Source organism: Genypterus blacodes, unplaced genomic scaffold, assembly GCF_046128005.1.
Source record: "Genypterus blacodes isolate CSIRO-AG114 ecotype Tasmania unplaced genomic scaffold, CSIRO-AGI_Gbla_v1 ptg000052l_1, whole genome shotgun sequence".
Taxonomy (NCBI): domain Eukaryota; kingdom Metazoa; phylum Chordata; class Actinopteri; order Ophidiiformes; family Ophidiidae; genus Genypterus; species Genypterus blacodes.
In genome coordinates, this window is record NW_027466864.1 from 1,452,967 (window position 1) to 1,588,147 (window position 135,181).

At 42.5% G+C, this 135,181-nt stretch overlaps 3 protein-coding genes and 1 long non-coding RNA gene across 5 annotated transcripts; 2 read left to right on the forward strand and 2 right to left on the reverse strand.

The window, feature by feature from the left end:
* Positions 1-8,654: 8,654 nt before the first annotated feature.
* On the reverse strand, positions 8,655-29,992 carry emc2 (ER membrane protein complex subunit 2). Its single transcript, XM_076150393.1, has 11 exons — positions 29,924-29,992; positions 29,105-29,218; positions 27,217-27,281; positions 26,202-26,287; positions 24,417-24,474; positions 20,632-20,717; positions 20,263-20,322; positions 17,258-17,339; positions 16,891-17,001; positions 15,006-15,110; positions 8,655-9,335 (listed from the first exon to the last, which is right to left on the reverse strand). Exons 1-11 carry the CDS (start codon positions 29,961-29,963, stop codon positions 9,249-9,251), a joined length of 894 nt encoding a protein of 297 aa, XP_076006508.1. The 5' UTR covers positions 29,964-29,992; the 3' UTR covers positions 8,655-9,248.
* A 6,743-nt stretch (positions 29,993-36,735) lies between these two features.
* eif3ea (eukaryotic translation initiation factor 3, subunit E, a) lies at positions 36,736-62,555 on the forward strand. Its single transcript, XM_076150400.1, has 13 exons — positions 36,736-36,883; positions 37,989-38,106; positions 38,351-38,468; positions 40,349-40,391; positions 41,417-41,521; positions 47,603-47,728; positions 48,000-48,124; positions 50,335-50,461; positions 51,866-51,967; positions 55,409-55,518; positions 60,514-60,616; positions 61,067-61,201; positions 62,367-62,555. The coding sequence occupies exons 1-13, from the start codon at positions 36,794-36,796 to the stop codon at positions 62,400-62,402; spliced, it is 1,338 nt and encodes a 445-aa protein (XP_076006515.1). The 5' UTR covers positions 36,736-36,793; the 3' UTR covers positions 62,403-62,555.
* A 1,448-nt stretch (positions 62,556-64,003) lies between these two features.
* On the reverse strand, positions 64,004-66,337 carry LOC143000800 (uncharacterized). Its single transcript, XR_012963659.1, has 3 exons — positions 66,266-66,337; positions 64,205-64,303; positions 64,004-64,092 (listed from the first exon to the last, which is right to left on the reverse strand). It is a non-coding gene; the product is annotated as an uncharacterized LOC143000800 (long non-coding RNA).
* Positions 65,965-121,491, forward strand: rspo2 (R-spondin 2). Of its 2 annotated transcripts, none has more exons than XM_076150225.1 (6): positions 65,965-66,431; positions 66,698-67,028; positions 88,860-89,048; positions 97,885-98,028; positions 98,277-98,465; positions 119,895-121,491. In XM_076150225.1, the coding sequence occupies exons 2-6, from the start codon at positions 66,929-66,931 to the stop codon at positions 120,011-120,013; spliced, it is 741 nt and encodes a 246-aa protein (XP_076006340.1). In that variant the 5' UTR covers positions 65,965-66,431; positions 66,698-66,928; the 3' UTR covers positions 120,014-121,491. The 2 variants fall into 2 exon arrangements, with proteins under 2 accessions (XP_076006340.1, XP_076006339.1); XM_076150224.1 differs by having other exon boundaries at positions 65,969-66,431; positions 119,892-121,491.
* Positions 121,492-135,181: the final 13,690 nt, after the last annotated feature.

Consider the following 135,181-nt stretch of genomic DNA (forward strand, 5'->3'; position numbering starts at 1 on the left):
AGGGAAAGGCATTTTCTCTCTCAAACATGTCCACATTCAGGTAGACTTGTAGACTCTACTTTAAGGGCTTGATAGCACTCCAACAATGTATCAAAAGAAAATAAGAACCATAAGAGTGTTGACGCACGAGGGCAAAACAGTAATGATCCCGGTGAAGGAACTTAATAGTTTTGGTTTTTTAATCCCCCCTCTCGAAAGGAAAAATAGCTCAATTTGGGCTGTAAGGAAACCGGACCGGTCCTGATCTTGGATGGAATCAGCGTCTAACAACAAAACAAATTTGCATCAATTCTGCTTTTTTTTTCTGGGAGAAAAATCTTGCAGAAGCTTTCCAGAGGTATAAACAGCGCAATTATTGGCAAAGAGACACCATGAAGGTAACTTTAGCCTTCTGACGACTAAGCATCATTCGGCATGTGATATGTATTATTTACCAAGATCGTCCAAGTGTTACATTGCTGTATGATACATCTGGCCTAATGTGAGCAGGCAGTGGCAATTGAGATTATTGAACTGGACTTAAGTGTCTCAGTGGCCATAGGGAAAGTAAACTTTATTGGACATTGCAGAATTTGATAGCTTAAAGAAGAACATTTCTCCTCTTTCTGTTGGCTGTTGTGGATTTGATGATGTACAGCTCCTGTTTTCAAAGTGTTGCCACTCCAGTAATTCTAGCTAAGGACTGTGTTACATAATACAGTGCAATTGGAAGACACTTCATTCCCTCCGTCAAGAAGGTTATGTTGTCACTTTTGTCATTGTTTGTTAGATTTTTAGCAGGGGGGTATTACAAAGGTTGTTCTGACAAAACTTTGTGGAAAGATGTGACATGGCCATTTCTTGACATTGTCACATAACAACATTTTGACAAGTAACACGCATATTGAGTATAATTATACCCGGAGATGCTATCAATAGGTGCAGTTTCTTGTGCTCACGAAAACTAAAATACTGTGTATGCTTGGGCAGGAGGTACAAATATGGCAACAAACACAAATATTTAGCTGAAATGATGCAGATTCAATGTCATGCAGAGGGATTTGATATATCAGAGTTACACAGATAGATAAAGACAATAGTAAAATCAGTTTATTATTACAACAAGGCAAATTTAGCGTAGTTTAAAATATGGATGCCTTTTAACATTTGTATGTATTAACTTAGTACATTGATATAACTGTAAAAACATCATATGTTCTTATTTTCTTAAACTACTATAATCGAAGAAGCGTCTGTTTCTGTTTGTGTGCTTGCTGTTTGTGTTGAATTCCATTCCTACAATCCCCATCAAACTTGCCAACAACATTAGTTCAGGGGTTTGGTATTTGCATCGTATGCTTTTCATTTCATTCACATAAAATTACCAGTTTTGTTTTTTATTTTTCGAAATGATAGTAGTGAGAGACATGAATGGAACCACCCTAGCATCCCCCCTATAATGACATGACGAATGATGTCACAGTTCACATATTTGGGGGAAGATGAAATTAAACACGGTGGGAGTGAAGTTCAAGTCCAGATTTCTCCAAAATACATGGCGAAGGATGTGGGGACAATGGTTGCTTGAACTTTCACTGACCTCCAGAGTGGATGTGGTGACAAAGAGAACTTTCACAAACACTGCATACACTCCTCTGAACAAGGATCGAAGAGACATCAACAACACATGCTTGGTGTTATGGAATACCTGACCATAACAATGAAATGCTTAGGAACCAATTGAATTCTCAAGAATGGCACCAGGATGGTGGTGATGCAGAAGATGGACAGGGTGATTGAGTGTGTGATTGCTGTTGGGACAAACAGGTCAAATGATCTTCCTGCGAAGGATTCCTCAACCATGACAGAAAGGATGAGCTTCTCTTCAACTTTTTCAGCTGCAGTTCCCTGTCAGACTGGCTTTCAGTAACCATTAACAAAGGTCAGGGGTGAGATTGAGAGTTTGGCATCCAAATCCCTTGGCCTGTTTGCTCACATCCAGCTCTACCCAGCCGTCTCCAGGGGAAAGAGAGCCAGCAGTGTGAAAGTTTTCATTGAAGGTGGTGAGGAAAGCACCCGATGGGCTAGTTTGTATAATAGTATAATTTTCAATTTTTGTTTTGGGAAGGTATTAAGTCTTTCCAAGTCAAAAGTCTAAGTGAAGCCACAAATCAGTGGTGTCAAAGTCAACGCGGAAGTCAAGTCGAGTCTGAAGTCTGCAAACTCCTCAATGTCATTATCCATTTATGGTGAAGAACCATATGAAATGTCAGATGTGTTTATTTCATATCCCATATTCGTCTTCTTCTTTGTCAAACAAATGAGTCTTCTCTCAGTTCCATTTGATGCATAAGTGATTAATAATTAAGAATGGACAAAGTGGATCACTGCCAATATTGATTGTTATTCACACAGCTCTCTAATGTGTTACAGACTGATGGTGGAAATCCTGCATGCGGCACCTACATATGCAGCCGATGTATTTTTCATATTTTTCCACTTTGACTGAAGAGGAATATGTGGTGAAATTGGACTCCATGGTTTGGCTCTCAAGCAAGTGAAGACAATTCTGCACAATTTAGCCAAGACTAATAGAAAGAGAAGGTCACAGGGGCAACCATCATTTCATTTATTAACAGTGTTATTCATTATAGGAAAATCTAATGATTTATATCTTAGAATTTATACATACGCTATATTGGATTAGAGAATCTTGATGTTGGATGCATATAGCTTATGAATTCAATTTCCTTAGTGGCACTATAAATATCTGGATGTTCTTAAAATAGGGAAATACATGATTACGATTTGCTATATTCACAGCCCAGATGTACAAAGTGTCTAATAAAGTATTTATAGGTATTGGATTTGAAGTCTTCTTATACTGGCAGCGATTCAAACAATTCATTTTGTCCAGGACACTAAACATGCTGTATTTGCTGATCCTTTAACTTCCCTACCTGGAAGTCCTGGCAGAAACTGGCTCCAAGACCTAAAACGGGTAAAAACTGCATGAATAGAAGATTCTGTTTTTTGGTTTTACAAAACTACGTACATGTCTGAGTAATGCTACAGTCGCTGCCAACAAACTGGAGAAGCAGTTTGTCGTTGTGCCGTGGCTCGTGTTGTACAAAGGCCAACGCTGTGGAATGAGGACTCTGCTGCTGTCTGGGAGATAGAGACTGAGTGGAACCCATCACTATTACCTTGGCTGTTTGTGGTCGTCCACCCGCCATATCCCTCTCGCCACAAGCAGATGGTAGCGTCACAAGCCTGCCAAGTTTAGACTGACAGAATGTGTGTCTGATGCAACTATTCATTTGTGCGTATGTGTGAGTGTGACCACACATAAAATTGTATGTGGCAATAACACGGTAACGCCGATTTCCTTCCATCACGAAAGGCTGGAAGAAGATTTCTCTGCAACACAGGATGGATACTTATATGGCACTTTATAGATCATGTCAGAGAAAAAGAATGATGGTCACTGACTGGCTATATGCGAGAAAGGATGTAATATGGTAACCTTACTGTAATGCAAAATGAGACGCAGTCAAAGCAGGTCAGGAGACCACATTGCATGTCAGTATGTGCTGCAGATGGAAGTCTGAATCGCTGATGCTGTGATTTACACATATCAAACAACAGCAGACTGAGGACAGCTATGCTTTCATTGGAGATCTTTGTGTTTTTAAGAATGACCAACTGTATGGGAGACAGTTTGGAGACGTATGGCTACCATGAGGAGGGAAGAACCAGCCAGATGATAAATTAAAACCATGCATGGGCCACGGCTCTTTTGAACACATATGGATGCGATTAATATTGAAATTACTAAAAAAATGAAAATGTCACGGTTTCAAACAAGATGATGAATTAAGTCGAGTGGATTATATTGTCACAGGTAGAGGGATTTGTCCAGACTGAATTACATGATAATCAAGATTCAGTGACAGAAGTGTTCATACATCAAAGCAGTAATGTGGAGGAATATGTGTCATGTGTCCCATTATTCCCAGTTAGAATGAGGTTTGGCACAACACCATGGAACTCCTTTGATTCCAGTACAGAATAATAGTGTTTACCATGCGCGGATGATGTCATGTCAGTTTAGACAAGGATGAGACATTTCTGAGGACTTCTGGATTACAAGAACATGTTATATCCTGCACTGAAACAAAACTGCAGTACGGGAATGTGTTTTATTTTCATTTAAAATACGTAATAATAATATTTTATTTACATTTTATCAAGCACATTCTGCACAAGGTCTTGATTTAATTTAATATTCTAATGCAATAATATGTGAAAACAAGAATGCTTTGCTAAATTCCCAAAATAAGAACAATTTTAAGTAAATTTAATAAGTCTGTTATCAAGATCCAGAGGTCTAATTTTCTTTACAAAAAAAGAAAAGAAAAGAGAGAAGAAATCTACCAGTACAGTGAGAATATCTCCAAAACAAATCATATGTTCTTAAACAGACAGCATGAGGCAAATTCACAAACATTTTTCTGCACTTTTTTCATTAACTGACTGTATCTTTCACAGCTTTAACCTGAACCCTCAACTCTGACAGTATTTTATAATGGATCACCTTTTATGCCTGTTTTTTTTTTTTAAATGGAATGACATGATTTCTTTACATAATGCTTGGACATTTAGATAGATAGTTGTCACTAGCTTGCAACATATTGTGCTTGTTTACAACAGCCATTCCTTTACATTGTGTTTGTGTTCATTAAACAATGTAAAACTGTGTCTTTACTCCACATCAACCCTCCCCTACATCTGCATCCACCCAGCGTGTGTTGCATCTCTTTCAGGGAATAATCTCTGTGGTTGCCATTAACATTCACCCAGGAAGCTCAATCAGAAGCCAATTTCATTTCTCCCTCCTTTTGTAATTAGGCCCCAGGCCCTGTGTGGGGTAAACCCAGGCATTCTGGCTGAGAAGATACTCTGAAAAGGGGATTTGTGGTCTGGGAAGCCTGGACTGGAAAAAACAACAGTCTATTGAAGCTGGCATCGTGGCCCTCTGTGATTTGACACATGCCCTGTGCTGTGACAGTTTGCAGTCAGTATGCAGCCTCAACATGTGCAGGGCCCGGGTCTGCTAGAGAGCCTGGAGCTGAGAGGCAGACCAGAGAATCTACTCTGGAGGAGGGTCGCAGCCGTGGAGCATCCTGGTTAAGAGAGTGGGGAGCACAAGCACTCCCTGAACGCAGCATTTTAATGCCATAGTTTTTTTGCTGGAATTACCACATACACACACACACACGCGTGCACAAAGACATGCATGCACATTGTCTGTGCATTCAGAATGAGTTTCATAACCACACGTTCCCTCTCTCACACACAGACACACTTTACTCTGAGATGTTCTCTTGCGTTGAGAGGAAATGATTTCCCAGTATTGTAAGTCCTTGGAGAAAAAGTGAAGTTTGCATTGTGTAGAGAAACTTAAGGCTGAATCAACCAGGAGACATGCAATGACCAGAAAACATGAGACTTCGCCAAATGACCTTACTGCTTCCAATGCTGCATGTTATTATGCAAATCAAATCTTCTGTTTTTGAGGACTATTCATAAGTACAATACTGTAGAGTAAATTCAATTTTCAGAGACTTTGTTCTTGTATCTTTTTTTTTTATCTCAGAGGAACATGTTGTTCTTGTTATTCCAGTACATTTATCTGATGGCTGTGGAACCAAAAAACGTAATTCAACATGACTTAGGCGCATACGACTAAATATAAACGAGACCACTCTTTACAATGTTTACTTTTAAGACTTGAGTTAATGTTACTGATAAAACATATTAACTTCTACTTTGAATGCAAACCTTTACTCAAGTATGTCGCAGTTGTGCTTCTATTTGTTTTTATTTAATAAAGGGACTTGAGTATGACTTCCACTCCGATTTGCCTTAATGTCAGTATGGAGGAATGAATGAGACATGGATGCACTACTTTCCAAATGATGCTGATGAATGCACGCTTGTCAAACACAACCTTACATAGAATTGATTTTATCATAAAGTGAATGTGAACGGCACAAGCCAGTAATGCAATGCAAAAGCTGTACGCTTGCATTAGTGTGGTGTGTCTTAATATTCCAAACTAAACGAGAGTGATCAGAAGTGTGGAAGTGCTTTAGGTTGTCGATTATTGTGAATGCTTTGGTTTAGAGGCTCATTGAGTCCTGAGAATGCAGAAGCAGTTATTTGACGGCCCTCTCCTTTACACGTCAGGTGTTGTTTGAGCGATCCATCCTCACTCGTCCATTTCTGTGCTCCTCATCACGATTCCCAGAAATAAAGGGAGTGGGTCAGCTTGTAGCCAAAACACTATCACCAGACCGGGTTGTGCGGCTGGACAGGGCAGGATTTAGCACTGCATGCCTCATCCATCTTTAGAACTCCCAGCCTCTCCCCCAAAACAGACAGAGATGGATGAGCTAGCTGGAGCTCCACTCTCTCTTTTCCACTCACTCCCTCACCTTGGGAAACTTCCCTGCCCTAGTCCTGAGCATCACAGAGGGCTTTGCTCCTCCCTCTATCTTGCAGCTTTCCATTTTATTGTTCCTCTCACTGAGTTCTTTGCTTCTACCTACCACCTCTTCATCCAGTTCTTTCAATAAAAACAGATGTGCGGAACAGCAGCAACTCACAAGCATCGACTCATCACTGTGTTCTGACAATCATGTGGTTTAGAGCCATGACAGGCAGTTGGGTAGTCCTGACGTTCATGCCTCTTGCCCTGGCAGTTTGAAATATCGGTCTACAAAGTAATAACAGCAGCGGCAAAATGTTGTTCCCCTTCGAAATGGAGACATCTGTTGTATCAGGAAATCGAAATAATCTAATTAAATTGCACAAACTGGACAACAGTGCAGTGCTTGATTGTTATGAACAATTTTAAATATTTAAGGGGCAGACCTCAGTAAGAATGCATATATTACCAAAGAAATATTGTCATGTCGTACTCAGTGTGGACCGGTCAGGCCGGTTTTAATGAATTGGCTGATAAGGGGATGTTTAATTCTCTGTGTAATCTTATCATCACAGAGCTCATCCGGTTCAGATGACCTGGCTAAAGCAGAGCAGCCAAAGTCAAGCAAACCTTTTCCTGGGGCTAATCTCACAGGGAATCCAGGATTACGTGGAACCATAACAAACACACGCACATCCTAATATGAGCCTATGTCGTAGTAGTGTTTGAGGAGTCTCTTCTCTTTCCAGTGTCCCATAGAATCTGAAAAGGAGGTAACACAGCAGCTGGTGGGGTTGTAAAGATTGAGGTGGGAAGCAATGCAAAGTCTTATTCTAATTTAACATCAATGTGGACCATCTGAGCCATCACACTTGTTGTCTCTACATGCATATGTTTAGACAGCTCAGCTGAACGGAGGGAGATATTTATCATGACTAATAAATGATGCATAGCCACATTGTTTTCCCTGTTACATCCAGAACATGAGAGCTAGAAGCAGGTTAGAAATATCTTTACGTTCAGGTTGTGTTAACAGCATGATAGGACCGTCTCTGCCTGCTCCAGGTGCAGACTGTCTACTCCAGTCATAAGTTCTTCTCCCAGACTACAGATGGCACTATTGCCTCAGTGTGGTGGGCACTGTATACCTATACTATACAGCCAACACTCATCAGACTGATTGACATTTATTCCTATTTTATAAATCCATCAATGACCTTTGCAAGTTCAGACACGTTTACACAGGAGCCACATCTGAAAGGTCTAAAATCATGTTCAAATCAAATGGTGTTCAGTCTGGGACTCGTCACCAGCTTCATTTAGCCTCAGACCTTTCCTATAAAAAATAAGTCTGGTTTATGCTCATATGTCCCCTGACTTCCATCGGGTCCACCAGATTGGTTGAGGCAAATCAAATGCAGACAAATTCATCCACTGACCAAGGCCAGAAAACATTAAAAACATGAGAAAATGGCTTTCCACACTCCCAGCTTTGAGCTTGTGACCTCTCAATTTAAAAGCTATCCAAAAAAAGACCATAAACTCAACGCTCAAGTTTTCCATCAGTCTAAGTGAAATTATGAGACAATTGCAGCGACTTAATAAACAAAGAAATGGAAGTAACAGCTGAGCCTGTACGGGTGAGCGACAATTAAGATGTTCATTTGGATGAAAAGCAATTCAACAATTACAGAACCAAGTCGAAGGCTCTAACAGTAGAGGAAACCGGCGGCTGCACTAAGATGTCTTTCCTCCCCACCATCATAAACGTTCCCAGATTCACGAATAGGATTTTTTTTTTCGACACTTGTGGCGTGTTAATTACTGGCAGCCATTTCTGAGGTTCGCTAAACTAAAATGACAGAGGTGTGTTCAGTGTGCTGAAGTTGGTTCAGCTGCTGTCCAGGATAATTGAAAGGTGGGATTTCCCAGCTGGAATCACTGGGAAAGAAGAGGCTGTTTTTTTATGTCCTTGTTTCTGCTGACTTCAAAATGACAAATGTCTCTCGTCCTTTCCCCCGGGACAGTTGGAACAGGTTCCATTAGGATCGGTGGGACAAGAGTTGAGTTCGGTGTCACAGCTTGACAATGTGACACGTGGAATAAATGCACTCACACGATGAAGAGCCCGCTGAGGGTGATGTCATCGCTACAAAGAACAAAACACACTTTCAACTCTGTAAATAGTTCAACTTTATATTAAGATGTTTCAACAGAACTGATCAAAAAAATTAAGTTTTATTAAGATAAAGGTGTTTCATTTACAGGTAAGGAGAGAACATAGTCAGTGCAGACAGGTGGGATCGCCACAGTGTCTTTATAAATAGCATTTACAGCCCGCGTCCTCTGTCCTTGCCGTGTGCTTACAGCCTTGATGTGATTGTGGTTAATTGTGACATACGCTCGAGTTAGACCTAAAAGTTAGTAAGGGTTGAGTAGAAAAGCTGTTTCTCCATTTTGAGGGAAAATAACAGCTGGTTTAATATGATAATAATGAGAATTATCTAAATAACTTGGTCGTACTTTCAAATTTTGCTGGACCTGTGTGATGTTCCGAGATCCCAGATGAGAGGGGAAAACTTTACGCCTCAGCAAAACAAATGCCTGTAATTGTCCATGTCAAGTTCAATCAATTACAGAACCGAACTTGAACGCATTTTTAAAAAAAACATGTGATTAAGATCCAGCTCTGGTCACAATGCAAGGCTATTTCAGCTGCCATGAGGCATCGAGTGTGTGTTTGTGTGAACAGGAGGGGGAGCGTAAACGGGGGCATCTAGGACATGGTGATCTGCATGGACTCCAACATCTCCTCCACAGTCTTCACGGAGCATTTGTTCTCCTTGGTCCCACGGCCGGCCAGCTGCGTGTCAAGAGAGGGAAGGTGAAAGGCAGAGAGTCGACGGAGAGCGGGACAGAGAAAGAGACAGAGCAGAAGGGGGGAAGGGGGGTGGGGAGGGAAAGGGAAAAGAGAACATCAGCTCATTAGGTCTCTGCCAACTTCAGTAATGGAGAGCCAAACGCACTTGAACGCAGCCTCTCAGAGGCCATGATAACGTCATCTACCCATACCACGCTTCACCTAACTGGGCACAAATATCTCCCAATTTGAAAAGCTAGAAGCAAAAATAATCAGACAGCAGCAATCATTAGGTGGAATTAGCCAACAGGTCATGCAAAGTAGAAAATGGTCCCTCTGATCAGGCGGACTTTCCCTGATTGTTGCACTTGTGCCATTTTAGCCCCGTGTGGTTTTGTGCTCCAAGACACGATGCCTATATGATAAGTCTACTTCCACAGAGTGTCCAGTGCATGAGTGATCACTACTCAGCTCATTTCTTCTCTGCATTGTCAGGTTTTTATAACGCATTATAAAACATGATTCACAGATACATATAGGACTATAGCACATACATGCACACACACACACTTCTTCTTGCCAATTCATCTTTGAAAATGACAGGGGCGTCCCCTTAAAGCAAAGAGCCGAGGATATAAGGGAAGGTGGTGCAGGTTTACCTGTCGACCCACCTGCTGAGGCTGACAGAAATCTTAGCGAAAGCCTCTATTATACAGCATGCAAAGTGTGATCAAACATTTTCAATCTCTGTCTTGTCTGATGTAGTAGAAGTTTTTCTGTTTATGACTCAAAATATATTTTTTGGCCAATCTCTTGAGGATCATCAGGATCAGTGCCACTTGATTCAGAATAACAATGAAAAACAACAAGCCAAAAACTTCCAGGAAGGAATTAAGCGCTTGCAGTGACCGTAAGGAGCCGCCTCCTGCCACGGAGGGTTTGCAAAACAAGAAAGGAATTAAAGATAGAAAAATCCTGACCTCCTTTTTAGCTCGAAGGTTGTGTATTATTTAGACAATATATAGATTGTCTAAATAGCACTGGAGGATTGTCTACACAGTGATGTAATACGAGCAAATTATCAAACAAAAACATTCCTACATTATTGGAAGGGGGGTTTTAAAATAAATGCAGATAAAGTCTTAACTGAATTGATGTGATTTGGCAGTTTTCTTATAGCAAGTCAAAGTTGACCAAACTCTAGGGAGGCCTGTGTGTGTGTGTGTGTGTGTGTGTGTGTGTGTGTGTGTGTGTGTGTGTGTGACACATGTGAACTGCTGATGTTTTGCCTTCTATGATGTCAAACTTAATGTTCACCATCTCTGAAATGCACTCCATAGATAGAAATCCAATTAAACCAAAACTGTCAGCATTCACATGCCAATATGAAAGTAGTAAAATAACTGAGATTCATGCTTTTTAAAGACATGATTCCCAAAACGGGGCTTCTATATCACAACCCTGTTTATGAATAGTTCATTTCCCAATAAACAGCAGCACCTGCGGTCGAGGCAGCTGATTACTTTCCAAAGGCTCAACATAAGAAGACATATCCAAAGGAGCATTTGCCATTAAATCTGACAGATGGAAGGAGCATATCAAGACGAGCATCATAGTCTGGAGAGGATATTCCCAAAAAAAACATCTGCTGCTGTGCAGAAGTGCCACAAATATATCTGAAACAACTGGAACATGACTGAACACCAAAGGAGAAGCAGGAGGCGACGGCACTGGAGGCCACTTTCAATTAAATCATTATGAAAACAGCATTAAGCGCACTCAAACAGGCTGGGGATACGGTTTCATGCCCATGCTGCGGCTGGGCCAGACAGCACATTCTGCATGTCCTCTGAGGTGAGAGATGAGCCCCCAGAGAGAATGTGCACACATGCACCGACACGAGAGGACACACAAACACAAGATTGCGTGTTTGTGAGTGTATATAATATATACGTATACATACACACCCTTCACTTCTCAAGACACAAATTCAACTCTGGTGCCCGCAACAAGACCGTCTTCCATTTCTTCCAAAACCACGCATCTACATTCTGCACAATTGCAGAATAACAAAACAAATCAGACAACACTTGATACTATGCAATGCAATATAAACCACTGATTCAACGCTTGGAGGCATTTATTCAGTGCGAAGCTTTGCTGCTGCTGCTCAGGCTTCTACATGCAGAGACAACTTACTGCCTAAATGTTGCCTATACGGTATTTCCATGGCAAAACTTTCTTTCCTTCCCCTTTTGCCAAACACTCCAAATTGAGAGGGCAGTTGGCTAAGGTGTACAATCGGCTGTGTAATTTCCAAGTGTGACTCATTCCTCTAGATTTAGGGTGTGTATGTGGAGGGGGTAGTTATAATGATCAGTCCGATTCATTGCAATGCTGCCTAATGTGCCATTACCCCGGGTCTGGTAGTCAATTATCTCCTCAGCCTGGGGTGAGACCTCCACATTAGTTCCTGCACTGTTCTACAACAGCAGGATCAGAACAGACAGCTCCACATCTATTTAGAGCATCTGATAATAGAGCTGTGACGCAGTGGGAGCCTATGGTCCGTGACAGAGAAGCTAATCAGGGAATCTGGTCAGAGAGTTAAGGGCAGGAGGGCAGGCCATGTAGGGCCGCTCTCTACCCACATATCTCCCGGTCTTTTACGTGTCAAATGACCCCGCCAAGATAATTACTTTTTTTCTTTAACGTGCCCCCAGTCAGTCATGACCTCTTACCGATGTCTGCCCCCACTTGCACTCACCTGCCCACCTTTTTCTCACACTGAGGTATGACAATCACCAGGTACTGGAGCCTAATAAAAGCGGACGACTGACACGAGCAACGCTTTTAAGGGGCCATCAATCAGCCAGCACAAGCCCACAGCAGCCTGCAGCTGTCCGACCGAAGCCCTAACGGCCGCTAACTTCTAAAGAACTCAGAAGCCATTTAGCTGGAGGTGAAAAGGAGAAGAAGAAAAAAACCCAAGGAACAGAGCTTACAACTTGTCATTTACCTCATCTCATGTGCATGCCCACACATAGCTGCGTAGAGAACACAGTGCGTGCCCTGCTATTACCAGGCAACTTAAACAAATACAAGAGGTAACAGACGGGCCAAAAGCAGGGAGGCGGGACACAACTCACATCATTTCCCTGAATAACAAATGTGCGACTGACTGAGGTGTCTCATTATCACCAGGTGGTAAAAACCTTAAACAGTCAAAATGTTCTTAACGCTTAAGCTTTGTCCATTGCCCTCCGACAATACCCGAATTATTATTAGTATTATTACTATATATCATCATACTGACAGATAACAATATCACACATATTTGCTTCCCTGATGCTGATTTCAGAGTGAATCCAGTCTTGACTTATATTAAGATGTGGACAATAGGTGCTAAAAAAAAAAAAAGGTGACAATTCTATTCAGAAAATCATCTCAAAACGTGAACAAAAAAACGACAGCTGCCATGTACGACCAAAAAGGAATTGGTCAAGACATGGTCTAAGACTTACATAAGGTAATAGCTGTGTGAGTGCCAGACAATAATATCTATTTGGAGCATCACAGCCAACATCACCAAACACAGATGTGTATCCCCTGTCTGTGCGTAAAACCTCTCTCACACGTCCTCAGCCACAAAGAAAATATTTAATCAAGGGAAAACACATGTGCTATGCTACTGGTCACTCGCTCTCTTCTGCGGATTGCAGCTCTAGCTGAGGTCCCCGGGTGATGTCATAACAAGTCTGTTGCCAAGGATGTATACATAATGTACACACAGCCTATCAATTGGTATATGGTGAATTGATAGCGTTTTTTAAATCAAAATATAGAAACAACCGGTCACAACTTTAACCATTTAGTGTAATATTTTCAACATAAACAAACACTCTAGCTGGCTGGCTGGCTGACATATCATCTTACTATTTGACTAAACTTCAGCTGCCCTGCCCTGCCCCCAGATGTCACTGACCCTTCGAGAAAATTGTGAACACTGTCAAAATGATTTTCAGTTTGATGTTTTCTCCCCATTCTCTTTTGGGCTTCTGATTTATGATTAAACAGCCGGCACATTTACACATACAGTACATCTTGTCTCTTGTCAGCATCAAAGACTTACTGACAGCATGGTGCAGTCAGCAATCATTTTGATCAAAGTGACAAAAAGTGATGCTTGACATCCATGGACACTTCTTTGACTGGTTTTGTTGACAAAATTGTTACAGAACAAAGTCGAAGACACTGAGACAATAAGTGCCACATGCAGTGAGAGCGTATTCAGAAAAAACATTGATCTGAATAAATGCTCTGAATAAGAGCGGCTGCAACTAGGAGCTTGAAGAATTAGCCTACACAAAAAAAAGCAGCACAACTTCAGTTACCACGGTCCACTCTGCTTTAATCCACAAACTTAATAGAACAAACAGAAGCTAAGCACTCTTCCATGATTCTTCTATAAAAGTTGTAAAGGGGAATTGCCATTCAGCATGAAGTTATTCCCATCGACACTTTTCCAGCACAGCCCTCATACTTGTCTGGGAGCGCAACATGTGAAATGTGTCCATAAGGCAATGAGAGCCGAGTGTGGTGAGACGAAGTCTTTAGAGGCTCAGCGGGAAGCCCCTCTCTCAACAGGACCCACAGCAAGGAACTGCTTATTACACGTTTAACTGTCAAAGCTTAAATAAGCAACACATATGGCCCATGTGGCAAATTTCTTTTAAATATGCTCTTATACTTGCGTTGCCATAGCGACAGCATAAACCATATTTGTGATCATACAGTATCTGTACACTCTCTCACTTTTTCCCCTCTTTGTGTTGCATGCATTTGTGGATACACATATAATGTGTGCGCGCACACAAACTCTTCTTCTACCTTTAGTCTCTCCTTTTGGGGTCTTCAAAATGATTCTCAAACACACATTTGCTCACAGACCCTATGGGTCAGACAGATTTGCGATTGTTGATTTAATAACAAATTTAGAACATATCAGAAAACTGCAACTGAAGAGATAATCCTAAAATATATAATTAGATAAAAATGTATGCTTTGGAACACCCATTTTGTGCTAATGAGTTCCTGAGGCCCACGTGGAGAACACTAAACTGGACTATTGATCTCTGCTGTGGACGAGCATGATTGTTGTGCCGGGAGGATCGGCATGTTCACCAGCAAGAAGCTCATCTGTGAAGCAGGGGTGCAGGATAATGCCGGAGCAGACATTGTGGCCTTAAGTCAACACATTAACAGTAAATGTACCTAGACACACTGGTGGTTTTCAAGTTGACAGTCTCAGACAGTGGGTTTGTTATTACAACTCTGCTAGTCAGATGCGTCCCTAAGCACTGCTGTGCATTCAGGGGGCAGTGTGTGATGAATGGTATTCACGTCATATGCAAATGAGCGGGATTTCTGGACAATCAGTGCAAGTAGAAAGACAGTTTAACAACAAAAATGTCATAACAAAACCTGATTGGTGGTTTTTAGCCTGATGCCTCCACATTACTAATGTGGTAAAGGGGAAGTTATGGGAAAAATGCAAACACATTTTTTTAAGACAGAAACAAGACTAGGCTGACGAGGACAGTAACATTGATGACATATTCAGTAAATTAAACTTCAACTTCAAAATCAAGCCTCCACCTATGCATGACTCACCTTATAGGCTCTGTTTATTTGATTGGCAGCCCAGGCAGCATACTTCATGTTGTCCTTCTTCACCTTGGCACTAACCTTTGGGCTGGCAGCAATGTGGCTTGCAGACTAAAAAAAAAGTGAAAACAGGAGGATGAGGCAACAAAAAAAAAGAAAAAGAGAACAGGGACAGGGGTGTTCTTATATCAGAACTTGGTGAAACAGCAATAAAGGCGTAATGGAGATGAATGTGCAACCACTCTTACCATCTCCCACTCCACCAGTCATTGTGGCAGAATGAAGAGAAAAAACAGACCTTGGCCTGATGACACAGAAGAAATCGTTTATGGGGAGGAAAAAGTGAGTGTTTTAATGCTCCATACGTATGAAAGCCTTTCCTTTCCCGCTCCGATGTAAAGTGTCACTTAACAGTCCTAATTTCTCCAACACCAGTGACTCCCTCTGATGAAAGTGTGTCTTCAAAAGCCTCGGGTAGCAGCGAGAGGCGTGTCGTGTGAATCACACTCTCTGCTTGTCTCAACGACTCCCGTCCGAACCACAAATCCCATGTCTTTCCCATGTTCTTGCCATCATCTCCACGCAGCAAACCCCAGAGGGCTTACCCTGCCTGCGCTTCAAAGCCATCCCTACCAATGTGCTGAAACTTTAACTACACACCAATCAACCTGGCCCTGCTTTTTCTATAAAATGGTTTGGCGGCTGAATATTTCAGTAAGCACTTTCTTTCTTTCTTTTTCACTGAAGAAAAACCTCAATTTAGGTGATGTCTACCCAGACAGGCTACCCCTGAATAACAGTTTGCACCATTATGGAGGGGAATCCCCAACACAAGTGTTGTGAGTAACTAACCCACAACCCCACTGTGGTAAATGCTACCAACTCTTCTGTCAGGAATAAAAGAGATGCCGAGAACTTCCTGCCCCTTCATTGAACTTTTTGCACCTGTCAAGCTGTGGACCACCGAGACTAGCTGACAATCTGCAACACACACTCGGAGACACAGTGTGACTGATAAAGAAAAAACTCCCACCTGAGGTCTCCATTAAAGACCCGAGTGTTGGTGGACGCCTCGTCAGGAAATTGTTCAGGGTCTGCTCTGTCTCCAGATGACTTTGAGGGTTCACAGAAATGATTGTCTCAGTGTGACCATGCCCTGCTTCTCCCGTACTCCCCGCCTACACCTCCAAGCACTTCAAGTGGTTTCAGAGGTTACGGGCCCTGTGCTGGTATGAGGCGTTTGGACTACCTGAAGAATCCCAGTGCAGCATAGAGGAAAACAGTGGGGCTTTCTGTGTAAGATCTGCTTCCCCTTTACACCATTTATTCCCTGTTTCACTTCGTTTGTGTTCTTATGTCAGGTCTCACTTACATATGATGCATTGGCACTAGCAGACAACATCCTGTTTAAACAAATATGTAGATGAAAGGGCTGTTCGGCACAGACAAAAATCAAACTGGCACCTGGCTGGTTAATTTGCCACTGTCAGAATGCTAGCAGCAGTCGTACTGCTCTCCCTCTTGTGCTTTTCTCTCTTTCCCTCCAGGGCTACTTTATTTATTTAAGTCATAAACATAAAAAAGGTCCCACCAAAGGGGTATTATTACTAAAATAAAGAGCTCCAGAGGGACAGACTTTCCAATGCTGGAGTTCACCGTCTGAGTCAGCAGCGAGTTGACCTGTCTTAGAGCCCCTTCTTCACTCACCCCAAAGCACACACACACACACACAGACACACACACGCTACAGTCTCACTTGACACACTCAGTGGCAAGCCCAACCTTGACAAACCACAGGGTTGAAAAAAAGGAAAGAAAAATCTGTTTTTGTTTTTTCTTTCTTTCCCTCTCCCTTCTATCCCACTTTTTCTTTGTGCAAGGCAGTACTCACCATGTACAGACCAAACAGAGCCCTCATGTTTCTGTTGTTCAGCCTGAGCGCCTGGGCAAAATACTTTCTGGAGAGCTCCAGGTTTTCCAGTCCCCCCTGAGTGTACTTCACCTGTGTGAGGAGGCAATAAATACGGCCAATAAGTTGTGCTGAAGGGCAGCTCGAGCTATGACAGCATGACATCTGAATAAGCAATACATGACAATCCTGTGTAAACATTTCTCCTTTCATGAGCCTATATTCCCAATGACGTTAAGTGCGGGTCGGTGCCTCTCCGTGTCAGAGAGAGGCACCATTCACAGAGAGCTAACATTTATTCCACAGCTTTCCCCCATGCTTGATGACGGACATCCAGGCGTGTACCTACCTCAGCGTACTGCTCACAGTACAAGTGATTGTGAGGGTTGGTCATCATCAGCTCCTCCAGACAAAACGCAGCTTTTCCATAGCTGTGGAAATCACAAGCAAAACAGTGAGTCGATTGATATAGCTGTGGATGTGTCATCTTTTAGCTTGCTGAACTGTGAAGTACAGGTTCTATGTCCAATAAATTTACAGGTATAAAACTGGATATAAAACTTCAGTGGCCATGGTTCAGTTTATGTGCAATGGGCCTTTAGCCTATATTGTGGGTATCCATAAAGATCAACCACATGGCATTAAGTATATTCACAGGCTTACACTAGTTACAGTAGTTTCTCAGTACAGACAGTTGGCAAAGTTTAACGCCTTTATAGTACGATGATTCTCTTTCCTTTGGGGACACTGAGTAGGAACTAAAGGCGCGCAGTGAAGATCAATCTCATCTGTGTGTATTTTTTCTTTAGCCTTTAATGTGTAGTTAACTACCTTCCTGAGGTCAGCACTACAGTAAGAGCTGGCACACTGTGCCTATACTCAGATGAGATCACTTCTCAGCAGCAGACTGCTGAGCTGTTGACCTCACACTAATCTGCTGCCACTCCAGGTCTAATACACAGTTTCCCCTTCACTGGACCAAGCCAAGAGGAGCTCCGATATATCACTGCACACACAGTCATAAACGTCTCTCCACCTAACAAAAAGTAACTGATACACACACACACACACACAAATATAGAAACGAACCAAGAAATGGAACATGGGGCCACTTGCTATCCATCAACACATGCAAACACACAAAATAAAAGTTAAAAGGTAAATTTTTAAAGCCAAGCCTTTAGTTACATTTCATGAGCTACAACCTCTATTTTGCCACGTGTGCCATTTTACGTGTTTTTGCACCAAGCTTATCAGTTTGCAAAAAAAAAAAAAAAAAGACCCTTCTCGAGTCAACAAGCTTCTACACTGGAACAGATACGATGCCTGTTTTCAGAAATGTCTCCACGAGTGAGAAAGAGGAATGTACTGGCATGGTTTTTTTGCGGGAACCAAGCCGTCAAAATGTTGCCTGCCTGACATGAAGGCTCTATCAGTCTGTTTAAGTCCAACATGTTAACTAGCTGAAACATTAATGTGATAGGAGGAAAGGAGGGGACAGAAAAAGAAATAAATAAACAGGGGGATGGGGTCGAGTAGGCAGGGAGATCAGAGTACTCGAAAAGGTTGGGGGCTGCTTACAATTACCACTTCCTCTCTGTAAAGACTTTCAGATGTGCTTGTGCAGTGGCCATGGCCTGCAACACAGCCTGTTCCATCAGCCATCAACTAGAGTGTTGTACGAGAGCCAGACACTTACCTCTTCTTCTCTACTTTAAGCCATCTAACCCTGCCATCACCAAGCTCCTCTCCATATCCTTCCCTAAGCCTACTCAATACCACAGTGCTTGAGCGAGGTTGTATCCACCATTATGTGTGAGACTTCACGAATCGCATTTGTTTCTTTTGGAGTTCAATAAAATCCATCGAAGTGGCTTTCCCCTTCCTCTATACCACATTCTGACTGGATGCGAGACAAAAATGGATTCAGATTGTGCACAGTAGGTATGAAAAAGTTATTACTATTTATCCTGTAATCTTGGATGACCAGTCCAATTTTGTGCAAGTCTCATAAGCTGGGTCAGAATGCAAATTTAGACAGCGGCTCCACACAATGCTTGCAAAGAGAAGCAGGGAGAAAAGAAAAAAAACAATCTCGTCTAAACACCACTGGTATATGGATTGTTTTACCAGTGTCAACCTAAAGGCTATTAATTACATGTTTAATGTGTTAACACTGATGCCTGCTGCGACCCTAACAATGGTTGTGCAGAAACACAGTGTTTTGTTTATTTTTAGCTCCTGGGGTGCCGCACAGTGAACAAGGAAAGTTTATTTCTCTTCCTCACTTCTCCATCAACCTCTGTTTTCTCTGGCTGGGGGGAAGAAAAGTGCCACCACCTTCTCCTGGGAATTTCACAGCAATCGCTCTCTCTCTCTGACTCCTGCTCTATCCCTGCGGAAAAAAGTGGCGATAATGCCAAGCTATCCGGAAGAGGAGGAGGGGAAACAGGGAGTTTGTAACCAAAAATAAAGAAAACAAAGAAAAGAAATTGACACGCCTGTAGATAAGGGGCTGTGGGAGTGAATGGTGTGATATTAGAAGTGTTGGGATAAGCCGCAAGATAATCCGCTCACCCCTGGATTTCCTCAGGCTACTACAGCAATAAAGCCTCTCAGACAAAAGCAAGAAATATTCAATAAGTAGCCTTCTCACCGTGCTACACATTCCTGCTGCTGCGGCCCTCGTACCAGAGCAACCATAGAATCAGTGTGCCCACACACACACACACACAGACAAAACCACAGTTCAACTGCATACACTGCTTGACTGACTTCTGAGCCCCAGACAATTAAGGAAGGATAAAAAGTGACACAAACAAAATTATTTTTTCTTACAATGTTCTTGTCTGTCTGACAATTCTCCTTGGCAACTGAGATATCAGTGGGAGGCCAGGGAGTCTTTTCCCCCCCTTATATGTAGGAGAGGAGGCTTAAGGCTGCAATCCTATTAAACTACTCTTATGTGAAAAACATGGACAGGGCTCCATTCAGACCCCTGGCTGAGTTAGGAATCTTGCCGCCTTCCATTGTGGCCATTCAACAGCCCTGTGAAGATCAAGCCATCAGCGTGATCTGAAGCCCAGTTTAACTGACAGATACAAGATTGCCAATGTGTGAGGCACTTTCTAGATACAAAATGTGGCATTGAAGGAACAGTTAACCCAACACTAATATAAACCATGTCTGGTGAAAAGCTGGATATGTGAAGGGAGCATTTAATGTAAAAGTCCATCCGACTGAAGTTATTACTTATTTTCTTCATTAACTAAGTGCTCAGAATAGTTTTTTTTAATTCAAAGTTATCTTCTACTGTCTGTAAAAATCATGCTTCAAAACTTCAAATGTAATTACTCGTGTTCGTTGATGTAGAGCTCTGATAACTCGTGCCATGCTTCCTGGTCACCAACAAACCTGGAAAAACAAAATGGCATTTCAATATCTTGTTAATGCAAATACTGAAGTAATAAAATGTCTCAAAACAGGGAATAAATAGGATAACACTGTAAATAAAATGCCAGTTTCAGATATTTATACAACAGTTATTAGCTCTCTTAAGAACAAGGGCCATCAACCAAAATGTCAAGATCGAAAAAAGTGGTTGTTGAGGCGCATGTTCTGTCGCCTCAAAAGGATTCATATTCTGGGTAATTTTAAAAATACCAAGAGAAGTGAACAGGAGGAGGTTCCTGACCCTCTCTTTCATTCCCTAGTAATACGTACTGCTCCAGATACTCATTGAGCTCCCGGATGGCTTCAGCGCTCTTCCCCTGGGCCTTCAGTATGGAGATCTTGCGTTTCCTTGCTGCCTGTTGAGTGCAAACAGAGGATTAGGGACGGTTTGCCTTAAGGGGGCGAGTTTGTGTGCGTGTAACTGTGTGTGCATGTCTACAATGCACAGTCACTTCCAAAAGTAATGTTGACATCAGATTAATTCATATGCAAGTTGTATCAGCACACAATTAGCGATAGTTAATGGCCATAACCGGCAGGCATCACAGAAATGGAGCTATACAATACGAGGGAATGTTTCAGAGTTGAATGAGCTCAGTAGCTGCGATAAAGTGGTGAGTCATCGCGTAACCAAGTGGGGAAAATAGCACACTACCCCAAACCCCAACGCCTGCCTCTCTGCCTGCACGACATACATCTAGAGCTGCACCAGCCCAACTTACATCAACTGAAAATTGCCTTCTGCTTCTTTTTGATGTTGAAGTGACCTTAAGGTGGATTAGATTCTCATCAATCTGAATTAGAACACATTACTCCCGCTGCTATGACTTTTCCAAACGTTTCACTCCAGCCCCCACCTCCAGCACTCCTCTCTGCAGTAAATGAAAACCTAAAGAGGGGGCTGCCGCTCCATTAGAAGTGTACAACCCCGCCACAGCCCATTTTATTTATGGACTGGCACTTGATTGAGTGGGGCTTCCTCTCTCCTACACTCATAACCAAAGCCATTGAGGGCTGTGTGTGAGTTATATCAAGAGGGCTGTAAATTTGGGCCTTAACTGACACTGCCATCACAAGAAATGCACTTATCTATCACAGCAGGGATTGGGACCTGCAGAGGCACTGCACCCTCAACTGATCAGAGGAAATGCATTTTGTATTTTCAGGGGAAAATGCGACCCCCTGTGTTGTTTTTGCATTAAAAGATGTGGATCAGGGTTGTCTAAAGGTTACTTGAGAGAATTTATTCAAATTGTGTTTGGCATATTCAAATGTTCCAGCAACAAGAACCAGATATGTTTGCCCTCTGCCTATAAAACACAAATATAACACTCTAAATCTAGTGGATTTCACCAGGACTTAATGTTACAGTGTGTGAGAGTCTGGAAGTTATGCTCACTTCAGGCTAAATTGCAAGCAGGTGGGATACTCTCTTTTCATATTTAAAAAGAGAAGCAGAAAAAAATCTAACACTACAGTGATGTAGAATGTGGATTTTTACACTTGTGCACTCCTGCTATCACCCCACCCACCTCTTTTCTGTTTCTTCCCAAATAAAGAACCACTTGGGGCTCAGAGGAACATATGGAAGTTGGTAGTCTAGAAAGTCACACAACACTTTATTAAAACGAGGAGCAATTCCAAACCGCTCCTCTATCCTCCTTTCTCTAACTAATGATCCAGAAAAACTTGGCAGTGGATCTGATCCCTCCGTTGTTGTGATTCTTTTTTAATTAGCGCTCTGTGGAGACCTTAAGAGCAAAAAGTGGATTATTTACATCACCTCTGGCTCTATGTGACGACCTACCGCAAACTTTCTTTACAATAAGAACCGCCACAACAATGTTGGCACATCTAGAATGCAGTATTTATACTTTAAACTGGAAAGAAAAAAGGGAAGTGAAATAAACAAACAGTATGGGGGAGAAAACCAAATCACTTTGGTGCTTGGAACTCAGAACAACATTACAAAATATTTCTAGGACATACAGCAAAGCACATATATGCCCTGTAATGAATGAGTGATTGCATTTGACTGTGGGTCAACCTCAGTAAGAGTCTCTGTGATCCCAGTGGTTTATTAAGGAAATACAATATTTTAATATTAAACAATTAGGGTCAATATTCACAAAAAAAAAAATTTGGGGGGGGGGATACATGTATGCACGCAGACGAGAATTTTGCCAGATCATTGCTGTAGGTATTGGAACATAGAGAGCAATGTAAGGGCTAAGAGTTTGAAACATTTTTTGGACGCCGCCATGGCAAAAAAAAAAAAATCCTTGAGCAATTTTTGTTGATTCAACAATTTTGGTTAATGGGTACCACATCTATTCCACAGCCTGTAATTACAACAGCTCAGTTTCCAATCTCTGCTCCGCATGCTGGGATGCCTCGCAAGTCTTCCTTGTGGTCGCCAATTTTCCGCCATTTCTCAGGCCCATCCCCTACCCAATTCTTAAGAACACGTTGGGAGAACATGCAGGGAGAAGATAGCCCTCAGTCCAGACAGGTGACCTAAACAGTGTCAACATGCCACTGGTCCACCCTTCACCACTACACCCATGTCATCCAGGATTGTGGGAAAGAGGTTTAAGGTTAACATCCCAGGGATAGAGGACCTATTTGTCTATTTTGTTCCATTCCAGTTCCGAGGTTTGACTGACAGCTTCTGCTTGTAAGGGTGGCAGGAACCAGCATTCAGTGACCAGGAAACCGACCATTCCCTTTCCGAGGAGGTCTCTGTAAATCCCAGAATATCTGAGCCATTTTGGGGTGGTGCCCTGAGATTCTTTGAAATTGCAAATCCCATTGTTAAAATCTTGGGTCATTCACCTCCCTTAAAATGTAACAAACATAGGCTGATGGTATCAATCTCTTTCAGTGTGTAGATGACAAATGCTTTGAATATGTATGCATAATTTGATGGGATAAACACACATCAAACTTGTATAAATTGGAACGCAACTGTCCTTGAAATGAGTCCTTTCCCATTTTTGAGGCAGCACAGCCAATAATCAATGTTAACATCTAACAATAAACAGAGATGGTCTCGACAAGGTGGGAGTGAGGTGGAGCCTGGTGGGATGTTCCCGTCCACCGAGCGAGATAAAGACGATGACACTAATCCTTGAAACCGCAGCAAGAACAGGGGTGGATTATATCAGAGGAAGATATAATTTATTAGTTTTGTCATCAGGGCTTCTGCTTGTTTTAAACAGATAGTCGACAATGTGAGGAATCTTCGCATGGCATCCAAAACACAAATGTCTATTCTGTGTTTCTACCTCACTGCCAGCCAAGAGAAAACGTTTAATACATCTAAAGCAATCCATATGTCAGCACAGCAAAGGAAACTTGTTGAACATCTCTGGGGGAGGGGAGGGGATACAGCCAAAATAAATAAGGTCATGGTTTCTTTTGAAAACCCTTTAAAGATTTATTTTCTTGCATGGCCACATGTTCTTATGGAAACAATTAACAGCAGGTACATTATGTTTTGGGTTGGTGGTGGGGGATTGGCAGAACACTGGCTAGACATGCTTCTGCAAGTCATTTAACAGAGCCCGAAATGTAAATTGAGAAAACAAGATAGTAAATACGTGACGGGGAAACAGGAAAGTAAGAGCGTTTCAGAGGAGTCTATTTTTCCACCTTAAAACAAAGTCAACTCTGCACCTGAAGCCAGAAGACAACAGTGGAGAAGCTGTGACAGGAGCGCAGCCGTGTTCACTGAGGGTGGGGGTCTGAAATGTCACGTAAATCACAATCTTCAAAGGCCAGACCTTTATTTACGCTTTAGGTCCACCAAACATGTCTACCGCTGACTGCAACCATGAATCAACACCCACTCACCTGACCCCTACCCTTAAACACTTTGCTGTTGTGTGGGTGATAGTCTGATCAGCACTGCGGTTAAGGTCAGAGAGGCCAAGGGGAGTTACACTGGTAACACCAAAGTGCTTCAGCAGATTTAAAGCCTTGATTTAAAGACCGAGACCACAAAGTGAAGCAAAGTAGATTTTTCCCTTTTCTTCCCGGCTTCTCCTCCTTACCGTATTGGTGGGGTCATCCTGAAGAATGGCATCATAGTGCTTGTTGGCATCATCATACCTTCAGTGACAGGCAGAGAGAGAGAGACAGGGAAACAGACACAGTGAGAGAGAGAACAGATTTGTTTTTTCTAACCGATCCCAGTCACTCCCAGTCGTTTGAAATTAAGTGGTAGGGAAATCAAACAGAGTTCAAGGCAATCAAGTTTCTGTATATAGTGTTGCACGTTCCTATGATTGCATTGAGGCTGTACAGAAATCAGCAGTGATCTAAAGAAAGAAATAAACAGTCATTAAAGTTTAGGTTGCAGGTCTCACAGCCAACCTTGTGAGAGGCTTATATCACTTCACAGTGACTCATGAAATCAATACAAACAGAGCACTTATATAAAAGGCTGTATTTTCATTTGATTGTATCCAGTTTGATTCACCTTTAAACAAAATCAAGTCGCTGCTTTTACATTCGTCCAGATTTGCAGTGGTTCGAAGTTGTTGGTTAAGTTGTCTGTTTCTTGGCCTTTCCATAATACCACAACATGCACACATATGAACCTGATAAGCAACAATATCCAACACAGCATGCCTCAAACTCTGGGAGTGAGCCCACATGATTCTGTTTAAAGGAGAAATTTATGAGCTGTAAATATCAAATCATACGGTAAAGAAATCTGGGAAATAGAAGGCATGTGCACTTCACTTGTCATGTCAAATCAGGCACTGAAGAATGATTTTTAGACTTTTTTCTATTAGGGATATGAAATGCTGATCTTTTTAGTGGCCAAAGGCGGGGTTCAGTGATCAGAGACTGTCCCGCCCACACCCTAAAACAGACAGAAGCAACTCTGGTTCCAATTAGCACTGCGCAGCCCCACTTCCAGTGCTGCTGCTTCCCTCACATTCACTTTATTACTCAGCCACACTTTGGGAGATTTCAGATGGCACCAGGCAACCACTCACGAGCCTGCTTTGTTTATTTGGGGACCGAGCGTGTGTGCATGTCTGGAGCAATGGGACTTGGTGTTTGAAGCTGCGTCATTCTCAAGTGTAGCTCTGCCTGCTGCCAATTAGATCCCAGCGTGCTGTTTATTTAATCTGACAGTGCCGAAGCAATCACTCTCAATTATCACATAAACTGTAACATAACCGATAAACCAGCAATGGCCATCCAGAAGGGGGAATGTGAGCGAGGTAGCAAATAGATTGAATTCCCCTTACTTCAGCCTAAAAAAACAGCTGTTTATGTTTCTATTCTACTTACTTCTTTCATAAACCTTTCAGATTCAAAAATAAAACAGATGGGAGGGATGGAGATTGTGGCGACAAAATTTACAGGGCTGCGGGACGTACTTGCAATACAGAGACTAAAACCGAAAAGGAAAGACAGCATGAGAATAGAAAGGGAGAGCAAAGGAAAGGAAAGAACAGAGATAGAAACCAGAGAAGATTGAGGGACCCCCAGAATAACAGTGGGATCCAACCACTTCCTTCTCGGGAATCCCTCACTCAGGCTAAAGGGCCACAGGACTACCGAATGCTGTACCCTTCCTTTCCCCACCCACCCCCATCTCCAAAGGAATGCTGGGTGATCCAAGATAAACATCCAACAACCGTGCACACATAGACACACACGTAGACACACAGTCACACATACTAAGACCATCATACCACTTAGGATACGGTAACAGTTCTTTGCACCCAAGCCTCCCACAGCACCATACATAACAGTGAGGCCGTACTTCTTTTCCCCCCCCTCATCTCCCTCTCCAGCTTTTTGGTCCCGATGCTTACCTTTCCAAAGCTTCCAGCCGCATGCCCGATAATCGCTTCACTCTGTGGCTATCTGGAAACTGCTTCCTCAGTTCCTGTAGACAGGTCTGCAAGGATGTGGGTAGAGGATAGCGAGCAATTACAGCTGGCTGTGAGGGTAACGGTTTTGCTCATATGCATACTTCTAATAAAGATAGCAATTTCTGATTTTTGCCAAAGTTAAAACAGCACAAAATTATTACAGTGGGAATAAATAACAGAAAGACAAATGTTTAGCATCTATGAATCACGTTTCTATGTTTTCTCACTTAGGAAACCACCCTCTCCTCTATAAAAAGAAGAGGGAGGATGCTTTCTGTTGCAGATTACTCTGTCTTCTATAGAGAGCGGTGCTGAGAGATTTGAGGAATGGTTATCATCACATTCAGCGTTATCCTGTATGAGATGGAAAAATCTGCACTGCAACCTGAATCTTTTGCTCTATCCATCAACTGAAGTCTGGTGCTTCTGTTTTTTTCCCCTTCTGGCAGCAGTCGGGCTAAAACGATAGCCAACAGACAACTACGTCTAATGATTTGAGTTTGTCTTTTCTGTACTCAATGAGTCATTCTTTTAGCAAAGGAACCCATCACATCCATACAGATGAACCACTTCAGTCATCATTATCTCTTGTACTTTTTCATTCCATAAAGATGTAGCCGTAAAGTATGAATATTTTAAAATCTGAACTCAAATACCTCACATTCAACTTTAGAAAGCAGACAAACCCTGAGGGAAAAAGCCACATTGAACTCCTTAAATGATGGCCAAGCTCAGCTCACACTTCAAGCATGCTTCGCCACTCATTTGCTACACCATCTAATTCCAACTTTCAGCAAATTATTTTTTCCAAAGTACAGACAGGGTAATACCATTTGGCCACATACAAACCCGTTTTTTACATTTGGCAGAGGGTGGACAAGGGGATGCTGCAAAGTAGCAAAGACTGTGTGAGAGGGAACACTTGGGTGTGTGAGGGGGTTCAACGAAAACTTACCAGAGCCAAGTCATCCCGACTGCAGTCCAGCGCTGCGATCATCACTTGCTCATAAATAATCCATACTGGGCAGAGGAGAGAGACACACACACACACACACACACGGGAGACTGTGTTACCGCCCTTTCCAAGTGTCTTGTGTAACACAAAAATATTATATATTGGGCAACACACTTGATGTATTGTGCTAAACTCTGTCCCAAACAGCTGCACATCATGTTTTTTACTGCACAGCCAAACTTCTATGATGGAAAGAGTCCAATAGAGTGGTAGACACCGTTCAGAAAACTTTGCCATTTCATTTGAACATGTTTCATATTAATGTTATTTATTAAAAGCATCAATTACACGTTTAGACAGCTAAAATAATAATTCATAAATTCAAGAAGATTTCAGGCATCTGCCCTTGCATCAGTCTTCGGTGTCACATTATATATTGTCCTGAAGAGATTAATGTAGGAGATTACAATTGCACACCTGCCAGTTAAGCAAATAGTTGCAAAATGTTAATTCAAATAGAAGTTGCTATATCCTAGAGGTCTTTTTTTTTTTTACTTTGCATTGACAATTTGATACTGCTTTGTAGGACATGTAGTTAATTAAATAAAATATTGTACCAGTAGAATACTAAAGCACCACTCAACAAACACCATCTTTTCAGTATTGTTTTTCAAATACAAAGCTAATCATACTGCATGCCATCATAAACAAGCACCACAGTCCCTTGTTTCAGATGGTTGATGGCTGTAAGAAACCAAACAAATGTTTATTGAAATGTTTGTTTTTTTCTGACAAGCATAACATTATTACATTCTGACAAATAAGCAGAAGTCATATAATATGTGAGACAAGTATGCTTTGACCAGCAAACCAGTCAAATGGCTTTCCCCAACTTATACAAACAATAAAACAATCTGCCACATAAACCTTTGATTATGCCAAAACAAAGTGGAGTTGTTTTTGCCTTTTATGATTCCAAAACATGTTTTGATAGTTGCCATCTCATTTCACAGCAAATTTAAGAGCTGGTTTCAATAAAGCCATGATATGTTACGTGTTTATCCTTCTCTTTAAGAAGTGCATGAATCATTCAATGACTAGTGTGATGGAGCTTTAGAGCATAAGGTCATTCAGAAGAACAAAGCCGTCCTAAAGGAACCCTTCACATTTAACATGGTAGGTAAAACAGTTAGACATTGTCATTGCTCTTTCCAATCATTCTTTTCCCAGATAAAGCATCTAATAATTTACATTTCCCTTGAACTAAAGTAATTAAATGGCGATGTTTACAATTGTGTATGTCTGGATTTGGTGTCTTTGATGGTTTTCCCCATCACAGCAAACCTAAGGACTTTATGTCTTCAGTCAGTACAATCTCACCCGCTTAGATCAGTTATATCTCACAGGACTGCACGGATGAGTCCAAGGTCACCGGCTCTTTTTACTGGGGAATAATTTGTGGTCCGCAGCAGAAATATATATATATATTCACCTCTTATATCCATAATGTCATGTACTAGTTGCTACAAGACCATAGCGACGAGCCTGAATCATTCTTGGAGTTCGCACCAAACCAAAGAAGTGCGTGTGGGCTGCTAGTGTAGGTCTTACATTATGCTTGTCACAAAGAGCAGTATAAACACAGTTTTTCTGAAATGGTAGCAGAAACTGCATACTTACTGTAATCTGTTTTGACAGAGTGAAATGTAATAAAGTGTGATGTATAAACCACAATTCTGACACTTGATCTCATTATTTCTAATGGCACAGATGAAAATAACAGTGTGTGTCAATCTCAATTAGCCAACTTGATGGTTTGTATAATTGCTACATGTAGGCTACCTGTAATGGTGTCAAATTTGGTCTGGCGGGGGGGGGGCAAACTTACTGTCATCTCCCAGTTTAGATCCATGGTCACTGATGAGCTCTTCTCCAACATCTACAATTTGTTCGCTATTTCTGCAGTTGTCCTCTCTCCATTTACGCAGCTTGTCTCTCATCTCTGTGGACAAAGTTGTGTAACCATAAGCAAAACCTCAATCTAAGATAATTAGCAGCATTAGTCTGAGGAGCGAGTTAAATGATACCTTATGGTTCAGATAGTTTTCAACATACTGTATCTGGCCTAGATCTTTAACTGCTCTGTACAGTGTAAGAAACGAACTGGGTCGACGTGTGCAAACTATAAATATGAAGATAAGCTTAAATGCACAGAAAAGCGGCGGAATAAAGATAACGGCTTCTAGCCGCTGCGAATTCTACAAACATTACGTTGTCTTTTATTGTGCTAAAGGACGTTCACAGCACCAGACACCAGCAGCGAGGTTGTGCTACAGCTAACGTTAGCCGAAGCCTCAATCCATCGTCTATCTCTACAAAGCAACAATGGTTAGCTGCGTCCCATGCAACACGACTATGCTTTATGTTTAACCACCACAACTTTCACACAGTCAAGAAAAATTAAATACTGTTCAGACGTTTGTTGAAGAAAACCATATGTGGACATGGTACGTTAGTTTAGCATCGATAGCTTCTTCACGTTAGCTAACTGTAAGCTTGTATGTCAGTCATACCGGGACAGCGACTACCTCTCAACATTGCTAATACACAAAAACAAACACCTCAAGTGTTTAGACATATACGCACAAAACACTTCACAATAATATGCCATTTTGGCCCAGTCTTTGTCTGTTGTTCTCTGTCTTACCTTCCCAACCCACATCGTACATTTCTGATACCGACGCCATGTTTCCTCTTTTTGACAACAGACGCAGAGCGCAACGTCATTGATTTACCAACTGTAGGCGTTGCCAGAGTATATCATAATTATTATTATTACTATTATTGATATTAGTATTATTAGTATTCATATTATAAATATTATAAGTATTAGTATTATGTATAATAATGTTTATAATCTAATATAATGAAAATACAAATAGTATGAACTGAACCAAGCAGGATGTAAATACTATATATGCAAATGTGTTTCATGTATTATTATCATTTATTTGAATATTTTACATTTATTATTTTTATGACTATGTATCAAATTCTTATAATAGTTGTAGTAATATTACTCTGCTAGTCATAGTAATACGTCAATTCAAATGACAGATGCTCTAGTTGCATGGTCTATGTTGTATCCATTGCTCTGTGGAGTAGCCAATAAAATTTGCAACATGATTGGAAGTATTCTGCTCGGTATTTTAGGATCCAGGTGGTGTCGTTCTCATGCCCCATTTACGTTTTCAGAACATTCCTCTCAGAATGATGAGGTAGGACAGTGGAGTGAGCATAGAATCAGTTTCCTCTGAAAACATGAAATGTGCTTTCCAAGCATATCCCCCATTTTGTTCCCTGATTTCCCCCAGGAGCTTCTGTGGATCTCATCTTCCCTCTGTGGATGTCATGCATGTCTTTCTCACTTGTTGAGGTGGACTCAGAACAAACTTGCTTACTGAGACATTTTATAGATGTTATGTCATCTCCAATGTTATTCAGTGCACTATATCTTTCTGCTTCAATGTTTTATTATGACAGGACTTTTCTAATGGGCACCAATATTGTAAAACAGTCGGGTATCATCAGTACTGGACAAGTATAAATGCACAAGAGAACCATAAATCCCATCATCTCTTTTAGGAATCCAAATAACATTACTGTGTACAGCATAAGTTACACTCATCTTTGGCAATGTGTGGCCCGAACAATTTTCATGTCTGCACATGGCAGTCAGATGATATGTGGTTGGGATTTTGCTGGAACACCAAAACCAAAGCAACCACATTAAAACAATTACACACTGTCCTTTGCGCTAAGGGCTTCCCCCTCTCTGCCAAGGTGCCACTGAAGGCTAGGGCTCCTGAGAGTGACCTGCACTGAACACCACAGGGCAGGTTTACCTCTCAGGATTTCATGACATGATGGTAAAAGCTCCCTATGAACAACTTGTCCATAATTTTGAGATGCAGCTGGATGTGGTGGTGGTGAAAAAAGCCTCCTGACATAAGGCATCTGTTTAACTTGGAGCAGCTTTCTTGTACAGAAATGTCACAATACGGGAGATCAATTGCAGCCATCTGAAAACCCAAATTGTACTACTTGACTGGTGCTTACGTAGGTTTCCATGCCCTGGAAGCCCCACATATGGCACACAGGACAAGCATATATATATTTTCCTTCTCAGTCTCCATGTATGAAAAAAGAAATATTCCAGTAGAAACACTTCACAGGAATTATATTTTGATTTCTGACAGAAGCAATCAGAGTTGGCAATCTCTAAAATGAACAGTTATGGACTAAAAATTGAGGTAAGGTTGAGGTGCTCACTGTGGTTTTGAAATAGTCCCTGTTCCATCTAGGTTTCTTTCTCGTTGGTGTTGTACAGTGCGTTGCGGAAAATGAAGACAGATGCAATTAGCAACAATGTTTGGACTCAGCCTTCTGGAGCCGGCAGCGCTGTGTTTACTTTGAAATCTGATTAGGTCCCCTGTCTGACCAAGTTGCTTTCACCTCACCACGAATAACTCTGTACAGATGACTTCAGCACGCTTTGCCTCTGATGGACTCCCTCCATTGCACCTTTGACCTCACCCATATCCTGAGTGAGAGGCCCTGAGCGGGAAATTATGGCACATCAAAATTACGCTTCCTCACTCTCTTGCTCTTCTCTCTCCTGGCTTCGGTGCCAAGAACAATATTAAGCCCCATGTCAGAGCAGCACCACGCTGGTAATTGACGTTACTCACACAGTATGAAGCTTAGGATGTATAGCTCCCCAGACACCTTGCATAGTGGTGCGATTGCTCATTGTGGATTGGAGTATTACCACATGTAGTATATTATGTGTTGCTGGATTGGTTTTGATAGCCAATCGTCTTTTCTCATTTAAACAGTTCGGACTAGGATTTAACATTACCATGCACGAGATTACCTCCAAAAGATCTCAGCAAGGCTGTGGGTGTTCTGTCACATTTCAACATCTATAATAAATGCAATTAGATACATCTTTCACCATGAGATGTGATGGTCATTTAAATCAAAAAAACAAATTCTTACAAGCTTTTGACACTGTATTAAATTGATTTCCACATATACACAATGCCAAACTCTGCCGGGATTGAAAAAAACGCAAATTGCAGGACTATATTGGCGCCTGATCTTACATCATCTCTGAGCAGTCCTATTGCATAGGGAGTTTGATAACTTGGAGAGGATTTAGCAGTAGTGCAACTATTTTGAAACCTTCTAGTCAAATATTGAATTTTTTGTCTCATAGTATCCAAAGACTACATCCTCCTCCTCCTCCTTTGGCAGCAGGGGAAGTTCATTCATTCCCGAACATGTTTTGTATTTTTTTCCAAGTTGAGATATTTAACATTATTTACAACATTTATTTAACATTTCTGCATGGGTCTAAGTTGAGGTTGACATTCGTAGATGTCTTCTTTCTTTCCATTATTTAAACAGTGTTTTTTCTTTAGAGCATCTATTTAGCATAACTGCACACAATTATTACAGGAATTCAGAATCCAGGGGAAGAAGAATATTCAAATCCGATACCCGGTGCAATGGAACCCTGTAACTAAACAGCATAATCTGGAGTTATCAGATTTCATTCTTCTTCTACTGGATTAGCATGTTCATGACCACCAATCTGAAGATAGCCTAGACACCACATTTCCTGTAATGTCATGTTTTCAGAGAAAATTGCAGCGGAAAAGTCAGGGTATGCATATCAAGAAGAGCATGGGACAGTAGGATGAGACAGGTCGATAATCTTCATCCCTCTGCCACCGAGTGTGACAGTGCTGAAGTCAGCACTAGGCTCTAAATCAGGAGCGTGGGCCGCTGATTTATAACCTGACACACACCAGGAGCGAGGTGATGCATATCTAAAAAGTCTACAAAGGAATCATTGAAATTCATGTGAGATAATGAAATTCTGATTCAGCACAGGGATGCTTGGCTTTGCAACATCCAGTGCTGAGGCATCTGTCTTCAGATCTTAATGATTTAGATTTTGACAGATATTAGGTGGAGGCCAGTGGTGGGTGTCTTTTGGCAGTGTCATCTCCCTTCTCCCTTCTCCCTTCTCCCTTCTCTTTCTCTCTCTCTCTCTCTCTCTCTCTCTCTCTCTCTCTCTCTCTCCCTCTCTCTCTCTCCCTCTCTCTCTCCCTCTCTCTCTCTCTCTCTCTTGGATTCATTTGTTGACCGAGGAAGCTTTCATAGAACTGGAGGGCTGAGGTTTTTCATGGAATCTTTGGCCCATCAACTAGCCCCTTTTAAGTTTATCCCATTAAGTATTTTCTGCAAGATAAACACATTAAATGATGGATAACTGTTTTGCATACTCAAACATGTTCATGTCTCTGACAACATCTCTCTATTGAACTGGGATATACAGATACTTAAAGCATGTGTGGTCAAAGCCGTCACTGCCTGTAACAGCTTCATTCTAGAAAAACACACTAACACTTTGATTTAAAGAGACAGAAATGCTGGATGACTACTTATATTTACTCCACTTTGCTAGGCTTTGTTTAAAGTTTTGATAAGCCTTCTGCCCAAACCTCTTAATTTACTAATCTAATGGAATAATATGGGAATTTCTTGGAATAAATGATTAGTTCCTTTACTCTCTTGGATGGGTTGACCAAGAGGCACCTTGGCAGGAGAAGATTACAAGGTTGCAGAAACATTGCCAAGGCATAGCTATGTCAAAGACTAGACCACCATGAACTGTGTCTCCACAGAGGTTGAATCTGACAAACAACAATTGAACTGAAGTAAGATTAAGGCTTGCATTTGCAGTAACTATGCACGGTTGCAAAGGCCCCTGCATAGCTTCGGCTGTAAGTAGTTGGAAGGTTTCGTTTGGTTTGCCATAATCAGTGTGTAAATCTCTAGCATTGCATCTTAAATTCCCACGGGTTAATATGATGCCTGCCTGATGTCTTTTAATCACATGATTAATGGTCTTGAAACACAAGATATTATTACCATTTGTCCAGCAGGAAAATTCTAGGATCCACCCCCTGAAATTGCTGTACTGTTTGTCCTTATTCAAACCATTTCTCATAACTCTCTGCAATTCAGGCGTTGGGCTCCAGTTTACTCTAAGGGGATGGATGAGCAAGCTGACACTGGTCCTTCTATAAAGACAGTCGTGCATAGTTTACGCCCTTAAGTTGTTCGTAAGCTTTTTGTTCTGTTTTGTTTTAGTTAGATTCAGACATTGTAAATGTGAATTTAATCCACATTCTTTACTTAGATTCTGAGATAGAAGCCCACCCTCAAACTGATATATAGGGGTTGCCTTGAACTGAAAAGACACTCTAATCTGATTTGATAAATTTTCAAAAATGAATAAAATACTCCTTGTGTTCCATGTGAATTATTCTGAAATTTATATGTAAACTGATGTAGCATGTTTATATGAGCATTTCGTAGAGAACAATGAAAATAAAACAGACACACAGAGAATTCCATTGCATGAGATTTTCCTTTTTAAAGAGGTTTGGCTGGTCGAAACAAGAAATACCAAAGCAATATTAACACAATGTTTTCTGCACACAAAACATAGTCACACAAGTCACAAGTCTAGCACACTAGACAACATTTTGTTACGTGGAGTTACAACTATGTATTCATGATCAGTTTGCAGAAAAATAATGCTGAATGAATTCATAGAGGTGTTCCCTTATTGTAACTTGTTTCTGAAAGCACCACATGGAATATATCAAATAAAACCTTAATGGTTTCTGGGGAAAAGCAACAAATTAGAACACTAAATACCGCTATTACACAAAAACTGTACAATAAGAAATGTTTCATGTTAAAAACAACCCAACTGCTAAGCCAAATGTGTTTTGGATAATAGATCAGGAATATGTTTAAAATATAAAACTGTTCGCTGTAAATAAATGAAAAAAGTTAATCCTTATTTCAAGAGTTAAATGTCTTGAGCCAAATATAAATAAAGATGTTAATCAATAACTATATACACATAAAGCATCATAAGTATCTATAAATTAGAGGGTTTTTACTGAAAATGTTTCCTTGAAGCAAAAAGCAAAAGATGTAATGAAACCAGAAAATGTTCATGTTAACGCGAGCCAGAAGTGAATGTGTCAGGAGCACCCAGTAAAACAGCCACTGGCCATGGTGAGTCTGTTTATGACCCATTTCTACCTGCTGTCAGGCGGCAGGGAGAAGTGAGAGACGGAGAGAGAGAGAGAGAGAGAGGGAGAGAGAGAGAGAGAGTGAGAGAACTCTGCTAACAAGGGGAGAATTGTTTGAGGATATAAGACAGTGCTGTGTGGTTGTCAAGAAAACAAGGTACTAGTGAAGGCCATTAGAGATGGGCCATTTAGTAGCTGATATTGGCTGTTGTCAGCCAAGTATGGTCAACACATGGGCACCTTTATGAGGCAGCTGCTGAAAGGTCGAGAAAAAGAGGATGGTTCAGATGCACAGAGGACACATTCAAACGTTGTGGAAAAGTCAAAGGACTGGAAATTATTGAACTGTTTTCACAAAAATTTAGCAAGGTGGTGAGTAGGGGTTAATGATGTCTATATTTACCATAAATAAGTTTAAGTCTTGTAAAGGATTCATACAGAGTGGCAGGCTTTTAGGAGAAATGCTGGTGGTGCCTGGAGAAAAGCCGATGTTTTCAAATTCAACAGAAAGTTCACTTGGATCCCTCTTTATAAATAAACTGTTACATTGTATCAACACCACAAGGAAATTATTGGAATTTTGGAGGGTTTACAAGACACAGTCATGCATCCCTCTGAGAAACCAATTAAGGCAAACCATTCACACACATGAAAGTGTACATAAGTGTAAAAAAGACAAAACATTCATAAGAAAACTAATCTTTCTCCATAATAGAAAGATGGACATGAATTAGACTTGACACAGTCGCATTGTCATCCTGTAATATGCATTATATCAACATATTCCCTTCAATATTGTGTATTAGCTATACTGTATTGTAAAATAAAGAGAAATCATTCGTAATGGGGACAAGAGAAACAGATTGTAGAATCATACACGTAATTTCTTCCTGTTATATATAATACATTTCCCAACACCCTTATTCATAAAATCCAAGATGAGGATCAGAACCAAACTGTTGGAGGAACTAATATCTTGGTGATTACTTCTTCTTTTTTTAACATCTATGTTACGTATCTTATCTTAGTTTAATGTTTGCAATATCCACTGCTTTTGATGTTATGTTTACCTGTTTTCCCCTGTGGAACCCACTTTATACTTAAAGCTTGTCCATACATTCCCCGGTGTAGTACCTGAAAACAACAAATTGAAGCAGAGTTAAGCAATTTGAATAAGGTGTGGCTCACTCATTGTGTTCTACCTAGTGTGAATCGCTCTCTGCCTCTCTCGCTTTTGTTCTTCTTATTTTGTAATTCTTTCACATTATAATGAAGTGAAGCCAGCGTAGCGTTACGTGTACTCAGTGAGGATGCTGAGACTGTCTGTGATTGGTCAGTCCTTCCCTACGCACAGCTACTGCGAGTCACTTCCTCTCTCTCTCTCGGCAAACATGGCGGAGTACGACCTCACCACCAAAATTGCTCATTTTTTAGACCGGCATCTTGTTTTCCCTCTGCTGGAGTTTCTGTCCGTGAAAGAGGTAAGGAAATATCAACATATAACGCATTTGTTACGCTTTTTTGTTACTTTTGAGGAGTTTTACATGGCTTACGAAAGGGTTTTAACGCCATGTGCTCTGTTCACGTTTGCTACAGGCTAGTAAAGTTAGCCATCATTACCGGAAGTATAACTTTTAGGGTTAAAAATAAAATAAACGACTCCCCGTTGAATAAACCATTGTTTAACTCCTAGTATAGCGATACATTAGATTGGAATTTCAACTGCCTGTGAAGTGAAAATATTCCCGAAACTCAGTATTTTACCAGTTCCTTTGGGTTTTAATTTTAAAGCGATAGACCGGAAGTGTTTATGTTGTTGTCATGTGGCTTTACAGTGTGAAACTGGCCTCGTTCGCGCTGTTTCAGATGACTACGGGAGGAGCGATTGTTTCATTCACCCGTAGTGGCAGGCTCTTGGGCGGTGCTCCCTTACACGCTATCATTCAGATGAGAACAAAGTATTGCCGCCCTGTTGGGATATACAGGGTAGTGAATCGGGCAAAATAGTGATGCTAAACCTCATGTTAGCTACTGGAAAATTAGTCTATTGCAATAAAAAAATATAGGGTTTGAGCAATATGGCAACGTGAGACATTAGGTCAAAAGGTTTTCTTAAACATTTACAGTCACAACAACTATAGAGTGCCCACAGAGTTCGAGCTCGTTTCAAAGTACCGTTGGCTAACTAGCTTATTAGCAAGCTTATCTTGCAGCTGTTTGTACATGCTGTCTTTTGACCAATCCAACAGTAAAGGGCCATTTTCTTCTTGCTAAAGTTGACGAATGGCATTCTGACACGACAAAGTTTGACAAAATTATCTTGTTAGTTTTTCATTCATAATACGAACAGAAATGGAATTTACCTCGCCCGATGTCGAGGCCCTCGTCTTCTCTGTCCCAACTTAAGAGTCGGACACAGGACTTAACTCGTTATCCACTAAACATTTGTGCCTTGCAACAATTACTACACTAAGAACAAACCGCACCAGTCTCTGTAACTGATTCGCGGGGTCACAGTTCAATATATAACATTGTACAAAAACATCCTCCTCACCACTGTTTTCTATTATAACCCCTGTTTCTTAGATCTACAATGAACACGAGCTGCTTCATGGAAAGCTGGATCTCCTCAGCGACACAAACATGGTGGACTTTGCCATGGATGTGTACAGAAGCCTCTTTCCTGATACAGAGATTCCCCACAGTAAGTATTATATTTCACCCCAAAGATGTTGTTAATTACAAACAACTTGCTCTTCCAAGACACTTCAACACCAGGTTGGGTATTAGTAGTAACTCACACAAACAAATAAATAGATATTGAATGTTAAATGTAATAAAGTGTGCTATACTACCTACTCCATTTAGATCAATTTAGTTGTTACAGTTGTCTTGAGTTGTTTAGTGTTTAATGTTATTTTAATGGCACAATGTCATTCTCGTACCAGCTCTGAAGGAGAAGAGAACTGCGGTTGTGGCTCAGCTGAAGCAGCTGCAGTCAGAGACGGAACCCATTGTGAAAATGTTTGAGGACCCCGAGACAACAAAGCAGATGCAGTCAACCAGGTGAAAAAAAAAGCACATTTAAAATCAGAACTGTCTCCTTGTTCTTGTTTCTGTGTGTGTTCCTTAATTCCCAAACTGATTTCATTTCCATTTCCAGATGAAATATGCCTTAACAGTTGTTGAGATTGTGAGGTTTATTTGGGGTTTTCTGGTTCCAGGGTTAGTAAACTCTGCAGTTTGAAATAGTAGACAGCGGGACAGCATTGCGAGGGGATTTTGTGGCTGAGGAATTCGAAATGCTGCATATCCCAGTTAGTCTTTTTTAGTGCTTTCGCTGTGCAAAGACAGCATAGACACAGGATGCTGCGGTTAACTTTATTAATGCTGTTGTGTCATCTGCCATGATTACAATAGCTTGCTTTATATTGACTTTTTAGCATTTGCTGTGTTTCTTGGCGTGAGTGTGCACAGTTAATCAAAAGCATTTTTCATCCTCATTCCCTCCAGTCTGTCTTATTATATGGTTCTGTTGGGCTTTAGACGTTTGTTTATTTAAGCCTCAGTTTTGTATGGCTAATAACTGAACTGTTATGTGAAAGTTGATGCCTGGTAATCACAGTGTGGAGTTAGCGCTTGTCTTTGTTGTTGTTAGTTGGTTGTCAGTTTTGAGTAAACAGAACTCTTCTTTTTGGATAGATATCATGGCTGTCTTTAGTTATACACAAGTTCCTTCATTCCATTGGATTTGTAAAACAATAGCAAACTTACATTGGGTCAGTGAAGGAATTCTCCTCAACCTGAAGGACAAACAGTTTAATTTAATTATTATGGCCTATCTTTTTGAATTATGCTTGACGCAGTTTGGCTTGATAAGAGGACCTGTCAGCACTGTAAAAGAGAGATGAGATGATATTTTTAATCATTCAGCCCTGTCCACTGGGCTTGATACATCCTGATTGTTTGTATACATTACGACATGATAGTGTAGCCTATTGGTCCTAGTCGTTACACTGAACATTGAGCTGATAGGGCCACATGCCATGAAAGAATTTATTTGGACAAACAACTGAATACAAAAGCCAAGTACAGTCAATCATGCTATAACCTAATCTATAAACAATCTGGCATTAATAGAGGCGCAGTGGATTACAATCAATCTTTTAAAATATTAGTATGATATATGGCCTAATTTGTTTGGATGTGTTGTAGTAATGAGAACAACTTTTAGGTTTTTAAGCCAATAAGTTGTCTGCGCCTCCTTGACTTTTTAGTGCAGAAGGTGGCAGTAATGCTGTGCAGACTTTACATGAACAGTTGCTATCTAACAGACAGCTCAGGAGCTGACTTCCATCTAAAGCACACAAGTACTTGTTTTTGTCACGGTAAAAGAGAAGATGTTCAGTGTAGTATATGCTGTTCTTTGAAATGAGCAAACACACATGCAGGCTCGTCAACCAAGAGCTGGTGAAGACTTTCCTTCATTTACGTCCATGCAGGAAACAAGCTGCCCCAGAGCAAACAAGGAGCCTGCCTCATCCAATATCAGAATAATTTGATACACATCACACACATGCATACATTCAATTATGATGTGAGCTTACCTTGCAACACATATAGTTTGACTGTGGTGTTTATGTATACATACCAAGAATTTGCAGTCACAGTTCATGTTGCGAAAGGCAGTTGGGACAGAACTGTTTAGAAATCCCATTTTAATTCATTTTATTCATCATGGGGAGCACATGTTTCTAGTAGCCAAACCAAACATAATAAACAGCCTATCACACTGTTTAAAAAAATGAAATGGTTGATTTATGTACAGCCCTTGATCTAGACCAGAAGTTGTAAAATACACCTGAACCTCCAAACACCAGGATGTCTGCCAAAGAGTGACTCATGTTCAATGACCTCTAACTAAAAGAACTGTCTTTCTTTTTCAGGGACGGACGGATGCTTTTTGACTATTTGGCAGAGAAACATAACGTAAGTTGGCTTGGTTTGCTGACATCTCACTTCTTTGCTGGTTTCCCATGACTCTTCTGTGAACCCATGGTGTTTTAGGGGTGAAGTGGGAGGAGCGGCCCGAGCAGGGAAATACAGAATTACTTCCCAAAACCCTTAACTCATTTTCGGGGTTTGTATGGCTTGCACAATTTCTGCGGACATTTACATTCTGTGGTGACTTGTTAAGAATAAACGGAGAAGCTCGGCACTCGTGGAAAGAGCCGCAAGAATGCCGGAGGTTCTATATTTGCCATGATGTTTGGCTTCTTGCTGTCCTCTCCATCGGTCCCCTCCCACTCCGGTATCCCGCTGACCTGCATGCTGTCCTCAGTGCACCTCCACACAGCCAAGGCCCAGGGCCCCTTTGCCTGCTGTGTGAAAGGCATGGGTGGTCAAGAGCATTGTAACGGCTATAGTGAATCTCAGTGACTGGCCTCAGTACACAGTGACGTCAGCGCACACACCCCTGATATACTAGACAAACAGAGGGCCATTTAAATATGGAAAGACTTGTAGACCTGAAATGATAGCCCGATATATATTTACACATGTCTAATTTAGTTCACATGACCACTTCCTGGCATATTTGTTGACACAACATTCAAAATCCTGAACTTAACAAAAATGTGAGTTATGGTTCATATATAGTAGCTTTTGGAAATACAGACTAGCGTTTCCTCTGTGGTCATGGTGTGACACATCAGCAGGGAAAGTATCATTATCAGTGGCGAAAAGGTCCATTTCACTCTGTTAGTGTCATGATTTCAATGTAATCATATTCATTATTCTAGTCTAGATATTTCAGAAGTAGGGGTTTTATTGGGATTGTACTTTAAACATTGTAAGCCCAACTGGAAACATAACATTGATCCAAACAGCAGCAGATATGGAGCAAAACTGGAACGATTCCTCCAGACACTACAGCTGCATGAAATTACAGACAGAGCACACAGAACTGTATGAACTGAATCCAAATATTTAATACTCGAATATTTCTCTTGAAGTTTCGGCAGGAGTACTTGGACACGCTGTACAAACACGCCAAGTTCCAGTACGAGTGTGGAAACTACTCTGGTGCTGCGGAGTATCTCTACTTCTTCAGAGTCTTGGTAAGTGAACCGCTTTTATCACACATGCGTTAAAAATGTTTTACCATCAATAGACACATTTGATGATGGGTCACAGGTCTTATGTCATGGGTAACAGTCGTAGCAATAAATGTACACTTAAATACCAAATATAACAGTTGCTGTAGTATTTTACTATTTTTATTTATATACTGGTTATTGCATTTTGTACCGCATTAAAATTAAATATCACAGTATGTTTTCCTGATTGCTTTAATCCCTCAAAAGGCCAATGCTTGCTCAGGAGAGGAAAAGAACACTTAGAAGTAATTGAATGTGAAAAGCTTACGTCATTCCCTATTCAATTCCCCGCACGTCTTCTGTATTAGGAGGAGACTGCTGCTCTAGGACTTGAGTAGGATCTTTTACTGGGCCAAGTGATCAGTTGCGGACTGCATAATCTGTCTGTAGTCTCCTCATGAGGCGAGCCTCAGCAGACGGCTTATTGATTTGAGTGCTGCGGCCAGATAGTCCCTTGTCACGACTTCTGGGCTCATGGTGTGCTTAAGTTATGCAAAACATCCATAGTTTTCCCTCAAGAGGGCTATACACAGTGCAACTTCTCAGCATTATTTAAAAGTGAAACTGTTCGAAGAAGTTGTATGGTTTCAAGTTGTGAAGCATGTGTGGATGTTGAAGGGCAACCAGAAATGGATTTAGTAGAGGCTATTTTCATTAAGCTTCACTCTCCCTGTGGTACTGTCAATTTCTCAATTAAAAGGAATGAGTGAGTAAGAGAAAGATATACAATGCAGAAAGCTAGGGTAAATAATTTTCAAAATAAATGTTTACAAAGTCAGATAATACCATAAGAGGTTTTGTGGAGGACGGTAATTGCATATCACAGAGTACTGGCAGTCTTTTTGTTACACATGCACACACTTTATTTCCTACATAAACAAAAAAACTTGTTGCCTCGGCTCTGGTGTTTGTGGCTTCTCTCCTACGGCTCTGAGCAAAGAGTGAAAGATGAACAAGGCAGTGAAGGGGTGACGTGCTGCAGCACTGTGAGGACAAGTGTTAAAGGGTGTATTTCTATGCAGTAACAAGTGTGAGACCACCTTGCAGATGATTTTGACAAAAAAGCTGTGGTCAAGCAACGTTTTGGTTGCCAACATGTGCAGTGTGAGGGGCTATTCAGAAACAGAACAAAAGCAAGTACTATGTGAGATTTGATGGCAACACTTGTAACAATGTAATGATTGCCATATAGAAAAATACCAGATTTATACTAAGTGAACTTATAATTACTGAAAAATTGTTAAATATACATACAGCTAAGTTTGTACATCATTCACATGTTGAAATGTAGTTTCCTTGCTAAATAAATGCAGAGACCGGTAGATCTGTACTCTGCTAAACAATTGGCCTCTGACATTGTCTCTGTTGTAGTGAATGAGCCCAGTATGTAAAGCAGTTCAGTCATCTACCAGGCAAAAAATGCTTGATTGGTAGATCATGTAAGCCGTTTTCCTAGTCTGAATGTACCTTGAAGGCCAGGGGTAGGGTTTCATGTCTTTTAGTGACCCTTCTACCTCCCATAATGAATATTCCCTTGCTCTATATCACAGCTTGCAGGTACCCTCGTCTTGACATATTTTATGCCTTGATGTGGATTAAAACCAAATAGTCAGCATAAATGTAGCTCACTTTTATTCCTTTGGCATCAAGTGCTAGCAAGTTCGGTTCAAGTGAATGTCCTGTAATGATCAATGGAACCAGTCTGCATAGTCGGTGGTTTCCAAGTGTCACTCACTTGTCCTCTTGTTTTTGTTTGTCTTTGGTTTAGTATTTAGCTTTGCGGTAAAGCAAGGACTCATGCCAAAGCCAGTCCTGAAAGAATGGGCAAGAATAAAATCAACATTTTGTCTACTCATTAGAGTGAAAAACATTAAGACCATCTTTTGTTCTCATTGTAATTGGCATTTGATACTCTGCTGCTTTGCCTCTCGTCTTTCGAATCATCAGTGACTCTGGCTAGTCATGCACTTTGACCATGCTGCAGTGTCCCCTACTGCTGTACTTGGCAGAGGCTCTGAGTGATGATGAACTCTGTTCCCTACAAACCACTCTCTTAACCCAAAGCAGTTGGGTACTTCAGTGATGGGCTGTCTCACTGACTCTACGCCCATCTACAGAAGGGCAAGTTGCATCTCAGACGAGATGATGGGTAATTCACCCAAGCTTTCCACTTCCACTAAAAGGAAAAGTCTTCAAACGCTTATGATGGATATACCCCCACTCTTCCAACAACAGTTGTTTATGGCTTTGCAACTCAGCCTCAATAAACCAAAATTGCTTTAATTGAGGTATGTTGTTCTAAGTCCAGCATACATTTTTTTTCTTTTTACCCCCAAATCATTAGACCCCTCATTTTAAGTTCCAACCAGATCAGGCTCTGTAACTAGATATCTGTTGCTTACTCCTGACAATGCGAGAGGATTTTTTTTTTTAAAAAAGGGGGAGAGGTAGAAATGGATTTCATTAGTGAGAAGTCTATATGCTGGCCTCCCCTTCCTCTCTTTTCAGCATTCATGGACCTCCCATCTTCACAGGGCCCTTGTCTCCCTCCCCCTTCTGGGAGAGGTGAGGCTCCATAAAGTCATTTAACGTGGGAAACCCAGTCAATTAAACGAAGGAAGCCAGCCTTGCAAAATCCATGCCTCAGGTCCTGTTACAGTGTGGCCTAGCCCAAAAAGAGCAACTTATTCATATCATCACTTAATGCAGGGATTGAATGTTGAGAATAAAGATTGAGTATCCCGACGGATCCCCAGCACAGTAAATTTATTGTTGCTGGTCAGTGAGTGAAAATGTGCCCATTTCGCAAACCAATGGAAACTTAAGGTAACTGTCGGAAAAACCCAGGTATTGAAACTTTTCTAGCGTGGCCACTAGTGAAAGCCAGACAGTGTGTGCATAGAAAGCTGCCATAATGACCTGGAGGTCAGCCAAACGTAGCAGGCAGGGACTTCCAAGAGAGGGGAAAAAAATAACAAAAACAAAACAAAACACTTCAACAGAAGAAACGCAGACCTTTAGACCGGCAGTGCAGCCAATTTTTCTCTCCCTCTTCCAATACTGGTGTTTTTTTGTCACTTCTGTACCTCAAAAGTCATTCACAGTGGACCAAAGAAATGTGATCAAAGAAGCTCTGCTCCTCTAACAGGATAGCTGTACATGCCCTCTTACTTGTTTGTCCCTTGGGGGAATACCGCAAGAGATATTCCAAATATTTCCTCCCACCTGCCGCCCTCTCATATAGCAGTTTGTCAGACTGTTATCAGAGTGTTTTGGCAAGCTAAAAAAAACTTTTATATTGGAATAATCGTACCAATTTGTGGGGTTCCAGCGGAAACCTGCTCTTTTTTTAGCGTTTCCTCTACTTGTGCATCTGTGGTGTCTCACAGTCCACTTCAGCGGCTGTCCAACAGCGTACGGGGGTGTGTGGTTAGCATCTAGGTTTCTCCGGCTGCTCAGCAGACACCCACCCCTACTTCCTGCTTGACTCATGTCACTGCGTCTGGCGTTTTTGGTGTTAGCCTGAACTACTGTGGTACAGAGTTTCCCATGAGCCTTACGATGTAGTTTAGTGTCCACTACAGGGCGATTTCAGTGTTTAGGTTCAGAGGCATTCCCAACCTGTGTTTCATTACCTGGTTTCTTTTGTTTGTTTTAGCCTGTTCTGGAAATAAGAAACAGTAGCCTGCAACATATTTGAGAGTGATTATCCTCACAAAGGTGTGTCTTGTTAGCATCAGGTCGTGTTTCAGCCTAATTACGCTGCGATGAGGACTTTGTTGTCCATAGATTTCCGAAAGGTAATAGATGGAAATTATCATAGTTATCATTAACAAGATATGCCTGCAGAGAATATTTACAAAACAAACCTTTGTGGAAACTGTAATAGCCTTAGCTATGTGCCTAAGACACTAAAAGTCATTTTTAAGTGCCTGACATGAGCTTAATGCCTGTTGTGCAGGACCTGTTATTGCCATCATCAACAACTCCAGAGGCACCTGCTGTTTGGAGGTTTTGAATCAGATTTTGACTTTATATCAACTGAACAGAATCAGGAATAGCATAGATTGTTGCTTGGTAACCAAAGTTCACAGAATTGTTCCCCCAGCCAGAACTAGCAGCAGCAGTGTTATACCTTAGCATGGACTCCACAGGGTATTCACAAGGGATTTGTGCTGGGGTCCCACACTCCTCTGTGGGAGGCAGTGGCTCAGTGGGTAGTGCTTCCGCTTGGGAACCGGAGGGTCGCTGGTTCGAGCCCCTGCCGAGGTGCCCCTGAGCAAGGCACCGAACCCTCAATTGCTCCCCCCTCTGCGAAGGGTGGTAATGTAATGTAAGTCGCTTTGGATAAAAGCGTCTGCCAAATGATCGTAATGTAATGTAATGGGTCATTGCAGAGTCAAAAAATGCCCCCTGCCACCCCTTTCTGAGATGGTAGTTGTGTCTGCCCTCCCTCTCCATGCCGCTCGGATTGATTGTTGTTCTTTAAGATTGCTGGTCTACGGTATAAGGTTGCCTTTTTGTTAAGGTGTGGAATCTAGAGAGACGTTTCCGTGGGAAGATAAGCATCAGAATCCAGCCTTGTTAGTCTATCTTTAACTAAAAACTTTGAATTTTCACTTACTTTTAGACCCTCAGCATTACTAATTTTGTGAAATAAGAAGACTTTGATTAAACCAACTGTATGTTGCATACGCTGTCCTCTACATGTTGTTATTTGTTGTAAAACCAGGCTAACAGTAAATCCATTACCCCATGTAATAAAAGGGAATTTTAGGATAGTGCATTAAAAATAAACAAAAAACATAGTAACAATGGAAGTAACAACAGATTTTTATTGAAATAAATAAAGTAGTAATCCTTGCTAATCTCCCTGCCATCTTGTGAGCCTTTCATATTCCTGCTTTTGTTACTCGGAAAATGTTTTCAGCTAAAACATCTACCACGCTTGCAGAAACGGGAACACGCTCATAACTCATAACTGTTACTAGCGCTCTTGTATTAAAGCCTGTAGCTGGTGTGTTGATTGATGGTGTGCCGACATCAAAGCGCACAAACTATCTTTGTCCCACTGCGCTGTTTGTTGTTTTTGTCTTGTTTTATTTTTGTTTAGTTTCGGCTTGGGCGCCAAAGACCAGAAACGCATTTTTTGTTAATTAAAAAAAAATTTAACGTGTGTTTTCACGTTCGTTTGGCCTGGGCACTGTGCAAAAACGCTTAGGCGCTGCCCTTAAACCGTATAATGGTAGGGAAAACCCTGGGATAGATTTGGCCATTGCTGTGGTGTGGTATGGCAGTGTCAAAGATAGACTGACCTTTGGCTTTGTAACCCTTTTTCAGTAACATCTGAACTCTGCAACTTTACAAAAAGTGTTAGTGACCCCAGCAGTAGGGTGACCTGGCAAGAACTGGGTTCAATGAAAGTTTCCACCCTTAAATTCAGTTTAAAATATTCAGGTGGCATTTTGTAATGTTTGCTGCAAACTGTCCTCCATAACAGCTTATAATGCAGGCTAGGAATATGAAGACATTTTCCATCATTATATTTGAAGACCATCAGCAGTTCTCAAGTTAACTAAACTAGACTGGAACCAAATGTTAAGCACTTGCAAATTGTTTAAACAGCATAATGACACACATGCTTCAAATATGCCTTCACTTAATGTGGTAATCTGCAGTAATGACACAGTACGGCCATCTGCAATGCAGCGGTCATAGTATCTCAAAGTGCAGCAAATTTGGTTTTTATAAAAATCTAAACAGTCTTTCATGATCCATTTCTCTTTTTCTGTCAAGATCCATTCTTGTAGGATGACATAATTTAGTTAATTTATCTAGTATAAGTGACAGAAATTGTCCCAAGGGCAGCAGTGCCACTGTATAACCACCAATTGATGCAGATGTTATTGAACACTTCACCAACCTGTATAAGAGCCCTTTTTTGCCAGATTACTTGGAAGACCAAATTCTGACAGTGTTTCCACATATGGAGCAATGTGTGATTCAGGTTTTAACTTGTGTGCCATGTTTTTTGTTCCTGAGGTCCCCTCTACTGACAGGAATGCCTTGAACTCTCTGTGGGGAAAGCTGGCCTCCGAGATCCTGATGCAGAACTGGGAAGCCGCCATGGAGGATCTCACTCGCCTGAGGGAGACTGTCGATAACAACGTAAATGCTCCACTTCTCAAAATTTGATACCCCACTTAAATTCTCTTGTATTGACCACATCACCTTTCAGCACAGCACTATTGTGGCTTTGTTTTTCCATGCACACACTCACCTAACAACTTAACAACTTGGATTTGAGTTTTAGCCGCTCCTATTTAACCGTCTCAAAGCACTGAACAATCATGGCGCAACCATTTGAAATTATCCCTGGTTCGCCCTTCCTTTCTTCGACTTGTCTACATTTCAACCTTTCTGTGTTTGTCCTGTTCAGTCGGTCAGCTCCCCTCTCCAGTCCCTCCAGCAGAGGACATGGCTCATTCACTGGTCACTGTTTGTGTTCTTCAACCACCCCAAGGGCAGAGACAATATCATTGACCTCTTTCTGTATCAGCCCCAGTAAGTATGATTTTTGACGGTATTATATTGTTTAATGTCTTGCGAGTATGTGTGAAGATAACATTTATTTCCACAAAGTTTAAATAATCCACAAGAAAAGGCACAGAAAGCTGCAGTGCCTCAGCTGACCCTGAGCGTTTGGGCTCTTGTTGGCCCAGGAAGGCTTACACAAATGGGCATAGTGGTTAAGCTGGAAAAAAACCCCACGTCCACAGAGATTTGAAGGAAATGTTAGTCATTTTATAGCACTAACCTGATTTAGAGAAAACCATTTGCATTAATAACACATTTTTTGGGGGGTTGGGCTTCTTCATGAACCCTGCTGGTATTTTTAAAGTGGTTTCAGCCCTCTGTGTGTTCGTGTGGTCTGTTTACTCTCCAAGTGGAGAACGAGGCCATGTGTATCGCAGATCGGAAACTTTATACACTGCGTTAAAATTTGCACACCCCACCTATTTTGATGTTTTTGCTCCCTCCCCCTGTTCTGATTGCAGGCTTGTGTAATTGTACAGATGATTGGACTCCACAGACAGTATGACAGGCCACCACAACACAGCACACTGAAATGTCTGGTTCCCAGAGTTTCACTCAGTTTTTAATTTTATTGTGGATGATTAAGGAGGCCTGCCCAATAATTACTCATGAAAAGCTCACCCAACCATCTCTGTGGACAAACTGAGGTAGTTTTGTGTGCTTTGCAGTTTCACAGTCTAGGAAACCTCATGTTTTCCCCACTGAGGCTTGGCTTGGCTTTTGTACCCCGTCTTTTGACCAGTACTTCCTTTGGTTTAAGTCAGTGACCAGTGGTTGGCCTTCAGCTCCACATCTGACCTCCCTAACCCCTGCAGTCAGCAGATGTTGCCCAGAGCCTTGCTGTGTACTGTTGACAGACTGCACTGATTCCAAGTGAAATTATCTAATATCAAATTCTAATGCAGGTGCACACTGGACCATTGATACTGCCAAAAGCTGTTAATTGATATTCAGTATCACTTCCTAAGTAATTCGGCAATATTTTCTTCTTCATGAGCTCTCGAATGACACTTGTTTCCCTCTTGCCCGTTGATGGTCTCCCAAGGCCCCAGTTCTCGTCTTCGCCGCATTTCTGTTTCGTGATGAAAAATTTAAATGAAAACAATTCAACGGAGGAAATATAAACTCATATTTAGTTTCTTGGCTGCATGCCTAAGTAGCATCTTCAGAAAACCAGTGCAGCAATGTTGTTACCCTAAACTGAAAAATGACACGAGTCCCCAAGGTATGGTTGGGTGAAACCCCCCACAGACATGGAACAGTGACTCATGCAGGATTGTTTTGCTATAGGAGTCCCCCCAGAGAGCGAGTAGGTGTAAGTTAATCAGGAACACAGCGTTGAGGTTTTCCCCGGGAGTCAAGAAACTACAAAGGGATGGAGAAAGAGAGCTCCTTTAAAACCATGCTGATGATGGCTTTGCTAAGCAGCCCACTGCTGTTTTTAGATTCAACATCACAACTACCACAGGTCCCTTGTCCCTTTAATCGCTTCAGCTAATTAAACTGGCGGCACTCTTTCTCTTAACATTTGTTGCGCTGGCCTAAGATATAAGAGACCTGAAGCGGCCCACTCCCTGTGGCAAAGCAAACTCCATTTCCTCTTTAACATTCAATTTGGTCAGTGGGATTGGAGGGGATGGGTGAAGTTCAACGATGCGCGTTCGGGTAAGAATTTGGAATCCTTATACAGTTAATGCCGATTGATTGCACATCTTGACAAGGAAGGCGTTGTAAATGAGTGTGCAGACCTTCCATGTTCTTTTTGCTGAACACTCTCCAAGAGTTGGCGTGGGATTAGAACCAGCCTTTAACAGCGCCCTGTCTCTTGTGCTCAGCCCTTAGCCAGTTGACCTGTGGTTGAAACATCAGTCCCTGATGGATTGGGTTTCAGCTACTGGGCAGGTCCCTGCTCACTGATCTGTATCTGCTTGCCAGGGTTTTCTTTTCCTCCTCCCTCTTATAGGACGCTAATGAAAGAGACGGCTTAAAGCTAGGACCCATGTCTAGCGGAGGGTCCTGTTAGGATATTTATCTGTTTAGCTGAAAAGGCTATTTCTTTATTCTAAATGCCAGGAGCCCAATAAGCAGCCAAAATGTTATATTGTGTGTCGCTGTAAAGACCATGTCTTTGCTTACATTGGTCTGATAGTGATGATGACCTTTTTTTGTCATTCCAGATACCTTAATGCCATCCAGACAATGTGCCCTCACATCTTGCGCTACCTAACCACTGCGGTCATCACAAACAAAGATGTCCGTAAGCGCCGGCAGGTTCTGAAAGATTTGGTGAAGGTCATACAACAGGTAACAAACTTTTCTTTTTTACATCATCTTGTGTCTTAACACTTGCAAAGTTCACCCACAGCTGCCAGGTTGTTGGTTTTAGGCCTAAAGACACAAATGGGTATTGGCGACTATGTTGCTGACTAGACCTACACAATATGCTATGTTGATGGGAAGCCTGCATCCACATTGCATTTTATGAACATGCAGTTTTCACATAGCAAACGTCTAAGATGGGTCTCTTTTACTCTACAGTATATTTCTGTTGGATTTCCTCCTGGCAGTGTTTCATATCACAACAGGCCAGTTAAAGCCGTTCTCGCTTATGCTGTTGGGAATTCCTTATGCCACTATAGCTAGTGACGCAAGTTGCAGGTCACGTGTAGGCGCCTCAGAACGGTGCATTAATGGCAAAATGAAAAAGGCAAGTAGTGTAGCCGCAGCCGATCGAATCTACCTGTCTGTTCCACTTCTGACCTTCTGAATCTCTTTCAAGTTGATGCTGACTTTCTCAGAGTGAGCTCGAACATAACTGACAAGCAAGCAAACCACACAGCTCAGCATTACGCTGACATCCTCTGATATGAGCTTCAATTGGGCAGGACATGACATTTTACTGGATGACAGCTGAAGTGAACGTGTCAATTTATTCAAATGATTGATTTTGATATTATATTTTTTTCTACGGCACTTTTTTGTCATTTATTAGTTTTATTCGTTTATCAATTCATTATTTTGTCAGATTGATTTTAAGAGGTTAAGTGTAATTTTGTTGACATGCCATCTTCGTTTTAATATTAGCTAACAAAAACTTATTGTCGTGACTTTCAAAATGAACGCTGCTTCTGATTGTCCAACATATCCAAAACACCTTTAGTATTGCAATGGGAGTTGTTTTTTCCCCCAATGTCGTGCAGGCCTATAACTGAGCATGTAAACCCAATAGCATTGCTAACAGTTCCTTTCTGAAGCAGGGGTTGCATATTAGTGTTTGAGCCCAAGCAGGGGAAAGCTTGAACCCATTATTTCTGATGAATGGTACTGCACTGACTGATTGTAGTGTAGTGAAGTGTACCAGTGCCCTCTCCACCAATGACAGTCGCTTCTTCAAAGATCAATGGCTCTGAAATCCAAATAAGCACCATCTCAGTGGGTTCTGCGTAATCACTAAAATGTGTGCGCTCTCCTCTATAGCCTTAGTTCTCTTTCTTTAAGCATGGTTAGGAACTTTTGCAGCACCTTAAATATTAGGTTTTCTTAGCTGTGATGATGCTCAGAAGTTTGTGTTTTGGGTGACATAATATTAGCCTTTACTTCACAACTCAACTAAATTAGGATTCATTATATTTGAAATGTGATCTCAACAAGAATTTGCCAGCTTGTAGAAATACTATTATTTAACCAGTGTTCATTGTTTTCCCCTAGGAATCCTACACCTACAAAGATCCAATCACCGAGTTTGTGGAGTGCCTGTATGTCAACTTCGACTTTGACAGTGCTCAGAGGAAACTCAGGGAGTGTGAGTCGGTGAGTAAGCACCCTAAGATCGTCACCAACACCATGACTCATTTCACCTTTCCCCTCCCAAAATGTGAGAAGCCATCAGTCCTGGCTCATCGTCACCTCTCTGTGAGGATATTGTGATCCACTGAAGACTTTTGATCTGTTGGTCACGCTAGAACTTTCACATGGATCATAGTCTGATTCACTCTGACCTTCTACTTGTTCACAAACCGCTTGCTCACTTTTCTTATTTGTAGGAGTTCTGCATTGGCCCAACACAGACAATGGTAGTCTATGCTTTATATCACATTGGCAAATACAGAGGTCCTATTGGCCATCATATGACTCACAGATTCAATCAGATTTTATTATGACCCGTAATCGTCCCATCAGAGTAGTAGTTAACAGTAAAAGCTTTATAAGCAGAAGTCTATGCAGAGGCGTGTAGACGTTCATTTCAGAGAGAGATTCGTCATAAAAGAGCCATTTAAAGCATTTATTTCCATTTTGGTTTGTAATGGCTCAATGGTTTATACCATAACAATTCTAATTGCAGTCCCTGATGTAAGAATGGAATATGAGTAAACTGCAAAAGCCATTTTTGCATGTTGACTACAAAGGTGAACAGAGCTATGGAATAAAAGAAGCACATTTAATTTGTTTTTATTTATTATTCCATGAATGTTTTCACTAATATTATGGAAAAACCTTTTATGTGATTTTCGCTCGGGACACCTAGCACAATGAACCAACCCTTAAAAGATACTTTGTTAATCATCATGTAAAGGTCCTTCATGAAGCATTAAAACAGTGCTGATATATTGGTAATATCCACGGAAAAGTAGGGGTCAGTGAGTTGGTCCTGGCTGTTTTGTCATAATATACTGAAGAATCAACTAGCACTTACCACTAGGGGGGCAAGAAGAGAAGAAGACAGGTTTGTCTTCCATAGCATAGCTGCACTATATCTGTACCATCGCACAACAAAACAAAAACTACACTAAATATTATTGTGGGGTGGTGTGGTAGTAACTTTGTGATGCTGTTGAAGCAGCATGCCTGTGATACACTGTCACCAATCTTTTAACATTATAAGCTTGACTAATGTAGTTTTTATTGCAAGGCTACCTTGTTGGATTGTATTACACTTTACAAGGATTCTTATTATTGTGACCAGCCCATGCTTGTCATAGCTGTGAAAAAATTAAGATCATCATTCATTCATGGCAAATTATATGCTGCGATGATGGACTATGCCCAGGAGGTCCTAGTTTAGACACTATGAGGGGGGACCAGTCAGATTCATGGGACCCAATCAAAGGACAGTAATTAGATTTAGAGGGAGAACAGGTGTCCCGACTGGTGCTGTGCCCTATGTATATTTTGTGTAACGTGATCTTTTAGTTCTTTCTTTGCGTACTCACTGTAATTTAGTTTTCCCAAATGACTTGATAATTTGGACCTGCAGAGGAATAAGAGGCTAAACTTGGGGTTATTTGGCCCCTTTTTCATCTTTTGCCTCTTGACGATAAACGTCCAAAATGAAAAACATGTGGTCTGATCAAATGGCTCTTTCACAGGGGTAAATGTTTATAAATCATGTCAGCGGTTGACATAAGGTTCCATTCTGTCCTAACCCATTTTTAAGCTAATATATAGAGTCTGCGACTTTCCAAATCACCATTAAATAAATGAGGAAGTGGGAACCAAAGTCATTTGCACAGATTTGTTTTTACTTCGTTACACCCTCACAGAATCTGTCTATGGTCAGGAGGAATTTAATACATGGTCTCAGAGAAAATGAGATTTTTCCTGTGCAAAAGCCTCCTGGGTCTATGTCCAAATGATGACAGTTACTATCAACAATATTAGAGCAGTATCCTATTTCAGCTAAAACATGACACACTCCCTCAATCACCAACCTTGTTAAAAACCTGCACACGCACTTTTCAAGGGTTGGGTTGGTCTTGACCTTGCGTCACAGGGTTTTGTTAAAAGAGGCTCGGCTGTGGTTGAAACAGATGCTCAATTTCAGCTATGACTTATTCCGAGTGCTTTTAACACTGATAAAACTGAGAGGTGCCTGTTCTGAGGACAGAGCATGCCCAGTACACAAGACACCCTCTGTCTTCCTTGTTCAGTGTACAAGCAGGTCTTGATTGGTGGACTGTTAAAAAAAATCTGCTGTTTATGCATAACCTGTGACGCAAAACATGTTCTCAGATTGGACCGATGTGAAGTCCTCAATGGAAGGTGTTCCATCTATCCACACGGCAGCCTTGAGACGGCACATTATTTGAGAGTGGGTGTTTCATTGACTGGAGTAATTGCCAAGGTAAATAGATACCCCATTGGGATGGGCTCTCATCTTGACGAGCATTTGTAATGCATCAATTTTGAGCCGTTGAGGAGACTGGCACCCATCAATTTACTGATTGCTGTAATAGCAAGATATGGGTATTGTTTTCAGCTTCCCTGTCTGCAGTTCACTGCACCCTTTACAATGGTTTGAGCCAAATGCTGAGTGAAGCTTGGTTGAATTTGTACAGTTTGGGTGTGCACGCTTTTGATTTCTTTTTTTTTTTTGTTCTTACCACTCCACCTAATCTAGAATCGATGTCAGATGTTCTATGCAGGCTGGTCAAAGAATGAAAAGTATATGCCTACCTATAGCAGACTCAGCCCTCTCATTCTTTAAAAGGCTTTTGGAACCCCTTTCAGAATTTGTTTAGCTTTGTGGTCAGAATCCCAGGTGACAGCAATTAGGGCACTTTCAACTGTTCAAAGTTTATCAGCTTAGATAAGCGTTGTCTTAGTTGAAATGTGCGTTGCCTGATAGCGCCATGTAATTGGGATTTATTCAACCAGAACTTTATGCAGATAGCAACTTTCCAAGCTTTCGGAAACAAAGAGCTGATAATTCTTGGAAAGAATTTGAAGATGGAGGCCTACGATGTGAAAAGGTTCTCAGCGGATAAGTGAAACGCATGAAGTACTGAGAACTGTGAGCGTGTCAGTGGTATCACTGGATCATGAATGTTTACTGTAAAAAAAGAATTTGTCCACGCAACACTGTAAAACCTGCTAGTAGTGGATGATTGTAGCTGTGAAAAGGCGTGATCATTTGTCCTACGAGTCCCAATGCAGGTTAATAAATGAGAAACAGGAGGGTTGTTTCAGTGATGGGTGCTGTTTCTGCAACAGTGTCTCGTGGTTGTCTGAGAATTAAAACATTTGTGGTTAATTTGGGGCGCTATGCAATGCCCGGGGTTACTAATTTAAGGCTTTTGCCAGAATAAGACTTGAAATTGTAATTTGGCTGGAATCGTTCTCCTTGAAGTAGAAGAGGCAAAAACTGAGGACTGTTATACTGTTCAGTCAGAATGCTGCGCCTTGAGTGTAATGAAAATTGTTCTTTGTCAAGTAAACTCACTATTGCTGTTTAACCTGTCTGCTGTCTCTTAGGTTCTTGTGAACGACTTCTTCCTGGTTGCTTGCTTGGAGGACTTTATCGAGAATGCTCGCCTCTTCATCTTTGAGACCTTCTGCAGGATTCACCAGTGCATCAGCATCAGGTCAGTAACCTAATACAATCCAGACAAGATAAAGGGGATGTCAGATAAAACAAAACCTCTCAATGGCATTGTAACATGACAGCAGAGCTGCTGTCAAACCTGACCATTATGTGCAGCAGAACCCAGAAGGACATCCTTAAAGACTAACAGGAAGGAATATCTGCTATCAATAGACTTTGTTAGAGACCATATGCAGGAAGTAAGAACATTGGCTTTGCGATTAGTGGAATGTTCCATACAGATAAGTGTTTATTGCTACCTCCTCACACATGCATACACATCCATGCTGACCCCACACATCTTGGAGATTTAGCACAGGGACGCTTAACTGCTTCCAGGTCTCCAACCAATTGTACTGTTCCACTAAACTTTTAAGACCACCTGCCCGAGACCAATTGGTGGGCAGGTCTCTTACAGGAAGAGGTCAGGGTTTTGACAGCTATAGAAGTTTCCAGCTGCGCTGATGGACAGGAAGATTTCAGCTACGTTTCTCCGGATTAAAGGGGGTCACTGGGTTCCGACTTTCTCTGTTGACCCACAGGTCAAAATACAGTTTCTTATACAGAAATTAAATTGACTTTGGATGCAGAACCGAAACTGAGAAACGCAATGCTAATTAATTAGTATTACCACAGTTTAACAAGACCACCGTAGTTGTTTGTTACTATGACAAACTACCACTTTTCATCAATTTTAGCAAATTTTACCTTCTGTCTGAAATCTGATATTAATAGCTACCATATTATTTGGTCTTCTTTTTGTTGTGACCAGCTCATTACTTTTCCCAGCTCTTTGAAAAATCATAATCATTCTTTATATATATAATGATTATACGGCCCCTCAAGCACATCACGGATATTCCGAATTAAGGAAGGTCTGCATTTATAATATGCTTTCATGAACACATAATGCTCAATAAGAGGGAATGAATTACTTCTGTTGACAGGAAAATGATTGCATTGACTGTTATATAGAGCCATGGAGGTCTGTAGTCAAGGTTGAACCATGGAACATGATCAGGCCCTGTCGAAATCTCCAGTTGCAGATTGTCTGGAATTGATTAGGAGTCCTGGTTCTTTTTTGGCAGACTTGCTGCAATTGGATCCATTTACTTGTTAAGGACCACAAAGGTTAGTGGTAACACTGAAAGAGGAAGTAGAATGGTGATTTTTCTACTTTTCACCTTTTTTCACTGTGTTTGGGTCTTTGTTTTTGAGGTTTCCAAAGCAGGAACACGCATTTAGAGACGGTGTCAGGGATTTCCATGTTTATTTTTGGTGGTGTTATGACATTGGACAGAACGTGTCTATTTTTGAAAGACGCCCCAAATTCCAAGTCATTAGTCCTCTGTCCAGAAGCATTCTGCACCCAGGCATGGACTCAAATGAATTTGATGGCCGCTTTTAATGGGGACATTTTTACAGCTGTTGGTCATGATGGTTTCACAGATGTTTAGCTTTCCTTTTGCCCACGGCTTGGGACACAAAAGTAGGCTAGAACTTGGCATAATTGAGTTTTTTATGCTGTGGAAGCTTATGTAAAATGTTCTATCGGCAGCTTAAATGTTTGTCACATGCTTTGTTTGATTAACAAGGTTATTAGTCTTAGTTCCTCAATGGCAAGTTACTGCATTGACCTCAAATGTACACTTGTCTTTTGATATTTTAGTGTTTGAGACATCATCATTTGGAATCTATTTGTACACAACAGCTCACTGGTATTTGGAAGGAGTGCGTTGTGTATTTGGATGTAGCATGGAAGATCTTTCCACCTCACAATTGAGTCATTAGAAAGACCACACTATCATTTCGGTTTCCCTGAAAAAAAAATCAATTTTACCTCAAGCCGAAAGCGAGGCTGTTCCAAATGGCTCGGGAGTCTCCAAATGCCATCATATGTTAGTGTTTAACAATGCGTTCATTTTAGCCCAGCCATGTTAACAATAGGGCTACCTTTGAGAAGGAGCTCCCATTCTCCTCTCTCCCCTAACCCAGTTAGACCCCCACGCCTGACCCGTCTCTTCAAGTGTGAGGTCGGTATTGAGAGACGCTGGAGTCCCCTAGCCTGAAGTCGAAAGCGCAGGAGCCAGAGTGAGTAAGGGGTCGAAATGAAAGTGATCCCCTCTCCCCCAAGGAACAGCATCATGGCTGTGTAAAATAAAACCAGGCATGGAGGTTGTCTGCTTGGCTTAAGGGCCAAAGGATGTCAATAGTGTAGGTTGTGTAAGTCCAGCCCTCTCTCTCTCATATCTTGCCCTCTTTTCTTCCTCTTCATGCTCTCTTCCTCTCAAAGGTCTTCACAGGGGTAGCTGTTGAAGACCTCTGTCAGGGAGACAATGAGATAAAGGAACCCCTCTATGATATACAAATGTTCTTCCTGGGAGGAAAACACTGCCAGACCTTCCTTCATAAATTAGATTACAGGACTTTGGCTGGTACAGGCCAGGGCCCTGGGCCTTTTGGGGCACTTTGTTCCTGTGTTATGCAGGAGAGATCACATTTAGAGAGGTTAGGGGTTAGCCCAACTCCCCAGTGAGGAAACTGGATCGTGTTTGTTTTGATCATCATATCTGACCTGGACTTGACTGACATGTGCCCCCACTTTACTGAATTGCCAAACACAACACCCTGTACCCCTGTGCAGCAATCACTTAATCACACGGGTAAAATCTGAACCAATAACAACAGTTACTTGAATTTACCTTTTGATTTCTTGATTGTATGGTAACGTGTCTAAGGGCTTTTCTGAATGGCAGGCCTGGATGTGATTGAGACGAGCTCTTACCAGCTGTTACATATTGCTCTCCTATATTTGTGCATTTCACTGGCACAAGGTACAGACGGACAACATAACAAGAACACCTGAGCATTATAGTGTTTAAATGTACAGTTCTGCAATAGATGGTAACCATATGAGAAAGGTGTTGATGTGACAGGTGTGTATGCAATCATGTTTTGGTCATTATGTGTTTATTTTTTCCAAGTAAAAATCCCTATTTTAGTAGTTGTGTATATGAACTTATATGAGCCTATACCTCAGTGCACCATTTGCTTTCCATTAGCAGCATTTATCCTGCGGAATAAGTGTCGCCTTGTTCTTGAGCAAACGTTGCCCAGCATCTTTGGTGTGAATCGTGTCACCCTGTGATTGCTGACATGTGTTGGCCATCAAAACGTAAACTTGCGTCATTAGACAGCTGACACTTTCCATACTTGTTAGGTCCCCAATAATGATCCATAAGAGCAATTTCATTGTCATGCGTCATTTTGCACAGGTTTTGACGACCCAAAGTGTAATCAGCTGTAAGACAGAGCCGGTGGGCGGGGGAGGCGGTTTGTTGGTATGAGTGACAGGTTGATCAGTCTCCCGGAATGCTTCTCCCCCTCCTCTGGACTGCCGAGATACTCATTAACTAACCCACAGCTTGTGTTTTTCTGTTGTGCTATTCCCCTCCTCCATCACTTGGTTGTGTTGAAAGTGCAGAGAGATGTGCAGAGTCATTAGAAGACCAAATCTTATGTTGCTCATTTGCTGACGTAATACCTTTATTTGTTGTTAATGTGTCCTAATGCCTTATCCAGACGCTGACATCATTCGAGTTCCCCTCTTCATGTGGTTTTTGTCACCATTGGACAAAAGCTTTCTGGGGTTAGAAATCTGTGTTTGTGAACCTTGAAGTGAACATGATTGCAAATGAGAATTTTCAACCAGAAAAATGTCTTAAATAAGTAAGAGTCTGGGAGTCGCAGTTAAAATCATCAACGGTTGTAGTGGGATGTGTGTTTGCAGCACCATAGCGTGAGAAGTGGTTTGGTCTGGACAGATTTGGGCTTACTCACCGGTCTGCTCCACTGAAGGAGACTCACAAAATGTGATGAATGGACCAGGAAGTGATAATTAGTGGGCTAAATAGTTTTTATGTATCCCTTATAACTCCTATTATTTTGTACAAACACACCTTTATTCATTGACAAATTAGGACCCATTTGTATAAAGTATGTGTGTTAAGTTATTTGGGGAGCAGGGGGTCTTGCTTTTGGGATGTGAAGTAAGGTTGCTATAATAATTGTGGGCAGCGCACAGAGGGATATTTATTGGGGCCCTTATATGAAACGGTGGGTGTGTAGGGCGGTGGGGGTCAGACAAGAGGAAGGGGCCAGGAAGCGTGGGGGAAGGGGGTTTAGATGGGGGGTATCAAGGGGTCTAGTTATTTTGAAACCCACAAGGGAAGCCAGCTGCACTGAGGAAAGCTTTGGATCAAAGAATACCAGCCACCCTCAGAGTTCCCTCCCTGTGCTGTGACACATCCATGTCCCGCTGTATCAAAGCAGAGCAGACCGCTCCCCTACCTGGCTTCCATTTTAAGGGACAGTCGCTACTTGGACCAGTATGTGATGGCTTTAGTAAGCAGGTGGGAGAGAGTTGTGTCACTTATTCCTGGCTTTGATCTGCCTCTGTCCTGGACGCACAGGGAGCAAAGCTTTCAAACCAGAGGTAGCCCTCCAACGTCTAATTGAGTCTCACAAGTCTGTAAATCAAGTTCCCCTTGACTGAAGCGCCTTTAAAACTCTTGTCTTGTGGAATTTAGGTGCGTGCTTACTGTTATACACCTTTAAGCCTAAAGCATAATGTGTTCACTGCTCATTTGGCATCTAATTTGCAACATCCATCATACTGTAACATAGCATAAAGGAGTTGTTGGGTTTGTATTTTGTAACATACTTTCATGTCTACATCACCAGTTTAAGGATCAGACCTGTAGACTTTTTCTTTTAAGCGTGTCTTAATCGACCAGCTCCAACTGATAACTGATGACTCTAACTCATAATGTGTGACTGTATGAATCAAATGTTTTGTCATTTTCCCTGTCGATCCTTGGGTTGTGCATCTACACCGCAATGTTGGAGGAATCCGCCCAGCATTAGGCCACCCTCACTGCCCTTTGTTGCCTTTCAAACAGGTTAAAGCCCAATTTTCTGTCCGTCTCCTTAACAGTATGCTGGCAGACAAACTGAACATGACGCCCGAGGAGGCTGAGAGATGGATCGTCAACCTTATCCGCAACGCCAGGCTGGATGCCAAGATAGACTCCAAATTGGTAAAATGTTCTCTCTGCTTCACAAGTCAATCTTCTTATTCCTTAATAGCAAGCTCTGTGTGTGTGTGGTCGGGCAATAGGCAGCCCTTTTTAGATCCACTCTATGTGTGTCTTTAGAAAGGATAAAGATGCATATTTTGTGTTCTGTGTGTACTTTCTAATAGATGGGTAGATTGTAAGGACATTTGAACCATAATATCTCATCCTCGTTAGCTCCCCTTTGTGAGGCTCCATGTTGAACTCGCATGCTTTGACATTCACATCACAGCAGCTCTCTGTAATCAGCAAATCATACCCCAGTCCCCTGGAATGACATAGAATTACCTACCTGTACCTAGATGTGAATGCGACTTCTGTGTGTGCCGCTTAGTCTTTGTAGAATGGTGTCTGCGAAACTCAAAGTGATTGGCTTATCGGTTGTTTGTTGTCCACCGTCTTTCCTTTTCTCAGGGTCACGTGGTGATGGGGAACAACGCTGTCTCACCCTACCAGCAGGTGATCGAGAAGACCAAGAGCCTCTCTTTCCGCAGCCAAATGTTGACCATGAACATTGAGAAGAAGCAGGCCCAAAACAACAGGAACGAGGTAAATAATAGGCATATTGACACAGCCGTCGCACACATAAAACTCCACTCCTCGCTCATCACTGGAGGCGACCATCCTTCCTTCACCCGATCGGCCCGCTTGAAGGTTAAAGTGAACCCAGAGTAGTTCAAAGCATCTCCAATGATCAACTCAGAAGAACAAGGCTAAAGAATGTTGTTGAACAACCATCAACAAAGCTCTCTTTACACGAAATAAGCCAGTAAGAGCAAGTTTAACAGAGGTAACGCTTTCATCCCTCCATTTCTCTTCAAAGGCCTAATGACAAGGTAGATTCCAAACAGCCATAAAACGAGGCCCGGGCTCAGTGACTCAGCTCGGCAACGTAAATAAGGTGGACCCTCACACTAGCTTTTGGTGAACATTACTCAAAGCCGGGAGTTCCCTGCACTTAGGAGCTGTTGCAGATGTCTGGCCTAAGGTCCAGTCATCCCATATAAGTGTGTTTTTGATGTTGACCTTGTGCATTTTGAGCGGTATGCGGACTGTTCCAACTACCGCAACTACCCAGAATGTCATAATCGCACATATACATATCCTCTGACCCCGCCACGCAGCTCCCCATTCCTTGAAGTCAGGTATATCTTTCAAAAGCAGATTGACGCGTCAGGTCCCCTTGCCCGACACGCGACGGCACCAAGGCCACGGAGTTGCAACAGACGCGTTAAATGTTCACTTTTTAACCAAGCGGCTCTCGAGTCGGTCTGCTCAATTACCCTCCTTCCCTATTGTTTGAATGTGTGCGCCTGCCTTAACCCTGTCCTGTTAAAAACAAAAAAGGCAAAGGTCGCCCTCATTAAGGGGTTTTTGTAATTAGACAAAAGAGGCTGCAAACAACTCACAGAGCGCCATTACATCCTGCTGTCCTCAAGGCTACAAATCACTTGCATATAGAGAGCATTTACTGCCTCCCATCTGGGCAAGGCTGCAAAAGGTCCCTGTCAGCTCTCACAGCCACCCAGCGCTTACCAACAGAACACACACATTATACACACCGAGAAGGGGAAAACGTCAGCACTTAACTGCTTGCACATGTATGATCCCCCCCTTTCCCACAATCGCCGACAAAATTTCGGTTTCATCACCCCCGCGGTTCTACAAAGAGTCCAGTCTAATGTTTTCTTCACCTTTTCTTTTTTTCTTGCAGACACCCAACTGGGCAGGTCAAGAAGCCGGCTTTTAGCAAGACAAAGAAGATGGATAGATTTTGTACCATTTTTCTATGCATCATGCTCATTGTGCTGAATCCTTTTCCTCCCTTATTCCTCAAGGAGCCCAGTATTTTTTGCACTTGGTTCAACTCATCACCAATTCAATAAAATGACCTACAAAACCATTTTCACCCATGATTGCCTTATTTCTGGACATTACGAACAGCGGTCGCGGTCAGAGTGGTCAGACTTTTTTTTGTATTGGTAATACTTGATGAAGTTTTAATGCGTGCATTGAGTCACTGAGTGGGACAGTTAAGACTGCTGTGTGTGTGTGATGCGGCTCACGTATGCGCAGTAATGATGAATGGCTGTTTAGTCTGTTGGTTTTATAGTGTTTTAGTGGTTCGCTTCACCGTGGCAGGCAGTCCTGCTGAGTGGGATGTCAGCTGAAGCCGGCAAACAGAGGTGATGTACAGTTACCAGTGGTCATACTCTCTGCCAGTCATCCTCCTCATCTGAGGACATGAGGGAGCCATAAAGAACCATTAGCCAGACGGACACAATCTCTTTAATGTCCCATCCACCCCCCTCTTTTCTCTGCTTTCGACCTCCTCATAACTCAGTCCTCTCCCTCCGTCTCCTTTCTTTCCTTCTTTAAAGCAGCTGCTCACAATATAGTCTTCCATTTGTACAGATGTACTAATTACTCTCTGTGTAACTTCTACTCAACATGGGATTTATGTGGAAGTACGTCTGTTACTTAAGCCCAAATTGAAACCAAAACGACCTCTAAACGAGGCTTTCAAGTAGAACGACGTGGATTGGAAATTCTGGAAAATGCAAAGAGAATCTCGTTTGTCCACTTCACCTATAAATTGAAACGAGTCGGTAGAATCACTGTGTAGTTCAGAAGAATGGCATAATGTGCTTTACTTTTCACATTCTGTTGTATAAAGGATGGCAGACCAATGGGATTGTGCTATATAGCTGAAATGTGACCACCCACGTTCTCAGTGGCATGGGGTTCTGGGAGTCAATGTCCCAGTTTATTTTGTCTGCAGACATTTTAGAAAGACCTAGAAGAGTTGTCGGCTCTATCAGAACCTGGCAACAATAAGATTAATCACATTATAACAATTGAGTGAAAATTTTACTCAACATAAATATCTACTACTCTGCTACCAGTGAGTTATGTCTGCAAAATCGGATAAATTAAAGGATAAAACTGAATTTTGAAGTTCAAAATCAGCAGTTTTTCTCTTTCAATCTGTTCCTAATTTCTCTACTTTTTACGCCTAATACAGCATTGCTAAATATCATATTAATGTGACTTGTGTTTATACTAATGAGTCATGTCAACATGATATCTGGGTATTGGATTTTTCACATCGATGCCAAAATGACAAGGGAGCTTCAAAGTCTCAGAGAAGTCCAATACAGTTTCCTTTTTCTCAGCTTTGCCATAACGCCTCACTCTCTTTAATATTTAAAATTCTGACTTGAGCAAATGTGTCTAAATCCAGTTCTGGGTCTTATTCTCTTTCTCTACAGCTTTGACACTTAGTAAACTGAGATAATAATCCACGTGGAAGAACGACCAGTCGAGGTCTCTGATGAGAGAGTATAGCAGCTCCCCTCATTGGAGTTATGGCACCCAGGGCTCTGAGCCAGACCATCCAAATGCTGACGTCACCTCCACTTCTGTGGACTGCAAAGGTTCTGTCGGTGGAGTGGGAGGGAGGGAGGGAATAAAGTGATTGGTTTACCGGCCCCCTTCTCCATGACACATCATGAAAATAAAAGTGCTGGAGGCCTAAATTATCACATTCACCTTAGCAGTGCACTCTCCGATGTTGTTTTAGAGAGGAGTCCAGACCAACAGCAGGCCTGCGGCTAACAGCCTCCGAACCACAATGTCTGTCACTGCTCTCTGAAAAAATAAATAAACAAAGTCAGGACAAAGGTCACTATAGGCTTTGGCAAGGAAACATCCATGATTCCTTTCTTTACATATTGTTAGAGGTTTTCCCCCGCAGGTTTTCTTCTCTCAATCAGTCGCAATGATGAAATGGAAAGTTTCACTTGTGTGTGAGTTTGGGGAAAGTGTGTGATTTATTGTGTGATGGTGGACGTTGCCCTTTCTCTGATTTCCCAAGTGCAAACCAGTGTAAGAACAGTATGAAAATGACATTTTGTTTAGACGTGAAATCTGGGGGGTGGCAGCCACCCTCATCTATTTTTGAGATTTTGTTTTGTGACTATTGTGCTGTTTCTATTCTTAATCTTTAAAATACTCCTTAAATAACATGTTCAGTATTGGCTTTGAACTTGTTTAAAGCTGTATATTTGTCACAGCTTAACATTGTTTTAGCTGATACCGAATTATTATTACGGTCAATGTGCTCTACCTCTTACATGAAAATAATTTCCAGAAATAAATAAAAGATTAAGTGCCACACCTAGTGGCAGGAGGAGGTAAAGCATTTACAACTTGCAATCGGGCTACAGAGCACTTGTTGAAGGTGTGAAATGTAATGAAATGCCACATACTGAGACTCCAATAGTATTTGGTTTAGTATTTAGGCTCGATTCCACTTGAACTCTTCTTTACCCGTGTCATCTTGAAACCTCTGCCACCAACTGTTCTAACACGACTGTCACATCTCATCTGTGAATTAACCTCTTGTCACTATTCCCTGTGAGGAGCGGTGGAGTTGACAAGCTGCCAGTTTTTGAATGTCACAGTGGAGTGGATGAGGTCCAGGCCCACACGTCTGTTCCCAGAAGAAGGTAGAAGGCAGGACTGTGTGCGTAGGGGGGAACAGCGGAGGTGGTTGCAGTGATGGTGCAGTCTTGATTGGTGGGGTGTGTGGGGGTGTAGGGGTCACATGGGTCAACGTGCCACCAACCCCCCCAAATTACCTCCTGATTTATACGCATATACTCCACAATTACAGCTTCTCTGATCATGATCATGATCATTAATGTCACAATAAAAGAGGCGTGACGGGATGGTTGACTTACGGGTCCACTTCATTACACACATTAGGCCGATAATTGCCTTTCTTTGTGAACACGTAATTATTCAATCGTTTTGTTTTCCGCGGAAGGAAGCTTATCCAGTTCTTCTCAGTTTCTCAGTTCAGTTGTAAATCCCCAAACAGAGAGAGAAGCGCAATATTGACCATCGGGACTTCCCTCTAACTCGATTAAATTCCATTTTTACATCAACAATGGCGAATATAGACGCAATCAGGGACACCTAAGCGCCAATATCCCTGTCTGTGTCATATTAAATCCACATAGCAAAGAATTAGATTTTCTTCCCTCTCTTATAAGGTGTTTCCGTTGTAGTTGAGCTTTTGTGCTCGCTAGGACCCAGCGGCCGCCTCGTGTGTTGGTTAGTGGGGGTGTGTGTGTGTGTGTGTGTGTGTGTGTGTGTGTGTGTGTGTGTGTGTGTGTGTGTGTGTGTGTGTGTGTTGTGTGTGGTGGGGGGGGGGGGGGGGGGGGGGGGGAAGGATGTCATCTACAACAATCTTAAATAAGAAGAAACACCAAAGTGGAAATGTCCACACGTGACAGCTCCACGGCGCTATATGAGAAAAAGCGGCAAGCATCAGGACCAGTCAGTCAGTCAGTTAGTCAGTCAGTCAGTCACAGCTCAGGCTCAGGCTCAGCAGCGCGCTAAACGCACACACACACACAGTCCAGAGGAGAGAGGAGAGAGAGAGGAGATAACTCGCCGGCTCTCCATTCCCGCTTTGGTTCCTTCTAAGAAATCAACACGCGACTTTGTTGCTACAGGAACAAAGGACTAGTCTGTGTCAGGAAAACTCAGGTAAACGGAATCCAAAGCCTTTTAAAAAATAGGAGGAACCCCCCCACACCCCACCTCTCGTCACCACTTCCACCTTTCCTCCTCTTCGGACCCGCTGTTCTCTTCTCCAGACAAGTTTCTCGCACTGTAGAGGGATGCTGCGTGTTCCCGAGCCGCACTTGCACTCAGAGGAAACCTAAAAGTGGACCGGGAGCGGCATTAACACGTCATCTGATGCAAGGTAGAGAGAGACGAACACGGAGCGTCTTTTTGGCGACTATTACGCACGGTTATGCTCGTGTTTGGAGGGGAGGGGAGAGGGGGCTGTTTCGGCTTTTTTTTTTGCATCTGCGATTGTTACAGCACATTAACACACAGACGAGCTATTCATTTGTGTGTAAATCCCCTCTACTCCCTTCCTTCCCACCCGCACGCATCATTGTTTAGGTAGGTGTTGATTTCGTTACGCTGTTATCACGGTAACCTCCTTTGTCATTCTCCCCGCAGCGCACCCAAAAAAAGCGGACACTTTTGGTTTGACTGGAGGGACCAGACGCGCTTCATAAAATGATCCAAACCGGCGGCGTGATACCATGTCGCATCCCGTCTGATGTTTGACACTTTGGAGGGTCGACCCAAGAAACTGGAGGAGGACACGAACAAATCACAGTCTTCTCACCCCGAGCCCCGTTTTTTTTGCACTTTTTCTTGGAGTCCGACCAACAGATCGCCGTCCAGATGCAGTTTCGACTGTTCTCATTTGCCCTGATCGTATTGAACTGTATGGAGTACAGCAACTGTCAGGCGCCGTCCCATCGCTGGAGGAGAAACAAAAGAGGTAACCCGGGGTTATACAGGGATTATAGCAGCACCAAAGGGGGTGACTTTAAGTGTTTGGATGGGTCACGATTAAAAAACAACCTCAAACAATGTCCCCCAAAAGTCTATCAACTCCTTTGGCTATATACATTCTCTGCGTTCACGGTTAGCACGTAGCTAAAACCCCAATAAAACAATATGTCACATCTCGGTACCGACTACAGGTGAGAGTTGCCAATTGTAATCCGTGAAGAATCCAGATATTTTGTTGTTGTAAGTGAATTGAAATGTATACTTAACATACATCTGGTGCTATTTCTGAATCTTGATGTAACCATTCAATTGGCTGGCAGAAGAATGTATAGATAGCGCAATGATTTCGCAGAATGGAGCTCATGCGTAAAATGCACGCAAGATTGTGTACGCATGTGTCCAAAAATCTATAGAAGAACTGAAAGTGCGTCTGTGGATGGACTAATGGCATTTACAGCTTGCTGTCAGAGAGGCTGTTAAGCACCAAAACTACCCAACAAAGGGCGTCTTATATGTATTTAATTACTTGTGAAACTACTAAAAAATCAATTGGCAAAAAGCGGTTCGTGCGGGTCGGTGGCTTATCGGGGGGTTTTGTGTTGGGGGCGTTATTTAATGAATAGATTCGGAACCCCTTCCCCTGACTTATGAATTGCACATCTCCTCTCCAGCCTCCTAAGCTGGTTTTAATTGATCTCATAACCACTTTGAACACTTGGTAGGAAACCCGCATAACAATCGCTCAGTGGAGGCGCAAGGCTGCTGGGATCAGCCCCTTTGTAAATACTACGATTTACTCTGAATGAACGAGGAGACAGTGGGATTAGGATGGTGGCCCCCCGAAGCCCTCTTTAGACCCGTGACATAACACATAACCAGGATCCTCAGGTTGGCCATGAGAGTCCCCCCCCCCCCCTTCACCCCCACCCCCGCTTGATTTGTAGCGCGCACAAGAACCAGTGGGGTTCTGGTTCGAGCTGCCAGTCCATACAGTAGGACATCTCATTTAAAGTCAGGGGAGGGAGGAAGGGGAGGGGAGGTCTTGTAAATTGTAAGGCAATCACAGATTTAATCATATGCACTGCGTGCCAGGGGGAACCTCCACACTCTGCAAACCCTCCACTGCCCATCTGCAAATAATCAGGCAATCTCTGCGAGGTACTGGCACACACACACGTTTCTCAGCTCCCCCATGTGCGCCTTTTTCTCTCTCAGGATTGTGTGATTTCAGATAGCATGTTGTATAATTCCCTTAATATGGTCAAACTTTGTCGGAACTGTTCACATTTGTTTTGGGTTTGAAGGGTCAAACAACAAATCCGGGGTTCATCTTTTTGTGTCTGTTTATCTCTCTCTCTCTCTCTCTGTGTGTGCGTGAGAGAGAGAGAGCGAGTTGTGGGGTGGGGGGCAAACGGGTGGAGATGAGATCAAGAGGTTAACTTACACATTTGACCCTGAGAACAGCTTTAGGCTGAGTACTGTGGGCTTCACATTGTTACCACAAGCTCTCTAGGACTTCTGAGAACGGATGTTACACTTGTCAAACTAATCCCATGCAAATATGTACAGGTTTCTGCCCTTACTGTAACATTCAAGGTGTATGTGTGTGTGGGGAAATTGCACGTCAGGCCAAATGTGACATTCTATCAAGTGGTGGCAGTCGGCCAAGTTTTAGGTATTCGCTTCCTTCCTTTAGTTATCACGGTTCTATTGAAAGAAGCATGTGAAAGAGATCACTGTTCAATAGCCCCAAATGCTTGAATATTTTTCTAGCCCTCAAGGTTCCTGTGACAGCTTTATATACAGTCTGTCTGGCAGGCACAGGGAGCTATCCAAACTATTCAGGAGTGTTAAGTCCCAGACACATTTAAAACCCAGTTTGAATTTGGCCACACTCTGCTCCCCAGGCATAACTATTTTACGCATAACAAAACACATCCTGCATAATTTAACAAATGTCTTTACCTTTTCCATTTTATGAGCATGAAAAAGCACAACTGGCGCTCACTCACAGCTTCGTTCCCACTGAGGTGAGATGATGTAGATGCCATAATAATTAGCGGATGCCAAGAGAGGAAAAACAGCAGCCGTTGCATTCGACTAGGACCCAGCGAGATGTATGAGCGCAGTGGAGATTGTGATCTTTGTGTGGTTTCTGGGCCGATCTTGTCTTGTTTCACATACTGCATGGCATGACCCAACCCTCCGTCTGGCTGCGGTAATTATGTTTCTTTATTCATATAAAACAGATGACAAAACATATTAAATTTACACCTCCTTACCACCTATCCTTCACACTAGACTTCGTGCCAACCAGCCCTGCTATGATATCATAGCGAGACACAAGGGTATTACTTTTCATTTTTATTCTCTGGCTAATGATGCCACCTGCTGACTATATAAAGTCAGGCTGTATTGTACCAATGCTGCCTGAAGGAACAGGAATTTTAGAGGAGCCCAAGCCGTTTAATCAGGTAATGAATAGATAATAGCAGTGAAAGTGGTGAAAGTTCCCATGTGATCCTGTTAACTCTTCCACTTCTGCTCTTTCTTTAAAAGTCAGTACAAATCCCAAATTTGAACCGAGAAATCCCAAAGAAATCCCAAATCCCAGTCCACTATGTGTTTTGGATCGTATGAAACTGTGTAATATGTTACTTAATGGCATTCCCAGATATTTTTAAGGATAAAACAATTTGGATGAAAGCAATGAAGCTTAGTGGGTGGAGGAGGTAGTGAGGTCAGTGAGACGAATGACATTTTGTACCATTGGTCCTAGTTAGCGCCAAGGGTGTGTGGTGTGTTTTGTAAGCCAAAATACACAGAGTTCTAGTCCCAATGCGTAGCTGATTTTGCCCTTGCTTCAGCAAAGAATCACATTCGTCAAAATAAAGATACGTTTTCAGATTGTAAATCTATCCTGGTGAGAAAATCATCAGACAGTCTGAGTAATTTGACGACTTTGTGGCGATGAAAGCGATAAGGATAGATTTCTTGGAGCTGTTTCGAAGTAAATGGAGTTTAATTTGGAGAGTCACAGCATCTTTAACGTGATCCAGCCCCCGTATTCTCAGATACAGCGACCCGTGTCATTGCCACTGCCTCTCTCTCTCTCTCTCTCTCTCTCTCTCTCTCTCTCTCTCTCGCTCTCTCTCTCGCTCTCTCTTTCTCTCTCTCTCTCTCCCTCTCTCTCCCTCTCTCTCCCTCTCTCTTTCTGTCTTTCTAAACCCTGGAAATCGGGCCTCTGTGCTGAAAGCTTACACAAAATCCCAGGTTTGTGGGTGTAAGTGTTAATGTTGGATCCTGGTACTTCACTGCAATATAATACGCTGATTAAGTGCCTAACGGGGAGGAGAGAGAACGCTCCAAGAGGCTACTCTTTAAACCAGCATTGCCACTCTGCCTTTGGAAAAAGTGAAAAGGCAGTGCAGATGGCACGTCTTTTAACAAGGCTTTCTCACATGATGCCACTCTAATCCAGGTGATGGGAGGCCTGCATCCTGTTCCGTGGAAGACTTGTATTTTCCCCACAAAAACACACTAAAAAGGAGCGTATGCCATTTTTTTCCCCACATTATGATTCATGTGAGGCACCGGCTCGTCACTTTGCCAGCCTGTCCGCAGATTGATCCCTGTACGGAAATGCTGAAAAGTGATCTTAGGTTGGTCGCGCGGAATAGCAGTAGCCCCCTTCCCTGATCCCCCCCCCCCCCCCCCCCCTTCCTAGGGGTTGTCCTGAGGAAGGAAGGGGCTGATGGCGGGAAGGGGGGGGGGGGGGCTTTTTAGGGATGAGGAAGGCATATTTAAGCAGATCAGCTGGAAATGACTGAATGTGAACAGCATCACCTGAGAGGGATTACGACGAGCTGAGTCTTGACCTGAGCCCGAGCTCCGGCGTCAGGGAACAGAGCTCTGTCTTTTCTCTCCCAGGCCCCATCAGCCAATTCTCTATAAGTGTAAATCTGTGTGTGTATGTGTGTGTGTGTGTGTGTGAGACATGCATACACAGAGAGAGAAGGAGAGAGGGAGTGGACTGGGAGATACATGGATGCTGGACACTGCAGGTGCATGTTCCTGATGCTCCAATAGAGACACTCTTTCTAACAAGTCACCCTTTACTTCCCGCCACTAACAGCCTCCTAGACTAATCGTGACATGTCTTGTCTTGGGGATTTTCATGGCCATTAAGCTTTAGGACAATGATTCACTTCTGTGCTGTATTGATAAATCACATTAGCCTGACCCAGCCCTCGAACCCTTTCGAAAACTAGCTCCTTGTTTGACCTACTAACCCATGCATGTCGATCCTGGCCTGTAGTGCAGCTCCTGCTCCAAGTCACAGCAGTATCAGATGAAGCCAGTGAAAGGCTCCTCAGTGCGTTCTTGCCATGCTACACTGCTGAAAACCCCAGCAGAGGAAAAAACATGCAGTGGCATGAACTTTCTACTGGAGAGACAGAGAGAGATTCATTCAGGTCCCACGTGATAAACCGATCTGTTTCAGTTTTCTTTGTTTTCCCTTCCAAAACAAATCCATTCTCTGATTTCAAAAATTCAATTATGTCCTAATTAATCCAAATGGCGTAATGGTTATTTATCCTGTATTGATGTAGGTTTCTGTGACTGAGGCAGGGCGGTGGGATTCATGCTCATCTATCAACCGTTTGGGTGTTGCTTCATGAATGAGCAGAGGCAGAGCAGGATCTATTTCACATGGATGAGAAAGCTTGTTTTGTAACATTTCTGCACATTTCCATCTATCACGCTGGAGTGAAGAAACACTCATTGTGAGCATATTCGGTCCCTCCTGTTTTTTTTTTTCTGGTGCGGATACACAAGGGGATCTTCTCTCCTACCCTCAATCACTGTCATCAGAGGATCCCGTATACTGGCTAAGCTAAATGCCAAACAGATGTTTTTTTCTTTTCAGGCTACATTTTACCACCCTGTAAAAGTTCATTTTTCGGAAATGTGAAATAGTGTGAAAAAGTTATTATATAAATCTTATAATACACTCCATATTTCCCCATGGTGATTGGAAACTCCACAGCAGCAGACAAACACTGCAGTGTCCCTCCCGAGCGCGAGGGAGATTTTGTAACCCTCACCTATGCTACTCCCTCAATAGCACAACCCCCTGAAGCTATTATACCTTAATATGTTTCCTACTAAATATGACCAGCCAATTTGGTCCAATTCTCTCAAGTTTATTGGGCCGTAAAAATTCTAATGTAGGAATCATTTCTAAGTGCCATGCATAAAACAACAACACAAAAGAAGCATTTCTTACAAAATGAGTCATGCAAGGGCTTCACAGGGAGGAGGTCTGCCCAGAGCCGGAGATGGAGTCCCTCAGGGTTATGTTGCAATGCACTTCCAGGTTACTTACCTCTCGCAAAAAACATACCTCTAAAATAATTCAGTGATGTATTACTAAAAATGACCAATTTGTCTTTGCTACAGAGAAATTCGATCACAAATTTCTGGCTTGCTGCTTGGCAACTGAGCCTATTTGATGAATCTTGAATGAAATATCTCATGTAGAACATCAGCGCTACGCTGATTTCAGTATCCCGGAGCACAAGGATGCTCCAGTGTTGTGTTTCTACAAATGTCCACATGTTGTATCTGCTCTTGTTTGCCATGTCGGTGTGTGTGTGTGTATATGTGTGAGGACTAGTACTTACTTTGCATTGATCCACAAGGCTTGGAAATTTGAAACTCAGGAAATCCCTTGAGAACATACACCAATGTGTGTGAAAACAAATACACACGCACATACACTCACGCTGACTCTGGTTTGGCGCTAAGGGCTGTTTGAATCCGCCTGTTTGAGAGCCTGCTGCTGCTGCTGCTCTAACAACAGGGAGTCATTGGGGCATGATCGCTACCCCCCCTGCCCACTCCTTAACACTCGACAGATGGACAAGACTCCTTTTTCCCCCCTCTCCACTTTTATGGGATCTCTAATTATGCTTACACACCACATCAAAATAAAGCTCAGCATGCAATGCCTTTGGTATGGGGAGGAAGTGAGCTGGTCAGATGCAATAAAGCGCCTCTCTCTCTGTGGTGCTTGCCTGTAATTTGGCAATCCAGCTATGGACATGGATAGGTGAAGGTAAAGGTGCTGCTGCCCCCAACCTTCACCCACTGTCTGATGCAGTGTGGCCAGCTGTTAAACTACAGCAAACTGATAGTGCTGGTGTTGATATACAAAGGGGTAGTTGAGTTTTTCTACGGCAAAGCGGTTACAACAAGTTGACTGATACCAACTGATAATGAACAGATAATTATTAGACAGTAGCGCAAGTACGTATCTTAAAGAAGGTACTTTGAATCCCTTATGTGCCTCCACTTTTGGCCTTTAGTCCCAGTTGTGCTATTCTGCGCAAATAATTCTGCCTTTTATTTTTCATTCAAGTTAAAACATGACTTCCTATTGATGATATTGTCACCAAGAAGGTTGTGAGCTGCAACCCAAAGAAGTGAGAATGATCTAAAGTCTTAACATATAGCAGTATGATAGCTAGCAGGTGACATGAAATTTGGGTATTTAAATAAGTGAGAGATTTCAGCTAGTACAGCAAATATGTGACCGCATATCTGAACTCCACCCTGATTGCACTCAAGCCTGAGACCGCCAGCAGCCTCTAGTATGGCTTTGTCCCGCTTTTCTTGAGGTTTAAGTTAGTGTCAGTAATTTGGCATCCTGACACTTAATGGAGATTTGACCTTGGAATTATCTTCGGACTAGTCAGAACAAGAGCTTTAAATGTTACAATGGGTAAGGCTTCCACTGGATTTTGATCCATTTTTTTCTTTGTTTGCATGGGCACAGCGCTGTGCTGAGGTTGGCTTGTGCTCCGATCTCATAGTTCTTAGGCCTTGTGGTGTGAGGAGGGGAAGGCCTCATGGCTGCCTGCGGAGTGCAGAAGCACCCGGTGTGTTTTTAATCAGGAACAAGGCTGGTAGTCATTACTGGGCCTCGATGCTGAGCTCATTGTCTCTCTGACTCCCTCTGTGGAGAGAGAGGGAGATATAGTGTGCATGTCAGACGTAAAGAGGTCTTAGAGGGTCATCCCCTGTAGATTTATGTGGTCAGAACAGAAGGAGTGGAGTGAAGGAAAGTGATGGGAGGAGAGGCTGCAGATAGCTGTGGAGAAATGATTGAATAAGACGTACATCTGTCTGTTATCAGACAAGAGCGTAGATCATTCTGTAATGGCAGCTGAAGAACGCAACATTTTGCCATGAGGCTGCAAAGTGTAATGAATTGTTCAAGCTCTCGCTCATCTTGATGAGTTCTCTCACTCTCTGAGATCGTTCAGCAGCTTTGCTTATCTCGTTAGAAGTTCTTGCTAACTGGCTAGCTGAGTTCCCATTAGCTGTGTGTTGCCATTGAGCGCTCTACTTCAGTGTGGAAAAACAATACAGATGTTTAACTGTTTTTAGAGCACCTATTATCTTGTGCACATTAAGCTCCTGTCTGTGTTTTCCTACTACTCTCTTTTATTGACTCTTACCTCTTCAGCCTCACTTGCAACCACAACCAACTGAACCTCAGGAACAGACTCTATCCAAGCCTTTTTCCACTGCTCCATCGGTGAAAAGCTTGACTTTGTAGATGTTAGGGGTTAGGCCTACACATGATGTTCCTACTGAAGATGGAAGGATTCATACACACACGCCAGATCAAATGGAACAATGCTACGAGACAACAGACACATCTTCTTTTGGAACTGGCCTCTAGCAGGCATCTCCACTTTTCTTAAGACAGACTTTGATTTCAGTTGGATTTTCCCTTTCCTTTGTTCCAACAGCAGTATTGTAGACATATGAAATGGCAATAGTTGTTTAGTTTGTTATGCTGTGATTTGTTTCACCCAGTTAACTGATTTGAACTGTACTTGTTCGTTGGCGTCTAGTTCCATCGACATTCCATCTTGTCCCCATGTATGGGATTCATTTCCCTGATAGGTAGTGAATGAGAGCGCCTGTTCTGCATAATGTATTCAGTGGTCTCCCTGCAAAGCTCAGCTCATGGTTTGATCATACGCAACATGCCCAAAGGAAATTATATACTGTAACTTCAAAATATCCCTTACAGCTTGTTCAGGCATAGACAGCATCACTGATACAGACTGTCTGACCTGAATCTTGCTAGTCATGCAGTACTGTTACAGTATGTGGGTGATCTTATAGGGTAGCAATGAATGTTGCTTTTTGTTCACCTGCAATCATTAGATGACACATGCTTTTGAATTGTACTATGGTCTCGAACACCCAGACATTTCTCCACCAGTCTGTTGGAGTAATATAGTCAATGAATGGTTTAGTTGTTTTGTGATTAAGGTATTTGTTGTTGTTTGTCTTGCTGTCTGTGTTTATTCAAGCCCACGTAGGTTTTTGTGCTTTTCTCTGGCTGAATTCCATTGAGACATTGGATACAGATTCACATCACATACTAGAAACAGTGGGGTTGGACTTTGAGAGATTTGTAATTTGGATTAGAATTTTAACACTGTTCAAATCTTCATGACATGGACCTAAATTGCATTCAGTAGATCTGACATTTGCTTTACCATTACAGTTGATTTTAGAGGTATACAATGAAAAAAGACTGTGGTAGAGACAAATGCGAGACAGAAAAGAAAAAGAAGACCATTAACATTTCTCAAATTCCTTCACTCCCCCCCTCTTGTTATACACTTGTATTACATCTCGTCTGACTTCTCCTAAACTGGATATTATTTGATTTGGACTGAGGCCAGGTCTCAGGAGCACCGGCCTTAGCTGTGTAAACAGCTGTCACCAGCAGGAGTCATAACTAATAGGTATCTGTGGACAGGGGTCAAATGTAGTTTACATGTTTACTAGCTAATGGCTTTAGAGATGGTACTGCCTTGGTGCAGTAATGGACAGTAGTGAAGTGTAATGGACAATGTGGAGCTGGTTATCATCAACATCAAACATGCATATGCATATGCGTGAGCTGAAAATAGCTTGGAGGGTTGGGTATCCTCCGAGGTAAAGGTCATTTTTGAGACGAAGAGAATACATCTTTGACTGTTTAGGGAAGAGGAGACAACTTCTGTGGTTGAATTGTGATTGCAGAGCTCTTTGGCACCCACCTTGTGCCTTGGGGCTGTGTGTGTAACAGCAGCCATTACATGACAACCCAATTTGCTGCTCGTTTGTAGCAGTAAACACTGGCATGTAGGCACCTGAGAGTTTCAGCACTATGAATCTGACTCCATTGCTTCCATGTAATAATACTCTCGGAGATGCCACCCAGGGGTTTTGGATGCAAGCCTGTCTCCTCAACTAAAAGCTCCCATTATCAAAACATCTAACACCTTTGTTCGAATCTTGTTTGCCTGCATACCCAAGCTCATGTTTTTGTGGCTCCGCATAAAATATTACATTTCCACACCCACAAGCACATGCAGTTAAGCAGTAATTTATTCTATTATTCTAACAGTAAAAGGGAATCAACAGCGTACACGCATTGTTGTCGTTACGGTCTTCATTCTGCCTGATGTGCTCCATTTGGGCATTTCAGGCCTGTGGAATATACTCATCCTGCACTTTATGAAAGCAAGCCTCTCTGAAGTGGCACTGCAGAAAAAATGTAGACTCCTGAGGGCTGAGTGTGGACTTTTAGAGCCAACACAAGCCGGTTTGTGTTAAGGAGCCCAGACATTGCCAGCCATTCTGGTCCAGTTTTGTGGTATTTGGAGAAGATGAGGCCAGATGTGACCCAGCACCTGCTAGAGGAGGAGATGACTGCACTTAGCTGCATAAACTCATCAACAAACTCACTATTGATGACAGCAAAGCCTTTATTTGTATGTGTGTATGTGTGTGTGTCTGTACCTGTAGGATGATGTGAACAGATTATTTTCTTAAGATTTTGGTCACCTGACTTCTTGATCTATTGTTACTTTACTGTCGAGTGGGATCATCTATCCTGGAACTCCGTTGATCAGTTGAAGACGTTTTTTGTGCCCAACTATGCTGGTTTTAAATTGGCCACCTTAACATCTCAAAGAACCAATAATTTAAATATGAAACAGACAAATTGTAAAACTATCAGCACAACCTATTTGCTGTCAGCTGCTTCAGTTTCAAATATCTGTATTGCATCAACCTGAAAATGATTTGCATACTTGCTTTGCAGTGTTTAACCCTCTAATCACCCTGATAATCCACTGGTGGTGCAGCCATTACTCTCATAGGAAACAGACGTCATTGAACCAAGGAAACAAGGCAGGTTGTCTGGGTTGGCTGTGAAAGATCTAATGTAGATATTGGCTCCAGTCCAGTTTCTTGGAGCGACTTTGATCTTTGAGTATTTTTTTTTGTAGCAGGCAACATGTGTGAAAGTGAGACAAGGTCTTTGCCACTTCTCCCCCGCGGAGAGCTCCACTTTTGACCCGGGCGATCACCTCAGATCTCCCCGCTGGCCTCGGCGGGCGAAGAGGGGTGTGAGGTTGTATCTAGTTAAAGGGTTAATGAGGTAGAGCTGAATAGCAGACGTTGGTTCGGTATGAAAAGAAGAGGACTGGAGGCAGTTACTCAGCACTGTTTTTTCTTGTTCTCATTTTTCCTTTATTTCATTATTTGCATCTTAGCTCCATGTTTGGTGCCATGCACTTTTCCCAGAGAGACAGTGTGGAGACTAGTGGGTCATATTTTCCCATTATTATCTGTCGGTGAGGTTGAGCCTCTGGAAGTGATGCTCTGTGACTATGGTTATTATTACTGCTCCTCCAAACTAATCACATCTTCTGCTTATTCCAAATGAACCATAAATGGAAAAAAAACAATCAAATAAATGATATTGATGTTGAGCAGTAGTATCAGAAAGCAGGTATGGAAATTTACTAAAGAAATGTAGAATGTATTTCCAATACAAGATGCTGTATGGAAGATGGATGGATGATTCCTTCAGTGCTGTCAGTCAGTGATATAGTGTAGAAAAACTTCAAAATGTCCTAGATTTCTTTTCTTTACAACCTGTTTCATCTGATGCCCTAACAAGTGCAGCAACTCCCAGCTGGATTTGCGGCCATGTTGCATCCTGTGGCAACATGGAAGAGTCTACATCCAACTCTTTGTTTTTCAGCTGTTGGAGCTGGGAGTTAGGATGGGTTTAGTCAAGGTGATGATGGGAGAGGGAGAGGGAGAGGGAGCACTGGCTGTGATGGTCGAGAGACAGAGCAATGCTTCATGGGGTGCAAATATGCCAAGCATGCCTGCTCTGTTTAGTGCTCCTTGTCTGTGATCTGTCCTCTTTTTCCTTCTGCACCAACAAATATCCATGGCCAAGTCTCTCAACAGTGTGTGTGTGTGTGTTTGTGAGTGAGTGCATTACTAGACTTCCAGCACATTGAGCTACAGGTGTGAAAATTAGGTGTGAGGTTTATGTGTGATAAATTGCCAACATGTGGGCTAATCGGAGCCACTCCACCTTTCCTCCACCCACCTTTTTCTCTTTTGCCCTTTTCTTCACTCGTCTGAGGGAAAAACACATTTCTCTCACAGCTTGAGTGGATTTAAGGGAGCATAAATATTGAAATATTCAAAATTCCAAACTTCCCTCCATTCTTTTTCGGCTCATTTCTTTTATAGCGCTGCCTTTACTTCAACCGTAGCTTGCTGTTGCTTGCATGGCTGTGAATTTGAGTAAGATTCCTGGTCGATGTCACAAGGTTGTGGAAAATCGTTCAGATAGCAAATTCATTCGCTAGATGGTGAAGACAAATCAAAACCGCTACATGCATCTGGGCTATCTTTCCACTGTCTTCTGAAGGTTTGAAATGTCTTTATGGGAGGACATTTTGGCTCTATTCTGAAATTTCTCCCTTAAGTGTATTTCCCATGCAGCATCACTTCTGCTCTAGTCGTTTGAATGCCTGTAATTCTTTCTTCATTTCACTGCTTACTTCCTTTAAAGTGTAAAGAAAAGAGTTAATTTCTTCAAGTAAACCAGACAACGCTACATGTTTACGCATGGTTTATACCTTCACTTCGATATGGGTGTCGGCCAGTGAATATGATATTTGATGGAGTTCTTCGTCTTTGTTTCTTAGTTTCACCTTGCAGCCAAACATACTCGGTAGATTTGAATAAGCCTGGCACACGGTGGTGCTGTAGCAACCACTGTAACATTCTAGCCAATGACATAACAGTCAATCAGGCCAAGCACTGCCAAACGGAACACATCACTGCGCTCCTACGACTAATATCTAAGGTTCATTATACTCCATATTAATTTGATAATATTGACCAGTCAGTTTTTGGGCTATGTCACATATTTCAAACAAAGAAAGCCTTAACATGTCAAGATATTCATGTCTTTAAGCCATTTGATACTGGAACCTTTGACAGTAGGTGGTATTAAAGTCAGATACTTGAGCAGATGATTGAGTCAAAGATGTTGATCGAGGAAAGGACAGAAGTACAGCAATAAGGAGGGGAGTGTGAAGAAGAGCAGATGGAGAAATGGGCATCACGGCATCATGACAGAGGGGAATATTGATAGGAGGTATGAAACAAGGGATGAGAGACGTTAGGATTCAAGGACAGAAAGAAGAGGCAACACGTGAAGGAAGGAGGACGTAAATAATAGAATATGAAGGAAGAATGAAAGAAAGAAGGAAATACGTTACTCACAGTAGGTACAGTGTGGATACTTAACTGACTCCATTGATCACTGTATATTGCATTATATCAGGATTGAGTGACCTTCAGTTTGTCCACTTCCTGGTCTCCTTGCACTAAGTAAGACAACATAGATTTTCCCTTCAGTGCAACAAAAGTTTAATGTATTTTGAAATGGAAAGTAACAAAGCACCGACACATTTTTTATTGCATTGTTTAAGCCATATGGACAGTGACTGTGAACAGTGATGCTGTTGTTTTCAAGCCCTGGTTGAACTGTAAACCTTTTTTTATGGGACTCCAGCCCACAGGGAAAAGCTTGACCACCACATCAAGCTCATTCCCTCCGTTGTTGTTGTTTTTTTCAAAATCTGGGCCCAAATGCGACCACAGACCTTTCCATGGCAGTCACATGTCTGTTTTTTTAAGGTTATTCCCATTTTAACTGTCCATCAATGTGACAGAATGTGGGAAGACTGCAGCACATAGCATTAGATCAGGTCAGTCGGCTTTTTCTTTCTTGTTAAATTGTCCACAAAGAGGAGTTACAAGGACTTTTTCCAAAAACCAGGGACTCCAGATGTGGGATTTGACCAAGGACATTCGATAACGAAGTCCTAATCCTTCTTAAAGATATTAATAAGGAAACAAACTAACCTGAGTTCTTTGTCAAGGGAAGAGGTCAAGAGTGATAGCCATGACGGCGGCACTCGGGCAGATGGGTTAAAGGTGCAGAGAGCGTTTCCAGATTGACTCGGAAACTCTGCCGACGTCTCTATCTGCACAGCTGCAAGTGCAGATAAAAGACAGAAGAAGATGATAAATACATACAGGTTACATTTATTCACTATTTATTTTTGGAATTGTAAGAGTGCTTTACATTTGTCTTGACTTACGATCATGAGTGATTTGAACAATGTAGAAAGCAGCTCTGTGCTTCAATTCGGCATTTGTGAAGTTTAAAGGATTGCATGAAAAAGCCTTTATAGACATGTGCAGGTCAGTCCATAAGACCAGGTGCACAGTCGCTTATGTGGATGTAGCAGCTCAAGTACAGGAAACAACAATGGAGGATCATGTTTGTTTTTACTGCATTTTTATTATTCCTTCAGATAACCAAACCCATCTTCATCCTACGCACTCCTATTTGGATCTGAGCTTAATTGCACCTGTTGGTAGTTCGTCATACGACACACCTTTTTACAATTGGTCATTGTTATCAAGAAATTGACAAAGAAAACTTAGTAAAAAGTGCAAAACACATCCTGTATCTTCACCCGGCTCTACCTATACAGAAATCCATCCATTACTTTCAGATGCTCTTTCGTCTTCTTCTGCTGCTGAAAAACAGAGACAATCCCCTGTTAAAACATGACCTCGATGGTTGAGGTAATGAGGCCCCCATGGCGTCCTCACCTGCATCTGACTGCATCCCGACCTGCCGAATTACACCAAACTTAAATGACCGTGTGCTGCTGTTTTATTGTGCATTAAAAAGTGTAAGTTTAAATTGGCTCCCATTTCCCCACTTGCCTGTTTGAACTGAGCGCTCTGTTTTTTTTACCATTCGTCGCTACATAAACCGCCGCGCTTTTCAAGTGAACATTCAAATCCGCACAATGCCCACCTTTGCCCGGTGGATCTGTGTCACAGGAACACTTTGGCCCCATTAATTCATCTGACAGCAAATGTGTTTGCTCAGTTTCATGCTGCAAAATCATTATAAGCAGCAGAACTGTCCTAAATTATAAACATGTGCTTACAGTACGATCTGTTAAAGTAAACTGGGGGGAACAAAAAAAAAAAAAAACGTAGCTCCTAAAACCTGACTATTTCCAGCTGGAAAAGACTCAGAGAAAAGTCCAACATATTTTCTGCTAAATTGGAACAAAAAAATGTGCCTTCAGTGCACGGGGTCAATGTTACCCCCACACCCCCGGTCGCCTTCTGTTTTTTCTCCAGCAATTTCTGAGCTTACGTGACTTCCAGATCCTTGACAAATAAAGTCACGGGCCTGAAATGTGGCCGGTTTGATGTCATTTTCCACGTCCCGGCTTTTAATGAGCTTGAACAGTGTCGAGTCGTTACAAGGGTTGGTGAACGCTGCTTGGATGGGCTGACAATGGAAGTCTGGATACTTAAGGCGGTTTGAACAGATCCAGAAAGTGGTTGTCATGTGTTACGGTTCGATCAGAGGCCAGTCGACTGCTGCGCTGCCCCGCGTCTGCCCCGCGTCTGCCCTTTTCTCTCCCATGCTCTCTGCCTTTCTCTTAAGCGCAGCAGCAGTAAGCTTATACCGTCGTTTCGGAGGGGGGGAGGGAGTGGGGAGGTGGCAGACAATAAACAATAATTGTCTGAGTGCCACGAGGAAAGCATACATGTAATTCTGTTGGTAAGTGTGATGCTTTCCACATGAGAGCAGAAATTTTGTTGACCTGCTGCAGCTATGCAACTCCAAATTCTGAGGTTTCCCTTTGCTGTGTCTTTAACATGTGTCATACAGAGTTAGTTTCTGTGGAAAGGCAAATCATTTTTCGCTTTTTGATCACAGCAAACTTTGTCATATGTGCACTGCTGTAAGTGCTTGTTGTTTTTTTGTTTTTTTGTTTTTTTTTACACAAACAATGGATGGTACAGCTGCTGGCTAGCTGCAGTCATAGCCGGTATTATTAGATTTACATACCGGGGGCCCTTGGAGAAATGGAGGAGAACTGGCGAGAATAGGAACAGTTGTGTTTTTGTAAACGCTCATGTCTGCCCATGTGTTGTGTTTGGAATTCACTACCACATTGTAATATTGCCACAAGTTTGTTTATGAAAATGGTTGGCAAAATTTTCCAGATCAATGGTGAGTTGACCTACAGCATAACACAATTCATCTAACCGTAGTGGTAAGAGGCTGAGGAAGCGAGGATTTTACTCGAAGGTGCTTGAGTTACGAAAGAAATCAATTTCTGCTTTGTAAGGTTGTGATTGAGTTGAGTTGAGTGTGCGAATAAGGCGTGTACGCACTCTGAGCAACTTAGTACATTTACTCAGGTACTTTATTTAAGTACAAAGTTTAGTACATACCCTGAATGTTTCCTGTTTGTACTGCATCTACCACTGTAACTATTCCAGATACCTGATAAAGCATCAACAATTTCATATAAAGTAGAATTTTTAATGCAGTATTTTTGTGATATTAGCAGCAGCAGTGATATTAGTGCATGTACTCATGTAAAATATTTGAATATTGCTATCGCCATTTCAGGAGGAGGAGATGAATACATGAATAAAAACTGAGTGAGGGATATGTAAGTATTAGAATAAATTGTGCTCTTAAAGAAATACTTCAGATCAGATTTGGTCCAGAGAGATAATATTAGTTTCTCAGCAGTCTGAAGTCTAAGTCTTCTAAAATATTTTTTCATCGCCACTTGCCTTCAACAGCTCAATTCTATCAAAAGCCCTTTCTAGTTCTCAATGTTGAGTGCAGGGTTATAAAATAAACAAAGCTGATTTGCCATGTTTGGGTTTTGGGTTGCAGAAAGTTGGAATGGGTCAATGTGAATGATTTCATGGGTAGCAGTAGGTGAATGAAAAGCAGGAAGTGAACTGGCCCTGGGTGGAACCCCCTGCACTGTAAGTGGGGGCTTTGGCAGCACCGAGCTCAGTCTGTCACGCTTGCTTTGGTCTCATAAAAACGTACCTGAGACGGAGTTTAGGTTTCTGCTGAATCTCACTGCGGCCCCTAATTGGTCTTGAGTTGCGTTCAGAACAAACCTCCCAGCAAGCATCCTGCTGCTGAATGAAAGCATTGCACTCCCAACACGCGTCATCCCCCAACACTGTGAGTGTTATGCGTGAATGAAAATCCCAGACTTCACAGATCAGATGCTAATCAGTAAATTTTGGCTGTCACATTTCACAGTGTAATGGCGCAATGGATTACATTAACGCTGTTGATAATAACTACAAAGATGATTGATCCTTTTTCTGTGTACAAACATACCCAGCAGGCCTAATCCCTTTAGACTCCTGGAGACTGTGCAGCTTTGGTCTGTCAGACACCAAAGTTACCAAACATGATGACATCTTTAATCAACATTCCAAATAGTCCAAGAGACGTTCTTTGACCAAATCCAGTGTCAGAAATGTGTCAATTAAACTCCTCCTTTAACCACTGCGAACCGCTGACTCTGACCAGCGTAGATGGATGACAAGTAGACGATGTATCGATGTATTCCTGCCCGTATTGTTTTTACCACATTCACAAAGCATTCATTGCACATTGTGACATGCATCAAACATCACAAACTCTAATAAAGAGACTCATCTTGCTCTCAAACTGCTAAGATCGCTGTTTTGGCAGTTTGTAGGAGGCGTTCATAAACGGCAAACGCTTAAGTTTTCCTAAAATCCGAACGTATTTTTCTCCATGAATCATCCTCCACTCAATGAGCTGTCACCACATATCGTTCATGGGTGAGGGATGGGATATGTGGAGGCTTCTTCATGTGGTTCCTGCGCAAAGAGCGATGGCTGAACACTACATCAACCCTGTCCCTCGCAGAAATGACAGTGAGGCAGTTAAGGATGCTAAGGAGTCCTTGCGGTGGATTCTTTAGTGATGCTCAAATAGACCCGGGCCTTTGTAAATACAATACTTGAGGCTCAAAGGGATCTTTAGTCGGCTGTCAGAAGTGGGAACTGTGGAAATGTTTCGTTTCAAGTAATATTTATTCCGTGGTTGAAACTGTAAACGACATTGGTTTATCATGAGCGGGGAGTGGCGTTTTTAATGGTGTGCACACTCCTTTTTCTCCAAAACATGCATGGTAAACCTGGTCTCCATAATCTCACAACGACCACGTCAATGACCAAGTCTGGGTCACTTTGGTTTCGCTGTGACTGGCGGAGGAAACACAAGAAGAGGCATTACATGATTTGTGGAAAAAGATTGAAAAACACAGATGGCAGCCGCGCATGTTTCAAAATACGGTTAGCGCCGGGATGGATTGGGTTTGAATGGATCGGCTCGTTGTGAAGAAATAAGGCAACGGTTTATGCAAAGTAAAGATTGCAGCCGTAACTCAGAGCAGGGAAAACACAGCAGTAAATACACAGCTGGATATTTAGCACATGTAAAATGATCTACAGAAACTTCAGAGCGTCCAATTATATCCATTTCACTTTTTCTTCTCCCTGGTGTGATTTAAAACATGGCTTCTTTTCATGCTTTGGTGGATTTATATAAACACTTGTTTCAATAAAGCACGTCGAAGGCAGAAATATTACTCACCAGCCTCTTCCAAACAATTCTACAGTTTCATTTCTGCAGCAAAGGGGTTATTTTCTTATTTCATCCCACCTCAAATCACATTCATGTGAAGGAGTGTTTTCTTTAAAATGGCAGTCACCAGATTGATGTAAAGTGTGGTAGACGTTTCGCCGGTGGTTCAGGACGTGATTTGGACCGCGCCGCTCCAGACACTGTGAATTGTGGCATCCCTGCTGACATACCTGTGGGCTGAACTTCCAAAGCCTTCCACAGACACACTCGCACATAAGCTTATCCAAAAACGGCTCCCCGAGATCAGCACCAAATGGGTTTCTCTTCACCGTGCAGTGTTTCCTTCGCTTTTTTCCCCCAGTCTAATTCCAGGATGTGGGATTCTGCTGGATTCAAGCGGCATATGATTATGTTATCCTCAATCAGCGCGCATTTGCAAGATTAGCAACCAGCAAAACAAATGTTTGACAACTAAGAGCGGACAGCGCCTTTGAGCCAGGCATATATGACGAGACATTTCAGCGATTGTAATTTCCCTCCTGAGAGTTTTTGTTAATGAGCTCATGTGATCACAGGAAGCTTTGTTAGCATGCTGGTAATAGTTATAGAAGTCCATTTTTATCGTGAAAGACAAAACACACTGTGATAAGACCGTTGCCGTACCAAATTCCCAACCCCACCCCCCATCCCTCTGGAGGAATACATTTTCCAGCTTCACAGTTCCTTACCTATGCCAAGTTGGCTTTCCCCCCTTTGTCAGTGTTGTGTTCAAGATTGGAGAGGGTGGAGGGGCTGAATGTGACCAAGTTAATGTGTATGTCAGTTTGCTGTAAACACATCCAGACTGTATAATCTACAGAAATATATGGTTAAATATTGAGGTTTGGTCTAATGTTTCTGTTTAGTTTTACTGAATGGAAAGATTGACAGAATGTAGTATGAGATACTCACTGGGTTACCAGTATATTAGGTACACTGGCACAAACCAGTTGAACCCAGTGCAGTGTTGAATGCTTTGTAGTGCCGCGCTTCTCTACCTCTTGTGTATTTAAAGGGGTGCAGAATTTAGAAACACAGTTCAATCCAATGCAACACCAACATTAACTACAGATGCCCCGTAGGATCACAGATGAATCAATCAAACTCTTGACAAAAATCTCACAAAGAACCACAAATATCTGATTGTGCCAAATCAACTAGTAACCCAAGCGGTGTATTTGAGACTGTCTAAACATAAAATGTTAGAGTTAATGAGCAAAAATCTGGTGTCTGGTGGAAAAATGAAGAGGAAGACAAAAAGGACAAAAAGAGATTCAGCGGTACAATAAAGTCAAATTGAGCCTTGAGAAATTACTATTGAATTGAGAGATGAACTGTCTTGGCATAATTCAAGTTATAATAAAACAAGTGCAATCATAAGATTGACAGTTGAACATAAAATACAGTTATCCGTCTGAGTTTTGGAAGAGCTGAAACTATTCATCGGGCGATCAGAGGCAGGACTGTTTCATTTCTCCTTCATGTCATGAGGCGTGAGTGCTGACTGGAGATGAGCGATCAGCAGGCTGTGTGATGGATAAGGTTGGAACGTGCATCCCCGCGCTGCTGTGATCGATGGGGTGACGGTCCAAACGTCATCCCTAAAGACCATCACAGACACTTTCTGATTAGTACTTAATCTCACTTCCATCTATCCGTGCTCCAGGAGAAAACGAGGAGCGTTTGGCAGAGCTGCCGCACCTCTGTGCTCCAACAACAGGATCGCAAAAAGATGAGTCCAAGTCAGCCACTGATATCCGCTGACTGATTTTCACATGATTACAAACTGATGCTTGCACTGGGCCCACTTAGCGCACTTTCGTCTGGGTGAATCTGTTGGGGGAAATCTAATATGCCGATCCACGGCCAGTAACGCAGGCATGCTTCGCTCCGACTCCCAGGATTTGTCCAGTTTGCTGCTGCACAGTGTTTTATTAAGCATTGTGGTAGGTCGCTCAGTTGGAGCGGCACAGCTACCCTGTCTCTGCTTGTGATATTTAAAACTTGGCTTAGATCAATAGAAGTGTCTCTCGTTTTGCAGAGATTGGATTAGCCCAAGGACATTTTCCTGTAAACGGGACGCTAAGGAGTTTACATTGAAAGTCACTTATTGTGGAACGGACCGTCTTTTTACTGGCTCCTTTGTGTTCCTCAGGCAACTCGAGCCGAGGCCAGAGCCACTGCGGTTTTGGGGGCTTTCATCGGCTGTCTCAACACAATCGTTCAGGAGGCCAGCTCTGACCAGAATTAATGCAATATTCACATTCATAACCAATCAGCATTCAGATATTGAGAGGGGAACCAGAGTTTGCATGAATGACAAATTGTTGAATTGGACATTTTTACTATGAATTAGAGAATATCCTGCTGATATATCTATTATGGTAGTTTTGGTTTGTTCTTGCACTGGGCTTGTATTCTACTGGTCAGCCCTCCCACAGTTCAGACTGTTGCCTCGGCTTCACCCTTGTCTTTATTATCGGTTGAAGTTGAGGTCATCCACATTTGTATAATGATGGTATGGGCTAAAAGTATCCCGCTTTTCTGTTACCAGGACAGGATAAGACGCGGTTTTTGAGCCACCAGGGTTGTTGTATGCTCCACTGCAACTGGAGTGAAAAATAAAGCGGCATTGACGTTATAATGGAACAACGGCTTGATAAAAATATAGTATTTTCTCAAGGACACACGCTTTGCTGCGTCTTTGCTTTTCTGGCAAACTCTTATTATGATAAATTGTGTTTTAGAAGCCAAATTGTGAGTATATAGTAATGTCGTTATAGTGCAGCACACGTCTAACCTCACTTTGTTTTAACAAATTAGACTTCTTCATTCGCTCTTTTTCTCAAACTATCAAACACGCTGTAGGTCACAACTTTCCAGTTTTAAAGTTATTTCCAGACTCTTCTAAAGACTCTTCTAACAAACAAGAGTAAAAATATTCCATCTGCCGCACAATAAAGTCAATTGTTAACTCCTTTTATTAGGTGCGACTCTGTTCCATCAACCAAACAAAGACGACAACGGCACATCTCCTCTTTTCATCCCGCTTTGAATATTTAAGTGTAACGTAAACACTTTGTTTAATGACATAAATCCACAAAATTACACATGCAAGGTTTTCCAACAGACAATGTCACTTTAAGGGAGGAAGTAATGAAAGAATAGGGAAATAACAGAGGGAAAGAAAGTGGACAGACAGATGGATGAAGAAAAGGATAGTAATGTAGTGATATGTTATGAATTAGTCTCACGGTGAATGTAAAATCTGTAACTACTGCAGCTGATGAGATAAACATCATCACACAGGCAGAAACCGACTGTATTACTCAGCGGATTGGAGATTTTTCATGCCAGCTCGATTGACTATGAGGAATCTTGAAAAGCGTCTAAAGGGTTTTCACACCTACACTCTGTCTGGATCTGCCTCGTACGTGCAGGTTTTCAAGATGTTGTCTTGAAATGTATTCAAATCCAGCATTTAGCTTGCATAATTCTGGCCCCGATGATGCCTATGAACCTTCAAGTGGTTTGAAATACCACTTAAATAAAACAGCAGAAAGCGTTGACCTGCAGGCTTTTTGAGACTTTGGCGGAGGACAAGTGTCTTTTGTGGAAAAGACTGAGGCTTCAATCCGTGACTTGAATTCCATCATAAATGCAACAGACTCAAATGTAAAAGCAATGATAACATTGGAAGCACAACATCAGGATGGTTTTGCTGCAGCCAAAGTTTTCACTCTAGAGTCTGTAACGTTGTGTATCTATTTCCATCCCACTAATCACCTTTGCTATTTGCTCCCCTGTGTGTTGTCCTGTGTGTGTGTCCTGCAGCTAGCTATGGACCGTATCCCATCTGTAAAGGCTGCTCAGTGTGCTCCAGGGACAACGGCTGTGTAAACTGCCAGCCCAAACTCTTCCTGTTTCTGCGGAGGGAGAGGATGAGGCAGTATGGCGAGTGTCTTCACGACTGTCCGTCCGGATACTACGGCATGCGCAGCCCCGACCTCAACATGTGCTCCAGTAAGTCCACATTTTAACACCCCCGCCACCCTTCCATTACACTAGAAACACACACATGCACACACACACACACACACCCTGCTTTCCCTTTCCCATAACACATGATTTATCGTCAGTTATCCAGACACACATACCTCACAATTTTGAACGCCTCATCTGTCCACACAGGTGGATGTAAGTAGTGAAGGGTTTTCTTTGCTGGGTCTCCCTCTGGGATTTCATTCCCTTTACACCTACATTACCAAACTTCCTAGGTTACAAGGATGTTTGAATGCATGAAATCAAGGTGCAAATGCAACCAAGATGCATCGCACATTTTGCCAAACTAGCTCCAGAGGTGCACAGACACTTCATATCTGCACTTGCAAAAACTAGACTCTTTGGCTTTGTGCATCAATATAATGATGATTATATGTATATTAGCATCTGGGCATGTAACTCACTTCTTTGACAAGCGCCTGCAGAGCCTTCATCATTGAGATTTTCACCAGACAGTGTAAATGCCTGGCAGTCGTAGTACTTTTTGGACTTTTAACAGGGAGCCAGCTGAGGTGTCCATAACCGCCACCAACAGCTGTATAACTTCCACCATGTTTGTTCAAGACTGATAAAAAAAAGCAAAGCGTTATATTGCAACCACAAATATTAATCTGAATGATCTGAATATATAAAAATAACAACTCTAGTAAAATGTAATATGATCTAATTCCCATAACAGCATATTTATCAGTGATAAAATCATACCACATAGTTACAGTCTTTGTTACAGTTAATCATCACACAGTAACATATGTTACTCTGGTGGAAGTGCTGTATATCCACTGCACCAAATGTGTTTTTTCACTATGCTGCTCGCATGGAAAACATTGTTTTGGTTTCATAATTTAAACCACACCACGCCTTTGGTCTCACACGCTATGGATTATGTTTTACTATCAAAAAACCCCAACAGAAATTGAAAAAAAGAAAAGCGGACACATTCTCATGATTCTTGTTAAAGAATAACTCTAAAATCCAATTAATGAAACGTCTCCCACTTCTCTTCATGTAGCACCCGGCTCTTATAACCTTATTTTGACATGGAATTCAGTCTGAGAGTGAGAAAGAAAGTCTTTATAGGTTAACACAGAGCCCAAGGTGTTGGCTGAGTGTTTCATATGAAAACAGAGAGGAACCTGAACTCTTTTGGCTCCTGGAGCCAAACTCCTGACAGACTCTCTAACATGAAGCCTCAAAGGAGTGTGTCCGGACTTTAAGGCCCTCAAAATACAAGCATGTAGCAGGCGCAGCACAAAACATACATCCTGCTTGCCCAATCACACCACCCCCCACACAAATGCCCCTGTTGGTTCCATTCATATATTGAAAATGAAACGCATTGGAAAGCAGTACTGATCAACTTCATATGTTGGCACCATAAATGCCAATGAGCGGTAAAAGTGTAATTACTGCTATAAAGTTTACTCTGTTAAATCTTTGTACGATCAATAACAAATATATAACATGTTAAAGCAAAACCCAAGCAAACGTAACTTCTCTCGCCACCCATGGGCTTGGAAGTTAAATGCAAAAAGTTTGTAGTGGGCTGAGAAACAACAGCAGCTTGGAGTCAACATGAAAGCATTTTGGTTGTCATGGATTCCCACTGTCAACTTCTTTACCAACATTTAGTACAAACATGTCCATAGATGCTTCTAAAGCCATTCCGACAACACAATACATGTATCTGTTCTTGATTAATGTGTACAATTTCCTCATTTTTAGTTATACACTGCTTCCTTTCGTGTCCTTAACACAACCTTTTTGACAGGCGCACACACACAAACGCTCACAAACTCAACTGGATTGTTTGTGATGATCAAGACGTAAACAGTGTATTTATCCTTGTTTATTCAACATTGGAGTTGTGTGAGCATTTTAACCAAATGCGTGGACAGATTAGATTATGCTGCAGATTTCATTCATTGACATACATACTTATTTTATTTTATGTCTTGAAAATGTGCGGTTACTGTTGGAATCAATTGTAGCCAACATAAATTCAAGACCACGACAGTAAACATCCCTGGTCTGTGAAACTAAAAACCTATTCCAGCCACCTTCCAAACCTGCAGGAGGTGAGAGTTTCATTCTCAAGAGATAGATTTTGGATGTATTACTCCAAAGAATCCAATGTTCCCCTTTTTGGATTTCATGTTTAAGTTTTGTTTTGTCATTTCCTGTAATCGTCAAACCTTTCCCACATATGTCAATACCCAATTCCAGAACTTGGTGTGGGAAACAAGTTTGGGTCGGAGATGTGATGTTGTTCTTTCTTACAGTAGCACTATGTTCCTTAGGCTGATCAGATCGGTGTTCTTCTGCCTGAGTTCCCTTCAGCACACTGCTGGTATCAATTGGATGCCCCCAGCTAAAACACTTCCTCGTTGCATTGCTCACATGTAGCCACACATACATGTTCATCAACTCTCCCCACAATAGAGGCAAAGGCCTAAGGGCGTGCAGTCATTTCACCCTATTTTCATAAGTCAGAGAAAATTGGAGGAGAAAGACATCTTGTTCTCTGGTAAAAAAGTATTTTTTCAAACTTTAACTCCACTATCCTAACCGCTGTGCCGGGTAAGCTTTGAGTTTAACTGATACTGATGTGTGGCAAGTTAATCTGAATCCCTCTTCCTCGCAAACTGCGCATAGAACAACATCTTGTATTGTCACGTAGCATCAGATCTCAGAATGAGACCCACTTTGATGTGATCACAGATTCAGTCATGGCTCTCTAATCCAGTTTCCTATTTGACCGTCATTCTAAGCTGCGCTCTGCATGTCATTTTCACTGAACAGTTCAGGTCTGTCCTCTCTAACTATTGGCTTAGCTTGAAAGCTAATTGTCAGGTCAGTGGAAATTATTTTCAGGCTCTGACTGGCAACTGGTACACGAGGGTTCAAAGCCACAGTGGACAAATGAGTGTCCAAAGCAGTGAGGGTCCCTCCTGGTTTTCAAAGAAGCCTGGAACGTGGCATTACGTCTCTGTTATCATGAGCTTTTAAACCAGGCTCTGAAATCACTTAGAGAGCAGCTGCTTATTATTACACCAGAGTTTGTCTGTGTGATCTTATCTCATTCAAGAATTTTTTGGGAACTGCCTGAGTAAAGGAAAACAAGAGCAAGACGAGCGGGAGGTTTATAGACTCGGCAGCCCTCAAGCTGAAACCTCAGTTCCAGTGTTTCTGAAGCGGCGGTGGAGGATCGACAGCCAAGTGACAGAGAGAGCTAAGGGTGGATGAAGGGCAGAATACACTGATGGTGTGATGCTAAATATGCTAATGTAAATATGCTCATATTTATCATCTTTAAATCGGTCTGTCATCATAGCTGGGTGGAAAAACATCTGAAACAGCATTTATCCATGCATGTATCCATCCATTTATCCATGTTCAGGGTCACAGGTTGCCTGGAGTCTGTCCCAGCATGCACTGGGTGTAACCAGTCTATAACTTGGCTTCTACGCAAACAAAATGGCGAGGATTTTCAAAGTCCACACAGACAGGCTTGAGTCAGGTTGGAGTCCAGGAAGTTCTGACAGTGCTGCTAATGAGGCACCACACCACCCTGCTGAAACCCAGGTTAACCAAATGTGTTTAGTCTTCAGATCCACTGTATTAAAGAGAGTGAGACACTGTGGCTCTTTATAGGGGTGAGTGAAGTGGTGAACATTGCCATATCGCAGCTTAGCTTGATCGGTATGTTACAATATTCAGTAAAATACTCAAAATGTAATGTCTCATGGAGCACAACATACTGAAGCATATGTACTGCTACACTTCAGCCAGATACCCAGAGACACGGAGGTCACGATCCAAGTTTCTGTTGTAATTGCTATTTGTTGCGTAAAACGTATGCATGTACATACAGTATATTTTTGACGTGAAGAAACTCCTTCCATATGTAGTAAATCCAGTGAAAGAGTTCTTATCAGCCCTAACGAAGCCCCACAACAGTGTCTGTGGCTGTCAGCCTAGTGCTCCACAGAAGATTTGCTGCAATGCTCATGTAGTATTTTGCTTAATAACGACTAAATCTCTGAATGTGGCACAGTCACGCTCAGGCTTCAGTCACATTTCAGAGCACTTTGGTTTTTAACATACATTCCCAAGCCAAAGCACATATCTGTCATTCTGAATCACAAGCCCTCGCTGGTTGAAAGTATTATGTGCTGAAGCGTGACTATCAGAGCTGCCTTTTATAACAGAGAGTGTTGATAGGGTCAGAATGAGAGCGAGGTTGTGCTCAAAACTTCCTCTCTGGGGATGTATTATGGTTTCTACTGTGAGAACCCAAACCCCCCCCCGCCACAGACACACTACTCACTGGCCACCAACCCAGTCGCCGTTCGTTCCTCCTCTGCACCGTGCTTTAAAACACGCAGAATCCCCCGCCGCTGTTCACTGCCAGCCAGCATGGAAAAGCAGCTTGATCAAGGCCTGAGATTGCCAATATCCTGGAAGCATGGTTTGAATATCACAGCCCGTTCCATGCCAGCGTAATGTGCCACTAGAGACTTTGTTGTCGGATGTAATTTTTTCGGAATGTCATTTGTAATTTCTGTTTTTATTGCATCTCTGGTATTGAGAGAATCTGTTACTGAATCCCATTGTTGTATTTCTCGGCTGCTTTGTCACATCATATTAGGGCTTGAGGTTTTTCCGGGTGATTGGATATACCTTTTCCAAGATCTTTTGGTTTTAAAGTACATGATGGGAATATGCAGGTTTGGAGTCATGCATCTGGAGACTCATCCAAATTGATCCCAAGGCAGTGTGAAGGAACTACTGAGTATTATCACAGGCTTTGCAGCCATTCTCCTCCTCTTATTCTGAGCCTATGGCTATTTCCGTTGCTCGGTCTAACCATCAAAAAAGACCAGTTGCTTTTGGCCTTTGAGCTTTACCAAGGGACATTTAATCATCACAGTTTTACAAACCACATTGTCGGAGCGCAAGACAATACAATGGACCCACCAAACCAAGCCCTGCACCGAGGACATTACAACCAGACATGAAAATGAATAGGATTTTTTCTCCAAACAATGCAGAATTGTGCACAGAGGATGGGCTGTCTGTGCTTGACCACTGTCTGGAGCTGGAGCTGTCTTGAGCCATGTGTGTGTGCTGGAACGACCTGACACGGCAGCAGATCCATGTATATCATATATTGTGTTCCTTGGAGTGAATAAGCAAGGAGGAGCACTGACACATCTGTCATCTCCGATCGCTCTCGGGGAGACGCTGATTGACAGGAACACCGCCGCTGTTTCACCTAGCTCCATGGCGGTGTGCAAAGGAGCACCCATGTGGAAAAAACAGCACAGAGAGAATTGGGAAGAACATGGCAGCTCTGGCCTTTGGCATGAATGTCTGCCATCCACAGCTCCACACGACATGGCTGGGTGGCAGCGAGCAAGCCAAAGCTTCCATGTCAGCCAAACCTGGGCCTAGAGAGTAGGTCAGAGCTGTTCGACTCAGCTTGGAGGGGAAGGATGGAAAAATGGGGCTTGTTTTCCCGCTCACACTGCCAGGCCTTTCACGGCATGGACAGTCCTGCTACACAATATCCAGTCTGGTTTGTTTTCTGGAGGAGGCTGTGCCTTTTTTTGAAGTAGCACATATAACATAAAAGACTTTGTATAGGACACCAGATCACCAGTTTTCACAAAATATTTTAGCACCCTTACTTCAAAAATGCGAATATCTGTGTAAATAAATTGAGTGATTACACATGGCGTTGTCATGCTATAGAGCAACACCATTTGACTGGAGCTGACATGAGGTTTCAGTGTCCATGATAAAATCGGTGGGTTCTCAATCCAGACCACAGCAGAGGGACCGGCTTCTGCCAAGCATGCATGATTAGATCACAAGTGACGCTCTGTGACTCATCTGTAAACTTCAAATGCACTTGACATGAAAACCACATGAAATTCAATGTAAAAGCAAACTGAGCAAAAGAAATACAACGATGAGAGTAGCGGTGGAACCAATGCAACGCTGATGACATCACTTTATATTTTTGCAACCCCCTTTGCCATCTTACTGGGAGCATTTGAAATTCCTCCTGAGGTTGAAACGTAAGGAGTTTCCTCCTGCATCCATGATATAACTCACACCCAGAACCAGGCTGGGAGATAATGATGATAATGCATTTAAGTCCCAGGAACATCAGGCCTCAAATGGGATCTGATGACCTCGTTATTTCTCATTAGTCTTCCCGAGGCACCTCGATGAAGACTTTAAAGGTGGTCCAGAGGTTAATCCCACAGGGAGAATGAACCCGCTCCCCTGTATCTGTGTCTGGAGCCTGCGGCTGCTGGACCAGCCGCTCGCTGGCCTGATGACTTGGCAGGCCCACTGGCCAGCGGTAACTGTGGGAGCTTCTCCGGTATCACAGATAGGTCACATTGGTCCTGATAGACGCTTGGCTGGTAACTGGACAGAGGGATAAATGTCTGTCACGGTGATCCCTACCTACCCACCTCGCTCTCTGATGACCTCTGACCCTTAAGCTTTGCCTCCCCCCCGCATTCTAACTCCCTTGGAGCCGCATTGATGTGTTGTCCACCTCATTCGTCTCACAGGAAGATGTTATTACTTATCTTGTATTTAGAAGAGAAGCTTTCCAGGTATTTACAACATTCCTGGAGTACATCTGAAGCTGAAAACACCTCACATGCTGCCCCTGAATACTACGAATTGTCCCTGAATACTACGAATACAGTATTTCAGAGTGTCTTTCTTGTATTTACTGTAGCTGACAATTGCACAACAACCCTGTGCTTGAGTTGACTGCCAGATGTTCTTGTTCCTCCTCTCGTCTCTCGTCTCTTTTATTTTTTTTGTTTGGAAGCTAAACGTCTCTCAGGTGATGACAGGCCTGGGAAGTGTGATGGGTAAAAGACAGCTTTGTGCTTTCCAATTAGCGTGGTGATTTATTATTGTGCTCCCTGTGTTGCGTTTGACTTGTATTGAACCCAAACCTCACTGATCCAGTTTCACACAGAGCAAAACGGAGAGACAGCAAATCTACAATGTTGCCAGAATGTTTCCTGTCTGTGTGGCCTCACCTCCCTTAGACTCACATTCCATACCAGAATCCCTACAGGAGATGTGTAACTCTACCACTGATCCATGTTTATCAAATACAATAGGTTGAGACAGAAGCTTGTCTACAATTTTGCTACCCATTAAAAAGCTACTGACTAGATCACTGCAATTACTCCTAACAAAAATATTGCTCATACTAAATCCATTTTAGGAGAAGTTTACATAATGTTTGTTACATTTAGGAAGGCCTACATGCAAAAACACTTTGACAATACAAAGCGCACAAAAGAAACGACTGCAGCCTTGCGTTTTCAAATTCTGAAACACAGCGTCACAGCAAGAAATGCCTATCAGTAGCCATATCTGATTGGAATGCTGTGTGTTTGCGTGTGTATGTGTGTGTGTCCATGGTTTGTTTAGACTGGTCGGGAAAGCGTGAGACCAGAGTGAGTGGGCAGAGGCCATACTTTAGGGTTCAAAGTGAAGCGGGGAGGGACCCCCTCGTTTTGGAGGAATGTCGAGGAGGAGGCCTGATGGTTAGCTGGCGATGTTGTAATTAAGGGGCGTGATTGTGAGAACCTTCCCTTCCCCAGGCCTTGTAAGGGTCACAGATAAAAGAGCAGCCTCGCTCACATGTGTAGAATCACTGCAGCACGTTTACGTGCATGTTAATACGTACTCGCGTCCTTTTTCAAGATGCAGAACCAAATGCCACCATACCTGATAAGCCCCTGTGAGCAGAGGGAGTAGGTGGCTGTAGGTTATAGATTGTGGTTACCCAACACTGAAAGCCTATTGGGCAATCAAGCCAAAAGGAGCTTCTGAGGAGTGTCATAAATTAGACAGTTCTGGGAGGCTCCTTCTAATCATGTGGGCCTGTGCATCACCCCGTTGGTGTGGTTCGTGTAATTTGGCCCTGCCTGACATGCTATTTGCAGAGTAAAAGCTTGATGACACATTGCTGTGCCTTTCTTTGCAGCGCGGCACTTGTGTGTCATGCACAGCGGCAGGGTGTGGCATGGGAGGATAAGTGTGTCGTTGTGTTTGCGGCAACATACATCAGCATTTGTTTGGCAGTTTAAGATTTTTTGTTGTCCCCAGCCCACCTTCCCCCTTTGTGTCTTATCCAAAACCTAAAAGCAACCAAAAGCTGGCCAACTGTGCGATCATGAGCCATCATTCACTCTGTAATGAAAACCTGACTTCCCAATAATGTACAGTTATGGAAACAGGCAAAGATTGGAGTGGTGCGAAGTGATACAACAGCAGATATCTATTATATTCAGAGCCTTAATGGGATGTATTGTTCCTGTTACAGCGCGCCATTAGTTGAAAACATGTGAGTGTGTGTTGTATGCGTACTGTTGGGATGTCAGTGCAATCTGTTTTGCGCGTGTTGAAAGAGGTCAATGTGAGGTAATCCTTCATCTTCTCTGCTGTTGTATTTTCACACTGTTCATTTGCTCACTCTGAACAAGAACAGGAAGAGAAAAAACTCTGTCAGGCAAAACAAGTTTGCTGAAATAAAGTACAGCCCTGGAGAGAAATGATTCACAGGGCATCGACGGCTTTTTTGCGGGAGAGACGGTATAATCCTTTCAAGAACCCCCTTCCCCAAACCCCTTAGCTCTCGATCAACTCCAGATGAGAGCAGTGTGTTGTATGCTCAGACCCTGATCACTCCTCTCTCTCTCTCCCTCTCTTTCTCTTTCTGTCTCTCTCTCTCCTTCCTCCTCAGGGTGCAGGATAGAGAATTGTGAGTCCTGCTTCAGTAAAGACTTTTGCACCAAGTGCAAGATAGGTTTTTACCTACACAAAGGGCGCTGCTTTGAAAAGTGCCCCGAGGGCTTTGCCCCACTGGAGGACACCATGGAGTGTGGAGGTATGTGAGACAACACAAAGTTCATGACTTCTAGATCCATAAACACCACACTTTGCTATACCTGTTATAAAGTTGTGTGTAAAGTGAATTTTGGACCAAAAAGCAAACAGTCCAACTGGGACCACACACAAGGAGGTTAAAAGAGTTCTAATAACGCTCCTTTACCTTGTATTAAAGCTTGACTTGGGGTCTTGGCCCCTAAATGGCAATCTACTGTGTTTTCACCATACCCGTTTGTCTCGATGCAGAGGGCTGTGAGGTAGGCCAGTGGAGCGAATGGGGAACCTGCACCTGGAGAAACAAAACCTGTGGCTTCAAATGGGGTCTGGAAACCCGGACGCGACACATTGTAAAGAAGCCACCCAAGGACACAATACCCTGTCCCACCATTGCTGAGTCCAGGAGGTGCAAAATGGCCATGAGACACTGCAGGAGAGGTAAGAAAGTTATTATAGCCATATGTGAGTGCGTGTGTGAAAGAGGAAGCTCTGTCACCGAGTGCCAACTCCATCCACGTTCACTTTTAAGTTTACATTTCTCCAGTGTCTACTAAAGAAAACAGCTCACTTATGCCACAGGAGAAATCATTCTTCCTCTCACGGTTCCACCTGTCTCATGTAACCCTTGTACCTTGTACTCAGGCTTGGCTTTTCACTGTGTTCTGAGGTGCACAGCAGCTTTTCCGTGCATGAAATATCAGTATTTTTCCATGGTCACCTCATCCAAGCCAAGGTTTTTCCTGAGGTATATTTTTCTCTCTCTCTTCCCTCTCTCCTCTCTCCTCCTCAGTGGAATTCTTCAAAGCATGAGCTGCAGGTTTCCTCAATGGCCAGCTCTGTTTCATCCTGTCAGTTAGAGAGATATTTGCGGTCCACACAGCATGTATGTCAGGCCATTAAATGAGAAGTCATATCTGGAAATATTTTTTGTATAAATACAGAAAGGGATTTGTTTTCATAAAGCCAATCTTTCTTTCACATGGTCCAAACAACATTTATATAAACAACCTTTTAAATACATGTTTTTTCCCTTAATGTATTATTCCTTCGCTGATAAAATTTATATTAGGATAGGCCAAGCGTATAAAAATATTTATGTCATCAAAGAAGGAAGCAATTAAATAGGCAGATGTCACTCACACTCTCAAAACAACATAGTTTCAAATAAGGAAAATATTTCAGCCTCAAAGATTTTCCTCCTGTTTTGGCCTGCTGTGCTGGATTGGAGTATCATTTAGTGAAGTGGTGAGAGAGTAAATAAACTTGAAATTAACCATGATAGTTTCTCAGATTTCAGTAACACTAAGGCAGTCACTGCTCGCTCGGTTGGAAAGTGTGATTCCATGGCACATTTAGTTCCTAAAGCCCTTCTGTCCTGTTTGTCAGGGAAATTCCTGACTGTGCTGTGCTTGCTTGACCTTTTCCACCAAATTTTATGACCTCCTTTTAATTAAAATTTGGCATTGTTGCCTGTGGTTACTGGCATCAATTATGTCAAGCATGAAGTCAGTGATGGCGCATTGTTGTGAAGGCTTAATTGAGTGCATAGCAGAACCATTCATCTTCGGCCCTTTAGAAACCAACTGCAGACTCCCTGTGTCCATCTTACTTATAGCTGCTGTTCCCTGGTGATGAAGTCATTGCAAACCCCTCAGTCTAAACCCTGGCCAATTTCTTTTCCAGTGACTAAGTTATGTCAATGCAAGATCAGTGGCCTCAGCTCTGTGGTTTAAAATCTGTGTGCAAAAGTGTCACTGTGTGTGTATCTCTGGACTCTTTGGGCTTGTGAAGTGCAGTGGTGGCGTGTTTAAAAAAGGTAAATTGCAGACATAAACATACGTTGTTAATCCTCCACTGGTGAAAAATCCCCTCTTGGCTAAAGTCCATGAAATGCTACACTCTTCACGTTAAATAAATACAATGTAAAAGTGTGAGCCACTGAAGTTGAACAGGATACAGGGGCCAAGAAGGCAAGACCAAACACTTCATAGATCCAGAGCTGTCACATGGGAGCCCGACCCACTGACACCGTAAAATAATAACTTCCCTTCAGTGATAATAAAGTATAATCCATTGGAAGGACTGGAAAACGCAGGTGATCAGGGTACGGCCTCCTCCCACTGTGTGTGTGTGTGTGTGTGTGTGTTTATCATGAAATTCTTCACCAGTTGACCTTTTAAATTACTATGGACTCCAAGGACTTTTACAAGCTAGGCCCCCCAGTTCGACTTAGACATAGACGGACGATGCAGATGCAGTACAATGTGCTAAACTTCCTCTTCAGACATATGGAAGAAGACTGGCAGCGGAAAGTTCGAATTCTATATTGAAATAGATATAATATAGAAAGCTTACTGATGTCAAACTGGAATACCAGAAGGATCCATTGATCCATTCTCAGGCACTTTAACTTATAAGTACCGTCTTTGCACAGCAGACCGGGTCATAACACAGTAAGAACTTTATCACTTAAATGACAGTTAGTGCTCTTGATAATCGCCAACATTGCGCGGTCTAAAGCATTTTATAGTGTTGACATGGCATTATGTTGAAAAAGCAATAGTTTTTAGGCTTTGACAATTTTACAAGGAACTGGTTTTATGACCATCTCAAGCTGTTGTTTTTAATGATATAATATCTTATTCAGTAACGGTCTCACACAAATTGTGGTCCACGTTTTATTCACTCTATATACAAACAATATTTCTTCTGCCACTCCACGTTGCAATTTACTGCACCGCAAAAGGATTGAAATGAAATTAATTGGAGATGGTAGATTTTTATTAAATGATCACTCTTATCATCCATGCTCATCGGACACCAGACACCAGTGGATAAGCATTGAATTATGAAACTGCAGACCGTAAAGATGCTGTGGATTTAATGGACATACAGGAAATAAGAGGAAAAGCAGAATGTAGGTGCACTATTTATGGAAATAATTATCTGATCACCCTGGTTTACGTTTCTTCATATCTATGTATTTAAATTACACTGGATGTCATGAGCGGATCCTTGTCTCCCAGTAAAACCAAGCACAAGGACAACGTACATGATCTTTTCTCAGTCTATGCTGGCAAAGATCTAATCCTAATGCAAAATACCCAGACAGAGACAACAAAGGCTTGATACTATTACGAGTCAATGTACTTGTGTAAACCGTGTCTGATGTGTTCCGTACAACTTGTCGATGGGGATAAACACAGTTAGTCGTTCACACTGCTGGGATTCATTTGGTGTTCTCTGTCTTTGTTGCCAATACAGCAGTGTCCAGATAACACAAGGAATGAAGGAAAGATTCGCTGGAGCATACAGGCCATATATTTGCGTGTGTATAATACTATAAGCTTTGTTCCTATCCAGCTGTCAAGCAAACATCAAGTTATATATTATTCCCAAATAAAATGGGAATTCTTTGCGTGTCCATTCAGCGAAATTATTACTCTTTAATGACACAAATCAATCATCGAGTGATGAGCACATGGAAAGTTATTTAGTGTCTGCTAATATTTAATATTTCATGTTTATGAAGCATCAGAGGATGAAAACAATAAATCTTCTTGGCAGTGTTCTTATGTACCAGCTAATGGTCATAAAACCACAATGGGCAACTGCATATATGACATTGCTGGATTGCTGTGGTGGACAGATACTTTACAGAGAACATTGCAGAACATCCAAAGCCGCTTTCGAATTGTTTAAGCTTTTTGTTTGAACAGTTATTTTTCAATGATTTTAGCAAAACCCAACACCATTATTATTTGGAACATTTTGTGCCATTCCGATTGATCACATTACCAAATAACCTTGCATTATTGAATGTTTCTTCTGTCAGATTTACCATAAACATCTAGCCTTTCATATTCAATTTGTAATTTTAACCAAAGTCTTTGATAGAAACCAGTCTCTTGGCTGGCGTGTATGCCAGCTGTTGCTTTGCACCCTTGAGACGTCTAAATGCTCTTCAATTCTCTGGATCATGGGACTGATGCTCTGAATGAGCTATAAACAATAAACAGCCTTTATTAAAAGCTGCTTCGGTGCTATCAGTACTCAGTATTGACAGACTGCCACCCCACACACACTGCCACCAACACCACCACCACCAGATAAGGTGAGGAGAGTGATAACACTTGGTGCACCAGCCTGCTCAATATCGATGCCATTAAGGAATTCCCTCCAGAGGTTTCCCACCAACTCCTGTCGTCGGATTCACTGGTTTACAAACAGATGTGTGTCACAAGGACTTCTCTTCTTCTTTTTCTAACTCTCCTCAATCCAACACATTTTTCCTTTTTTTCCCTCTCACGCATCAATCCCTCACCTCAGATTTTCTCTTGTAATCTTCTAACAACAGCTGCTTCTGCCATGTCAGTGACATTAGATGTTGAGTAAACAATTTAAAATGTTAAAGCTCTGAAAACTCCCACTTAATCTTAATGTAATCCCTGATTTGGGATTTAGGAGGGAGTAAAGTCCAACACAAACACAACTCAGGCTAATTTCCTACAGGGTTACAAATCGGCTTTCAGATTCTCAGACCGCACAAAAGTCTTAATGTCGGTCGCAGACAGGAATGACATAGCTACAGCTACATTTGTGCGTCAAACAGGTTCAAGGAGGTTACGTCTAACTCCTCCAGGAAAGCATCGGCAGTGCAGAGGCTCAAAACACAAAAAGGTTTACAAAATTATATTAAGGAACAATAATAACATAAACATGTGTGGACATCATCTCCACTTTCATTTTATCAACTGGGCTGCTTCTATGAACACATGAAGGCTTGTGGTTGCCATACTAAGCACTGTGAAAAGCAAAGAGGGAGGCTTAAACAGGCAAGATGAGAAAGAAGGCACTTACAATTATCCTTGGTCATTGGATTATGTACCTGTATCCAGAGAGCTATAGGCCTTTGTGGGAGTATTGATCTCCTGTGCGTGTAATCAGAGAAACCCTTTCTACTGTGCAGCTCCTGAGGCCAAGTTCTCCATCCCACTATTTACACTCCGTCTCTATTCACCTACAGTATATGGTAGCTATACATTTACTTTACAATGGCCTTTGCTAAACATGTAAATCTGTAATTCTAGTACCAAGGTGAAAGTCAAATCGGTGTCTTTATCGATCAGCTGCTGCATAATAGTGGAATCTATATGTAAGGTAGATGTACAGTTGAAAGCATGATTTATATGTTTACGATGACAATGTCAGTATTGTCATATAGTGAGTATTTGGGTTGTGTTGCACTTAACCTTCCCCTGTAATTCATCATCCATGAAATGTTTGTTTTCTTGTGATGATAGCTGATTGTACATCATAGTTTCCTCTTTGTTTACCACCTCATCCCTCCTCTGCAGTGTGAGATCTAAAGGCTCTGCAAGGTCTTCGCCTATACTTACAACCATTGGACATGACAGAAAGGCGGGCAGTTGTTTAGTTTACTCTGCAAGCACCTATAGTCTGGAGCAGGGGGCCAAAGTGAACCCAGACACACTTAGGATCAACCAGACCCTGGGAGGTTTTGTCTCAGTGGTGGGATCCGGGCCAGCTTCTGTCTGAAGCCAGTCTGGTTCTGCAGTGAATCCGCAGCGCTTTGGACCTCCTGGTCCTCGCCGTCTGCGAACCATCTGCTCCAAACTCTTTGCTCCTGTAAAACGATGCACAGAGAAACAGCGATTGCCACAAATGCGCTCTGGAGGAAGCTCAGCCGCCTTGTCTGCAGCAGTGTGTGCTGCAGACACCAAACAATCCCAGAACTGGCCGCCTCTGCATATGAGCACACAGTTAATGTGTGTGCGTGTGTATGAGCGTGTGACATACAATTTAGGTGTTTATAGCTGCCGAGCCAAGAGGTTTAAGCTCTGGCAAAAGATGCCATTCACTTCTAAGCATTTTAGTTATGCACTCAGCATGATCACATCTGAGTCTGGCCTGTGTTTGGCTTAAAAACCCAACATCCAAACACATTTCTGGATGTGTTTTTGTCAGGCGTAGACTTCTACCATGAGGCCAAACAGATGCATGCTTTCAACTTGAGGCTAATTCATGGAGTGTGCTCTGCTCATCTCCACAGAAGGCCAAATGGTGCCTTTTGTCCCTGCCAAACTACAATTGTGTTTTAGGTAGCGATCAGAGCAGTGATTGCTACCTAAAACACATGGGAACGAGGTCTGCAATTCTTTTCCTTCATGTATTTATCTCATTAATTCAATTAATGTCTCCTGCGAGCGCTCTGCGGGTTGTTAGGAGTTTTGGATAGGAGTGCTGGTGCGCAGATGACAAGTCCTGCTCTGATTTCTGCTGGAGTGGAATGACGGCTGGTGATTAATGGCGATCTCTGGCCTGGGTAATATCGCGGACAATCCGGATCAGTTCTTCCCGCCAGCGGGAGCGTAGTGAGGAGCGTTTTCCCAGGACAGAAGGAGAGCACTAATTGGCAGCCTCCTTGTCATAGTGATTATATGTGCCTCACACTGCGCCCTGTTGTGACGAGGGGAGCCATGGCTTAATCTTCATTTAATAAGGCCGCTCCGTGGGGGCTGACACAGTAGCCAGTAGGAAGGCCTCAGAAATACCCTACCTCCTTTGGACCTGGATGGATTCGCTAGGCTGGTCTGGCTTCACACACAAGGCCCAGGCTGTCTCCTTGCTAGGACAACCCCCTGCCACCATCGCCACATGAATTAATTCTATTAAAATGCCACCCAAATCTGGTTGGAACGATTTCCTCTGGTTTTACATGAAACTGTGTGGCTGACATGACAGAGAGAGTTTGGAAGCCTCGTACTGCTCTGTAGTGAGTAAGAATATGAGTAAAGAGGAAAGACACATCAACCTGTCATTGACTTGTCTTGATCTCCAACATCCCAATGCCAATGGCAGTTATGGTCACCGCTGCGGTCACAGACGCAAATTAAAGTTCTGTTTCAGCGATTGCATATTTTCAAATCTCTGCTGAAGATTCTTCTCTTTTCCCGTTGCGCTTGTGTGCTTATGTTTCACATCTCTTCTTAACCATAGAATTGATAATCTAAGCCTGTGTCTGCACAGGCAATCAACACTTGCTTTATGCCGATGTTCTCTGTATTCTTTTTGCCTCTTGCGAGTTTAATCTTCCACTGGAGGCGAAAGTCATCTCCACTAGTCTCTGGGACTTTTCTCCCCTGGGTAAGTTCCTTATTGGGGGGGAGAGGATGAGGCCTGGAAGCTAGAGGAGGGGTGAGGTCGGGGGGAGTGGGGGGTGGGGGTTCTCTGATTAACTGCCCACTAAGTGCCCCTGCTCTCTGACCAAAATAAATATGACTGCTGTCATTTTGTCAGCAACTGTCTTCAGAGAGCAATATTTGAAACACCCCATGATCCTGCTGGCTTTTATATGGAGAATCCATCGTCATACCACAGGCATGAGCCATAAACATGTGGAGGCCTTTCAAAGACCAGGGGGGGTGGAGTGGTGGAGGGAGGGAGATGGAAGAGGAGGGGTCAGCAGCGCTCACTGGGGCGCCACATTATTGTCATCTGGTCTTTTACCAAGCAGGAAGAAAGAGGAGGGGTGTGAGTGAGGGTTTTTTCACACTCTTTGGACCAATAGAGTTGCGGTTTTGCCAAACTGCCTTGTGTAGAGTCATGTACACACATTAGATACAGCCGCCCTCTTCTTTGTATTGTATTTCATAGTACTGCCACCCCCGTATCTTCTCAGATTATGATCACATAAGCCAATGATCACGTAAAGAATTTTCGCAGTCATCCATAACTGTGACCCGTATCGTTTTATGAAATCGAGACCAAACCAAAATGATCTGATCAAAGTTGAAAGATCCAGATGTCCAAACTCGTTGCACTGTTCCAAGTTTGCCTTTATGGAACAAGGAGGAACACTGTGTCGGTTTGCAAGGCTTCCGTTGCCGTCCAGCGTCTGGCAGGGAGGAAATGGGGCATATGGGTTGACATCAACAGCCCCATCAAAAACAGACGTACACAAACAAACAAAGTGGCGGCAAACTGGAGGGTCGGGACTAGAAGGAGGAGGAGGAGGAAGAGGAGGAGGAGAAGGAGATACTGTACAGAAGTGAAATGTTTTCACGTTCTCATGCCCCACAAACGGGAGCTATTTCCCCCTACTGTGCAGTATATGGGCTGATACTGCCCATGACACGGTCCAGGCTGTAAAACGGACTTTCGATGAATGTTCCCTTGATGGACAGTTTGTGTTGTTCCAGCCAGTGACTTTTTACAGCAGTTGAGACACGGTCTGCGTCTTTACAGGGATGGGTGACAACAGCTTGTGATTGGGTCTTTTGAAGTACAGTTCAGCTGATATATGGAGCCGTTACTGAACTTTTATTGAATATCTTCTGGCCAGTGCTCTCCACTTATAATAGGTTTATCCCTGACCACAGCTAGTGAGTATTTCATATTTCTGTATCAGATGGCTGACCAAAGAAATCACTGTAGTGTTGTGTAAGAGGATTTAGCTCAACGGCTTCAAGGGTGGTAATCTGTAAAACCTGCAATGAAACCTGCCTCACTTGCCTTTAAAAATTTCATTAGTATGGATTTCAGTGCAAAGTTAGTGAGTGTGCCGTGATCCAAGATGGTCCAAACTCAGTTTCAAAGACTCCCCCACCTCCCAGTTTGGCAAAACACCGAATTCCATACTTAATGGCAGCATTTTTTTTTCAATAAAATGTGGAAATTCAAAAATAATAAATATGACCACAAAATATCAACTTTTTTCCTGTTTCAGTCAGATCCAAAAATATCAAATACCTATATCAGTCTGGCCCTGCTTTGAGGAAGGCTGCTGTGTCTGGGTTGCTCACCTCATATTTGTATAGCCCGTGCTGGTCAGAGAGGACTCTGTCTGATCAAGCTGCATCCATCCATCTCCTCTGTCTGCCAGACCTCCAGCCAGGCTCTGCTGCCAGCTCTCCTACTTTCATCTCCACATAGACCACACCAGGCAGACGAGGACACATATGCACACATATATACACATGCACACACACATTCACATGCATTCACACAACAGCAGCAGCAGCAGCAGCAGCAGCAGCATCAGAGTGTGAGAAACACAAAATACGCACTGACAAACAATAAAACCGACCTCACAAGCAGAAAAAGTCACCACATTATCTACTTTCCTCCTCGTCACTCATTCCTATTTTCCATTTTCCGCTCTTTCCTTTCCTGTCTTGCTCTCAAATAACCCTCTCTCTTAGACTTTTTTTCATATATTGCATATCACAGTGCGTGGTTGTCTAAGGAACAATGTGCATGCCACAGAGTGGATGTGTTCGCGTGGCGCACATTGCTAGAAGAATCACTGCATGCACTGGAATTCTCCCTTTCCAGTGGTCTGGCTGCAGGAGAGTAGAAGGAAGGCGAGGAGCCGAATGGGGGAGCCTGAAAACATCTGGTGCACAGTTGAACTGGCTCAGCCACCAGAAGCCCCTCTCCTCTCCTCCTCTTCTCCTCTTCACCTCTTCCCACCCTCCTGCCATCTTTTTCTCCATCTCAGGAGAGCGTCTTTATAGAGACATCACAGCTTTTAATTACAGTGTGATGATTCAGAGAGGCTGTGGCTCCTGACCACTCATGTCCATGAGCGTGGACTAAGCATGCAGACACACAGACACAACAAAGCAGCAAGTATAGGCCTCCTGCCCCTTGGACATGTGTATGTGTCACTGTATTTTGTGTGTGTGCGTGTGTGTGCGTGTGTGTGCTCGTGTACATGCATGCATGTTCACACACCTGTCTATGTGTGTGAACTAACAGAGACAAATACAGGGGGTTGCAGACTAGAAGCACAGTCATTATAGTGGTCTAAGTAGAAGCCAGGGCCAACTTACCAAGATTGTACTATATAACACACACACAGACTAAGGTGATGTCATTTGTTAACAATTTCAACTCAAAGGAGAAAAACTCTTTTGAGACTCGTATCATTTTTATGTCTGGTGCATAGTTAACACAAGACACACATACTATGCATTAACACAAGCTGGTGACCTATACGGGCTGTTGGTGGAATAACACACACACCAGTCACAATGCATGAAACTGCCTGTGGTTGTAAACCGCTTTCCTTTCAAGTAAAAGCCAAACGACTGATCCTTTGACCCTTCACGATAATACAGAGAGGAACATTGATACATTTCCAATTGCTGCTAAAGGTGGAAAAGTTCACACACCTTTAAAACACCCATAGGACAATATGATTGCAGGCAACATCACCAGATATACAGCAGAGAAACTGAGAGATAACAGAGGAAAAGTATAGACCTTTATTGTGAAATATATATTACATATCTTGTATGGAGGAATTTCTTTTTTATGAATTTATTTATGAATAATAAGTTATTATAAAATATGCGGGTATGCTGTTACTGTAATCTTAGACAGATGTCTGTTCATCTGAGTTCCATCAGTTATTGTAGCATGGACTGGACATTCAAAAAGTTGGATTTTGCTAAATGTAAGAATTCTAATTTGTTTTTCTAAGTAACGACAGGAGAAATGATCTTTATATTGCTTTATTACAATATAACAAAAACCAGAACATGGCGTGATTGAGTGTTAGGGACATGAAACTCAACCCTCTCCACGTACGGTGTAAAATCCCTTTAAACCAACGTGTTCTGTGCTTTTGGGTGGCAGGGTACAGGACCGTGATCCCAGCAGTCCTTGAGACCATCCTGTCGGCTTAGTGGGAGCTTAAACTCAGTTTGATTTGATTCCTTGTTGCATCTCTGACATGCTGCTGCATTCAGGAGTACACAAACCTCTCCCTGGTGAGGTGAGACCCTGAAATGACCGTTGAAATTGCACTGTAATCAAACGCAGCTTAAAAACAACAAGAAAATGTCTGCCATATGCCTCAAAGCCTTCTGTTTGTGTTTGACTGAGTCGGGTGGGGATTATTGACAAGGGTGGATGATGTGGGGCCTGGGCGGAGAAGCTGAGCGGCGGTGACTCTCACTGCCGGTGTCTATGATCAGATCTGTCAGAGCCACTCAGCTGTCCATCTCTCTGCTGTTTGACAAGTGTTTGATGCAGCACAGGCCTTAGAGAGGATCAAGCCCTTCCTGATTCGGCTTTACCTCTGTCCCTGTGCAACAGGAGCTCTGAGCTCTCGACATCAAACACATCTCCCCCCTTTCTTCCGCTCGACTCTGTGAAGTAACAACCTATTTTTATCGAAAAATGTGTGCAATCTGTTAGGCCTTTGAGTGTGTAGATCGAATAGCAGTGTCCTTTGAGAGTTAGTGCAACAATCAAAGAAAACAACAAGAGCAGGCTGGACTTGATTCCCTCATCATTGGCCATTGCACAGGGATTGCGGCATGATCCCGACGGCCCCTGTGTCTGTTTTAGTGTCTAAGCCCATCTGACTTAGCTTGGCTCCCTGCTCGTTAGGGTCTGGTCCTGTTTTGGGACAGTTGTGCTCCATGTCCAAACATGTGAGGGATTTCCTCTTGGAGTCTCCCAGTAGAGAGCGCGAGAGAGAGAGAGAGAGAGAGACAGAGGGAGAGAGAGGGAGAGGATGAAAGGAGTTGAGATATAAAGAGGGAATCGTGGGGGACAATTTCCTCCAGGATCCTCCCCCGTCTCCCCCCCGCCCCCTCTACAGACCAGCAGAGACCGAGAGGATGCAGACCAGGTGGAATCAGGATGAAGACTCCCACACACACCATTCTTCAAAAACACACACTTGCATTTGTGTGCGCATGTATGGTGGATATAGAGGCTTTGGATCACAGACGGTCACCTTGCTGCGTCCCCTCTGTGTCATACTGCACTCAAAATAGCCATGATGTAATTACGAGACACTGCTAACTTTGATATTTCTGTGTGTGTGCGTGGGTGTGTGTGTGTGTGTGTGTGTGTGTGCGTGCGTGCGTGTGTGTGCGTGTGCATGCTCATGTACCACATCCTTACATTAGTTACGGGCTCATGCTGCCTGGATTTGCTTCCTTCATTCTTCATTCCCTCATTCCTTTTTCGTTCTTTACTACATTCCTCCAGTCCTTGATTACTTGAAGTAAGTTCCTGTTTTTGTAGATGCTTGTTCACATACTTTTACTTTTAATGGAGTATTTTTCACTCTGTTACTGATACTTTCACTGATCTGAGTGCTTCTTCTTCTTTTCTTCATAGCTTACAATGTGCGCAGTGTTTATATACTTACAAAGCCGACCTTCCATCCAGCACTCTGGACTATAGAATCCCCCTTATAGCCCCGCAGGGGTCCTGAAAGCCTCCAACCCTCAGTGCACCTTATTACACGACCCCCCCTAACTGCGATATTATTCCTGTTCCTAAAGCGGGACGGGTGCTGTAATTTAGTGGGATTGTTGAAGGAGGACTAGAGGCTTGAAAGAGGGACCTGAGCCATGTAAATCCCCAACCAAGGGTCCTCCAATGATTAACCCCTGTGTCTGCGTCCAGCTTAGACTCCTCTCATGCAGATTCACCTCTTCCAATAACAAACCCATATTTCATGCAATAGTTTGTTTTTATTCGCAGTGAAAACGGTCGACCTCCGTTGCAGGATGTGCTTTTTTTTCCTGCTCCATCCATTGTCGGTGTAGAGGTGCTTTTAAAAGTGCACAGTTAATCCTGGTGAGCTGCCTGTTTATGCCGAAAGAAGGAGATTGGTGGGGTCCGGATTAAGCGCGTTTCATTGTAGGTGAAGAACGCCAAGTGTGGTTAAAAAAGGAAAAGGTGGAGTGTGTCAAAGCACGGAACTGCCAAGTCCACTTTTATTAGCGTTTGCTTCTAAATATAAAATTAACTAGCGTGCGTTGAACTGCAGTGGCAAATAATGCTTCTTTAAACAATGAACGGTATTTAGAGTTACATGAGAACAACTTGTTATCAAAGATTGGACAGAACATAAAATTCATGCTGGATCTTGTGTGTGTGTGTGTGTGTGTGTGTGTGTGTGTGTGTGTGTGTGTGTTGACAATGATTAATTCCAGAAGCTCAATACAATATACTTAGCAGAAACTAAGACGAATGACTATAACAAGACACTTCCTGGTTTATATCACAGCATGTGGGAAGTATAAGATGGATCAAAGCTTTGTAAAGACATCTAATCTTGATAAAGAAGACATGAAAATGAGAGTAGAGTGCTATGACCTTCTGTGAATCTTTGAGGAAATCCAAACACAGTTGACATCTGTGCTAACTTCCCCCAAAGAGTGATGTGTCGGTATATCCCGTCGGGTTTCTTCCTCTTGATCGTCGGATCTGTGACCGCATTGCACACCGCTTCCTCATATGCTTCAGCTATCTTCAGCTCGGGCCCCACCACACCCCACCCACCCCACCCCCGACCCATATGCACGACAAACACAAAAACAAACAGACCCACACCAGCAGCGCGGGCCTCCCTTTGATAAGTGCTGAGCTTTATGTTTTGCTCATCAGAAATTAAACACAACATTAAGCCATTCATTAAAGTCAACTAAGGCTAATTATCCTTCATTTACCCAAGTACCCGTGGGGAAGGAGAGCCCCATATACTTAAGCCCAGATGTGTCGGTGAGTCAGTCGAGAGATAGCAGACCGCAGATGAGGCTGCTCACTTCTCTCGGGGTCCTGTGGTTTCCCTGGCGCATCGGACCAGGCAGCCGGTCGCGGTGCCTGCTGCAAGCTCGCCTGGCTGCTGACGTTATACACTCATGACACCACTGGCTGCGTCAAGCCAGCAGAGCAAGATTGCATTTAATGGTCAAAAAAAAAAAGCGTCCAGGACCACTTATGTCTTTTTTTCAGTCATGTCTTGCGTTAAATAGCTGTCTGAGTTGAGTGGTGATGTCGTGAAAAAATGCACAAGCCATCACTTTTACTGTGATTGTGCTTTTCTCCTAGCCTGCTGTTACCTAAATTATTAATCGGCTTGTCCTGGCTGATGCTTCATCCATGTCACATCTATGTCATGAAGCACATTTTCCATGTTTAGCAGTCACCGAGTAGTCCAATAAGACCTGTGAATCCCTGTAGACCTGATCCAAACAGCTGATCCAAACTGCCTGTCCTGTGATGGTGATGCACCATGTGATCACAGCTGATGAGAGTCGTCAGGTGTGTAAGACAATGCAATAGGACTCTCCCAACCTGCATAGCCTATATATAATTTTAGACCCTATGGAGAGTCTGATAACTGTACAGAAAGTTGAGCATAATTCTGCTTTGGCGTCTATGTGGCAACATTAGAATCACAGAGTTTTGTTGGGATATAGCTGTAAAGTGGTGCTCCATTCTATAGGGAAGTAGCAAATGTGTTGCGTTTAAGTTCCCAGATTTCAGAGAGGATACACATAGAGGCAGTAAAGATGACTGACTGGATAATAAGTGTTGAATTATAGCTTTACTGTAACTGTAAAGCCAACTTTGTATTTTTTTTACTGTGATGTTATTAGGACGTCAATGCCCGTAATGCCGAAAATATTCCTGATAATGCCAGCACCTAAATGCATCTGAGAAACATCACAGCTGAAAAAAAAAGAGTTTCCAACTTGGAGTCCTGACCTGAGGGGCCATTTTCCATTTTTCCAAATACAGAAGAAAAGAGTAATTCCACTTTCCAACCTCTCTGAAACACAGATTAAGGGTCTAAGTGAAGGCGTAGATCAGTGTAGTTCAGAGGGCAGAGAAGTTTCTGGCTGGTGGCCTGATTTAACATCTGTAATGGAAGGTTAGTACGAGATTACACCGAAGACACTCACACACACATACACTACCTCGCTCCCTTGAGCATTCAAGGCAGATTTTCTAACCAAAACAGCACAAGGGAACATTTAACATATTTTGAAATGCAGTTGAGCATCACTTTGAACTCTGACTGGACTGACGGGCTTAAAGACAAAAATTTAGTGTGCGGGGTCATCACGTGTTCTGTAGCTTCCTGGACAGGTCGTAGGTGCCGCTTGCTGGTGTGACCGACCTTCTCCAGAGGGGGGAAAAACACGCGGTCCACATTGACCAGCGGGCATATTAATCACTATGTCAGTCATGCATGTTTTGCTGGGACTTGTCCCGCTTAGAGACGTTAATCTCCGAGTCGGGTTTTCGCTTTAACTTATTGTCAGTGAAAAGAAGCTTCAAAGAGCAGAGCGGTGAGCTAACCTGCTTTTTTAATCTCCGCTCAGATCCTCCACCGGGTCATAGATGAGAAAATAATGACCGACCTAATCCCAACATTAGCTTTTTAAATCGGAATGCATATGTTTTAAATCATTCTCGCCTAGCAGCTCTGTGATAGTAAGCAGAGCATGGGGGAAAGAGAAGGACAGAATGAAAGAGTGAATGAAAGAGTGTGATCCAGAGTAACCTTGTTAGGCCTAAGTGACGCTGTGCAGAGAGCCTCTTGTCAGTTGGTTGGCAAGACGAGCTTCTTGTAAATGATTGTCCTCTCCGTCAAAAGCCTGATTTCTTTTTTCCTACATCTGACGTGTTTTGCCTCGGCCCAGTCTTCCCCGGCAGTTTTTCCCTGCTCTGGATCTTCCATCCACTCCATCCGGGTCCGTATCTGTTTTAGATCTCTGCCATTTTCACCTGTATTGTGTTTTCCCCATTACCTTCCTGTTATTGTGTAGTGAAAAGTGAACTTCCCTTCAATATCAAATCAGCCTAGAATAGAATAGAATAGAATTTCCCATCAGGAGCAACATTAAAAAGCTTTGATTGGTTGAATTATTGATTATATGATGACCAATCAGTTTGGTTTTCAATCAGGCGTTCCCGTTACCAATTTTTTAATGAATGACTGTGTATCCCCTGTTTGCAAACACCATGTCATGTTTCCGTAGGGGCAACATGTAGGTAACCTGCCTGGACTTACACTTGCTATCCATTGTATTCCCAAATGTGGAACAAGTCAACCCCCTAGATGGGAAAAGTTCAACTGAATTACCTTTCAAATCGGAATCTTATCGGCAAATTTAGCCGACACGAACAAGCCTGACGTCAAAGCAAGACGGCGACGCAAACAGTGTGAGAGGATAGTTTGCATGTTGTTTTAAACTCGAAAACGCAAAGTTGAATCTGGCTCCATCACCTTTTATCGCATCTTATCCGTGTTAAAATGCCAACTTTTCCACCTCGGTTGAGCATAAAAACAGGTGTTGGATGGAAATGTACTTAATGTTGGCATGGCCTGTTATTTTTATGATGCCGGGCTCTTTTTTACATCCTGGGGTTTTGTTGTGTGTTATGCTGATCATGAGAAGTGGGTGAAAATTGGAGGAAAATGGAAACGTAATGGAGAAAACAGGTGGAAACCGAGGGAAAAACCTCTCTGCTGCACAAATATTTAGTAGTTTAACCTTACTTTTGAGAACTTTTGAAAGTTATTTGTATATTCTCTTCCCTCTTTTCAGTGGAAGTAAAGATTCAGCTGTATTCCCTACTCAATGTCTTAATTTGGTGTGAAATCAGTTAAAACAGTTTTTTCCTTTTTTCGCTTGATAATTGATCATCCAAACCAATCAGTCCAAACTCTAGGGTCGCTTTAGGTCAAACCCCCGTGTCCCACCTATAAATCAAATGCAAACTAAGTTCAGCGGCAGTGCAGGGCTGTGTCAGAGTGTGTATCCTTTTCCCAGACAGAGTAGTTGTCGGTGTGTGAGTAAGGAGAGCACTGGCTGGCTACAGATCCTTTCCCCTTCACAGCATTATAAATGTATGTGTGAGGCGGCCCTTAATGGCTGCTAATCCAATTTCTGCCACTGAAATCAAATCTCACTGGCGCCAGTAGTTCTCTCCTTCCCTCGCAAATAATGGCCTCCGCTTTGGCCTGTTTATGAAAAAAGACCAGACGCCAAAAAAACTCCGGCTTTACCTTCCTTAAGTCCACCCGAATCTTCTTGAAATTGTTTTGAGTTTTCTCCCCGTTGTCCTATGAAAGTTATTAATTGACCATCTGAGGTTAACAGTGCGGAGCGGAGGGATGGGGTAACAGGAGAGTGGAGGAGAGTTTTCAGCAGTATAGGATCCCATTTACCGTATGTCTTAATGCCTTCTCGAGGTCATCCATCGATTTTCCTCAAACCACAAGCAATGGAGATAAGATTAGGCCTTCGATTCCTGCGCTGCCGCCCTGAGCCGTTAGTGGATGAAGTCACTTGGCCTGTGCCGGCAGACGGTGCAATGCTCTTTTTTTTATCAGGTCACGGCCTCTGTGATTATAGGTTCACATGCAGGAGACCCCCCACAGCCCGGGGCCTTAAGAAGCCAAAGCCTAAGAAGCCTAAGTCGTCATAGATAGAAACTATATTAAAAATACATTTGAATCTCCTCTGAAAAAGTTTCTGTCGTGACAAAGAGGTGAGTCTATTCTTACAACAATAAGACACTGTTGACTTTCACTCGCTTTGGTCTCCTTTTCCAAAACAAAGATATTAGGTTTGACACAGATGAAGCTTTGGCTTTGGCTTCTTTCCTCTTGGATATGGATTTGACTGATTATCTTTCAGTGCATCAGTTGGACAAGTAGTCACATTGCCATTCCGCAAGGAAATATTATTCTTGAGTGTGAGGCTAATAATACGATATGTCTAATAGTATTTAACTCTTCGCTGGATTTCCATGCAGGCGTTTCGATATCGCTCAAAGCTTCAAACGACATCACAGAGATACAGAGGCTGGGAGCGGGGAAGGGAGTGATGGGAAAGAAAAGGAAAGTGGTAGATTCCAAAATGTTTGAGAGTCACAAAGGAACATCTAGTGCTGAGAGGAAGTTCAGCAGAAGATTAGTAATCAAACTAAATGATTCAGGAATTTCTCAAGCACACACAGATTGATATGTAAGCTCAAAATCACTGATATGCACGCATTGAGGGCATGTAAGCCACACACACACACACACACGCGCACACACATACACATGCAGACGCGTAGAAAGTTCTTCTACGCACACAAAGGTCATATTTGACAGCGGTAAACATCTATTCCACCGCAGGCTCTGCTTCTGATTCACGAATACAAAACATTTTGATTTGCTCATGAGATTTTTGTTTGTTTGTTTGATTTACTTTCATTTCTAACTCAAACACAAATGTCAAGCTGGCAGAGGAAGATTGTATCTGCGCAGGAAAACTAAACATTGGTGAAATTATGGTTGGCTGCAGTGATACTAAATGCAGCCAAAACAGAAAGCAAAGTATAAAAAAAAAGGTTATAATTTTGTGATAAAAACCATTCTCCTTTTCATTTAATTCCTACTGTGCCAGTTTTGACGTATAACAAAGACAGGAGACGACTCTAAACTTAACTCTGGCTTCCAAGACAAAATTATCTCTACATGCTCTAAGATTTATGAATTTGTTCTTGGTTTTGAACGCAATTGAGATGACTTAATCATTTCTTTCCAGGCAAATTAAACTGTTTCCTCCGTGAACCCTGGTAATCAGCTTAAGTGATTACATCGGTCGTAAATATGAGATGATGAAAGCTCTGTGTTCAGAGTGCATCTTGCCCTCAGGAAAGTCTAAATGGCTGGATATGATAGTTTATCTCAGACGGATTGTATCAGATGCTGGGGGAAGGGGCTTGTGTGTGGGTATTGGTTGCCCTCTAGCTGTCAGCGTCGAGAACTTGGGCTATGAAATATGGTCTGAATCGCTTCCACAGGGCAGGGGAGATGAGCTCCATCAGGTAATGATTTGGGGAGTTTGAGCTGAGCCTTGAAACACATTGAGAGCGCAGAGTCTAAACGAAGGGAGTCTTTGGGGGAAGGAATCACTTTGTAGAACTTCCAACCGCCAGTTAGACAAAACACTGTGCAAGTCCGACACGTAAGGTTTCATATGTAGCCGAGGTGCGCTTACAGTACCTTTACATAATCCAGAATCTATGATTTATATGGATGGAATGAAAGAGTGAATACTGGAATGCATCCAGGAGCAGCTTATGGACTTTATTTGCTTTCTACCGTTGCACACACATCCATAACTCCCCTGTAGGAAGGACGCTTTGTATACTCTGTGTTTGCACAAGACAGTAATGTGACTTGTACCTCGTCCTAACGGTTGTCATCGACTTGCTTTGGCGAAGGCAACAACAAAGAGAACCTCACGGAAACAAGTCCTGGCCTTGTTCTTGTTATCTTTTTTTCCCTCTCGCTTGCAGGTTACGTGTTATTGTTGAAGGATGAAGAGAAGAAATAAAAGAAAGCACGAGAGAAGGAAGGAAGATGGCTCATGTTTTGACCGCATCACAAATATAGTATCACGATGTGATATGATTAATCAATGTACCAATGCTCTGCCGCCTCTACGGCTTGAAGTCAGCACGTTATGACCGTAAAGCTGCTGAATGTTTGTTTCCTCTTTCTGAGAGAGGAGGGTGAGCTCTGTGTGTATACGCTCGCGCGCGCGTGTGTGTGCGCGTGTGCGTGCGTGTGCATGTGTGTGCGTGCGTGTGTGTGCGTGCGCGTGCGCGCGCGTGTGTGTGTGTGTTACGGAGAACGTAAAACACTTAGGATGACAGATCTCCTGCCCAGTGTTGGACTCGCCAGGAAAACGACTTTTTTACTTAACTCTCACATATTTATTTGTGCTTCACGCAATCGCAATAAATGCTGGCCTTTTCACTTTAAATGTAACTTTGCGTCCAAGGAATGGCCCACGAGGGGTTTTGCCTGTTATAGAAGGGAGTTTAATACTGCACCACGTACTTTATTGCCGTCAAATGTAATTCATCTTGAGTTGATTGCACTCGGGGCTGTGTTTTTCTAGCACCTAGCAACACTGTTTTGAATGAAAATTGCCTCTTTAAATAGTAATTAGGAAAAGTGACCTATAGGCCAAATAGCTTTCAGCTTGCCATTTCCTTTAACAAACGTTATCGTGCTGTAAGTCGCGCTCCAAAATCTAAGGAGACATCTACTAAACAAGTGTACAAAGTTTTCTGTTAATATTCTGCAAATGACCTGCATGAGAGTTCGATCAAAGCGATGTGAGAGTTGTTGATGCGTAGGCCGCCGCCCCGCTTTCAGGAGGGCGCTTTTAACTGTGTGCAGGAAAACTTTATTGCCGTGGCTCAGAATGGCAATGGGGACCCAAAATAGTAAGATTAGATTAATTGCAGGAAATGGCTCTGAAGCGTTTTGATGTTTGCATGCATCTGTATTATTCATCCAGAGGCCTATTAGCCGAGCAATATCTTGTTTTTTCATGCGTTTTGCCTTAAAGTAGAGAATATTTACAGATGTACCTCACGATGGAGCGCCGAGACTTCATAGGTGCCCAAAGTCCCACGGCAGTGCCAGCACATATGAGAAGGCAATTAGAGATAATGCCTCATATTACACCCTGTTACCTGTTTGTCCTGAGAGAAATAGCCTGAACAAGTGCAGTAATAAGACCCAGAATCAGGCCTGTGTGCGAGACTTTGGTTTTATGTATCGTTTTCCTGTTCTTCCCCCTCAGCGAACCATAGCGTGGTTTGTTTCTTTGTGTTCTACACCAGGATCCAGATAGCATCTCATCATCCAAGCCTTACTCCACTTTTCCCCCCATTAGATTTTCTTTTCCCTTAAATTCCCTCACACTCACTCCCCCTCGCACACATCCATCTCACACACACACCTCGTTATCTTATTTGTGGCCTTGGCAGCCAGATTGTTGCCTTGTGGTTCGGTAGCCGGCGTTCTCTCTGTCACAGAGAGCCGTGGGTACAGAGCCCCCCACCACACAAGCTTCCATGAGAGCAGGAAGTCAGTTCCCAGCATGCCTTGCCTTGCCCCAGTGAAACCTGGGATGTATTAACCTTGGGCTGCAGGACCTTTCCAAAGGGGAAAGAGTGTTATGCAACTTACCAAACTTATCTCCCCTCTGTATTCCCTTTCAGTGACAGTGAGAAGTGTTGGGGTGAATAGACGTTTGTTTAGAACTCAGGTCCAGTCCCGACTCCAACCAAGGCCCAGTATGTGATGGTCTCTCTGTATATAGTGCACTTCTTGATGTAATGCAGCCTTTTTTATTGGCACATGTGAAACAACTGGCCCGGTTCCTGGCCGGAGATCCAGCTGAAACCTTACATCTAAGCTGAATCCCAATTCTTCAATAATCAAATCCAAGTTCAATTCTAAGGCACCAGGTTCATGTCCGAGTGAAGTCCTCAGTACTGAAGCCCGAAAACTACTTGGCGCTCCGTTAGGACATGTCAGACTCTGGTCTCTCCCATCAGCAATTGTGCAAGACGTGCTTTCCCTCAGTGATTAGATAACAATTCAAATAATCCTGAATATGCTCCAAATTCAAAAGTCTGTCATTGAGGATTTGAAGAGCTCATTTGTAAAAACAGATAAGCTCTATTTTGATACCTTTGAGTCATATTTGTTTTGTCAATTCCAGATAATATCAATCAAATGAAGAACAAAGTTATCTGTTTCTGCTAATGAACCCTTCACAATGTGGTTGTCCTTATAATAAAGCCAGATCAACTGGTTTGCAGGATAAAACCTTTTCTCTGTGCCAAAGGCAGAGCTGCATGGATTTGTATTAAAAGAAATGGTTCTAAATGCTTAAAATCTAGATTTTTGTCTTCGTCTAAGAGGCTTTTGGGGCTTTAGTCAGTCTTACACTATCAGTGGAGTGCACCGTTATGGTCAAATAAGCTGAGAAATCTGTGGACTTGGACCCAAAGAAGGCCTTTGGTAACGTTACAGATTATATAAACTCAACAGTAGAATGTCTGAAATGAGATTCTTTCCACTCATACACAGAACGAATGCGAGCCCGGCGCTGTGAACAATGGTGCCTCTTGAAGAATCACAAATCGGAGGCAGGAGTTAATCAATGGAATGACAACTAACAATTTCTCTGGTTTTCTCTTAATTTCCAGCAGGATCAGGGAAGCACCGATCCAAAGAACCGAAGAAGAAGAAGAACAACAAGCAGAGGCTCCGGTTTCGGGCCCAGAACCAACACAGCGACCACTTGGCCTCAGCGCGCTCCAGCCAGTGAGGAGGGAAACTGCGGGCTACCCAAGAAACCCAGAACCAACGCAAAGCTGCTAGCTGCTGCTCCACCCATATTCTGACACCACACCCACCCCTTAACCAACCTGCCGCCGAGCTCCATCAGACCCCTACCCTGACCCCGTCCCCCCCTACCACCAACACGTCCCAGCCCTCCAGCCCGCAGGACACGGCCATGACTCACACTCCATCGCTACGAAATATATGCCTAACTTACAATATCAATATCAACACATTAAACACGTGCTTCGTGCCCGTGCCTCCCACTGCTACTCCACCCCTGCTCCGCCCCACCCACTCCATCCCCACAGCGTGGTGACCAGCCAGTCGACTCACTGCCGCCACCTCCATCCACCCCACCAAACCCCCCACAACCCCACTCGCCCTGTGGACCCTTAACAGTGGACATTACCGATCTCGTTTCCTGTCATTAACCGCCATTAACCGTCCCGGGTGATGGAAAACCGAGGGCCAACCAGAGACTGAGGAGGCGAGAGAGAAAGAACGAGAGAGAGAAAGAGCGATATGGATAGAGGGAGGTGGACGTCGATTTAGTAGGTAGTGAGGGAGCGGGCGAGCCGATCTGTCTGGGGGTTGACGAGCAGCCCTGACAGAGGAGGAGGGGGGACGAGCGAGCGAAAAGACGGAGGAAGACGAGGAGAAACAAGTTCGGCTGAAGCAAAGGATGCTGATGGACACGAAACTGGCATCTTGAGCTTAAAGACACAGTTTTTCCTTCCTGTATTTATGTCAAAGCTACCCTTACCTTCCCTCTAATGGAGACACAGTGTTCCCATGTGTGGCCTTTATGTTCTGTACATTTTTGAGATTAATATTAAAGAAATTACCATGCATAGTTGCAAAGTATTTTATTCTCAGCACAAACTGTTTACGTTCAGACCGCTTTATGCTCTAACTGTATAGTGTTGATAAAAAAATAAGAAATTTAGTTGTTCGACTAGCATGGCAACAAACTCATGTGTACATAGTTTATCTAATTATGAAAGCTTATTACTGTATTTTCAGTATTGACTCGTTCATCGTCATAAATGTTTTAGAGATAAAAAAAAAGGTTGTAATACCAAGCTACGGATGAAAATTATTAAAAACAAAATAATAAACATAGCCACCACATAGCTATTTCATTTATATGGTATATATTTGATTTATTTATTAATTCTTTTTTGTAATTTTTTTGTTCAGTGAGAATCTTTGCCTCATACTGTTACTCTTATATGCTGAAATATTCTCTGAATTCCTTATACCGATACATGACTTTAGGTTTTTTGTCTGATGTCGTATTTCATTTGACCTCATCTACTGATTTCAAGAAGAAGAAGAAGAAGAAACAAAACAAAAGTATGCTTTGACATATTCTAGGTTTAATAATCAGGATCCAGCAAATGTATGGTCATAGGACTGCATATGTGTACATTGTGTTTTATTAAAATACATTTCATGTGACTGTATGATGAAGCATTTCATTATTGTCTATGGCTATAATATATGTGGCTAAAATCTCTACTGGTGTCTCTACAATTATGTGAATTCAAAACCAGTTGTGAAATCCATCATGTTTCCATGCATAACACAAGTGCTACCTTCAGCCAAAGGATTGGATATGGTCGATTGGGCCTTAACAGCATGACCGAACTGTTAAGGGCTTATAATTCACTATGACACATCCTCATGAATGGTATAAAACAGATGAATGCCGTTGGTGGTTCATTCATAGCGTAATGCATTTAAAAATATATTTGGCTTTCGCTTGCATCACACACCCATTTCATCATCTGTAGATGTGATAGATGTTGCACTTATTTAAATTCATACCCCCAAAACAGCAAATAAATAAATATAAAAGTCTCTTTTGGGCTATATGTGGCTGGTTAATGCCAACGAGCGAATGTTTTAATGCAAGTCACGGCCAATTTAGCCAGAGAGCCTCACTGTATAATCACTGTCCTGGAAGAAGAAGAGGCCAAATCTGCCAGACAGCTTATGGATACACAGTAGCAAATGAATCACGTTGTGTCGCGTATATATCATCCTGGGAGACACAGACCACAGTCTTCCTGCCCTGGTTAACCCCCCCTGAAATCATACATGAAATTTCCATAGGGAAGCTGTCAGTGTTGAAATACCTCGCTCTCTGTGCTCCCTGTCCATCCTGAGGCCCCGATAAAAAAAGCAGTTGAAAGTGGTGCCTGAACATCTTTCACAGGTGTTTAAACAGGCACCGGATATCTTATACACTAGACTGGAGTATTTGAACCAAGTATCTTCTGAGCAAACGGAAACATGAAGAGAGACACCTCGCCAACATGCCACAGAATATCAGGAGTGCATGTGTGCAGTACTGAAATGGACCAATTTAATTTACCCTGTAAACATGTACCCTGTAATCAACAAAACATACATGGACATAATTATTTGGATCCCTCTTGTTCATCAATTATACATGAATCATTGCTTAATAGGAGGGTATGGGTCCACAAGATGAGGAAACTCCAGTTACAACAACAGACAATTACATAATCTAGCTCAGTTACCCAGTAAACATATGTGGAGTTTAATTGTGGCGCTAATGTGAAATTTGAAGGATAAAAACATCTCCTTAATAAGATTATAATTAAAATATAGCTGCAGTATTCAATCCTGAAGCACTCTTACACAAAACTAATTTTATCTGCAGTTTATTTGCAACAGAATTCCCATTGATTTCAACAGTTTTGAGTGCCACCCGTTTGAGAACCACCACACACTGCAATTCATTTTCACAGCTTAACACTTCCGGCGAGTTACGACTGAGCCGCCTCTTTGTCATAAACTTGCATATTCTCTTCAAATAATCCTTAGCGCTGCACGAGTGAGGTCAATAAACTGCTGGATGCAGCCAGTCTGTCCGCCAGTGAATGAAAAAAATTACAGTGGCAGGGAATGAAATAAAGCGTAGATGTAGTGAGTTGTTTTAAAAGACATCTGCTGCTGGTTACAAGTTAATGAACGATTCACAGATGTCATCCCCTGGGCCAGACTATCACTGCTCCAGACTGGGGGATTAAACCTAAAGGCTTACGGAGAGGAACTGCACTGAAGTGGATTCATTAAGTAGAAGACCACCAGTGCCACTAAAGCACACATTACAGCGCCTACAGTGGAAAAATAAAGACATGCAGAGAGAATCGCTTATGTACATTTGAAAGATCTGGGTCTTTATTTCCCCTCTGACTCTACTTTTATTGTATTGAATTGCTGATATCTTTGTGATTGTGCGAAACAGGGCACTCATGGTATTGTCAGTGTTGTTAAGAGGGTTAGCAGTCATCCACACATCAGAGGGAATAGTACTCTCTGTGTAAACCACTTCTGTAAACTATGTGTGTGTGTGTGTGTGTGTGTGTGTGTGTGTGTGTGTGTGTGTGTGTGTGTGTGTGTGTGTGTGTGTGTGTGTTTTATGTTTTATGTTTGCGCTCAATGTGGTTAGGTGGCTGAGACTGAAGCTCCCTTTTAATCTGACAGAGAGCGTTTTCATTAGTTCTGTTGGGTCCTATTATTAAACCCTGCTTCAAAGGCACAACAAGTGAAACCACTAACAGGAAATGGCTCAGTGGGCTCTAAACTGTATAGATCAGCGATCACAATCTGCGCTTTTAAAGCAGGTTGTCATGATGCATAAGTGCATCTACTGTAGAGACTGTAACGCAGGTAATGCAATTAAGAGAGGGGCCCTGAACTTCTCTGAGGCAATGTAGGCATCTGTCTGGGGGCCCCAGCTAAGAGAGCACCCAATATCTATACAAATAAATAATTTAAATCATCATAACAGATATAAAATCAGCAATCTGCAATCAATATTTTTTTACAACTTGGTCCTAATCACCTGTTCTTCTTACGATCCTGTGTTTTGTTTTCGTAGGTTACTTCCTGTTTTATTTTGGTATGTAGTTTCTGTGGTATCTTTCACTTTACTTTCTGCCCCTGTGTTTCCTGTCTCATTTCCTGATTGCTTCAACCTGTGGAATTGTCTTCACCTGTTCCCCATTGTCATCAACCCTGTGTGTATTTAGTCTGCTTCTCTCCCTTTCCTCTTGTATGTTTGTAGTTGTTTGTGCTTGGTTTGTTCCTGGTTGGCATCTGGTTGTTCTGTTTTCTTGATTGGTCCCTGGTTCCTTGTTGCTCTGTGATTCTCCAGTCTCGTATGTGCCCCAAATTTTTGCCTTTGGGTTCTGTGTTTTCTATACTCTTCCTCATTTCTGTTTTAGTCTTGTATAGTTCCAGCCCCTCACATTCTTGTCTTCTGCTTTATATTTTATATTTTAGTGCTTGTCGCTCAGAGTGAATTGTTTTTAGTTTTCCCTTATTCCCTTAGCATTATTTAGCTCCTGTATTTGTGTTTCCTTCCACCTAGCTGTATTATTTTAGTCCCCTGTTTTAGCCCCTTGCTTTATATATACAGTATGTTCTCAGTTATCTATCACTTCTGTGCCTGTGTTCTTGTTTCCATGCTCTATTGCAATCCATCATTTTTGATTTCCTAGGCCCTCCTGTTCACCTTTGGATCACCGATTCTTACCTTTTTTTTTTTAAATACCAACAATATATCCATGTCACTTGGTGCACCCCCGTGTTTTTGAGGCCTCTGCTCTACATTCAAGCTGTGAATGTGCTGTTGTGGCACGGTGACGCATTCGTTCCAATGCAGATGGCAGGAGTGGAAGTTATGACTTTGGTGGGGCAAATAAGATTGCACGGGATAATAAATGTTGTAATAATTTGCCGTTTATAATAAATGCTTCGCTTACCCTTTGAGTTGTTGGAAATCTGGAAGCATTAGTGTTCATATGGGTTAGCCATGGTGTTTGGAGTGGGCCAGCACAGCAACCAGCAGGATCGTGCTCGTCAGAAAGTTTTCCATATGTTTGCCATCCGACGCTATACAAGCCTGTTAAGCATGGGCATTAATAGGTGAGGTTTTATTATTAAATGTAGTCAAACTTCCTAATTGCTGAACACGTTCCCAACTTGACTATAAACAACGATTCTTACTTTATTGAATTGGTAACGAGCTAATTCCAAAAAAATAAATTCAATAAAAGCTAATTTTCTGTGACAGTTGTTTGCTTTGCAGTGGAGACATTTCAAATAGGGAACTGAACTGACTTGCTGATACTTTATTGATGATCAGTCAGACGGAGCTGCTCGACATCTGAATCTGGGAAGAAATGAATGTTTTTAATACTTACCTTACATATTAACATCGTCACGCTGTCTGACTGCTTTCATTCTTGGATGACAAATGGGGGAATATTTATGAGTCACTTGCCTTGGTAGTGTTTCTGTGGTCGGGTTTCATAACAGCAGGTGCAGCATGGGGCCATGGGATCTATATCACCGTCCATTACTTGGAACAGACAGGCATCTCTATACTGGCCCGGTATGGTGTTTCCTAAGGGTGCTGTTAGTATTCTTTTGCTTATTTAAACCCACATTCTTCTAAAATACCTGCTCTGTGCTTTCACACGAGACCCAAAAAACCCAAAGACATTGTCCCTGTTCACCTGAAGGGAATGTAGGCACTGCAGTTCTGCCCTTCTACTCAGGACGTGACACACAACGTCTTTATGACTGCATTGAATCATAACATGCACCTTAAACACATTAGTGATTACTGGCTGGGCAGATATTTCCCCTTACTGGTGTTTTGAGAGCTATGGGCACAGCCATTATACTGGGCTCAAGAGCCAGCTGGTGAGGACAAATCCACAAGGGTTCCAGTTTTCCCTTTCCTGACTCTTTGGCAGCCGTGCTCCATTCATTCAAATTTTATATGTGCCTAGTAGCTGTGTTACTACCGGTTTCAAGGGAGAATTAATCAAAAGCAGGTCTTATTAGAACATATTAAAACCATTCAAATTGGATGTAATGTGCTCAATAAGGGCCCAGAAGGGTTGTATCTGAGCCATAGTTGACACTTGTGGCCTCTAGGAGCGGGGCTATGTTATCCTGTAGTGGCACTCTACTGGTTCCAGGGGGGCAATTTCAGACACTTGAGCCAAAAGTGTTGCATTGTGGGTAAGCAGAATTTAAAGTAAAAAGTAGGTACAACTATGACCACGGTAGGGGGTAAAGGAGGGTCTCATTGTCCAGGAATGTTTACCTCCCCCCCTCCCCTCCCCCTTACTCTCATTCAGTGCTGGATTATGCAGCGCCATGGCTCAGCAGCAACCTTTGCCTCCACTTGGAGGGTCTGCAGAAATATTCATTCATACATATACACATGTACACACTCAAGCATTAGGCTTATAATAAGAAGTCTGGTTGATTGCGCCCTGGAGCCATAGTGAGTAGGAGGAAGTGGAGCCATTCCAGCGGGGCATCATATCGAAGTCTCCGTCGTGGGGCTGAGCTCTCCAGGCCGGCTGGAGCCAGAGATGCTCCCCGTGTGTGCCACACAGTCGTCAGCCATCATCAGCCCAGCAGATTTTATTGGGCGGTGTGGTGTTGTGTGGGTTGTAGAACGTGTTTAATCAACTCAGCTGTAGGGGAGGTCTTGACCTCGTGTCAGTGGTTCCCAGCCTTGATTGTGTGTGTGTGTGTGTGTGTCTGTGTGTGTGTGTGTGAGAGAGAGACATGGCAATAGAGTGTGACCTGTGGTGTGGGGCCTCTGGTTCACACTCGGCTCGCTGCTGTTGCTGGTTTAAGTGATTAACTGCAGAAAATGATTAATAAAATGCTGGTTAGTTAGAAACATCTGTGATATTACATGCAACACTATAAATAATGTGCTCCAATCCTACAGTGGTTTCATAATGAGATCCAGAGTGTTACACATTAATATATTAATTTAAAAAAATAATATTTATAATGTGATAGGGACCGTTTAAGTTAAGTGTTTTGCCACACACAAACTAAATATTCTGGATATGCTTTTAATAAATGGTACCATAATATTGTATTTCTAGCCATTGACTCTCCCAATTTCTGATGCGGTCATATGGTCGATATCTTCAAAAGGGATGGATACCGAAACTAACAACCACTTTTATAAAAATATGACCAGACTACCACTGAAAGTGAGTGTGAAAATTGACTGTATAGTGCTGTTATACCGGAGTTCACTGATGAACAGGCCCCTAATTGCTGCCTGCCGGCTGCATTGTTTCTTGTGTGTATGTGTGTCAGATAAAATAAACCGCATGGTGTGTGTCTGTGTGTGTGTTTGTGTGTGTGAGGAAGCTGAACAGAGAACTCTGCTCTCATTTACTATCTCCCTGTGTGGTTTGGCAGCAGCTCTGTTGGAACGGGGGCGTACAACGGGCATCCGTCTGGGCGCGAGGCAGCCCTGGCACGGCGCTCAGCCCCCTGCAAGGCTGCATGAGGGTGGGATCAGAGCAGGAGTCCGCCAGGCTCCAGACTGGTAGTCTGTGCATGCATGCGTGTGAGTAAATGTCTATGTTTCCATGTATACATTCACTTGTGTGTGTATAAGGGTTATTAAATCTCAATCAAATGCACTTAAGTAGCTCCCACCCGTTCACCATTGTTCTGCTGTCAAAGCACTATGGTTGCAAAATGCTGACCTTTTTTCTCTATTCATGGCCATATCTGAGTCTATCTGTGTGTTCCATAACAGTTTCTTTACTCAATTAACACCACACCATTTATCTGACCTTCGTGGTTATTATAATCATAAGGCGTGATCCAGCCTTGCTGAATGTAATACAATGGCTTGCATACCACCATGGCTACAGGCCATACCTCCCTGTACTGTCCTGGCTAACAAATGAAGCTCAAAGGAGCTGAGCTGGGCTTTGGTTAACACTTGGATGTCAGACCACCCTTGAAAAATTAAGCAGTCTCTGGACCTGTTGTTTGTCAGGGATGAGTGGAGGGAGAACATACTCATGATTAGATTGCAGAAAAGGGAGCGAGCATGTGTGAAATAATTTCTTGTTTAAAAGTGGTTCAAAATCCTGAGCCTCATGGGCCAGAGCAGTGTGTGTGTGAGAGGACAGATGAAAAATAGATATGTGGCACTTGATGGGGGTCCTGACCCTTTTACTCTAAACAGAAAAGGTCACGCTTCAACATGTCATTCCTCTCCATAACAGGTAAAGCTGTAACTTAGAAATCTGTTACAAAAATGAGGACATGAAGCTTGACTTGAATTTGAAACACTTCACTAGGGTAGAAAACAATGATTATCTCTTATAATATATATGGATCATCTTAAATCTTATTTAATGAGTAGCACTCTGCCATAAAGAACGGTATGAAAGCATAGAACTTATGCTTGAGCTACACGTCTGTATCCCTTCATTGCCTCCAAATTTTGTCCTTTTTGCACTAAAGCAAAGATTCATATTCTTCTACCATTGTGTTTCCCCTCTCTCTTGCCTCTCCATGCCTGGCAGTTGGTACCACAGTGGTGAATAGGGAGTCGTTTTGACACAGTCCTGGGAACTGTGCCAAAGCATGTGTAACACAGGAAGAAATTCAATGGGAGACCATTGTAATTAGTCCAATAAATGTTTTCACTCGGATGTATTAGAAACAAAGCGCAGCTTATAGCGAGGCGCATGGCTTTTATTGTAAGAGCTTGTAAGCGGATGATGTCTTCTGCACAGAGTCAAAGGGCACTGCTTTTCTCTGGCAATGAAGCAATTTAACAGGAGCCGTCTCACTAACAAAACCTGTATTCTGCTACTGAGGAAGCGAGAAATGTGGAACTGCTCCTCTACAGCGTATCCTAATTCCTAATACGAGTATATTGTAAATGGATTTAGCTTGAATTCAAAGTCTTTTTTATCCTTTTCCACAAACCACGATAAAAGATATGCGAGTGGCTATAAAAAGCAGACACCACAAAGGCATGCTGGTTTCATTTGCCTTAATTATCTGCTTAGTAATACAAATGCTTGTAACTTTTATAAAAAATGATGATATCACATTGATGCTCATCTGTAACTGCGTTGAAATGGCACAGTGAGGCTGTTTAAATAAGAATATAGCGTCTTTAATACAGTAGAACAGACTCTCATGCTCATTACCAAACAAGCATTTGTTCTAGTTGGGACACATACATGACCGGGACAGAAGTTTTTGTAACCTGCAGTAGATCACATACATGGGCACAGACCCTCATAGAGACACACTTGATCCTGACTTTAATGGCCCGGGGGCTGCCAGTCAGGGCCCTGCCGACTCCTGCGATAGATGTGGCTTACCAGAGGGTGTCGGGGGGGTTGAAGGGGGCAAAAAAGGGGGTCAGGCATATTCACCACTGGGTGTCGGCTGGCCCAAATTACTGCCACATGGATGGCTTGTGTGTCTGTGATTTGGAAAATAGAGGGATAGAATCGTAGATGTTTTTTAAGTAATCCGGATAGGTAGGAGTACCGCGCCGATGCGTAAACAAGAGAGTAAACACGAGCGTATGAAGTGGGGTGACTGGGTGCGCATTACGGCATCGATGAGTGATGTGAGAGGCCATTTGCATTGTGGTCGCCATGTGGAAAAGCCCACAGAGCAGCGAGTCAAAGAGCTTCCATCGGCCTCTAATTTGCTGTGACTGTGTCCTGTGTGCGTTAATTAGGCCACAAGATAGCCGGTCAGACTCAACAGATTCTCTTTGCTTCCTTCCCCCTGGGAGGCGATATATTTAGCTGTCTCGTGTGGCACTGCGGGGTGGTTGTTGTGAGGTGACAGGGCTGCCTGTTGTGGTCTGCTCGGTCGCAGCCTGTCACGGCTGTAAAAATGTTTGTGAAGTGAAGAACCCAGAAAATTGCGGTGCTGTGCCAAAAAAGGGTCTTCACTCACACTCAGAGCATAATGACAGAGCAACACATCGAGCAGGTTCCACTCGGGGATCGTCTTGTGCATGCCGGCCTCCAAATCTACTGTTTTGTTGCTTAACATTTGCTTCAAAAGGTCCGAAAGGTGTAAACAAACATATTCATGACTTATTACTTATTTAGCCCAATCTGTGGAGGATGAAGCTTATTCTGCTATACCCATCTTCTGTCTAGAGCTCATTCACCTACAGCCAATTAAGGTGGAATCTTAATTTGCCGGGGAAAGTTAATTAATCCATCTGACTTTCAAAACGGACTTGTAAAGACCTTTACCTGTATGGCTGTAATATGTCATTGGAGACGATGGCAATGGAAATGCTTAGTCTTCCAGCCACCCAGGAGCATTTAGTAAGCAAAATGGCCTTTTTCGACACTTTTTCTTGTCCCCTTTTGAAATTCACAGCACTCACCACTTCTTCCAAGCAGGCGGGCAAAATGAGGCACACTGGAAATGGCTCCTGTTTTATCCATGTTGCTTCACACCCAGCTTTTATAACGTAACGTGGCAAGCATTACACGATGAGGGACTAATGATATATTTTCTCAGCTGGAACGTGGGAATTGCACCGCCGACCCAAAACAGTGTCGAGTCTCAGTAAATTAGTGTGTGCCGCTAAGTGAAAAGTGAACGGCTTGCCAGAGCTGCGCTGGCTTGAGACCCGTAGGGAACCCACTACACCACACAGAGGGAGGGAGAGCCACAGGAGATATTGAACCTATGGGGGAAAGGAAGCCCACTGTCAGCGATACACTCTGAAAACCCAGACTTCAACCTCTGACAGCTCGGAAATATCCATTTTAATAAGGGGGAAAAGTGGATTTGGCCAGACATCTTCGTTCCTCCCATGGAAACTCATCTGTCCTGGTGTGAGGCGACACCCTCAGTGACTTCTAACTAAAGGGTTGAGTGTTGCAGGCTTCGACAGACCAGTAGGCCCCACAGAAATTTGCTCCTCTGGTTTCTTTAAAAAATGTATTACTTCAGATGCACTTTGGATGAACTGTTGAGATAACTACAGGCTGTCTCAGTCAGACAGCTCTTTATATGCCATCTATATTCCTCTTTGATTCCTCATGACTTCATTGATCTTCTCAATTCAGCTTCAAGTCTTATAGCAGCAATCCGTGTTTGACCGTCACATACTGCATTATTGCCAACTTCTTCTTCTTTCGCGAAAAATAAATCAGGCATAAATATTCCATAACTAAGACTAAAATATATGGGGGCCCAATAATGGAATTGCTTTACAGTAACAAGTAGAATAGAAACATGCAACTGTTAAAATGATGATGATTAGTTACAAAGCGGAATAGTTACATAGATAAATACTGCATTTATTATAGTTGTGTCTTTCTCTGTAGGCAAGTGTGTGAAAATATAATTGCGTGTCTAGTCTGACATATGCACTCTAATGTGAGTTAGTTAGTTTTGTATGTATACAGGAGTAGAGAGACAGGCGTGCAGGTAGATGTAGGTGACTGCTCCTGATCTGTATCTGTGTCTAGGATATCTACTATACATACACTATATACAGTACGTAGCCTACATCGCTATGCCAACAGGAAACTCCATAGCTCTGATGTTTCAGTCGTTCAGCCGAGTCGCTCTGAGTGACGGCTCACTGAAAATGTCTTGTCGGTTACGTCAGCATATCTCGTACATATTTCTGTTGACAGAATCAGGAAAACTCTTCTCGTGGTCTTATTTGGTTTTGAGTGCATAATGTAAAATAATAATCTACAATCAAGTCAAGAAAAACAAAGATTACCACAGACGGCAATATTCAGGGCAATTTGAAAAGTAATAATTGGTTATTCAGTTACTTCAAATGACCTCAGTTGAGTAATATATTTTCATCATCAATAAAGGTTATTTCATTTTTGCTAAATCATCAAGATTAATTCAATAACGACCAACAACAATGCTCACAAATGCTTGAACCCTACATTGGGTAACTTCTATTTAAATGTTTAATAGAGCCACATTAACTTTTTTATGATTTTGATTATAATGGCGTCTTATGTAAAACACATGGATGTAGTAATATTCAGCAGCTGCACAGCTCTGCCTCTGGGGCATTCTTTGTTCACCAACGAGGAGGGGGGAAAAAAGGGAAAAGGAAAAGCAAAACTTCCACATGCTAACATTTACACAGTGATTTCTTTTAATTGCACTCTACTTTTTAATTTGCCCTGGACTAATGCTTTTAAAAGTAGGACTGGAGGTATTTTATTGAAGTCATGCCTAGTGCTGGAGCAAGTTCTCCTGATTGCTGTGGCCTTGTAGCCTGGCTCTTTCCTACCTGACAACCTGCGTTATTCCTTTCATTCGCAATGTCAAATATGCCATGCAGCATTTGGACTTGGAAAGGCAAAAGGAACACACTGACTGGGTGAGCTTCCTCCAGGTCTCCGCTTCAAAGGATTACGATAAATTAACGTTCCTTGTACTGGGTGAGCAGCAAAGTCGAAAGGAATCATGTTCAAAAAGTGGGGGGTGAACTCCAAATGCAGATGGTCTAATAGATATGTTGCCTTTTAAAGGGAAAGAGAAGAAGAATGTTAAACAGATCCTAATCTAAGCAGCCAGAGGGCAGGAGTAATATTTAGTTAAACACTTCCAGTCATAATAAAGCAACTGTCAAACAAGTGAAAATACAACTCAGGCTGATGAGCTGAGTATATATATTACAGATTTTGTGACATCTTTGGTCCTCTGATTCTGCAGAGGGAGGATACGTCTCATTAAAACACATATCAAACACGTCAGCCGCCCGACACTTGATCCAAACATCTCAAGAGTTTAACGTCCTAATAGAACAACCTGTGACTTTTTCTCCCTCTGATGAAAAACATCCTCCCTCTGATGAGAAAAGCAACACAGTAAATATCCCCTCCTGATATTTATGATTATGAGCTTCCAGTTGCTTTGGCTTTATATCTCTTCTGTCTGACTCCCTGCAGCAGCCGCAGCAGCCTGACCTGAGAGGGAGGCTGGGGGGGCTGGCAGGCTGTGGATCAGCAGGAAAGCAGGTCTGAGCTGGAGTGTGTGACAGCGCTGTGCTCCTTCATAAAGATAAACCCAAGGAGAGAAAAAAATCACACTTGCAAGGTTGAGAAGAAAAAGATAAATAAGCAGCAAAGGAGCTACGGCTTGACCCTCGTGTGACCCCTGGAGCCGCAGTTCTTCTTCTCTGCCTTGATAAAGAGCTGAGTTTTATGTTTCAATTTCCCATGTGAGGGGCTGAAGACACTGTCTTCTCACACCTGCTGTAAGTGAGTCTTAAACCAATATACAGTATCAGTTTGCCAATGTCCTTTTTTCAATATGTTTCATTTCTGACGGCCAAAAGTAAAAAATATGCAACATTGTCACGATAATAAATTAGGAATTTCATGCGGGAGTGATGTGTGTGAGTATTTGGAATAAGTGGGAAGTGAGCAGAAAGGATAAACATACAGATAGCAGATAAATAAGCAGAAAATCAGCGCACCATCAACACTATTATGTTAACCTCACACACATAAGTATTCACAGGCTGGTCTTTGCTGTGGTGGGAGACACTTCACCCTTGTGCCACCTGTGCACCCATGAGGAACGTTTTTCAGACGCTAGGGGAATTCTGAAAATATGAACTTACCAGAGGTCAACTTTTCCATGAGATTTCACATGGATGTCAGGCATGTGTAAATAAAATAAATAACAAGGCTTAAAAACGATGAATGATCTATGAGACCTTGTAGAATGAGGGGATATTTTCCCTCTTGTTATGATCCATTGGGGGAATATTTAACACAGCAGTCACACTCAACAACTCTGCAGAGCACTTCATTTGTGATGGGAACGTAGTCCAAACCATAATGAATCATCTCCAGGATGATCTGTTGATATATTGATCGATCTAGAAAAAGAGATGCTGTACTGTGAAAATCAAGATAACAGGTTAGCATTTCACTGAATGTGGTCATTATATACTATATTCTCTTCTGCCAGGCTGTTATAGTCATGATTTGAGCCATATAATAACTGATTGACTTGACTGATCTGATGACAATTCTGTTGTCACTCATGTTATAATAACTACCTCAGGACAGCCAAAATATTAAAAAATGTCCTTGCATTGTAGCAATTTTAAACCAAGGGGGAGAAAGGAAATCCTGCATCTGCATCCAAAGCTGCATCAGCACTTAAAACGTAATGGGTTCTTCCATGGAGTAAGCCCAACCCGCCCACCAGGATTCATGAAATCAGTTCATAAGTTTTCGATCTATCCTGCTGACAAACACACAAACAGACCAAACAACCAGCACAGATAAAAGCATTTCCTCCTTGACAGAGGTAACAAATCGTTCACTGATTCAGACCAGAGGCGGTCTGTACAATGCTGCCACTAGTGGACAGAAGCTGTAGTGCGAAACAATGTGGAAGTAGTGATGGTATAGTGTTGCTTCCAACATTATATAATACTTAAATATTTGTAGTGATGTTTGGAGCTTGGGGAATATTTTTGTCAATCTGAAACATAAACAGTAAATCTCATGTTTTGGTGTCGCTTACTCAAATGAAATAGCTTCTTACTTGAACTGCCAATAATTTACACCAGCAAGGATAGCAGAAGAGGCATAGACAACACATCCTGTACCCACAGTAACCTCAGCACTTCAGAATTGAACACAGCTGCGTTACATGTTTTATACTGAGCAATGGATACGACTTTTGCCTGGAAAGTACTTGATTTGCTGTCAGTATTGCCATTGATCTCTTTTGTAACCTCTTATTATTTAATTCGGCTTGGTTTTTGACATAACATGGTCGTGTTGGCGTCAACTATCAGCGGCTACAGCACAATATTATTGGTATCAGCCCTCGAAAATCAGTATCAGCCAAGAGTCTTTGTACACGTAAGCATTTTTATGCTCCGTGCAGCACAGTGAGAACTCATGCTGAATTTGCTGACATCCTTCATCATGCTGCCACTGTAATATGCAGTGATCGGAATGATGTTGAACATTCTGGGTCAAAGTAAATGCTATTATTCTGATGAATTGGCTGCTCAAAATAAACAGGAACACTTCATTAGAGGGTAAATGGAAAAGTGAGTGTTTATGATCTCAATTACCACCTTTGCTTTAGTGCCTACTTTAATCATAGCCATATCCCTCTTTCTCACTCAATACACACATACACGTGCACATGTGCGCACACACACAAATAAAACTGAGCTAGAGTTAAACAGTCCATTTGTTTCCAACTACCATGCAATGTGGAAAACCATACCACTTTGTTGCACTCGACT

What these genes read in the sequence shown, in the direction of transcription:
- emc2 (XM_076150393.1), bottom strand. Translation starts at nt 29,963, where the DNA reads ATGGCGTCGGTATCAGAAATGTACGATGTGGGTTGGGAAG. An exon ending in AGGATGACCCCACCAATACG is followed by an intron (nt 20,718 to 24,416) that starts GTAAGGAGGAGA and finishes TGCACTCAACAG; the next exon opens with GCAGCAAGGAAACGCAAGAT. An exon ending in CTCTGTTTGGTCTGTACATG is followed by an intron (nt 15,111 to 16,890) that starts GTGAGTACTGCC and finishes CTTTTTTTTTAG; the next exon opens with TCTGCAAGCCACATTGCTGC.
- eif3ea (XM_076150400.1), top strand. Translation starts at nt 36,794, where the DNA reads ATGGCGGAGTACGACCTCACCACCAAAATTGCTCATTTTTTAGACCGG. An exon ending in GGGAGACTGTCGATAACAAC is followed by an intron (nt 47,729 to 47,999) that starts GTAAATGCTCCA and finishes TGTCCTGTTCAG; the next exon opens with TCGGTCAGCTCCCCTCTCCA. An exon ending in CCCAAAACAACAGGAACGAG is followed by an intron (nt 61,202 to 62,366) that starts GTAAATAATAGG and finishes TTTTTCTTGCAG; the next exon opens with ACACCCAACTGGGCAGGTCA.
- rspo2 (XM_076150224.1), top strand. Translation starts at nt 66,929, where the DNA reads ATGCAGTTTCGACTGTTCTCATTTGCCCTGATCGTATTGAACTGTATG. An exon ending in CTGGAGGAGAAACAAAAGAG is followed by an intron (nt 67,029 to 88,859) that starts GTAACCCGGGGT and finishes TGTGTCCTGCAG; the next exon opens with CTAGCTATGGACCGTATCCC. An exon ending in CGACCTCAACATGTGCTCCA is followed by an intron (nt 89,049 to 97,884) that starts GTAAGTCCACAT and finishes CTTCCTCCTCAG; the next exon opens with GGTGCAGGATAGAGAATTGT.